The sequence below is a fragment of the Rattus norvegicus genome, chromosome 3, assembly GCF_021556685.1.
Source record: "Rattus norvegicus strain SHRSP/BbbUtx chromosome 3, alternate assembly SHRSP_T2T, whole genome shotgun sequence".
NCBI classification, from domain to species: Eukaryota; Metazoa; Chordata; class Mammalia; order Rodentia; family Muridae; genus Rattus; species Rattus norvegicus.
Genome location: NC_141536.1, coordinates 119,471,836 through 119,587,188, shown reverse-complemented (window position 1 = coordinate 119,587,188; position 115,353 = coordinate 119,471,836). Strand labels below are relative to the sequence as shown.

The window sequence follows — 115,353 nt, the reverse complement described above, 5'->3', positions numbered from 1 at the left end:
TTTTGTCAGCCCAAACACAATCCTTAGGACACCCAGTTGACTCAGCTGTAGGAAAAAGAAATGGGCTAGCCTTTGGACTGTGGGATTTACTGTGGTGATGGAAAGAGCCAAGTCGTAAAGGAACAAAGGGGACTGATTTCAGACAGGATGGGCAGGGGAAGCTACTTACTTAGCTTTCCTAGTAAGCTAAGACCTAAAGGAAGAAAAAAAAATATATGGGAAGAGTTTCTAGGAAACTCGAACAGCATACGCAAAGACCCTTTAGTTGGCCAAGATTAGTGTTGAAAACCAAAGACAGTGACTCGGAATGAGTTTGAGAAGGTAGTTAGAATTTTTCGAGCTGGAGTGATATAGCTCAGTAGTTAACAGCTCTTGCAGTAGACTCAAGATTGGCTCTCAGTACCTACCTCAGTGGCTGACAGATGACTGTAGCTCGGCTCCAGGGATTCCAATGCCTCTGTTGTCTATGGGCACCAGCATTCGTGAACACAGACATGCGTGCGTGTACATAACTTTTAGAAAGTAAAATCTAAAAAATTCTCACTATGTAACCCTTGGCAGTCTGGAACTTGCTAAGTTGTTGAGGCTGGCCTTGAACTCTGTCTCAAGAAAACTTGTCTCAAAACAAAACAAAACAGGTTGGCCAGCAAAAGAGATGGGCAGTAACAGAGGTGGACATGTTTGTGGTGGGCTTGGGAGACAGAATAGACAGTACCTTGGATGGGTTGGACTCAGAGAGAGAGGGGAAAGACAAACCCAAGTAGGGCATCTAAATGATAGATGGTGCTGTTTCAAGACAGGCAAGGCTTAGGGTGGAGCAACAGGTCTGGACCGTAAGGACACACATCTGGGTGGCTATGGAATCCCTAATGAGAATGTCAACAAGGCAGTTTGGATATAGTCATCTCCAGCTGCAGGGAGAGATCAGGGCTAGGGACATAAATCTTAGTGTGTGGCATCTGATGATACGAAAGCTATTGAACTGGATAAATCACACAGAGGACCACAGACATGATCAAAGTGCTCCAGATCCTCAACATTTGGAGGATAGAAGGGTAGTGGCCAGAACAGATAGCCAAGGATATGGCAAACCGTGAGAAAGAGCACGCTTGGCACTAGGAGAGCAACCTTTCCAAAAACAGTGGGTGACCAACCGATTGGCATTGGTTAGATAAGAAAACCCAAAAGCAGAAACGTGCCTGGGATTGGGCAACATAGGTGACCTTGCTGCCTCTGATGAAAACAGAGCCACTGAGGCGACAGGGAAGAGGCCGCCAGAGGGAAGTGGAGACAGAATAGAGAGGGCACTCTTCCAAAAGCCCAGGCTCAGACGAAATCCCTTTTAAGGCTTTTTGCTTCCCTGCTTGTTGTGAAAGAACAAAGCTCTAAGGTTATTGTCAGCTGGCAACCTGGTGTTCCCTTCCTGTTTTGGTCACAAAGTCTACTTTGCTTCAGTTTTCAATTAGGGCTTACTAGAAAAATCATCTCCTTTGAACCCAGCATGAAGCCCGGGCATGATTGTTCTGCAAAGTTAACACTTAATGATATTGGCACACGTGAGCTTCCTGGCTATGTCCTTGCCGAGTGAGGATATCATTCTGGTGACCCTGATTTCTTGTTAGGAGTTGAAAACATCTTCCAGTCATCATAAGAACCAATTAATATTTCAAGAGAAATATTCTTCTTGTTACAACTCAGCCAAGAATCTGAGAAGCGGCTTTGAAGAGCATGCCAGCTTCTTCTGTTGCTCGTGCAGGAATAATCGAGGAAGGAGGAATTATTGTTCCCTCTGTTTTCGCTTATCTTCTACAGCCAAGCCAGGGCCCGAAGACTGTGGAATTGTTCTGCTCTATTTCCAGATCTAGGAACAGAATCTGCACTTGCCCTTGACTGACTACCCTTGGGTCTAATTCTACAACCATACCTCATACTCTCCTCCAAATGTTTTAACTCCTTTGAACTAGCTCGGTCACTCAACTATCTTTTCCTGTGTTACCTGACTACAGATGGCTTATGTGACTAATGGGAAATGATATGGGATGCCTTATGTCCAGTGACATTCCCCTTGCTTTCTCTGGATTTTTTTACTCTTGGGGAAGGCAGCCAAAAGTGAGACAATCTGTTGAGGTATGGTCTGTGGCTGTGTATTGTAATGCTAAATCCTATACCCAAAGGTGAGGCCTATGAGTGACTTCTGTTTGCAAGCTTTGGTTGTGCAAACCTTGGTCTTTGATTTAAAACTATTGGTTAAATAAAATTGGCCACAACCAAGTCCTGGAGGGGTTAGAGGTAGGAATCCCAATCTAGGGTTTCTACGCTGCCTCGATCAGTTGGTTACTGAATATGCAACCAGAAAGGAGATCTGAAGCTTCCTTCCAAGGACCAGATTCCATCTTGGGGATGAATCCTCTAATCCCAACAGAGTTACATGCCCAGCAGCCATCTTGAAACTAGTCTCCTTCGAGATCTTAAGCCAGAGCAGTTGTTAAACTCAGTAGATACAGAGTGTTTCACTGAACCTAAATTGATGGGAGTGATGTTATAATCTCCCAGACAAGTTTGTATATTTTAGGGAGGATTGTTTCAAACTCATGTATGTAACAGGTCCAGTTTAGAAAACAGAAAAATAGATGTGAAGGATCCAAGGTTGTTTGCTTGCTTGCTTGTTTTTGAGGCAGATTCTTATGGAGCCCGAGCTTGCCTTGAACTCCAGATCCTTCTACCTCCACCTCCCAAATGCTGGGATTACCGGCATGTGCTGGGTTTCAGGGGAAATCATTATTGTGAACACAAATGTGTTTTGAGATGCAGAACAGGACAGAAGATGCTGACACGGACTTGAGTAGGTCTCAAAACTGCTTTAGAATCAAAAATCCCTTAGTTTGCATTTGCCAAAACTTCTTTCCTCCCCAGATTTCAAACAAACAAACAAACAAACAAACAAATCCAATATTTTATTGAACTAGATTTCTGTGGTAAATTTAGAATAGATTTTCCAGAGGAAGACATCTTTCTTTAGTGCACCATGCTGTGAGGAAGCCTATGAAAAAAGGAAGGTGAAAATAGAGGTGCCGATGAGTGTTGCCTGCTCCAGCCATTCCCGATGAGAGTCCACACAAGTGCAAAGAAGCCATCTTGGACTTGTGGTCCAGTCAGCTCCGTGAGAAATCCCGAATTCCCAGCTGAGCCTGGTCAGTCTGAAGCACTGAGGGGGATAATGGAATGGTTGTTTGAAGGCACTACATTTCAGAGTGGTTTGTTCTGCAGCAAAATTAATCTGAGAAATGAAAGAGGGAATTGATCAGAGAAACACTAGGAATCCTTGTGAAGGCTACTGGGCTGCTGTGTGTGATGGGGCTGTTTGTCTGGCTCTGTAACTTTCTTTAACTTTGTTTCTCAAGGTCAGGGGCAGAGTAAGAGAACAGTAGGGTTTATGCACGATTTACCATAGGACATGAAAAGACAGCCAGCACCCAGGGAGTGTGATGAATAGGCATTTAATAAAGTTCAGTTTATTTGTTTGCTTCCTAACTAATTTATTTGTAGTATAGGAATTGAACTCATCCTCCCCTCCCTTCCCCCCATGTAAGGCAAACATTCCACCACCATTAAACTACACTCTTAGACTGGAGTTGATCTTAAAGGAGAATAAGAGTCCAGAATAAAGGTGTGGTTCCTCATGACTTGGCCAAAACAATGTTACCCAAGTACTTTTACTTAACAAAGGACTGTAACCACAACAGTGACCAGCAGGGATACTCCTAACAAAAGCTAATGACTGACCGAAAGCATTTCCTCCTCTCACCTCCCAATCACCTTGCTTTATGCCTAGTTATGTCTTTTCAACGTTGTACTTGCACTTGAGTGATTTCTGAGTTTTGAGACAGTGGCGCCCAATAGCACAGGGGCTTTTGAGCACAGGGGCTTGTAGCCTTTGTTCTGTGCTCCAGAGAGGCTTTTGGTGAGAGTGTATAGATGGTTTAAGAAGAAACATCAACTGGTTTTATCATTAACTTTTTCTTTGAACACGAAACAATCCTGGGCACTTTCAAAACTACCATTGGTCACTCATAGTCTTTGTTTTGTTATATGGTTTGAGGGATGGAACCTAGAGCCTAACCACTGAGCTACACCTCTCGCCCGGTGTTGCTTCACTTCGCTCTGCTTTCTTGGTCAGATCAAACCCTTGTCCTTGCTAGTTTTTTTTTTTTTTTTCCCTTTTTTTTTTTTTCCGGGGCTGAGTACCGAACCCAGGGCCTTGCGCTTACTAGGCAAGTGCTCTACTACTGAGCTAAACCCCCAACCCCCCTTGCTAGTTCTTAGTAAAAACTTTCAATGTTATGTAGTTTAGTCTAGGATCTTAGGTCACGATGAGAAAGTTCACTCTTCATGTCGTGAAGGAAAGGATGCTTTTCTTTAATACGAGTGAGGTTTCAGGAAGGACCTGAGGCTGGCAAAGAGATGTGCCTGCGAATGGAGCTGAATGACCCTAGCCTGGCCAGGTGGGTGGTCCTACTATCAGCTACGCAATAGACATTTATTTTCAGAAAACAAGGAAATGGTGCTAGGGGTGTCAGTACAGTCCCGTTGTGTTCCATTTTCCTTCCACTCACTATTTTGAAGTTGTTCTAATTGGAAAATAAACATGTGGACCCCGAGGCTCAACATTAAGTAAAAGTAGTCTCGATGTTTGCTGAATATTTCAAACTGCATAGTCACCACTCCCAAGCCACAGCAACAGCCTGGAGCCATCCAGTGTGGTAAGCAGCGTTGACTTCCCAGAACCATCCGAGTCATTTTAACAGAATCTAAGGTTTGCTATGAGAATGTGTTGCCTGGAAGGAGCAGATGGGCACGGAAGGGTTCTAGAAACCTCACCAAGTATGGACAGAACCCTGTTGACAGATGTGTGACAGAGATGAAAAGGTAAATACCTAGCTCCATCTGCAGAAGGTCTGGGGCCAAGGGTCCATTTTCACATTCCTTTAAAAGCATCAAATTAGAGGACAGCAGAATGGTGTGTTCCGGTAACCCCCTCATCCAGAAAGCTGAAACAAGAGATCACAGAGAGTTTGAGTGCTATGGATCCTAAAACCTGCCTGGGGGAAGAAGTCTGATTTCTGTGGCTCAACATCCCCTGGGTGGAAAGGAGAAGAAACAGAAGGCTGCTGGAGAGTAGCTAACACCTTAAACTTCGGAGACCTTCAACCTGAGGTATTGTTTTCTGAGCCCCAGCTGGCCATGGCTGATTCACCCAAGGTCTCCACAGCTGTGACTTGGGAAAAGCCCAGGGAAACTGAAACCAAAGACTTCGGTGCCCATGCCTTCAGTCTCAGCATGAAGCCCAAGACTCTGGACAAACCGACTTGCCTAGAGCAAGGGAGCTAGAACTAAAGCTGTTGAATACAGTCCTGATGTTCGAGGTCACCTTTTGGGTAAATATTATCCCAGAAAGTAAACGTGGTTTGAAAACTTTACAGAATGGTTAGCAAGACAAAAAGCTGTAAAGAATGGATTTTTTATTTCCTTTTCTATTTTCCGGAGCTGGGGACCGAACCCAGGGCCTTGCGCTTGCTAGGCAAGCACTCTACCACTGAGCTAAATCCCCACCCCCTAAAGAATGGATTTTAAATCTGGAATTACAGTCCAACAAATCTGTGCAAGAGACAAACCCGAGAGTCTCTCTGTTGCCTTGGCTAACCTCTAACTTGCTGTATAGACCAGGGTGGCCCAGAACTCACTGAGATCTCCCTGCCTCTGCCTCCCCAATGCTGGATTAGAGGCGTTCACCACCGTACCTGGTTCCATGGAGAACTTTGGAAAACAGATTGTCCGGCCAAAGAAACCCAGCAACTAGATGGGACATTACTTGGAGCTCATCAAAGCTACAGAATCATAAGCTGCACCTTTGGACGATCAAGTCACAATCACATCTAACCGAAAGTGCCACTGATGTTCCTACAAACTGAAGTCTGAGAAGCATTTCCCAGGGATGGTTGTGTGGTTTGAATATTTGAGTGTCTCAAGGCTCACAGGTTGAAATGCCGACTGGGAAGGTGACGGTAATAGGGGGTGCGGCTTTTGGAAAAGTACTAGATTATGAGGGGGGAGCCCTCACACTGGGATTAGTGTCTTCATAATGAGAGGCTCTTGAGAGCTATCTAGGAACCAGGAAGCAGACGTCATCGGTCAGTCAGTGCCTGGTCTTGTACTTCTCACCTCCAGAACAGTGGGGAATGACAGGAGTCACAGTTGTTCCTGAGCCAACTGGTCCACTGTCACCCAAATAGACAGGCATCAGAGTCTTCAAGGAGCTAGAACTAGCTACGGATAAGTAGCTACACTCAGAGCTCTGATAAAGGCTCACAACCTGGGAGCTTCGGGAACACAGCGCAGTCAAAGCTCCCCATTAGCAGGCCTTAGTTCAGACATTCCTTGACTCTGTTCCCCTGATTTCGGAACTGAGAGCATTGTCTGCCTAACCCATGCAAGGCCCTGGGTTTCTGTTCCCAGCACCATTTACTGGAATAACCGTGTTTTTCAAGAAGTTAATTATGTCACCCTGCCCTGGAAGTCACCTGAACACAACCCTCTTTAAATGTTTATGGCTTCCTGTTTTGTTTGTCTGTCCAGAAGCATCTTCTGGTCACGGCCTTGACTGGGGCGAGGCAGCAGGTGGAATTAGCCCTCTAACAGTAAGGGTTGGTGTTGGAAGATAAATGCCCTTAATTTTTTCTCCTCAGCTCTCTCCTCATGGCTCCAGCTTCCTGTTGCAGGAACTCTATCTTATCTAGTGGGCCAGAGACAGCTTGTAGTACTCGAGAGAGCCAATAGCTTTTTCAAAAACTTAGATAAATTGTTGTGCAGTTTGTCCTAGCACAGTGTTCAGCTATGTTGGTGGCTGGAGATGGCCGTAGGGAATATTTATACCAGGAAGATTGGCACATGCTACACGTCAGATGCTCTAATTTTCTGGAACCCATTCTTTTTTTTGAGAGTGGAAGGTAGTTCAAGACAGGGTTTTATTGTGTAGCTCTGGTTTCCTGGCTTTCTCTGTAGACCAGGCTGGCCTTAAACTCAGAAATACACTTAGTCTCTGCCTTCTAAGTGCTTGGATCAAAGGCATGTGTCACCACCACTACCACCACCACCACCACCACCACCACCACCACCACCACCACCACCACCACCTCCTGGCGGTAGAACACATTCTTAAATATGCACCACCACACCTTTGATTTACACACCTCCTTTTAGTTGTTATTATTGTTAGTTGAAACAGGGTCATACTATGTAGCCCTGGCTGGCCTGGAACTCACTTTGCAGATCAGGCTACCCTCCAATTCACAGAGATCTGGCTGCCTCAGCTTCCTTAGTGCTGGGATTAAAGGTGTGCATCGCCGCACCCAGCTATTTTCTTCCACTCAGTCTCTAGCCTACACTGGCCTGGAATCCCTATGTCCAAGCATGAGATAGATCTTCCTGCCTCTATTCCCAAATGCAGAGAGACCACAGGTGTGTATCACCACGCTGGGTTTAAAACCAACCTCACCCCCTTTCTCCCCACCCCCGCCCACTTCGTCTCTTAAGACATGTTTTGGTATGTAGCCAGACTGGCCTGGTTTCAATGATCCTCTCTCCTCAACATGTAAAATACTGAGATAACAGGTGTGTGATAACACGTCTAGTTTCAAGTTCTCTCTCTCTCTCTCTCTCTCTCTCTCTCTCTCTCTCTCTCTCTCTCTCCCCCCACCCCGTCTCTCATCCCGTGTGTGTGTGTGTGTGTGTGTGTGTGTGTGTGTGTGTGTGTGTGTGTTTGAATCTGAAATGTCACCTATAGCCCTGTGTTGTGAAGGTTTCTGACAGAAGTTTTGAATGTTGTCTCTTCTTAGGAATAGAGACTGGATGGTGCCTGGGAGTGGGCCTTTGTAGGTTATGGCTACTTGTGGTTCTTCTCCAGCTTCCTTTGCTTTCCAGACAGAGGACCAGTCCTCTGCCTCAGGCCTGCTTCAGATCCTCTGCTTCCACTATGCTTTCCCCATCATAACAGATTGTGATAGCTAATCCCAGTTGTCAATTTGACTATATCTGGAATGAACTCCAGAAACGGAGGGCCCACCTGTGATCCAGATCTTAAGGCTAGAAGGCAGCCCCCTTTGATGTGAATCTTGAGGCATACTGCCCAGGAAAAGCTTAGTCCCAGGTAAGGTGGTACAGGTCTTTAATTCTAGGACACAAGGGCAAGCAGCTCTCTGAGTTCAAGGCTAGCCTGGGGCAGAGGAAGTTCCAGATCCAGATGGTGGCACACACGTTTAATCTGGGCCACACCTTCTGCTAGAGGCCTATATGAGGACATTGGAAGAAGGAAGGCTCACTCTTCTCCTGTGTGTGCTTACTTGCCAGCACTTCTGTTGGAGCCTACTTCTTCAAGTTTCCAGCTTGTGTAGAAGACCAGCTGAAACACCTCGATTCTTGGATTTACCATCTATAGCTGCCCATCTTTGGGTTTGTTGGACTGCAGACTGTAAGTCATTCCAATAATCTCCCTTAACATATAGACACTCTATAAGTCCTGTGACTCTAAAGAACTCTACATAGACTAATACATAAGACTCTCTGAAATAGGAATCAAGACAAACTTCTCCCTCCAGTTGTTTTTAGTAGATGTTTCTATCTTAGCAACACACAAAGAAACTGGCAAGGCCCAGTGTGGTTTTATAATATGGAAAAAGGATGTCACTTGCGTGAACAGTAAAAGGGGAATGTGTGAGCTACCAGCAGCACTGAAGTGCAAACCATATTCTCCAGCTTTCAGGGCTTGTTCACGGTCTGTTTTCCACATCATGGGTCTTCTGTCTCCTTTTGACTCATGGTGGACTTGACTCGATTGTTTACAATGTCCTCTCCAAAAATACAGCTATAACTGAGGACCTCTTAGTATCTGCTATGGTCCTATAGAAGAACTATTATTTGGTTATTAAACAGCCACTACAAGGGATAGCATGATAAACAAAGTCATGATTAAAAACTGTTAATCTGGGACAGCAATAAGCAGCACATGGATTTTTGCCTCCATGATGTGGATGTTTTGAAGCTGGAATCGACATCCAGATATATTGTGTATAGTAAATTGTGTCTTCGTAATCAGACTAAAACAGCTCTAAAGTGAGAACCCCTTTTAGAGGCTGTTTTATTTATCCTCGGAATTATTTTGGATTAAAGCTGGGGAAAAACAGGCCTCATAATATGCAGAGTCGAGTTCTGAATCAATGCATAACTCAAAAAAATCTGAATTTAATGCAGCCCAGTAAGTCCACTGCCCCTCATCTAGGAAGTGTGGTGACTGAGTATTGAGCAACAGGCTCTTCAGGAAGGAAGGCCTAATCTATGTAGTATTTCCTGGGTCCCCACCCTCATCCAGGCCAAGGCTAAGGATCTCAAGCTGAGAGGGTGGATTTGAGGTTGTGGAAGTGGATCCAGTCAGTGCCTAAACTACCCTCAGAAAACCATTGCTCAGGAGTTTTGTAATTGTATTTAACATTTGTAAATAAACATTTCCTCTCCCCCCCTCTAAACCCAGAGCTTTCTTGGAGAACTCATACCTAGCATTCTTTTTTGAGTTTACATTTGATAAGAGATACTATCTTGGTTCTGTAGATCAAAAAGAAATCTGAAGGGACTGAGCAATTTATCTAAAGCCAGGCAACCAAGCAGAGTCAGCTAAGTGTTTACCTCCTTGGTATTCCTTTCTCTCTCAGTGGAGGGTTGACACCTGCCCAAGGATACTGGGGGGTGGGGGATGGGGGAGGGAGGTCACGGCCACAAGATGCCTAGTATGCAGCTGTTCTCTATCTGAAAGACAGAAGAACCACAGAGGAAATCCTAACACATGGGAGCTGAGGCAGGAGGATTACCAGGAGTCTGAAGCCAGGCTAGGTTACACAGCAAGTTCAGGCCAAAAGAGAGATTCAATTTCAACAAAACCAAAAATTGAAAATAAAAAAAAAAACATAAAGCAATATAAATTTCCTTTGTAGAAAATAAGTAATCTATCGGGAAAAACTACAAGCGGTTCTTAACCGCTAACGATCTTAGTACAGAATTCTTTTATTGCATACTATGACTTATGAAGGACTGTTAATAAATGAAACACTTTCGCTTTCCGACTTTGAGAAGTTTTGTTTATGGGGCTGGAGAGAGGGCCCCACAGTTAGGTGCTCATCAGGAGGACGCAGGTCAATTCCCAGCACCCAGGTGATCGCTTACAGCAGCCCACACATCCAGTTTTGGTAGAACTGATTCTTTTTTCCGGCTTCTGTAGGCACCAGGTACACATGTGGGCAAAACACTCATACACATAAAGTAAAAAATAATTCTTTGTGAAAAGTTCTTTTGCATATGTGTAGGTATAAATGGGGGCACATGGAAGTTAGGACAGCTTCTAGGAGTCCGTTCTCTCCTTCCTCTGCGTGGGTCTGATGGTTTAGTCCTGGTTCTCAGGTTTAGTGACAAGCCAGGCTTTACCAGCTTGACAGAGGAAAAGTAACACAGTCAAGGCTCTGGGCCTTTAACCGCACAGGGACATAACGGTATCTAACTTTCTGTGAGGACAGGGGAGAGAAATGAGTTAAACAAATTCATAAATAAATAGGAAGTGCAGATGTCCTTCTAAGTCCAGTCGGTTGTAGGATGCTCCCTTGAGCACTGCAGAAAGCTTTCTGTCCATGGGGCAGGGTATGCTTCCTTCTCCCTCCTCAGCATCAAATTACATCAGGGATGTAAAAAAGAAATACTGGAAGCAAGCAATGGGCACAGAGCCACAGTGTAGAGTAGACACATCCTTCATAAAGGAGATAGGCTCCAGTCAGATTTTAAGCGAGAGGTGGAAGGCACAGCCCTGGAGGAGGCTGGTCTTGGCTGAGCCTTAATGTGTGGAGAGTCAGAGTTGCTTGGCTTTTTAAAAAAATCTTTTCACTGTGTGACCTTGACTGGCAGGAACTAGAAAAGTAGTGCAGCTGGTCTTGAACCCTTGAACTCAGAGATCAACCTGACTGCTTTCAGAGTACTAGGATCAAAGGTGTGCACCATCATGCCTACTTTTGTTTGTTTGTTGTTTTTGAATTTCGTAGCCTTGGCTGGCCTTGAATGTATGGTAATTCTGCCTCTACCTCCTTAGTACTCAGATTACAGGCGTGCGTCATCATGCCTCACTTAGTTTCCATTTCTGATTTTGGCTTCACTGAATATATATGTGCACTATAATTTAATCTTTTAAACAAATCATAAGTGTACTCTTTGTATTAAAGAAATGAGTACTATGTATTCTGATTTTTAAGACACAAAGGGGTCTTCTAAGTGGCCCTGGCTCTCCTGGAACTGCCAGACCGGGCTCAATCTCACAAGCGATCTACCTGCTTCTGCCTCCCAAGTGAAGAGACTAAAGGTGGGAGCCACCACACCCATCCTTTTTCTGGGTTTCAAAAAGCCTAGTAGCTACATCTGGGGCAGCAAGTAAGACCTTAGAATTACATCATTACTGTCATCTGGCTCTGGGGCTCCCCGATACCCACTGGCCATTGTACATTGGGCCTTTGCACTCTACACTGAGCCCTCCCACCAGCCTTCCTACTTTGTATTTTGACAGTTTTGTCTAGGTTGGCTTAAAATTCACTGTAAGCACAGTCAGGCCTTCTTGAACTTCCAGTCTTTCTACCTCAGCCTCCAATAGCTCCACTACAACCGGGCCTGGCCCTTTTCTTGAGGACAGGGTTTAAATTCATTTTTATGCCATATGTAGTCACATAAATTGATTGACATTGATAATCCCTACTCTCTATGGTCCTTGAACAGGGAGCTAATTTGGTCTGTAGAAGGAAAATGCAGTATAGAACATAGAAACGCTCACACAGTCTAAAGCTGTGGCTCCCCTTTAACTCATCTGTACAAGGATAATCAGGGATTTGTTTCCTTAGCTTAGCATCCAAACTCAGACTGGCTGGCTCAAGCAGGAAGTATGAAATACATGATTATGGCAAGTTCACACAGCATAGTGGAGGTTCGTGTTAAGTGGTGCCATGCATTTACAGACATATTACATACATACACACACACACACACACACACCACACACACACACACACACACACACACACCACACACAGACACAGACACAGACACAGACACACACACACACACACACACACACACACACACACACACACATTTTTATTTTCCTGAGACAAGATCTCCTACAACCTGCGTCGGCCTTGAATACCTTCTTAACCAAGAATGGCCTTGAATTTCTGATTCTTGGCCACCACCTCTCAAAGTGCTAGGATTACAGGTGCCACTATTTCTGTCCAGATCCGGGAAGGAACCAGAGCAAGTCTTTAATCTCAGCACTGATGGGGTAGAAGTGAGTAACTTAACGTGAATTCTGGTCTGTGCTACATAGCAAGTTCCAAGTTAGCCAAGGTTCATAGTGAGACCCTATCTCAAGACGATTAAACAGATAAATGAGAAAGAGGAGGGAGAGGAAGAAAGACAGTAGATTAAGTAAGTCACCATTATTTTAACACTAATAGTAAAATAACGACAGCTAGAACTGACACACACTTCTGAAGTTTTTACTGTTCTCTATAGATGTTTTCATAGCTGCTCTGTACTGGGCATGATGCTGGGGTGTGATGATCTAATGTCCTAGTTCCTGCTCTGGCAGACTGATTCTAGGAGAGGTCCAGCTACAGATACGGCAGATAAACACCATGCCCTGTCATCTCTCACTTGCATTTAAGTTTTATAGATAAAATAATAAAGGAGGGGTGTGAATCTGTAAGTCAGGAGTAGACGGAGCTCAAAAACTTGGCCTCTAATCTTCTCATCAAAAACATGCACATAATTAATGCTTCACGTTTGCCAAGTTTGCCTGCTTTCCTGAGTCCAGTCCCAGCTCGCTTTGGTGTGCTGCCAGGCTGCAGTTGGCAACTGGGTATTTAAATGCAGTGCATGGTAACAGCACTCTTAAGAGTTCTTTTGTTCAAAGGCAGCGTATATCCTGAAAAAACAGTAGCTCATTTTGTGGGAAGTTGTCAGTATTTTCCATAAAGTAAAGTGGTAGCTGTTGAATCATTTAGGAACTGTTTCCCCAGAAGAGCTGGGGATTGAAGCCAGGGCCTTATGCATGTGAAGCAAACACTACTACTGAACTGTAACAGGTTTTTTTTGTTTTTTTTTCCTGAGACAAGATCTCCTATATAACCTGTATTCGCCTTGTATATACCGTTGTAGTCAGGAATGACCTTGAATTTCTGGTCCTTGGTCACGACCTCAGGTGCTGGGTATACAGGAGAGTACCACCAGATCTAACCATATTTGGTGGTGGTCTGGGGAGTAGATCCATGTTCTTGTACAAGCCTGGTAACCCTGACTTGGTCTCCAGCACTCATGTTTTCGTTTTTGTTTTGTTAAAGCCAGTTGGGTGGTTGGCATCTGTAATCCTAGTACTCCTGAGGAGAGACAGGAGGCAAAAGAAAAATGGCAGAGAGAGGTATTATGGTCAGCTAGCCTGGAGTACACGATTTAGTAGCAGAATGAAACTTGTGCTATGATACGCACCCCCCCACACACACACATCTCACACACATCTCACACACATCTCACACACATCACACACACACACACACACACACACACACACACACACACACACACAGATAAGCTAAGAAAGTGTTTTCAGATTGGCAATTATAAAATTAAAATATCAAACTCTGAGAAATGTTAAGGTACTCTATATCCTGCAGTTTCCAAAATTTATTTGTGGTACTGGGAGTTGAATCTAAGGCTTTGCATGTGCCAGGAAAGCACTCCACCACTGAGCTGTATCTCCTGAAGTCTTTAGAGACAAGCTGGGCCTGAACTTACTTTACAGCCCGGGTAAGTCTTGAACTTGTTATCTTCCTGCCTCAACCTTCCAAGTAGCTAGGATTGTGCTCTCAGGTCTGGCCAACATTGAATTCCTTGGGTTTGTTTTTTTCTTGTTTTGTTTTGAGATAGTTTTTGTTTGTTTGTTTGTTTTTTTAAATATAGTATTGGCTATCTTGGAATTTTCTATGTAGACCAGGCTGGCCTCAAGCTCACAAAGATCCTCCTGCCTCTGGAGTGCTGGAATTAAAGTGTGCTCAGCTCAGGGTTAAATGTTGAAAATGAAATTTTGTCTTTAATAGTATAACTGTGTGAATACCAAAGTGTTACTTTGATCTGTACACTTTATTTTACTTAGGAAGGAGGGACTTGTGGCTCACAGTTTGAGGGGACATAGACCTTTCTAGACAAAAGTCCCGGGCAGGTGACTCCATGGTGGCTGGGATCTGTGACGGGACTCCACCTCCCTATACATTGGCAGAACCTGCTCACCTATATCTATATACTCAAAGCCTTGTAAAGCTCTCAAGTAGACAGAGGTCATAAATGGAAGTTCTTGAGGCCATGACCTACATGATGTGTTACAGAGTACAGGCTATGATTTAGGACTCCTGGCCACCACGAGGTACACAAACCACATAACTGATATCACGGAGACAGATAAAGATGCTGATAATAAAGCTATAGTAGAAAGTGGGACAAGAGATACTTATCAGTCTTATCTTAGCCATAATAATTTTCTAGGGAAAAAATGTGCACGAAACAAGCTAATAACAGCTATACTCACCAAGGGAGAAAAACAAACTAAAACATGCACTCAAATGCAGAGATGCACAAAAAAACCAGTATTTATGACAAAAGTACAGACTCGTAATATTAAATCCAGTAAAATAGTGCCCACAGAAGGCCACTAACTCCAGTAGGAGAAATAATTGGTGGTTTGTTTCCATAAAAAGTATATTAAGTAATTCTCATGTTAAAATGCATATCAGAAGTTGAATCAAATAAAACTAATTTCAGTAATCAAAACTGGAACAGTTTTGGCATCAAACAGCCTAACCTTACCTCTAGGAAATTTGAAATTAAGAAAGTTAAGTGGGTTCCCTGGAATTCTCTGTCAAAATCCATCAGTAGCAATGAATCTTTTACTGAAGACTTATATTCACAGATGGTAACGGGCAGAACACAAATCCAGGTTGAGCTCTTAAATTGAGAACCTTTCCCATGAACACATTTTAAAAACTTACAAAATGAGCTACTGTTCTTATCCTAGACAACGGAGATTCTGGGATTACAGATCTGTATCAAGCAAGAGGATTTAGAGAGGGGCATGGGTTAGGTCTACCATCTGAACCATAAATATTCCACAAATAGTAGTTTGACTACATGGTGATTATAGGAGAATAGAGAGCTACCATAAATATTCAAAGGAAGCAGACTCTTGAAAAACTTCATCACTGAAGTATGGCTAACGGCAATTAGCAGATGAACAGCAGTGAACCTTCAATAGGAAAAGATGACTCTGTTCACTATCTAAATCTAAGTGAAACCCAATTAGAAGTTACCTAGTGGTTGATTTGATCTCGGGCTGATTTAGGGTTGAAGGAAAACAGAGAGAGAGAGAGAGGAAGGGAGGGAGGGAGGGAAGAGGGGGGTAGCTTTAGAAAGCAAAGAACAATTCTAGAGAGGAGGGTCTATTTGGTCTTTATTGATTTATTTGGAGTTTGTGACAGCAGGCTTCTAGAAGTCAACGGGAGTCTGGTCTCTATCCTACGGGGGTCCCAGGGGTTGAACTCAGATCTTCAAACTTTGTGGTCAATGCCGTTATCCACTGAGCTATGCCGGGGCCCGTGTTTTAGCTTTAAGGATTCAGTCTGCAATTGTTTTGTAAGGAAAGCAAGTTTCTAGAAAACACAGGGCTCCCTCATCTTTTTGAGACAGGCTCTCACTTTACAGCCGTGGCTGTCCTCGAACTCTCAGTTCACTTGCGCAACCTCCCCAACACTGGGATTACAGGCGCACCACCTTGACCAGCAGTGCCTCAGCTGACCCAGAGCCGCCTGGCTAAGCTCTTCGGCCACCTCAGGTTTCTGGGCCGGCCTTCCAGGAACCTGCAGCCTGCCCCCCGGCGCGCGGGCACCGATTGGCCAGGACAGAACCGGGCGTGACGTCAGGCCCCGCCCCGCCGTCCTTCGACCCGCCCCGCGGGGAGGGCTGGCAGTTTAGGGCAGCTGAAACCGGTTTGAGAGGTGACTGTGAGCTGGGCTCAGTGCTGCCACCGGTCACCTAAGGGAGCGCTGGCGAGGCGCAGACTCTCGGCTTAGTCGGCCGCGGCCCAGGCTCCCGGCGCGGCGCGGAACGGAGTGGCAGGTGAGGGGGGCCGGCGGTGCGGGCGGCGCTCACGCGGAGTGGCGGGCGGGCGAGCGGGCGGGCGGGCGGGCGGCCTGGTGTTCCGGAGTCGCAGTGCGGCTGGAGCCCGGGCTGCCACGCGGCCCCTCGGTCCTACTGAGCAGCGTGACCAGGACAGCCACGGAAATACCGGGTAGAGAATAGGGGAACAAAGAAAACGGAGGAGCTGGAGCCGAAACCCTCCTTGCCTCCCACCTCAGCCACCTCGCGCTGGCACTGGTGACTCGCGCCGTTTTGACAGCTGCTTATTTCCCCAAATTGCCTAAAAATTAGTGCCCATGAAAAGAAACTCCGGATGACAGTACAGTCGGATGGGGAGAACCCAGGGCTGCTGTGTAGCTCCTCGTTGGTGCCCTCGGTGACGTTTTAGGGCTGCGGTCCTCTTGGCATCGCCGGCTTAGAGACAGTAGCTGCCCCGTGCTACTTCATCTGTTGGGTCTTGCCAAAAGCGCGAGGTGGTGGGAGGAAACCGGGAGTTTGCCGGTTTCTAGGAATTCTCTGACTATGCAGGCAGCATGGTTGGGGCTAGTGTCCCCCACTCCCCCAACTCCTGTCCCCTGCGGCCCTGGGGCTCCTGCCCACTTTGCACTTTAAGCCGCTGCCTGTTACAGGTTTTTAACACAATAAGGAAAACTAAAACAAGCTGTCAACCCACCTCCACCCCCCAAATTGCTCAATGTTCTAGAAACAAACAGCACAAAATAAAACTGCTAAACTTCATGCAATGGCTTGTATACTGGGGATTGGGGGGATGGGAGGGTGGAAAATCAGTGTTGTAAACAGAATTTAAATCTGCAAAGAAAGATGCAGGAAATTTGGACCCAGAGAATTGGTAAACACAAAAGAAAACTGTATATTACTATTTGGTGTGTACAAAAAGTTGGTGGGTGAGTCAACTATTTGTATTTAATAAAAACGTACGATAAATACATATGAAAATAATGTCAACATGAAATGAACTGCATTTGGAAAAAAGCCCATTGCATGTCTAAAGCTGATGAAAATGTTAATTTGGTTTAAACAACACTCCTTTAGCCCTTGCTTAATGAAAAACCCATTCTTGTTTTCATGCTCGAGTAAAATATTGCCTAAAAGTATATAGAGATCTGAGAAATGGGGTCATAATGACCCCTCACCAAGATAAGCAGACATCAATGTGGCCACGTAACTATTTATTTATTTATTTATTTATTTTTGATTATAGGATAGTCTGAGGATCAAAGCTGCTAGAATCTAGGAGTGAGGAGAATTGGAAACGACTTTTTTTCCTTTGAAAAGTTTTAAAGGAAAACACAGATGTTCTTTTTAGCCAGAAATACATGCTTTAGCTAAAAATACCCTCCTTCAGTTCAGCTGTAAACTGAGTGTTCCTGTACCCTCGGTTACCTTAAATCTCCAGTATACTTCCTAAGCCGATAAACTAGTTAGGTCTGAAACTAGCTGCTAATGTTCAGCAAAAAAGGTATAAACTTTATTTTGCCAGGAGGAACTGTGAAAAGTTTTGATGTCAGTAAGTTACAGTGGCATTTAAAAACTCATGGGCCAGATAGAGGCAACAGTGCAGACTGCCTTTTTTTTTCTTTCCCCGGGTACTTAAGAGGCTGAGGCAGACTGATCTGTGAATTCAAAGTCAGCCAGGGTGTGAGACCCAGCCTCCAATAAGTAAGCAGATTAAGTTAAAATAACTGTTCAAATTCGGCTGGAAGTGCTGTGTAGTGTATGCCTTTCGACAGTACAAATTGGAGGTTGCATTGGGGGAAAAAATTACCAAAGTGGAAACAACAAACTAATAGTGTGTATGTAGTGAGGTGCTGGGTGAGCTGGCTATCTGTGTCAGCTGGGTAGGCAGTGACTAGCATATTTTACTCTTATCTTTTGTGTATCTGAAAAACCTCCTTCATCCATGGTGGGATATTTTTGTTTGTTTAGCAGAAGAAATAAAGATTGCCGAGTAGACTTTGAGAGTCGGTAGAACAGGTACTTAAACACTGCTACGGCGGTTTTGGAGGCGGTTGGGTGCCAAAGCTGTACTTCAGTCCTGCACCAAAATTTTGGCCTCTGTCCATGGTCAAGTAAGCTGCCAGCACAGTGGCTGCCCAGGCTTTCGCTTGTTACGGCATTACATTTTTGAGGGGTGGGAATTGAAGTAGATTGCTGACATATGACAATTCAAGCTTGTCTCCTGGCTGTTGTGTTTCCATGTGTGTGCCTCTATATAGTGCACTCGATGCAGCTGTTCACTGCCGACTTGTCACAGCTATCACAACTGCAGGGACGGAGAACTTGACTGTTTTCCCTTTTATTAAATAGCCAGACTGTTCATGGTTGTCTAATGCAGTAGATGTCTAGAGCTAAATTTGTACTCACTGTTGGTTCGAGTACATGGGAATGATTACATGTGACTTCGCTTACATTGACTGAATTGAATTGGTTATATAGCCAATTGATGAGTAGTTAGCTGAACAAGCAACTCTGAAGTCTTGTAGATGAAATTGCCCTTAGTTTAGACTTGTAAACACTGGGTGAAAGTTCAGATTACAGTGTAAGATTGACAGGCTGGTTAGGCTCAGCAGAAATCGAAGCTTGCTGAAAAGCCTGAGGGCCTCACTACTAAGGGCTAAATTTGATCCCCAGGACCATTCATGGTAGGAGAGAACCAACTCCTGCAAGTTGCTCTCTGACCTTCACATGTATAACTTGGTCCTCCCTCTCTTTCTCTCTCTCCTCCTCCTTTCCTCTTTTCTCACACAAAGAGAAAATTGAAGTTTGTTTTTCAGTCATGTTGTGCTGAGTTATGGGTTTAGTCTGTCTCTTAAAATTCAGTTTACTGGATAGTGGTGGTGGGCACCTCTAATCGCAGAGGTCCAGGTGGACAGATCTGAGTTTGAGACTAGCCTGACCTAATAGATTGAGCAAGGGCTACAAAGACTGTTCAGAAAACAACAAAAATTAAATTCATCAGCAATTTTAAAGCTTTTTTTGTTAGATTTAAGATTTTCTTGTTATAGTTTGGATCTGTTAAATGGAAGGTTGCAGTATCTGAATCATTTTACCTACTCAAAAGCTCTTGTATGCTCAGGGTTATACTCACAGTTTTGTGTCGCTATTTATTCTAAAGGAAGCTATTGAAGTATTCAGGTATTAGGCTAAACCACACCTGTTTCTGTAGCACAAGCTTAGGACGAATAGATCTTGTTTATTCTTAGACACAAAAAATCAAATAGGTATCTTATAAATTATTTTGCTCATGAAATTTTTTTCCTGTACAGTCTTGGGAGTTTTTACCAAACACAGAATCGCCAAATATGATAAATATGATACTGTACATTTATAAAATAACTTTCAACATTTAACACATTTATAAAGTAACATTTCAGCATTATATCTTCTAATTGATATAAATGTGACAATGGATCCATAGTTTGTAGATACTGAGCATACTCTTGATTACTTACCAGCCCTCTTTAGGTGTTATAGATCAGGTTTTTGGACCTCAGACCTATTAATTATGGAGGACTGCCCAATCAGTATGTGATGTTAGCAATACTATTGGCCTCTGTCCACTAGAGTCTATGTAAACATCCCTATTCATAAAGTGAAATGTAGCTGGTAAATTAAGGGCATGATGCTGAATAAAAGTGTGATTGGTATTCTTTTAGAGACTTGGACATCCCTGCACAAGGGTATTCTTTTTTTTTTTTTTTTTTTTTTTTTAAGATTTATTTATTGCATATGAGTACACTGTAGCTATCTTCAGACACACCAGAAGAGGGCATCAGATCTCATTACAGATGGTTGTGAGCCACCATGTGGTTGCTGGGATTTGAACTCAGGACCTCTGGAAGAGCAGTCGGTGCTCTTAACCACTGAGCCATCTCTCCAGCCCCACAAGGGTATTCTTGGGGTAATCGTTTGAGTAGTTATGTAAAATGTATCAGCACATAAAGACTGTGTTCTTAGTTTAAACTTAGTAACAATCTTGAGCTGTATGTGTCTGTGCATATGTGTGTATTTTTTTTTTTTTTCTTTTTTTCGGATCTGGGGGCCGAACCCAGAGCCTTGCGCTTGCTAGGCAAGCGCTCTACCACTGAGCTAAATCCCCAACCCATATGTGTGTATTTTAAAGTAGTTTCCTGCCTTCACTCTCCTTTTTTAAGGTGGGCTGAGGTACACAGGCTTGGCTAAGTCTGGAGGTTGGGGAGAAAAATTAGAAGATACAAATAAAAAGGCAGAGGACCTCAGTGTTAGAAGTGTGAATTTCTGAAAATAAAATCTGGAGTGAGGAAGAATGTTTGCCTTCATTATCTCATAGTACAGAGAAGAGATTAGAAGCCAGGACAGCTGTGTGATTTTGAATGATGTTGATAACTGAAAAGAATGCTGTGGCCATAAGAACATCAGATTAAGTTTTTTTTGTAACAGTTGGTAGTTGAGACTAAGTTTAAAGAATTTTAATATGCTGATCCTATAAAAAAATCTGAAAAGACTTAATTTTGAGGGAGGATTTGTATGGGTAACCAGTTACATTGTATATTAGAAATAGTTTCAGATCCTCATTGCCCCACAAAGCAAGTTTGTTGCTTTTATGTTACTCAAGCAGAAGTCTCTACTTGAGCTTTTTCTATCTGTGGGGTCCTTTCACCCTTACCTGGCTCTGGCTAAGAAAAAATATGTTGACTTAGCACAGCTGCTTATCAGAACAGAAAGTATGTGCCAAGCACAAGAGAATCTTGACTCCCTAAAAGTAAAAAGTTTGGATACATTTGCTTTGCAATATTTTTGGTATATACTTTCTTGTATTTTTGGGAAGTATGTAACAAAACCATGAGTTTTACTGCATACTTAATGCAACCAAGTGTATATAAGGAGTTTGGAATGACTACTTGAATGTTTTATTTGTGTCTTTTTTTTTTAACCTTTTTTCTTATCAGAGTTCTTTTTTTTTTTTTAAAGATGAAGGCATAAAGTTGGGAGAAAAGGCACTAGGAGGAGTTGGAATGAGTGGTATAGATATGATCAAATTGTATAAACATTTAAGATTTTTAAAGAATTATTATTTTAAAAGTTAGTCATCAAATATCTTTTGAGACAAGGTCTCTATTTACTTTTGGCTGTCCTGGAACTCAGAGATCCTCCTACCTTTGCTTTCTGAGAGCTGGAATTATAAGTGTGCACCAATTAAATTGGGGTTTTTTGTTTGTTTGTTTTTTGTTTTGAGACAAAATTTCTCTTTGTAGCCCTGGCTGTCTTGGAACTTGCTCTGTAGACCAGGCTGTCTCAGCCTCCTGCCCTTAAAGGCATGAGCCACTACCACCCAACCAGTAAAATATTTTAAAAAAAATTATTTAAGTGTATGTGGAGAGCACAGGTCAGGGGACAACTTTCAGAAATTGGCTTTCTTCCACTTTTACTGTAGACCTGGGGATTGAGAGCTTGGGTCAACAGGCTTGGTAGCAAGTGCATTTGCTCTCTGAGTTACCCTCTGTGTCATTGCATTCATTGCTTTTTCTGTTAAGACAGTGACTCATGCATTGTAAGCTGGTTTCCAACTCACTGTATAGTATGGGTAACTTTGAACTTCTGTCAGTGCCCCCATGCTAGGTTTATGTGGTGCTAGGGGCTGAACCCAGGGCATTGTGTGTGTTAGATAAACGCTATCAGTGAATTATACTCCTAACTCCATTGTGTACTGATGCTAAAATAACTTTGTTTTTATTCAGTTAGTAAACAGTTTTCTTTTCTTTCCTAGCAGAAATCTTAAATAATTCCATCAGAATGACACCTTCTCAGGTCACCTTTGAAATAAGAGGAACTCTTTTACCAGGTAAAGTAGACATTTTTTTTCTTTGCCAGATGTTTTTAAAATTAATCATTTGAAAAGCCCCCCTTCCCAACATGTATGGGTGTTTTGTCTGCATATATGTGTGTGTATGTATCTCCTGTAGAATTCAGAAGAGGGTGTCAGATGATCTGTATGTCCTTAGGATTGTTGTGAGCTAATGCTCCAGAACCTTCTCCCTTCTTTGTCATATCTGCCCCAGGAATGTCCGTTTTGGGATTCTAACTAAGCATTGTCCATCAGTGTTCTTTCTTTTCAAGTGATACCTGTGCTCGCTCTTATTGGCACCCACATAAAAGAATCCAGCAGCCTGAATGGTTTTCTGCCTCACAGATCATGCCAATGTGGTGCAGTCCTGTGTTTGCCTTTTCTTTCCAAAGACCTTGCCTTTTAAAATGTTAATTGTCTGTCTCTTTTTAAGACAGGGTCTTACTTTATTCCTGGCTAGCCTGAGACTCTTGTCAACCACAGAAATCTGATGTCAGGGCTACCAGTTCTCTACCACCTGAAGCCTGATACCTTATTTTCTACCACACCCGTGTACATCTGTTGGTTCAACCACACCCCCTCTTGGGCCCAATTTTCAAATGAAAATTTTAGATGAAATTACCTGGTCTTGTCTGTCATACACATACTTAGAATACAGCAAATTCAAGCGTGCACCCACCCCTCATGGTATCATATTTTATTGCTAAAGAAAACTGAACTTTTTGCACAGAGATGGTATTTTGTTTGCATGACAAAGGGGATTTGTGCTACTGTAAGAAATTGAAATATTTGGCTAAAATTGACTTATTTGCTACTTGAATTTTCTTTTAGCTTCATTTTTCTGTTGTCAAAGTACTGTGAAATAATTGGTGTAAGGTATATACCAAACACTACCACCTGGGTGTTAGTTAGTCTTGCTGTTTGCTATGCTCTGCTTATATTGGCTGCCTTTCAGTTCCTCAGATCTGCTGGTTCTCTCCCTGATTCCTATTTTGAGAATTTTTTTCCCCAAATCCTGTTTTCCTTTGCCTGGATCTGTGTTCTTTCACTCACCATTATCACCGTTATCAAGGTGAGGAAGGTGAGAGGGCCTCTGAGAAATTTCCTTAGGTTCTGGCACTGTTTTTGTAGATCTTCTAAAGATTTTCAAATTGCTTAAGTAATTTGCCCTGTGACAAGTGCTAAGCTTTATGAGAACATGATCATGTCTTGGTGCTGAATTCTTGCACCTAGCACAGAGCATGGGACAGGTTAGAGTAAATGTGTTCATTCTGTTTAGCTAATGCTTGTAGCAGCCACTACAGTTGTGTGTGCTTGTGCACATACTTTATGTGCAGCCAGAAAACCTAGTACAGCTTTACTCCAGTAGAATTCTTCAGGTGATAATTGCCCGTTATTAGCTGATGTGCAGCTTCTCACTGCTCACTTTGGTCTTATAGATTGCCTTCTGGAGGGACTACAGAGTCTTGTACTCTTTGGGGGGTGGGCAGGGTCAGATATTCCCAAAGTGCTGTAGTAAAAATTAATTGGTTTCTACATCACCTTTGAATATTCTTTTCCTAAATAAAAGACACAAAACCTTTATAATCAGCCTTTTTAGCACTATTCTATTTTTGTCTTTTGTTGTCAATAACCCTGAGATATAACTTGCCATGTTCCATCTGGGCCACTCTTCCTACTCCAACTGGTCAGCCCTCATGACCATATTCTCATGTTCTGCGTACCCCATGCTGTCTTCCTTCTTCTCTCCTACCTACAGACCCCAAGCCTGGGAACTGAAGCTCTAAAGCTCTGCCTCTCTTCTATAGGCTATAGATATTAATAGTTTTAAATTAAGGAGCACAACAAAAGCTAGTAAACATGAGTGAGAATTCACTCATAGGCAGTTAGACCTTTGGGTACAGAATTTAACATTACAATATGACGTAACAGACCAAAGTTCAACACAATCCCCCTCTCCTCCCCACCATCTTTTATTGTCTAAATAAAAAGGCTCTTTTTCTTAAAATAAGAGTTACATTCAAAAAGTTCAGTTTGCTTGTGTTTGGCAACTCAGGAGAAAGTATTCTATTATCTATCCTATCCTGGTGAGTTCAGAGTTTTATAGCGAAATTTTCTATCCTAATTTCTATTACTATCCTAAAGACATCTTCTTGGACTTAAAACATCTTCTTAAATCCTAAACAACTTAAATTTTCTAGTAAGACTGACTATCTAGTCTTCAACCCCATCGGATACCTGAGACTGAATAAATATTACCTCAGTGTGCAGGAAATGCAGATGCACAATGTCCAAAATGACAGATAATTGACTGCCAGGACAGTCCCCAAAATATGAAAATATATCATCTTCAGCCTCTGGCCCAGAATATCTGATGGACCTTTTGTGAAGCAGGAATTATGAAGAACTTGTTCACCCTGTCGTGGGAGAGCTTCTTCCCTGCATCTGTTTTTACAGATTTTTGTCTGTAGATGGAGGCAGGGTGTTTTCTTTGTGTAGTGGCTAGCTTATCACAAATGACACCATCTCCAGTTGCAGGTCACTTGATGCTGATCATCATCTTCCAGGTTGAATGGGGTGCTGCCAGGGGCTGACATGTCTCGATGCTCCCCCCCAAAAAAGCCTTAAATTAATACATACATCTTTAAATGCCATATTTTGTGAATCTCAGGTTTTTAAAGGCCGTCTATTCTATATCTGAACAAGCAGATGTTTTCCTCCAACTACGTATCATCTGTTAGCCCAGGATGTATATTTTTGTGATAATCCAGACTAGTATCTAACATGAACATGAATTTGCATTTCTTAACCATCCCTAATAGTTTGTAATACTATCTATTAAAAGGACTGGGACTAAACCTTGTAATTTTAAATGAATTGCACATAGATAATACCTTAGATAATGAGTTTAAACACACACACATTATGTTGTAACAGTTAATCTTAAATTTTTATATCCATATACAAACGTTTATACCAGTAAAAATCTTAAACCTGTGTTAATATACAGTAATCCATATCAATATAATCAAAAACTGTTACTTGAGAATAGCAATAACTCTAAGTTCAATAATCTACCCCCTTATTCTATTATTTCTATATGATAATTCTATGTGTGCTGGGATTAGGTATAGGTAGTAGAGAATCAAGGCTTTGTACATGCTACAGACAGTTCTCATGCTTCCACTGCTCCTATGCTCTACTCTTTGAGAGAATTGTGAGCAGGCAGTTTAAGTTAGCAGCTGAGGACATCAGGCAGATGAACTGACCAGAGTTAGCTAAGAGTAGCTACCTTTGCAGACAGGAAGGCACTCAGTTTAAGGGAGGGGAATGATGCCCATGGCTAGATGAGAAGGGAGATGGAGAAGTAGAGGAAGGTGTTGTAGGAGACTCCTCAACAAGTTAATTGTCTAATTCTTAGATGTCTTTAGTAGTCCAGTGTTAGCACTGGGAGGTAGAAACAGATGGATCTCTGTGATTCAGGGTCAGCCTGGTTTGCAGTGCCAGATTAGCCAGAGCTGCGTAGTGAGATCCTGCCTACAAAAACACCACTCTCCTATGAAGAGATCGTATCCAATCACTTTCTTTTTTGAATGCTTTTTACTTAAATTCTTGAACAGATAAGGAAAAGCTTATTTCTGTACCTATTTTTGCTGCTTCTGGTATGGAGAGGTAAGTCCAATTAACTTACAAGTTCATAGAATGGCAGTGAGTCAAAATTCTTGCTTGAGGCTCTTTCTTGACTTGAGACAACTTCAACTTCCCTTCTTACTTCCTAAAATTGAAGAGTTTCTTGTTTGGAAAAGCCTAACAGCTCTGATTTCTTTAGGAGAAGTCTTTGCAATGTGTGGAAACTGTGATGCCTTGGGAAACTGGAGTCCTCAAAATGCTGTGCCTCTTACTGAGAGTGAGACAGGCGAAAGGTGAGTGCAGAAACACCAGGATACAGCCATTGTGACATACATTTACATTAGAAACCTAGGGACTGTTCTGTATAGTTTCTCTTTCAGCTTAATATTTATGAAAATTGTGAAGTATATACAGTTTTAAAAATAAAATCACCATAAAATTGGGATTGGGGTGGGGAAGGAGGTTCCTTATAACTTCCATTCAAAACTCTTGACATCTTGTGACTTTCCATCCCCATCTTTCTTTTATTGCATTTTTATTGTGTGTGTGTTACATGTATATATGATATATATGTATGTATGTATTTGTATGCCACTGTGTTGTATGTATAAAAGAAGTTGCAGGAGTCAGTTCTCTCCTACTATCTGGGTCCTGGAAATAAAATTCAGATAAGCGATTTGGCAGCAAACTCCTTCACTGAGCCAGGCCAAAGAACTCCCCTCTCCTGAAGGGCCCCCACCCTGTTGGATGAACTGAAAATTGAACCTATGATGTTGCACACGCTAAGGAAGAATTAAACCACAGAGCTACATACACAATCATTTCTTTTTTTGACTTTTATTTTGAAATTATATCTTGCTGAGTTAGTTACTCAGGGCTGTTCATGAGCCCTGAACTTGAGACCTGTGTCAGCTTCCTCAGTTATTAGGACAGGCCGGGGCTACCACATTGGCTTTACCACCGCGTTCCAAAGTAGCAGACTTGTCTCATTTAAAACAAAGTCTAGGTATTATCTCAGGACTTCTCGGTCCATTGTTGTATGTGTATGTGTTTTTAAATCCAGGCCCTCATGTACACTTTAAACATGCATACTGCCGTTTAACTATTACTAAATATTTTGAGGATGGTCTTGAACTTCTGAGTACTAGGATTGTAGGCGTATGTATGTACAAGTGCATAAAAAGTTTCTTTTTTGGGGGGTGCAGCTATTGGGGGTTATACTTAGAGCTTTTGTTCCTGCTAGAGGAATGTTTTACTACTGAGCTCTTCTGTACCTTCTTTTCACTATCGCTTTCAGTTGTATTAATGTACTTACTGTCTTGCGTGTATATGTGTATGAGTTTCTCCCTGTTGTGGCATGTTTAGAGTAGTTCTCTACCACGTGGATCTTGGGAGATTGAACTTACGTTATCTGGCTTGGTGGCAAGTGTATTTCCAAGGTGTTTGTCTGTGTAGCCCTAGCTGTCCTGGCATTCGCCATATAGACCAGGTTGGCTTCAAACTCAGAGGTAGGCACCACCACCTGGCTAAGTGTTTTTAGCCATTTTCCTAGCTTCTTACATAAAAATTGTATTTGTCTGTTTATTTTCTAGACAGAATCTCACCATGTAACTCTGGCTGGCTTGGAACTTGCTATATAGGCCAGGGTGGCCTGCCCCTACCTCTTGGTGCTAGGATTAAAGATATGCCACCATTCACCAGTTTAGCACATCTGCTCTCACAGAACTGTGTTCAAATCCCAGCACCCAGTGGACAGTATTTTGAGACTAGATCTTAACTAACTCAAAATGTACTTGAACTCACACTGTAGTCGTTCAGACCCACTTTGTTCTTTTTTTTTTTAAACTTTTTTTTTAAAGATTTATTTATTTTACATATGTGAGTACACTGTTGCTGTCTTCAAACACACCAGAAGACGGCATCGGATCCCATTACAGACGGCTGTGAGCCACCATGTGGTTGCTGAGATTTGAACTCAGGACCTCTGGAAGAGCAGTCGGTGCTCTTAACCACTGAGCCATCTCTCCAGCCCGCCCACTTTGTTCTTAAGCTTACAAATTTCTGATGTGGAGCAGTATCACAAGGGTATGCTGCCATGCTTGACTGAAACCACTTTCTAGGAAGTATGTGATATTAATGAGTAGAACATGAACTTTGATTCTGAGCTACAGAGAAATGTAATCACCAGCAGTGTAAGTCTACTGCTAGTGCAGTTGCTAGTGCTGGAGAAGGAAAGACAGATCTAGTGTATGCAGTTAGCTGTTGTCTTGGGCAAAGCTCATGGGTCCAGGCTTTAATTTTCTAATCTTCACAACAAAGTGGTTAGGATAGAATGAAAAGATGTCAGTAAAGGTGGCACTTATTCAGATTGAGGTTATTTGTGTTACTGGCTGTGCTAAGTACTGGATGCATATATACATCCATTGTCCCTGTGACAGACACATAACAGCTGAGAGGATTATTTTAAGTTAATAGAACAGCTAGGCTTGAGACTAACAGTGTACATGGCTCACTTATGACCTGAAGGGTGTACTCCAAAACCTTATAGTAACATGAAGCTTCTCTGGGTAAGTTAGAAGATGAGAGGATGGACAGTTTTCAGTCTTGTATTGCCTTGAGTTCATGTGGCAATATGTGTATCTGGTTCCTTCTTATCCTTTAAGTCTTAGCTCAGTTCTTTCACTGGGGATTCTACTTAAAAGCTTCCTCAAATTTGAATTTGTAGTGGTTTTTTTCTGATTTTTTTTTTTTAAACACAGGATCTTACCATGTAGCCCATGCATGCCTTGAACTTGCTCTGCAGTCCTTGAGCTCAGAATTTTTCTGCCTCTGCCTCTTAAAGTGCTAGGATTACAGACCTGTTCCACTCTACCTAGCCTTGTTAGTTTAGTGTATATGGCTTGTCCACCCACACAGGAAAGCAAACTCTTTGAGGATGGGCTAATTGCTGCATCCCTACTTCCCAGGGGCAAGCCTGGAGTTAAGTCATGGGTAGAGTCCTTACTTGGGAAGTTGTGAATTATGAGGTCTTCATACATTTTACTTTGATACTGATGCATTCCTTTCTTTTCTTTTTGTCCCCACACGTCAGTGTATGGAAAGCAGTGATTGTTCTTAGTAGAGGAATGTCCGTGAAGTACCGCTACTTCAGAGGCTGCTTTTTAGAACCAAAGGTATGTTTTCTTTATATACTTTATTTCTGTAGGACTTTCCAGAATAACAAATTTAAGTTTCAAAACATTGGAAGTAAAATGAGTTTGTTTTGGTCAAATAAGGAATAGAATTATTAATAACATTTTAGTGCAGAAGAAGAAAAAGAGAAGCAGGTAAGTACCTAGTTCACAGACATTGTCATGGGATTTTGAATGACTAATAAATAGTAAGTATATGCTGCAATGTCTTAACCAGTATTCTCTCATCTGTACATTTTTGTAACCTTGTAAACTAGCTTCTAATTATAGGGTTTTAAAATTTGTTTTTATTCTGTGATACAAATACATTTAGAGAAGTATATTTTAATTTTTTTTCATGGCAGTCATCTATCCCTTACTGGCTGCAGTATTTATTTAATGCTTACCAAAAAAAGGGTGATTTCTCTAGGAGCTTCCCATAGATGCCGCTGATCAGGCAGGGTCTTTGAAAACTTTGATCACCTATTAGCACTCAGTCTGCCTGCCTGTCCACAGCTTAATATTCTAGGATTGTTTTCATTTTCAGAGAAGGAAAATGTTAACTTGTTTCCTTAGTTTACCGACGTCAATTTATTTAATGAAAAGATCTCTCCCTTTGTATTTTTATCTTTGCCTCACTTGTGCATGTGTGGGAAACAATATGGACTAGGCCTATGGGAATTTTATTTTCTTTCGAGAATTATAGGATACTTTTGTTATATACAAAAAAATAGTAGCAATCAATGTTACCTTACTCTTTTAACTCATAAAAACTGACAAATCCACTCCAGCTGTCTTTTGCACCTATTACATTATTTTAATTATAAGAATATTATGTAAATATTCAGTAATTGAACTTAAATTACATTATGGGTGATCATTATGTTGGCTTATCTTGACAATAGTCTAGCAACAAAGAACATGTTTATTTGGTCTAGGGGTTGAACCTCATGGTCAGGTCTTCCAGTTCAAATTGAACAATATGTAGATAAACAAATCACTCATGTTGTTAGAATTCTGAGTCTTGGCGTATAAAAACTTTGTGTAATAGAAAGAGAAAAGGGAATCTGGACAGTAAAAGTCATTAAGTCCTTTGGGCATAGTTATGTGAAACTATTGTCAACACAAGCCACAGTAAGACAACCTGTAGTGTTGATATTTTCATAGAATATGTAACCAAAAGCAACAATCAGTCCATTGATTCCTCTTGGAAACTTGGCAGGACATCTACCAAACAGTAACAGAATTTCCCTTGTAATACTTGCAAAAGTTTACAGTATATGTTGGTGAGTGTGTTTCTTCAAGTAGGTGCTTGCTCTGTATCGTGTACTCATGTACCGTGTGATGCAGGGGCTGCCCTGGTAAGTATGTTTTTCATGGACTAGAGTAAATAGCTACATGAAACCCCATGCATATGGTTACACTTTTCCCCCTCCTGCTAGCCTAAATGATACTTCTAGAAGTTAGTGGTGCTTTTAAAATGAAACATTTTCTATTTATGATGAAACTTTGTCTTGAGAGTAGTGTATTGCCAAAGACACATACACAAGGAATCTGAATCGTGAAAGTATTCCAATGAGTGGAATCCATATATTACGAATATTAGGGTTGATGGAAGCTGATGGAAAGTTGATGAGTGGGTCACTGGGCAGGAGTTGTGGGAGTCCAGCTAGGGTTCCACAGGATTTAGCAGCTGAGCTTGTGTGGTTCTTCATCCTTAGATGGAGGTCAGCTCTATCCATAAAGTGAAGGGCTTGGAATACAGAGTCCCATTCATCACTAAATTTATCATTAGCAAATACAGGGTCATCATTTATATTTTATTTTCTTTCGAGAATTATAGGATACTTTAATTATTTTTTTTTTATACTTTGCTTCTCCTTGACATGTTCTTTTTTTTTTTAGTTCGGTAGAGTTGTAAAGTCCTTTTTCTCAGTTTGTGTCTCTCTCTCTCTCTCTCTCTCTCTCTCTCTCTCTCTCTCTCTCTTTCTGTGTGTGTGTGTGTGTGCCTGTGTGCATTTAATTGGAGATTTAACAGGAGAATGAGCAACTTGGCAATATCTATAACACTATAAAGAAAATGTCTAACCCTATAACGTTGCCAATCTGGAACACAGGGAAGGGAACATTGTGAGCCCCTCCTCCCCTTTTCTTGGTTTCTTAAAGCTACATGTTTGTTTTAGAAGTTGTAAAGTTAGAATAAAATGTTAGTATGCTACATTTTAATAATTTTACAGGTAACAATTGTTCCCTTTATTTAATTATATAGTAAACACATTCCTAGAACAGTGTGTCCACACAGAGTTCATGGATTCCACAACTTCACTAAAATATGATTTAAAGTTTATTTAGTTCATTCATGAGTACTTTGCATGTCTGTATGTTTGTGCACCTTATGTGTGTGCCTGGTACCATCACAGTTGGGACTAGAGTTATGAAGTCTGTGAGCTAATAATATGCAGATGCTAGAAACTGAACCCCAAGTCCTCTTGGAAAGCAGCCAGTGTCTTAACTGTTGAGCTGTCTGTCCAGCCTAAACTACTTTGTTGAGGAATTAAAATTTAAATTTAAGGAGTTAACTTTTTTATAATGCTAATGACTAATTTAAGTCATTATTAAATCTTACTTTAATTGTTCATTTTTATAAAAGTGTAGGTTGTCACTTTGTAGTGTAGCTTCTTTATGTAATAATATTCTAGATGCTAAATGCTTTCAATCTTCCTTTATTTGAATCATGTCAGGATGACCATTTTCTTATTGCACTTACTAGAAATGTCAAATAATACTGAGTTGGGTATTGTAATAACAACAACAACAAAAAAAACCTGTTCTCATATATGCAGGTTGTTTTTTTAAATTGTGGGAAGAGAGAAATCAGTAAAAATTTGAAAATTGGAAGTTTGTCTGCAAGCAGTGCCTTTACCTGACTCAAAATGTATTGTGTGTTGATGTATTAATGACGTAAGCTAAGTACAGCTCCACGCTCTTTTGTTTCTTTTGGTACTTGATATAATTGAGTGGTATCCAAGTATTTAAGAAGGCACCAAAAGGGGTTGGAGAGGTGGCTCAGTGGTTAAGCGCACTGAATTTGATTCCCAAAACCCACATTGGGTGGCTCACAACTGTGGGTACAACTTCAAGGCATCTGATACCTAGCCTTCAAGGGCATCTACAGGACATGCCCACATGCAGACATAACCTGCACATAGTTAAAAAAAAAGAAGGTAATAAGTAAATCTTTTCAGAAAATATTGTACATATTTTCTAATATTACTAACAGAATACATGTCTAGAGACATTTCCACAGTCATATACTTTTATATATTATGAAGTAACTAGATATTTATTGCTAATAAAGTGCTTGTTACCTTTTCTCCAAAGATAACCTTTCACTTTTTTCCATAAGCTTAAACTTAACATATCATTTGCAGAATTGAACTGTTCTTTCTCAAAATTTTAAAGAATGATGATTATATTTAGCACATTAGATTAGCATATTAGCATAAAGTTTACTATTTTCCAGCCTTATTTTTTAAAGCACATCAGTGAAATTTAAATTGAAAATTATTTTTCTAACATAAAAGTCATAGTCAACAGTGTAGAAAAATCAATGTATTTATAAATTAGGGTTTTTGTTTTGTTTTTGAGACAGGGGTCTTACTTTGTAGCCTTGACTGGTGTGGAACTTGCTGTGTACACCAGGCTGGTCCCGACTCAGAGATCCACCTGCCTCTGTCTGCTGAGTACTGGGATTGCAGGTGTGCTGTTTGCTTCTTACACTTAACACTGTGTACCAGCCACCATGTGTCTAGCTATAGTGAGGATGTTTGTAGACAGAAATCATCTTAAACTGGTCCTTTGGACTGTTCAAGTCGGGGCAGTTTTATTGTGTAAGTAATGGGTTTGCTGCTAAAATTGAAAGTCATGGTATTCAAATTATTACTAAAGTAGTTTTCCTATGAAATATATAATTCACAAGGCTGTTCTTAGGTGATTTAGATACTGTAGTTACTATCATAGAGTTATTCTCTAAAGCAAATAAACCCTCCTTTTCTCCCTCTAGTTTTTATCCCTGTTCATGGCATGCTTTAGTTTACATTTAGTTACTGACTTTTGTTAAGAATCTTTGAAGGAAACAATCTTTGAAGGAAAGACAGCTTTTGGCAGCTTAGAGGTAGAAGAAGAGTGAGGGAAAGGTGGACTGAGTGCAAAAAGGCTTAGCTCATTCAGTCGGTGCTTTCATTCCTAAGAAACATGCCTATTTTTAATATATATACACTTACTTCTTTGGAGCTTAAATGATAGATAGAAGTGTGTCTGTTTGCATGAGCATTCACAGACCCACAATCACAGAATGTTTTAAAAAACCAGTTTTAAGTATATAGCAGATAATGCAGAATTAAATGTAATTTTTTAGTGTATTAGAAATTATAATATTCAGCATGACTAATATAATGGGAGGAGGTATTGAGAAGAAAATTTCTTTTACTGTCCAATGTTAATGATTTGAATAAACTTCCAGTACTATTGTAGTTTTTAAAACTGTTTATAAATTTGAAAAAAAATTTAGTCTGTTCTGGAATTATGTGTTTAATAATATGCCCATTTCCTTGAATGCTTACCATTTAGTACATTTATCAAATTAAATCAACAATGGAAGAGCCATCTAAAGGAGTATAATATACACAGAGAAGTTTATATTCACAGGTTCAGAGATTTATGTTGGTAGTAATAATCCTGAAATAGTACAAAAGTGGATAATTTTTATATTTTTGCTTTTCTGTATTTTGTTTATTATCAGAATATATAAAAATTCATTTGGCACATACTTTTAAATGTAAGCTTCTTTACTCTGCCTTGAGTTTGCTCAGAGGGCCTTTGCTGTTAATTCATTCTTGTAAAATTGTGTCAGCAGCTGCACATCATTTTCTTCATTAGTAAGGAAACATAAGAACAGTATCAGGAATTGTTATACTATGATTTTTTTTTTCAACTTGAAAGCATACAACTGAAATTTGAAGTTAATTTATTTTCCATTTTATCACAATCGATTATTTTCAAACTTAACCATTTATATATGTATTCTTCTAGGATTTCTTTTGTTCTCTTTGCAAATGTGGGTTATTGTAATATGAGAAATATAATAGGGGTTGGGGATTTAGCTCAGTGGTAGAGCGCTTGCCTAGCAAGCGCAAGGCCCTGGGTTCGGTCCCCAGCTCCGAAAAACAGAAAAAAAAAAAAAAAAGAAATGTAATAAATTAGTATATACCTCTGGCTTCCTGCAGTAACATGTGCTAAGTGATCCCGAGGTACTTGCTCTTGCCATCCCTACTCTCATAGGCCTATTAAGACTGTCTTCTAAACGTGCAGTCCTTCCTAGTAGAGCAGGGAAATACTTAGAAACACCCCTTTGACATACCAAAGAAAGTATAATTGGTGTTAATTTTAATTTACAGTAGAATTAGTATTGACATGAAGTTAAATTTTCTTAAAAAAACAAAAAACTTAAACCAAAAGTAAATGCAAATGGCTTTAAGAGTTTTGTGTGCCAGTTTATCTAGTACTTTTTATTATTGCTTTTTACTTTTTTTTTTGGTAGTATTTCATCATGTTTTGTGACCTGGGTACATGCCTGATTTGGGACATAGAGTATTGAATAACTAGCAAGATGAATTTCTTGTTTCTTGGTCTCATTTAGTGTAAGACATAGGCCACAAACATCTAGTGGAATCATGGGTAGAAAATAAGATATAAGAAATTATTGCAGACGTTTAACTTTTAAATTGCAGACTATCGGTGGTCCATGTCAAGTCATAGTTCACAAGTGGGAGACTCATCTACAACCACGATCAATAACCCCTTTAGGTATGGGCATTAACTGCATCTGTTTGAGGCATCTGCATAGAGTTGCTAATGTGCTGCACAGGGACATGATGCACTGTCAGTGCTCTTGATCTCACTTAACGTTTCAGTGTGTACAGCCTTTCTCTATAAACCATTAGAATTGCTTGTCTATTTTTGTTTGGGGGTTTAAGATTATTAGACTTATTTCAATCTAGAGTTGGAAGGTAATAACATTCGAGGAGTCATGGCTTCATTAGATTTCTTGTTCAAGTTTAGAGAACATTTTAAGAAATAATTGACCCAAAACAATCTCTTAAGTTATGCTAATAAAGTTATCCTATTTGTTTTTTAAATACTAGTAAAATGAATTTACATTTCTTATAGTTGACATATTCCTCTAATTCATTTAAATTCCCTTTTGCTGTTCTGTTGTTTATATCAGAAGTCTTTTTGTTTTGTCTTGTTTTTACTTTTTTTGATACTTTAATTTTATTTATTTATTTTTAATTTTTTTAGATATATTTCTTTACTTACATTTCAAATGTTATTCCCCTTCTGTGACAAGAATGGCGTTTCTCTTCTTTTTTGGCTAACTTTTCTATGCTGAAAATAGATCTTGAAACCCATTTTACATACATGAAACTACTCACTTGTATTTGTGAATTGGATTAATCTGAGACGTGCATATTTTAGTTATTACTACAGAAAATCAAAATTGTGGGTTTTGTAGTTTAGGAATTGGTGGGAGTTTCTGCTTTGCCCTCCTTAAAGAACACATTTTGCTTATAGATGTCTCATTCCATCTTCCTTAGGGTTTTCTTTTTATATGTTTTAATATATTTTTGATAGTTTTTATATCAGCATCTTTAGAATTAAAATAGTCTTATTGAAGGTCAGAGCAAATTAGGTATTTTAAACAGTATGCATTTGGATGCATCTTGAAATTAAATATATTTTGGCGTTGAGAAGTGGAATGATTTTCTGTTCTTGGAGAAATTATGTCCTGCTTTGGGGGAAGGTGATGTAAACAAAGACAGTGTGCAGTCTGCTGGACAATCTTTAGGAGACACCCCGTTTGTTTTGACAGATAGTTCAGGCTTCTTAAAGCTGGGATGAACACTAAGGAAACACGTCATGATTTACTAGGCATAGCTTTGCATCCTTTTTTCATGATCTTGAAATGGTGAGGGGCTGTGCTAGTGCTCACTCTTGGTGGGTTTCCACAGCTCTCTGTGCACAGTTTATGCTGTTTATAATGCTTTTGGCTGGCTGTGAGATTGTTGGGGTTTGAGGAAATCCACACTTTAGCCAAGTTCCAGAAGTGCACCACCTAATAAGCATTTGAATTGTGCATCTCTTGTCCAGCAGCTGGTTAGGCTCATGTATGGTGTGCTGAGCTTCCTCTCAGTCCTCTATGGCACCTTCAGGACCTTCCATGTAAGCAGTCACTCAGGTCTGTAGGACCAACACTGCCCGCTAGTCTCCTGAGAGGAAATATCTTATGTAGAGCTACAATGAACATGCTTATTCACTTTAGGTTGCCTTATGTAATAGACGTATCATTTTAAGCAGTATTTAAATTCTCAATTCATTCTGTACACATCGTAAATTTTTAACTAGGCTTTTTATTTTCCTTGAATTCTAGAAAACGAAATCATTATTGACGATGGACAATTTGGAATCCACAGTAAGTGAGACTGAATTTTTGGAAAATTTAATATGCTTAACATTTTAACATCTCTTTGAAAAAATGTAACACAATGAGATAACACAGTTTGTTGAAAATCAGAGACAAGTATATTTTGTTAAATCATAAATAGTTTCAAACTTATTTATAGTTTGGTCATTTCAGATTTTTGAGTTTACATAATTATAAAGACATATACCTGATAAAGGTGGATATGCTAGTCATTCTGATTTGATCACACATGGTGTACATGTTTTGAATTAATGGTATTTTACCAGTAACTAGCTACAAATATTTTTTAAAAATTAAAATTATATATAATTAGTATGAAAATGTTGGCATACTCTTTCTTTAACAATATTATGTTGAAATATAGTGGCTCTAAACATATAAAGAGCTAAATATTTGTAAGCTAAATTTGTATATTTTGTATGTTTAAATAATGTGTTTACAATAAATCTAGATAGCCAGAATATTCTAGTAATTCTGGCTGTCTCTTCAATGAAAACTAATTTTTAGTTAAGTTCAAAATTCTTTATCTTCAATTATATTTAAAATGTATACCTTTCTGCTCTGGTAAGTACTTTATTCTCAGATTTCAGACATCCTCCAGTGGTCAGATGTCTCCCAGTTCATTAGACTGCTATGCTCCCTTGTCTGCTCCTGGGTGCTGTACATGGGAGTCAGAAGTGGGACAGGGGTAGAAGTGCCCTAGGTCTGACTCTGAACCAGAGTTGCTGCTGATGAGTGTGCTTTCTTGGCAAGAATGTCTTGGCGAGCATTTATGATATGCATTAAACACAGAGGCAGTGTATATGCAATGGCAGTAAACCTTGTATTTACAAATATAACATGTTTTTTTTTTTTTTAGACTTTAGTTTTAATTTTTTGAAACCTTTCACTGTGTAGCCTTGGCTGCGTTAACACCACTTCCAGTTAAGATTATTTCATTTTTTTTTTCTTTTTTTCGGAGCTGGGGACTGAACCCAGGGCCTTGCACTTGCTAGGCAAGCTCTCTACCACTGAGCTAAATCCCCAACCCCAGATTATTTCATTTTTAATTGTATGTATGTTTGCATCTGAGAGCAGGTGTTCTCAGAGGCCAGAAAGGGGTAGCCTTCTCAGCTATAATGCACAACATGTTATCTGTCATGTTAACTACTTTTTATGTTTAAAAATTATAGCATTTCTGGCTACAGAAAGATAGAAATGATCTTCACTTCCCTTGTCATATTAAATTAGCTTTAGTTAGTAAGCATTTCCTTGATCTTACCTACTTTATAATTATTTGAAAATTGATCATTTGTAAGACAACTTAAGATATACCTCAGGAGCAAAGCTTTTTTTTTTTTAAAGCACTTGTGTTATTTATGAAAATGTATTAGCTAAGCAGTGTTAACAGCATATTACTATACCAGTTTGGTTCTTCTCATTTCTCAAATCTTCAATACTGGTCTTACACTTAATTTTAGTTGGATATCTTATGAAGTTTTGCAAGTTCCCTTCCTCCCTCTTTCCCTCTCTCCCCCTCTCCCTCTCCTTTTCTTTTCCCTCCCTTCCCCCCCCCCCGTGTGTGTGTGTGTGTGTGTGTGTGTGTGTGTGTGTGTGTGTGTGTGTGTGTGTATGTTTAGGCCAAGTTGGTCTCACTCTAATTCAGAGATCTCCCTACCTCTGCTTCCTGAGTGCTGGAATGGAAGGTTTTCTATGCCCAGGGAAAATTTATTTTTATTATCTGTTTGACACAATGTCTCCTAGTTTGTTGCTTTGGCTGACTTGGAACTAATAGAGACCCCAATGCTTCTGTATCCTGAGTCCTGGGATCTAAGTTGTATACTACCATGCCTGGCCTGTTTAAAATTTATTGTGAATTAATTGGTTTCGCTTACATGTATGTCTGTGTGAGGGTGTCAAACATCTGGAACTGAGGGTTACAGACAGTTGTGAGCTGTCATGTGGGTGCTGGAAATTTAACCCGGATCCTCTAGAAGGGCAGCCAGTTCTCTTAACCAGAGAGGCATCTCTCCAACCCCAGTGGCAATTCTTATAGACTTTCTTAATTTACCTGAGTCCCTATAGCAGTCATTTAGCCATTTAGTCATTTCTCTAACTTCAAATGAAAGTTCTTTTTTAGTGATACATTTAAGATTACCTTTAATTAGAGCAACACAGTTATTTTTAATGTCTAATGTTACATAGTAACAGTACTGAAATGAATGTGAACTAAAGTTCTTAATATGCATATCTTAATATGTATAACCAGACTGCTTAAAAATATGTAATTATATGTAATCCCTCCTATTTATCCTGCCAGATGGTGTTGAAACACTGGATTCTGGATGGCTTACCTGTCAGACTGAAATAAGACTGCGTCTGCATTTTTCTGAGAAACCTCCTGTTTCAATTACCAAGAAAAAGTTCAAAAAATCTAGATTTAGGTATGACCATGTGATTGTTTTACTTAAACCATTGCCTTTTGCTATTACTGTAGGTTTCTGACTTACGTGGTTTAAGTTATAGGGATCTAGGATAATGAACTGTTGCCTTCCTCAGATTGCTACTGTTACACATTTGTATTTGCCTTTCAAAACAAGTGCTTTCTAGGCCCATGTATTTTTGTAATTTAAATAAAATTAAACTTTCATAACTGTAGGGATTGCTTTCAAATTGATTTCAGAACTGATTTGTTGTAAGAGAAAAATGGCATAAACAGAAATGATTGCTGGAATTGGCCTTTAGAGTCAAAACTGTTAGGACAATGAAAATAGAAATCATCCTGGGAGCTTCAGACTATTGTGCTTTCCACCCTTTCTTTCCTCCTTCTTCCTCTTCTACTTCCAGTTCCTTTCAACTCTTTTGTTTCCTTCTCTTCCACTGTTTGAGGGATAGATGAAAAAGTTTTACAACAGTAGCCAAATTAGTTTTTCTGTAATATCATTGAACATAAATCTGATTAAGGGATCCTTAAGATGTAGCCTGACTTTACTCAACATTTAATCATGTGGTTTTTGTGAATCAAGTTTTGCTGTGTAACTTTTGATACTGTAACTGGTACAATGTCAAAGCTGAGTAGAAAGGTTCATTTATCAGTAATGAGAGATCTTGAGGTTACCTTTTTTAATATAAATTTATAATGGTATTCTATAAATCTTTGTATTTACCTAAATATATTATAATGTACATCCCAATCACAGGTAAGGAAAGTGGGTAGCCCTTTAAGCCCTTTGTATTAGCTATTGTGATAGAATGTAGTATGAGCGCCTTGACTATTTGTATTTTGACCTTACTGTGTGTCAGTAGTAGTGAGTACTGAGATTATAGGCATACACTACTCTGCACAGGTTAGTGACTTGTCTCATTGCTCATTGCAGACTTTAGTTGGCTCACTAGTAAGTACTTTTTTCCTTGCTTTTTTAAATGCAAAATCAGTACTGATTCTTGCCAATGGATGGTGGCACACAGCTTTAATCCCAGTACTCTGGAGGCAGAGGCAGGTGAATTTCTGTGAGTTCAAGGCCAGCCTACAGAGTGAATTCCCAGGACATGCAGGACTACACCGAGAAACCTTGTCTCAAAAAACAGCAAAACTGAATCTTATGCTATTCTTGTTTATATAGAAATCTCTTTGAGGGTTTTGAATATTTTAAATGCCATCAGACTCACTGTGAAATATTTTCTTATAACTCTGTAGTTAAACTCTACAAGAGTGCATATCTAGACAGTCTGGGCCATCATTTTTACCCAAATTTGTATTAGTCAGTAAACTTACCCCCATGAATTAGAAAACAGATGTGTCTGTAAGGGCCTCAGAACTTGCCATTAGAAAACAGATGTGTCTGTAAGGGCCTCAGAACTTGCAAAGCTTGGTGTAGCTTTTGCATTTCAATGTAGCAGTGAGCATGCATCTCAGTAGTACCAGTTTGTAAAGATACTTTTCTTGTTTTCTTTCTGATTGACTCATTCATAGGTGAAAAACAACTTTGTTATCTTTGTAGTGGACTACAGCATTATAAAACTGTCTGAAGAGATCCTTTTATCTTTTCCATCACAGACCCCTTTCTTTGCCCCCTCTTTAACTCTTTTAAGCATTTCTCTTGTCTGCTTGTTTCTGTACATTTCCGGTATCCCCTGGTTTATACCTCTAGCTAGTTAATACTTGTCTAGAACAATTCCTAAGAATTTGCTCTCTGGGGGTTGGGGATTTAGCTCAGTGGTAGAGCGCTTGCCTAGGAAGCGCAAGGCCCTGACTTTGGTCCCCAGCTCCGAAAAAAAGAACCCAAAAAAAAAAAAAATTTGCTCTCTGAGAGGAGATGCTGGTTTTTATTGGAGTTATCGATGGATTCTGTAATGCAGTATCAGAACAATATTATTAATAGAGTAGTAATCTGCATATTTAGCCTGTCAAGGAGACCTCAATTATATGGCTTGCAGAAGTGGTTGGTATGGGGACTTATACAGTGAGAGCAGTCTACACTAATAAAATCTTGTTATTTGTAAGTCAGTTTCCATTTAAATCTAGAATGCTACTAGCATGGCCGAGGCCCCAGGTTCAATTCTCAAAAAGTAAAAGCAAATATAGGATAACTTTTTTTAAATGTTACTTTCTACAAAACTTGTTCTCTACATTGGCAGTACTTCATTTCATTAATCTCTATTAATTGATGGAAGAAATATTTCAAACAGACCTTAGTGCTCTTTTTGGCAATAAAAGTATCTACAATTATTGCCTCTCTTGAGTAGACTAGTCTTTGTGTTCCTGTAGATTGGGAAATTGGTCTTTGTTTTTATTGCTATGAGGCTTATTAATAGATTCTTGGTTGGTCTATTTGATTAGAAAAGTAGTTACATATACATATATAAGGCAGATAGTACTATCCATGTGTAGAACCCCAAGTCCTGTCTCCTGCCTAGCACTAGGGAGGCTGAGACAATGGCATTACTGTGCATTTGAGTAGAGCCTGGGTTCCATACCTAGTACGAGGCCACCATGGTATGGAACCCTATCTCACACAAATGAGCAAAACAAAAAGTTCATATTATGCTAGTAATATTTTTCTTTAGCACTTACCAAAAAAAGATTCATTATAAGTACACTGTAGCTGCATTCCAACACACCAGAAGAGGACATTAGATCCCATTACAGATGGTTGTGAGACATCATGTGGTTTCTGGGATTTGAACTCAGGACCTCTGGAAGAGCAGTCAGTGTTCTTAACTGCTGTGCCATCTCTCCAGCCCTAGCAGTTACTTTTTAAAGGTATCTGGATTACCACTGTGGAAAAGAGGAAAGTGGAAAGTGTTTAGTTTAAACCTCCAGTTCTAATGTACATTTAAAAATGCATTGCTAGGCTTGGTTTGTGCCTGTGAGATGAATTCATCTACCAGATTATCTGTCTAAAATGAGATCTCACAGAAGAGTTCCTGTTGTTTGAAGGCTAAGAAATTTAGAACTAGCTATAGTTGGCAGTGTAGTAAGTAAACTTGCAATGTGGATATTCTTTGTCTCATTTTTGTTACTTAAGAATACTTTCAACTTACATTTATGTACATTCTGTGAGTTATTCTTACTAGACTTCATTATTTTCTCTTGTCAATACAGGGTAAAGCTTACACTAGAGGGTCTGGAGGAAGATGATGACGACGATGATAAGGCATCTCCCACTGTTCTTCACAAGATGTCCAATAGCCTGGAGATATCCTTAATAAGTGACAATGAGTTCAAGTGCAGGCACTCACAGCCAGAATGTGGGTATGGCTTACAGCCTGACCGCTGGACAGAGTACAGCATACAGACAATGGAGCCGGACAACCTTGAACTCATCTTTGACTTTTTTGAGGTGAGTAGTGATCACAGCAAGGGATCAGACAAAGAATTCAGGCTCTATTCATACTTACTTTTTTGTATATGGTTAGATTTTAGGACAGTTTGAGTAGAATTATATTATCAGGACAGGATGTGTATGCATCTTCCAAAGACTTTGTCAGAAATTGATTAAAGAGGGTCAGGTAGCTGTGTACCCATTGATGGAAAACGTGACTTTCTTTCATGGGGGAAGTCTGTTTTTTCTCTTAATGAGGACTTTATAGCCCTTCCATGTTGGCCTTGAACTCAATATGTTGTTAAGGATGGCCTTGATTAAAGATAGGCATGGCCTCGGTGCCCAGTTTCCATGGTGTTGCAAATGGGAGCAGGACTTCATGCATGCTTGACAAGCATCTCCCTTGAGCTGCACCCTCAGCTTGAACTGTATCTTTATTATTCAATTCACTGTTTTGGTAACTTTATTTTACAATTTAATATAAATGTTTAACAGCACATTAATATATTTTATTTTATGTTTATGTTCACATGGTGTGAGTGTGCATTGGTGAGGCTTGCATGCCACGTGCTCCTATTGAGGCTAGAGGACACTTAGAGATTTGGTCCCTTCTGTATGTAGGTTGCTGTTTAACCCAGCTTTCCAGATGTGCTGATTGGTTTTTTTTTGTCATTCCTTGACATTCCTGCGAAGAGGGCATCCATTAGATTAGTCTTTTTCTGATGGAGGTGAGAAGTCTTGTTTGTTTTGCCACTGGGCTTCGAGTGTTGTTCTTCAAGTGGCTCAGTTTCTAGTGGAAATGTGGGGCAGCCCATTGCTGCCTCCTGGAACCAGCTCCTGGGAGTCTGAACTCCTCATCTGGCCTCCACAGACACTGTACTCCTATGTGTGCGCATGTACACACACACACACACACACACACACACACACACACACACACACACTCATTTAATAACTAAATCTATCTTTTTCATAGTTCGAGTGCTGCTAAGCCTGATGGACATAGTACACTCCCTGGCACTCACATGATAGAGACTCAACTTTGACCTTTGTCCTCTGACCTCTACATGTGGCATTTGCATGCCAAACATCCTCATTCTCCCCAACACAAAAAGTTTTTAAAATGTAAATAAAAATTCAGGGTATTTTGAACCTTTTTTTTTTTTTTTAGGAAGATCTCAGTGAGCATGTAGTCCAGGGTGATGTTCTTCCTGGACATGTGGGCACAGCATGCCTCCTGTCATCTACCATTGCTGAGAGTGAGAGAAGCGCTGGAATCCTTACTCTTCCCATCATGAGCAGAAGTTCCAGAAAAACTATAGGCAAAGTCAGAGGTAAGTTGGGGAGAAGCAGATAGGCTCTTGCAACTAAACTAAGATTATTCCAAAATTTTTATTAGTTTAAATAGTATTTGTGAATGATAATTTATCTTTATTTCGTGATTTAATAGTATAACACTTGGAGAAGGAGCATAGTTATTGAATTTTCTGCACTTACTCAGAATCAATTTTATTTTGATCCTTTTCTGTCTGATAGTTTAACAAGACTGGTTAAGTACTTTTCAGATTCCCTTTGAGCTTATAGTGGTCTTTTTAATCATGCCCCCTCCTGCTCTTTTCCTATGGAAGTTGATTTTATCATCATCAAGCCATTACCAGGATATAGTTGTTCTATGCAGTCTTCATTCTCCAAGTATTGGAAACCAAGAATACCACTGGATGTTGGACATCGTGGTGCAGGGAACTCAACAACAACTGCCAAGTAAGTTGCACATTAGGATACCACTACTAGTCAGTAGCCCAAGCGTGGGGAAGCTTTACCTGCTAAATGTCAGTGCCATAAAATTAAATGTGGTGATGAGAGAAAGGAATTACTATTTCAATAGAAACAAGTCATTCCTGAGATGATAATGTTCAGTCTTTCTGATACACTGACTGCATAAGGAAAAAGACATTACAAATGGAAAGCCAGGAGGGAGATTTCCTAAAAGATTATTTATTTTATGTATGTGAGCACACTGTCACTGTCTTCAGATACACCAGAAGAGGGCATCGGATCCCATTACAGATGGTTGGGAGCCACCATGTGGTTGCTGGGCAGGAGGGAGATTTCAACACAGAAAGCTTTTTGGCCTTTGTTATCACTCTTGTTGCTCTTGCAAGCTGCCCTGTCTGGATCTGTTTCCTCACCTATGGAAGGCTTGATCAAGATTATTAGTGATTCTTCTCCTCATAGCCATAGTTTCATGGAAGTGTAAGTCCAAAGAGAAGAGTTAAGTGTAGACTTTATCAGACAGAAATGCCAGCCTAATAAAGTTGTGTTTTCCTCCCAGTTTTGTAAACCTGTCAGCGTTGAATTGCTCTAGGCTTTCTATTATAAAATTTAATCCGATTTAAAAAATAGTGTGTGTGTGTGTGTGTGTGTGTGTGTATGCATGCATTCATGTGTGCGCAATGCTCATGAAATATTAAGGATGCCAGATCACCTAGAACCGGGGCTACAGGTTGTGAGCCATCCAGTGTGTATACTAGGTGGTGACTCCTGTCCTCTAGAATAGCAAGTGCTCTTAACCAATAAGTCACATCTCCAGCCCCCATAGCATTCTGGCATCACAGTGGTTACACATACCTTTAATCCCAGCACTTGGGATGAAGAGGCAAGTGGAACTTGGTGAGTTCAAGCCAGCCTGGTCTACAGAGCGAGTTCCAGGATAGCCAAGGCTGTCCCTTACTCCTTATACTAACTATACTTACTACTTAACTTCATATTTATTTATACCAGATGTGAAACGAGAAACTAAACAAAATAAAGTGATTCTGAAGTTGCTTTGGGACTTGTGGTTGTCATTATGACCTCTTAGGTCTCCAAACCAAGTCAGCTTACATTTAAGTAAGAAGCACTTTCAAGTTCCTTGTTAATAACTTATCTCCTTATTGTGTGCATGCGTGGGTGTTTGGTATGTATATATGCCCATGTGCTAGTATGCAGGTATGGGGCTATAGGATAATATATGATAATGGGACGCCACTCTCCACACTGGGTCCCTCACTTTCTTTAGTCCTTGATGACTGTATTTCTTTATTTCAGGCTGGCTAAAGTACAGGAAAATACTATTGCTTCTTTAAGAAATGCTGCCAGCCATGTAAGTATCCTTTTTTAAACACCTGCATTGCTGAGATCGAGACAGGGGTCTCTTCCAGTTTCTGCTGACAGATAAAACTATCCTGAAGATGTTTCTAAGTGAACTATCTGCTGACAGATAAAACTATCCTGAAGATGTTCCTAAGTGAACTATCTTAGGGTGTTTGTGTTTAGATTTGTGATGAAGATTTATACGTAAATAACAGAATAACATGAACCTTTAAGAATATGTGTATGAGTGTTTTGCTGTGTGTGTGCACCGTTTGGTGTCTGGTTTCCTTAGGCCAGAAGGTATCAGACCCTATACAGCTGGAGTCCATTGAGTGCCATCATGTGGGTTCTGGGAACTAAACCCAGATATTTTGAAAGAGCAAAAATGAATAAGAGCTGTAAACACCCCTGACCCCTGGCACCAAAACACACACACACAACCACAACCTTTTTTTTTTTTTTTTTTTGAGATTAGGTCTACCTGTCTTAAATAGAAGAAGGTGGCTGGCCTTGAATTTTGGCTCCCTGCTTCTGTTTTTCAAGTGCTATGATTATTACAAGCATGAGCCACCATGTCCCTTCCTTTATTTTTGAGATAAAATGCTTGGTTTTTACTTTAACAATAATGCTAATAGGATATAGTGATTTTACGTAACACTTCATTGCATGTTTTTATTGCTGGGTTTGAGGTGACTTTCAAGCACTGTGTGGAGGTCAGGGGACCTCTTGTGGAAATTGGTACCCTCCTCCCATCATGTCAGTCTTGGAGATTGAATTCAGCTTGTGCCAAGTAAACCCACTGAACTGTTACATGGTTGCCTCTATATATCTCAAGAATGTATCAATACATGTATGAAGTACCATGATGAAATGCATTATTCTGTACTCTTTAAAAAAGTAAACTTTATGTTAAATTTTCTCTTTATCCAGTCATTAACTGTTACAGTTCATTTTTTGTTGTCCACCAGAGAGACTCAGGCTCTACCCTTAAACTGGGAGGCAGGATGAGAGGCCATCTTATTTTTTTTTCTTCCCATGGTTTTTCACAGTGCTTTTCACTTCCCAAAGTAATATAAACTTAATCCCAGCAGGGGCAGATTGGATCTCTGAATTCATGGCCAGATATGGCTGCACAGTGAGATCCTGTATCAAAAAAATTAGTATATAATTTTTTATTTGAAAGGATATACTAATCCAGGGGTATATTGGACCATACTTCATAATTTGGAACTGGTTTTAGTTTATTGTTAACTAAGCAGCATTTTATCTTTTGGTAAAGTTTTCTTTCAGAGAAAATAAGCCATCCAGTGTGTATGCTAGGTGGTGACTCCTGTCCTCTAGAATAGCAGTTATAGTAAAATAGCAGCCAACAGTAAAATAAGACATTTTAACTAGGAAAATGACTTCATGTACAGGTGGAGCTATGAGGAAATGATGTAGTTCCCTTTTTTGAAAGAATTTTAATATGTATGTGGGTCTGAGTGTGTGTGTGCCGTTGGTACAAGCACCATATGCATGCCTCATCTGCTGAGACCAGAGGAGAGCATCTGATCCCCTGGGGACTGGAATTGTAGATGGTTCTAAGTGACCTGACTTGTGAGCTGGGAACTGAACCTGGACCCTCCACAAGAGCAGCAAGTACTCCTAACTCACTAACAGTGAGGAGGTTCTGTAGCACATTAATTTCCTCATTTATTTCTCTTAGAATATATAGAGGGTATCTTGTGCTCCTGCTCAGTGCACTGACTGCTGTCTGACTGCTTCTTACTGCTGTGAGTGATTGTAAATAGATCAGGGTACCCCAATACACAGGGTTTTTTTGACCTAGAAAATGTTGTGCTTTTACATAACAAAATTGTAGTAGGAGACCAATTAGCCATGTTGGTGAAGTTTGAAGTGAGATATTTATGAAGAGGTTTTATTGTACAAAATTATGGTTTACCCTAAACAAAATAGTTGATCTGAAGTGTGAAATGTTTGAGACACTTGCTTCCTTTTTTCTGCCAGGGTGCAGCATTTGTGGAATTTGATGTCCACCTTTCAAAGGACTTAGTGCCTGTAGTGTATCATGATCTCACCTGCTGTTTAACTATGAAAAGGGTATGTTGACATTCTTGTATTTTACACTAATGCTTAAGAAGAAAGTTTGTTACATTTTTAGTTAGTTATTTGTTAGAGTTGATAAATTAATTCATTCTTTACTAACAGTTCTTAAGCCTTTATGGTATTAGGGGACAGGTTTGATGGGAATAGTGATTTCCTAGAGTCAGGCATTAGTCTTGCTGAATTTGCTTTTTACTGATGAGAGAACATGTCAAGTATTTTTTCTGCATTGGTCCCTTGAGTACAATATTGAGACAAAAGAAATTATTTCCTCATGTTCTATCTATTTCTACTTCATATCTTAAATCAATCAGCTGGCACAGTTAGCCATATCTACAAGAGACCACAGTGGGTTGGGGTGGCATCAGTATGCAGAAGGCCTCTCAGTCAAGGCAGGTTAAATGGGAGATACAGGAATTTGAGGACTACAGAACAGTGAGACACAGGTGCCCTAGAAGCAGTAAGAAAAGAGGAACATGTGATAAAGGGAAGAGATTTGAAAATGCACGTAGAATTTTTAAGATTTCTTGTTACTGTTTTGAAAAACGTGCTTGCAGTATTATTCTCTGACATGGAATGTATACATGAACCAAGTATTTGCTAAGGAACTTAAATTAGGAAGGTTCTTCCTGGGCTTGTTCTTAAATGGAGATCATTTTCAGTGATCTCGTTAGCCAGTTTGCTGCTATTGGACAATAGCGTCTGACAGGATAGCTGGCTCTACCTGCTTAGCTGCTTAGTTCCTAAGTTCAGACCTAGACAAGGACCTTTCTATCTTTCAGGAATAGTATCAGGAGGGCAAAAGGAGAGGATTCATCTATTCAAATGAATAACGAAATGGGACAAAATGCAAGAGAAATTTCTTTCTAGCATTTTTACTGCAAGAGAAAGTTCTTTCTAGCATAGTTTACTGAAGAGTTTCATTGATCCCTTGTTTTCAGCAGACTGTCTTGCTGTGAAGTTGAATCCCAATGAGCTATGGGGAAATGAAAGTAATGAATTGTACATATTTTTATCTTGTTTTATTTTTTTAAGTTACCATTTTCATGTAAAAATAATTCACCTGTGTCCAGTAAAAAATGCAAGTAGTTCAGAAGATGAGATGAATGACAAATCTTCCCTCCCCTTCCCCTGATCTCATTCCCTTATTCTTAATAGTTTCTTGTGTGTCCTTCCAGAAAAAATTTGTGCATACACAGGTTTGTACCAATGTTCATGAGTGAATATATTTGCACAATGACATTTAATGATTTATTGGTGGTACCTTAACTCACTTCCTTAAAGAGTGGTACTTTCTACACTATAACATTTGATATGGCTTCAAAATGTAGTTTTGCCTGTGGAGTATATATGCTAGATCATCGTCCTTAAATACTGCTTATAGATAACCAGACACATTTTTATAGATTTTTTTTGTGTGTGCACCTGCAACTTTTAGTGGTTTAAATATCAAAAAGCTTAGAAAAAATAGAAAATTAGAAATTGATTATAGTACTTGCATGTTGAGTTCCTAGGCATGTAGCATGATTAAGTGGCAAATGAGGTGCATAACACATGAAGGAGGCAGTAAAATGATGCCTGACACCATGCTCTGTCATGGGTGCTTCCTTCCTTCCAGATGCCTTTCTTCCAGGCTCTGGCTAGGGGCATAGGGTTTGGCTCTGGCTGCCTGCAGTGCACACAGAGATGACAGCCTTTGCTCAGCATGTGGAAGGCTGTGGGCTCTTCTGGGACTACAAGGAAAAAATAAAATGACAAGATCTCCTGTAGTGTTACTTAGAAGGACTTTTTTGCTGCATGGGGTCATGATACCTAAGAGCTACCTCATCTTCAGTAAATTAAGATTGTAAGTCTATGTAGTGCAAACATTCAAAAATAGTAAAACAGATTGATCTCTCCCTTTTTCTAATAGAAATATGAAGCTGATCCAGTTGAATTGTTTGAAATCCCAGTAAAGGAATTAACATTCGACCAACTCCAGTTATTGAAGGTATTGACAGTGACATTAATGAAAGTTTTTAGTACTGTTTACATTTGTCTGATTTAGTCATACTCTGCACATAAGAATGTCTGTGCACTCAACATGCATGTGATACAGTTTTATACACATATTAGGATCTTGGATCTGTTTTATTTTGCATGATTCCTTATCTCTCCCCTATTAGATATTAAACAGCAAAGTACAATAGTTTTCTAACTGTAGTTTTTGTATCTTCTCTTAGGCATTTGGTCATGTTTTTATATGAATGCATACAAATAGAAAGTACATACAATGCTTAGTTTCTATTATTAAACTGGTAATTCCACATTTTGTGTGTTCTAGCTTGCTAGCTCTTCAAATTTCTTCCGTGTAATTGCCTGCATAAACGATGGGTTTTTTTCTAATTATGTTTTGTGTGTTTTTGTTTTCTAGCTTTCTCATGTGACTGCACTAAAAACCAAAGACCAGAAACGTAGGTGCTAGTTTGTTTGGAAGTATTATTTTTGTTTTATGATTGGCATAGAGACATTTGTATTGGTCATTTTAATGACTGTGGGATTGGTCCATCTGAATGTAATTTCATAGATGTGAACTGACATTCAACCCGGGTGTTCCATGCAGATAAGCACCTCACTACTTAGATTCATGTCCGCTCTTTCCAAAGCTCTTAACCATCACAAAGTAGGCGCCTCTCAAGTCCTGAGTCCAGCACCAGGAGTTGAGTCAGCTCCTAGCTCCCTAGCTGTGATGAGTGGCAGTCACGGTCAACTTGGTGCCTTAGTGTCCTCCTAGAATGTCCTGCTTCCCACATCACTGTTTAGTGCCACTTTATATTCCTCTCTCATCACAGCTCAATGATTTATGTACCTCCTGGAAGCCATTGCTTTTGCACCTCCTTTCTTTAGCTGGAATGTCATCTCTCCAAGGCAGGCTAGTGGTTTCATAGTTCCAGAGACTTCCACACTGTTCTAGAAGAAAGGGACAGGCACTCAATGTGTTTTGTGAAAGCCACATGGCAACTGCCTTTGTGAAGGCTTATGAGGTGCTTTAGACACCAAGGTTATCTCAGTATGTTACTTCATAGGCTTGTAGATATTTATAACTATAAACAAAGTAAATTTTACCTAAATTATTCAATTCAAGATTTTACCTAATTTTAGTTTTAAAATGCATTTGAACTGTACATGGGCTGATTTTTTTTTCTTCTGGACAAAACTTCTGTGCTTCTTAAAATGTCTACTTAAAATTTAGTTTGGATTAAGAGATAACGATAACAAAAGCAACTATAGATTTTCATGTAGCTTACGCTAGCCTTGAGTTCACACATATATATCCAGGATAACTTTGAACTCTTATCCTCTTGCCCAGTTCTCTTTTCTCCTGAAGCTGGAGCCCAGGGTTACACTCATGCCAGATCTGCTCTTTACCAACTGAGCAACAGCCCCAAGTCTTAGATTTTCTTTAATCTGTAATTTCTGAGCTGGTTTTGATACAACTTGAAATTCCACCAATAGATGAGTTAGCACTAGCTGCTATTAGAGATTCATCTTCACAGTTTTTATATGAAAACAATCACTTTTGGGGCCGCAGAAGCGAAATATTACAAGCCAGTCTTTTTGCTAGATGCTTATTTAGAAAATGGGGTTCTTGATGGTTTAAGATTTAAGCCTAAAAGATCTAGTAATAACTTCAGTGCATAGGCAGGATATCCTAAGGTTTGGGAGAAGATCTGCTGTAGGGTCATTTTACTTATGAGGCTTCTATAATTTGAATTTCAGAATGTATGGCTGAGGAGGAAAATTCCTTTTCTGAAAACCAACCATTTCCTTCTCTTAAGATGGTAAGTTCTTGAAGGACACAGGTCATTACCTGTTGGCACAGATGATTTCTTTACAGCTCGGCTGCCTAGGTTCTTGAACTCCTTGTTGTCCTGCCTCCTCCCAGATACTAGGATTGTGGGTACTGCCTGTTAAAGAATAGCTGAACTGTTCACTTGAGTAAGACTTGGACTAAAGTTGAAGACAGTAGTATAAGTTTGTTCTTTGTGGTCTGGCTTCTGTCCATGCTATATTTCTGCTTTGCAGTTGGCTCTGTTGGTAGGAATTTACTTAGGACCTCATGCATGCATTCTAAGCAAGCATTCTGCACCACGTCTTTAATTTGATTTTCTAGTTACAGCTGCCAAAATTAGCTGAATGCCAAGTGTCCAGATAATTTTCTTCAGGAAATATGAGCAACTCATATAACCCCAGTGTGCACACCTGCCTGCGTGCGTTAGCCCTTTTGAGTTATGGACCTCAGAACAATATGATGTATTTTCTTGGGGAGGGGGTTAATCAATCAGCATGGATTTGTTGAACAATAATACCTTAAAAGCGTTAAGTGATTTTCATTTGATCTTAATTTATATAATAAATTATATAATTATATAATAAATAAATATAATTGAGAAAGCATGACTTAGGTTAGGGATGGGGGTTAGGATTAGAATTAGACAGTAGGAATGGGATAGTCTTGCTGCCTACAGCTCACTTTAGATTTTTTTATAAGAATGGTGGAAAAGGTTTTAGGTTAAAGGTCTTTTGTGGTGATAATTGAGTCATCAAAGATATTACTTGAACCTGTTGCTTAAAAAATTTTTTTACTTTAACAAAATAAATCTACCATGTTTGCTCATAATGACAAGACATTGGTAATAATTGTATTAATTCTGTTTTTTTTTTCTTTTTGCCATTTATCTTACAATTCATCAACAAACAACACTGTAGGTTTTAGAGTCATTGCCAGAAAATGTAGGATTTAATATAGAAATAAAATGGATTTGCCAACACAGGGTAAGTGCTTTTTTTGTTAACTCTTTTTTTAAATGAAATTAAGTAAAACTGAAATCTTCTTTCATTGAAGCACATTGCTTGCTGGACCTTTAGAATTGAGAAAGGAAGAGAAACTGTGCCATGTGTTTGTAAAGATGGTATGGATTTTCTGAATGCATGGGAAGGACAGAGGGCAACTTTTAGGACTCTATCCATGGACTTGGAATCAAACCCAGGTGGTCAGACTTGGGTATCAAGTACTTTTACCTGCCCAACCACCTCACCAGCCCTCCACACCTATTACAAAAATAGGTTTAGAGTCCATTGTGATAATTGAATTGCCAGAGACATTACTTGAATTTGCTGCTGTTTTAAAAATGATTTTTTTTACTTTGTTATTTAACAAAATAAATCTACCACGAATACCTCTTAATTGCTGAATTAAAGATTTTGGTATATGTGGCCTGGGTATATATTGATAAAAACAGTTTCTGTGTATATTTAAAAAGTAATCAAACTCTCACTCATTTTTTTGTTTTTATTTTCTACGTCCAAGCATAAGTTAAGGATTTTCTGTGTTTTAAATCATTTCCAGGTTTAGATATTCATTATCCAGAAATAGTTACTGAGAAGATAGATAGTAAAGTCCAGGTATTTTCTGAATGCCCAGAAATATGCAGAATAAGGACAAAATAAGGTTCTATTTTTCTGGAGTTTATGCTAGTTGAGGAGAACAATGGTTAACTATTGGGACTGGAGCACTTACTGCTCTTGCAGAGGATACAAACACAGTTCTAAGCACCAGGTCCTCACAACTGCTCATAATTTCACAGTTCAGGAGAACCCAGTGTCTCTGGCCTCCAGGCACCTGTATTGATATGCACATACCCACACATAAACATGAATTTAAAAGGAGATCTTTTAAAGATAGAATCTATTGAATATATTTATGGGTAGAGGAAGGTCGCCTCCACATGAGTTCTAAAGGGTCCTGAGGCATAATTGCCCATTTGGACCAACAGCCTAGAAAATAACTGCCTTCAAACCATGCTGTTTGGAACAGGCTAAGGTGGTCCTGGTGCAGATAGCAGATTCTTAACCAAGATTTCCTAATACATAGTTTATCTGTCTGCTGAGGCTTCATTTTGACTGAGACATTTAATATTTTATAATAGAAATTAATACTTAATAAGGACTGATCTTATGGTTTGTGAAGATGATGTCATTGTCATAGCAAATTTCCAGAGATACAGCTTTTACTTATTTTATTAAGTCTATATCCAAAGCCTATTGGTAGTTTAATTGATCCTCATTATCTCAGCATCTGAGTTATTATTGCTGTGCTATCACTAGATAACCATGTGTCTTTGGCAGTCATTTGTTCCTGGCCTTTGGCTTGCTCTTGTGAAATAGAGTTAGCCAGCTCCATTAGTGAGTATCATGCCACACACCTTTAGTGTGGTTGTTATCAAAAAAGAAACCAATTATTAGCCCTAATGTGATTAAAATATTTCTCCTGAGCCTGATTGGACAGGAATATAGATAGGTGCAACTATTATGAAAAACAGGTTTCTAAAGAAATTAAGAATATAATTCTATTATATGACCCAGCTATCCTTGATATCTACCAAAAAGAAATGAAATCAGATCTTGTAAAGGTAATTATTGCCCCATTGTTCACAATAGGCAAAATTAAGAGACAGCCTAAAATAAAGTGGCCATTACTGGACAAGCAGACAAAGAAATAGTCATACATAAATTCTCTATAAAAGAATGAGATCTTGCCATTTGCCACATTAAATGGGCCTTGGGAAATTATTTGCTAAGTAGAAGCCAGCCAGCCACAGGAAAATGCTGCTTGATTTTATTTATATGGGCCATTTTTTATTTCAAAGATAGAAAACAAATCTAGTTACTGGGTGGCAGGATGGAAATAAAGGAGTCCAAGGCAGAGAATACAAAGCACCATATGTGAGATAGACAGAGTGATAGGCGGGTGTGGCTTAGTCATGTGCTGTAGACAAGAAGAATGTTATAATAAGCTGAGTATCTGCTCCGGGACCAAAAGGGGCAACTGTGTAAAGACGGATATGCTTCTTTGGTTTAATAATATCTGCACTGTCTGTGTCTGTAATATTCTGCATGCTTTGGGGGAAATACATAATTACATTTTTAAATGTTGGGCCGATTGCTGTTGAGGCTTCTCTAACATGCAGCTCCAGCGTGTTTCGGTCTCTCAATTTCCTTTCTTTCATACAGGATGGAGTATGGGACGGCAACTTATCGACATATTTTGATATGAATGCATTTTTGGATATAATTTTAAAAACTGTTTTAGAAAATTCCGGGAAGAGGAGAATAGTATTTTCTTCATTTGATGCAGACATCTGTACAATGTGAGTAGTACTCAGGGTTTTTTAATTCTGTATCCTGTGATGGTAGGTTTTTGGGAACCAGTTTTGGGAGGTTACCCAGATGGCGTCCTCTCAGTCAGTTGCTTTCTCTTCCTGAACAGGGAGGGCGCTTGTTAAGTGCACTTCACCTCTCCTTAGGTCTGCACTGGACTGGGGCCGGGCACTGTCCTCCACATCAGACGTGAGCCCCGAGGGTTTCTTATTTGTTCTGCTTTTGAGAGTTTCTCTATCTGTAGATCATGAACTCAGTGTGTAGTTTAGGCAGCCTTGAGCTTACAGTGATCCTCCAGCCTCAACCTTCTGGAGCCTCTCTGTTTTCTTGTAAGTAGTTTTTAAAGGTTCAAAGTAATCTTCCTAATCTTTCCCCCTTTATCTCTTGTCTATTTAGGGTTCGGCAGAAACAAAACAAATATCCCATATTATTTTTGACCCAAGGAAAGTCTGACATTTACCCTGAACTCATGGACCTCAGATCTCGGACAACACCCATTGCAATGAGCTTTGCACAGTTTGAAAATATTTTGGTAAGTTGTGTTTCAATTTTCTTTCTTACGAATGCCCCATATTTCCTTCAAGTACTCTCATACTCCCCACTCCTTGCAAATGCGCAACCTTTGTTTCGTTATTGTTACATGCACATACATGATAAACATGTATACATGTGAGTAGATAAACACAGCTGGCCGAATACATTAAGTACTGCTTGTATATAAGTTCTCATTTTGTTTTAGACAGTATTAAATAAGGTTTCCCGTTGTTCTAACAACTGGCTAAAGGTTTAACTAATGTCAAGTAGAGAAATGACAGTGATTGTACATTCAATGTGAGCTTAAAAGTCACATTTATATATTATATATATTATATATACTATATATACACATACATATCGAATCCCTTAAATAAGGGGAATTATAAGGAAAAAAATGTCCATTTTTCCCTCTTGCATCGCAAGTTATCGCTCATAAGAGTGATAACTTGGAGTCATTTAGTATTTGTAATGACTACATTTCTTCTTTGTAAACAATGAATTTTTCTTCTAGGGGATAAATGCCCATACTGAAGATCTCCTTAGAAACCCATCCTATGTCCAAGAGGCAAAAGATAAGGGATTGGTCATATTCTGCTGGGGTGATGATACCAATGATCCTGAAAACAGAAGGAAACTGAAGGAATTTGGAGTAAATGGTCTAATATATGATAGGTATTTGTTTTTTGTAAAAAATCTCCATGGAATTGTTCAAACAGTGTAGTTTTATCTATTTTAACTATTTTAAAATTAGATAGTTTAGCCTAAAGTTTTATCTTGACACTGTGACCTTTCCCAGGTGTTGAGATATGTCAAAAGCCACTTAAGAAGCCCTAACCCAAATGTATTTGCCTTGAAGTGAGGGTACTTGCCTGTCTCACTCCTGTCTGTCAAAACTTTTTCTGCAGTTGTCTTAGTTACATTCTATTGCTGTGAAGAAGTACTGTGATCAAGGTGAATTGTTTGCAGTTTTGGAGGGTGAGCCCATGGCTGTCATGGTGGGGAGTGTGGCAGAAGGCAGGCATGGCACTGGAGTAGTTAGTAGCTGTCAGCTTACTTCTGATCCACAAGCAGGAGTCAGAGACACAGGCAGAAACAGATTGTCCCTGGTGTGGACTTTTGTAACCTCAAAGTTTACTGCCTCATAACAAACACACGAGGCCATACATACCTCCTAATCTTTCCCAAATAGTCCAACTGGGGACCATACTTCCTCATTCAAGGGTCTACAGTGATCTCTTCCTGTGTGGGGGTCCTTATCTTCACTCATATCCAACTCAGGACACTTCCCTGACTTTAAAACTTTTACGTCCCTTCTCTTGATTTCAGCCTAAATGGCCACTCTGCTTATTTTGCTTTCTCAGGCCGAATCCTTGAAGTCTTCCATGGCAGTGTTCTTGAACCTCTTCTTCATTCCTATTTTCCCCTGGGATCTTAACTCACACAACATTCCTCAATGGGCTCTTTCTTTCTGCTTCAGAGAGTGACTCCCGTACACTGAAATGTCACTTGCACAAGGACTACACTATTTAAAATGGTAGCTTCTGTTCATAGGGTGCTTCTTAACTTTGCTTGAGATAATTTATCACGGACAAACACAGATATATGTAACATTGTATTGTGTGTCTTTTCCTTCCTGGCCTCCCCGTTTCCTAATGCATACACAGAGTGTGGGCTGCACAAGAACCAGGACACTTTCCTTTTTTTGTTTACTATCGTCAAAGGCTAAGACAATAATATGTAGACTGTGGGATCAGATATTTGTTGACTGGATACAGCTTCCTAGGAATTGGTATGTAAGATGTAAGTTTAATAGCTGCTGATGTTCAGAAAGTTGCTTTAGTGTAAAGAAGCTTTAGGTTGTAAAAAAACGACTCGATGGAGGAAGTACAAAGTTTTGACCAGACCTTGAGAAAAAAAACCAAAATAAGCTTTCCTTAGATTTAATTCCTACTACTCTTTATCCTACTGAGTTGTACCATTCTTTTTAATAAAGACTTTACTCCCACTCTTGTCTGGACTGGTGTTCACTTACTTCCTTTGGTTTTGAAGATAGGGAGGGTTTTACTCAGTGTCGCAATCTTCATGTTTCAGCTTCCCAAAGACATTGCAGTTGAAAGCTGCCATGCCTAGCTGGTCTGCTGTCTTATTTACCTGTCTGCCTGCCTTTTAAACCAATTGGTTAGTTTTGTCTAAAATAGAGTGACTAGCCAGATTTAAAAAAAAATAAGTGCTTACAATTAACAAGATAAAAACTTAAATTTTGTATTAACAATCTGATAAAAATAGTGAGTATCCAGAAAATGACTGCAGAAAAGGATGTTGTAAGGTTATTCCATGGATGACTCTCAAGAGCTTTCATGCTTGAAGCCCAGTGTTGACATGTAATAACAGTGGGATGATACAAGTGATAAGGAAGATGGCTTCACCCTGGCTCAGCTTGTTTGAAGAATGTTACAGAGGTGGGAGTTTGAGATGGTCATATTTGGTTTGATGGGGTTTGCTCAGGCATGGGTTCAGCATGAAGCACAAGAGGGAGGACTTTAAAATCACTTGCTTTTATTTACACTCACTGCAAGTTGGTGATGATGTTTAGGCCTAAATTAAGGAAGGCCATTTACAATGCCACTCAAGTTCTCTGTCACTGGTTTCTGTTCTTGAGCCCCTAGAATCAAGCTGGGCTTTGAGGACATGTGCTTCCATAGAAGCAAGAGGAGTAAGACTTCAAGGCCTGCTTGGCTGTAATAAAAGCCTTCCTAGATGAACCACTCCCAATGAAATGTTAGAAAACAAAATGCAGTAGCTTTGTACAGGTAGGGGCTATATCTGTACAATGTACTTTAGTCATTTTGTAGAGAAGTAGTTTTTCATCATTGAAGATGCATACTGAAGGGACAGATTAATTGCTCTAGTAGTCTACTTAGCATATACAAGGGACTAGCCACATCCCCAGCACCACACTTAAAAGACGTGGCCCAGGACTTTAATCCCAGTACTCAGGTGGAGATAGCAGGATCAGAGGTTCAAGGCTCAGGTTCTCTGTCAGAAGTCAAATGAAAACCTAGGGTTTTCTAACATTTTCCCCCTCGGCTCCATTGTTAGCATTGAGAACTGTGAAGTCACATTGGTTCCCGTTAACGCTAATATTTGTTTCCCCCGTGAAACTTGGGAGAATCTACTCTTTGTTACCAGTGCTCTGAAATCACGGAGATGGACCTTCTAAGTCTGTTTCACCCTTTTCTGAGCACTTCTCCCGCCCCAACACACACACACCTCTATCCTGTTGGTATATGCTACTAAAGACTGGGCTGGGATTTAGCATAGTGCACAGTGCTTGCCTAGTATGCACAAAACCCAGAGTTAGTGTTTCTTTTCACTAGCTTGCTTGGATGGATGGATGGTTGGTTGGTTGGTTGGTTTTCAGTGCTGGGAACCAAACCTCTCATTCATGCTAAGAAGCACTACACTTACTACACCTCAGAGTTAACCCATCAGCCCTGCATTTCTTTAACAGAAATTCTTTGTGTTACTGTGCTCATAGGTTTAATGTATATATTCTGTCTTCCATCCTGTGACGTCATAAAAATTCTTTCATGGCTCTGTGCTGTTGCTTGGCAGCTGGTGAAGCTGGTCTTTGCCTGTGGGAGCCTCAGCCTACAGAGGCTCCTTCTTGCCTCTGTCATCTGTGACTTAAGTCACTGGGGACAAGTTCCAGCTCTTGGGAGGTTTTCCTCCAAAATATAAGGCACCACCAGTTAATTTAACTGGAGGGCATATATTTCAAGAATCTACAAGCTCCATTTTCTGATTCAAGGAATTACTTTATAGCCAGGGTTAGAGAAGAGCAGTTCTATAATGAATTATTTGGAAAAGGAGAAGAAAATTAATTCAATTAATGCTTTGATCCTTATTGTATAAAGTAGAATAAAATATCCATAGTGAGGATATTCCAGGCATTTCAAAAGTGAATTTTCGTGAAAAGTCTTTAATAAACATGAAATTACATTTGTTGTGTCTGTTTCACCATAGGATATACGATTGGATGCCTGAACAACCAAATATATTCCAAGTGGAGCAACTGGAGCGCCTGAAGCGAGAATTGCCAGAGCTTAAGAACTGTTTGTGTCCCACTGTTAGCCACTTCATTCCTCCTTCTTTCTGTATGGAGTCTAAAATCCATGTGGATGCTAACGGCATTGATAATGTGGAGAACGCTTAGTTCCTAGTGCACAGAGGACATTCAGAGGCTCTCCCCTGCGCTGAGGTTCCGTCTCCACCACTGAACACCGGTCGCCTCTTAGGTTTCTCAGTCCAATGAAGCAATAATGAAGTATTTTACTATCATTACAGTTCCCGCAAGAATATCAAGTACACTATTTATCACTTGTCCAGGTATAATTACCAATCAGTCTCTGTACAAATGTTAAACACTTTAAATGAGAGATCTAAGCCTATAATGGTGAATCTTCATTAAAAGCATAATACTTGGAAATTAGCTATATAAATATCTCATAGTTCAGGCTTTTCATTTGATTAGGTCTTAAATCTTCAGTGCTTGAGAAAAATGACTGCATAATTATACCTGACCATGGAAATAATAAGTACCTCAAGTGCATGCATTTGCACTGGTGGCTCCAGCTGCACAAGTCTGTGTCATCCATGTACATAGGTGTCTTTACATGGGTTGATAGAAACATGCACTAGGCTCCTTTAGTATAAACCTCAGACTGCTGCCATTTCCCACCTGACCCAAACCAGCCTGCAGATGAACCTCAAAACTTGTTTCATAGACTGTTCAAAGATTTTAAAAGTTCCAGAATGCTGCAGGGTAACTTAATGTATAAAGTATTTGTAAGAGGTATATATTGCATATATAGTCGTGTAGATCAGAATGTGTAAATTTGACTCCGTGCATGCTTTAGGTTTGTTTTAAGCATGAGGTTGTACATGTTTACTGTCCTTGCATCTGGTGCTAGGTGAGTGAGATGTTAAGGACTGAAAATATTTTGTCGCCTAAAAAGAGTATGCCTATTTAGTGTCTCACTACCTAGTAAGCAATTGCCGTGTGTGCTCCACAGTAGTTAACCCCCATGCAGAAAAATAAATGTCCTGAATTCTCAAATTGCTATTCTTTATTGTTTAATATATATCATGTATGTAATTTATTTAGGAATGTAGAAATTACTGTATATAAATGCATGCTTTTAGGATTATACTAAGATTTCATTAGAAGCAGATTGTATTGATAAAACTGTAACTTCAGAATGAATGTTAAATAAAATGACAGATTTATTTTTTCCTCATCTTAAAATGAAATTTGAAGAAGGTATTTTGTAGAATTGTTTTATAATCGTATCTGTCTGACAATAGTCATTTATTCATTTTGTATGGCTGGCTCACCGCACGCTCTGTGTTCCTGCTGGGGTAGTTTGTTCATGTATTGACATTTTGACAGAAGCTAAAATCCTAAGACTTGAGATGACAAGTTGTACCTTTTATTTTTTTAATTTTTTGGGACAACCTGTGTAGCCTTGGCTGTCCAGGAACTCACTGTGTAAACCAGCTGGCTTTGAACTCCCAGATCATCTGCCTCTGCTTCCTAAGTGGTATTAAAGTCATGCGCCACCACCTTTGGCTTCCTGATTTGTTCTTAACCGTGCAACAGTGGGGTTCAGCTCTTCACTGTGGGAGGATGGCGTCTGAAAACCTATGGGACTGTATTTGTAACATGTGTTTAGTGGGACATAGTTTAGAAAGTGGACTTTCTAGGAGGATATTTTTATATCCTTTCCCATGTCGAATGAGTCTTTAACATTTTCACATAATCAGGCACCTTCAGAAAATGTGATTCTTTTTCTTCTGTAGACTGCACCTGTGCTCTAGTTTTGTTCTGTGGTCATTCCCATGTATTTTCCCTCTTAGCTCCATGATTGTGAACAGGACAGAAGGGAAGCAAAAGGGTAGAGCAGAGCTTAAGAGTTGAGTGTGGGCCACATAGAGCCTGGCCACTGTTCTCCATGACTAGGTGATTAGGCTACATGGCTAGCTCAAGCCTCCGTATCACTAGCAGTTACTCTCCCACTCCACTCAGCCGTGCTGTGAGTAGCCTTGCACCACTCGTCTGTGCCCAAGTGCCCTTTGTAACCTTTCCCAGTCACCCTGCCACACTCTGGCTTTGCCATCTAGCTTTATCCTACCAACACTCTTGAAAGGAGGGACCCATATTTTATTACTCACTATATTGCATTTGCCAGTGATCTTATAGAACCTTCATCTATTAATTTCCACAGTAAATGAATTTATTATGAATGCACATTTTGAAGTGGCTTAACTACAACCACTGGGATAGATGTTAGTTCTTACATGTAGACGATTAATGTTAAATTAACTTACACTTCCTGGAATGTTCTAGGATTCGCTGGCCTTTGCTCCTTGTACTAACACTTCTGAGTGTAGAGGCAGGGCACAAAGCTCCCTCACAAAGGAGGTGTTGAGGGTTGTTCTGACCTCTTGTCTGAAGATAGAGCTGACTGGATTTGTGTATGGTGCAGGGCAACTTGCCAGTCATGCATGATCATCATTTCCTCTTCTGCCTTCTCTGTAGCTGCCATTGTGTCGTCTACAATATTAGGGGTTTGGTTACACTGGCTTCATGAAAGCATACCCTTCACTGAGAGAACGATGTCATTTTCAGATTGAAAGTAAGGTATTTGTATAAGAAGTATGTTTGGGCTCCTCATTCATGCAAGATTCATTTAACCTCGCTAGAGAGTGAGAAGTAGGTTGGGACATTTACATTGTAAGAGCATATGATTGGGACTGCTAGGCAGGCACGAAGCTCTGGACTCTGTCCCAAGCACAGTTTAGGTCATCCTGGGATACACAATACCTCAACACAAAAAGCAAAATGAAATAGTTATGACTTCGCAAGTCCTTAATGGAGCGACAGCCAAAAGGTTGTCACAGTTTGAATTACAACCTGTTTAAACTCAGGCCAAAGTAGTCATGTTTCTGTTTTGGTGGAGTGGGGTGGTGAGAGCTGTCTCGAAGGAAGAAAATGTAAGAGTCTTGATTTCAAAGCAAAGGGATGAAGAATGGCCCAGCAGTAATACTGGCTACTCTCCCAAAGGACTCAGGTTCAATTTCACGACTCAACAACCTCTATAACTACAGTTTTAGGGGAACCTGGCATCTTTTGGCCATTGTGACCACAAAATGCATATGGTGCAGTCACATAGGCAAAGCACCTTACAGGATTGAAAAAAAGGATTAGGTATGGTGGCAAATGCATTTAACCGCAGCACTAAGGAGTCAGGCCAGGGTAATCTCTTGAGTTCAAGGCCACTCTTGTCCATATAGTTCTAGGCCAGCTAGGACTACACAGTGAGGCCCATACTCAATCCCCACCCCCAACGACAAACAGCTGAGGTAATACTGATTCAGGAATAGAAAACTGGGTTAATCTGTACAGTGTTTGAGTTTAAACATCCTCTACCTCTGATGGAAGGTGGGGTAAGCTAATTGCAGAAAGTGAGAGCTTAGCAAAAGCCCAGGAGCATCCCATCCACAGCTTAGTTCTGCAGCCCAGACTTTCCCGGAATTCAGTCCTGTATACCTAGCCCATCCTGGCTCTGCTTAGCATGACAAGGGCACTTCCTACTTAATGACAGGTTTCCCTTCGTCTGCAAGCTAGCTTCTAAACCCTAGGTCGGCTGTGGCTTTTCTTACTGAATCCATGTGATCAGGCAGCTGCCACGTTTTCAGACAAATTTCTCCCACATATTCTATAACTTGAGAGTCACCTTATGCAGATGAGCCAATTCAGTATTTGAAATACTGTGTTAATTTGCTGTATTACAAATATTGAGGCAGAGTCATTTAACTACAATTTTATTCTAAATGTACATTTGTATACTTGAAAGTTCATTCTTGGATCTTAACAGCTACTCTGAAGTTTTTTTGTAATCTAGGTTTCTTTTTTGTGAATTTCACATTATGTACCCCAATCTCACTTATGCCCCGACCCTTTTTATCTGCCCTTCACCCTTGCAACACCCCCAAAAGAAAATAAGCCTCGTGGCAGCTGCAGTGTGTCACATAGTATATCCTTTTGTCCATACATCTTTCTTTGCGTTCACTGCACTGAGCCATTGATCTGGCTCGAGGCCTCTGACTTCTGCTACGCTATCATTCCTGATCCTCAGTGGGACTCTTCTCAGATATCCTGTTGCTGCCCTGTGTCATGGAGATCCCGCAGCTTTGGATCTGCAGAACCAGCCCCGTTGTGTGCTCCAGCAGTTCACAGATTGGGTAGATGTTGGGGTGGGCCAACTCAAAGCCCTGAATCCTGGCCTTGGTGGTAGTTGAGTTGGTGAGCTCTCCCACACCCACACCACCAGGGCAAGCTCTCCAGTGCTCCCCCAGCTAACGCACCCAGTGCTGTAGCTGGTAAGAGGGCAGAGCGAGCTCTCACATTCTCATGCCTTCTGGGCCAGCTCACCACCACCACCTCCAGGGCCGCCTCTGCTGTGCTGCCCAAGCGAAGTGCAGGGCCCACTACCAAATGCTGCAGCTGGTGAGGGTGGGGCCAGCTTTGTGCGGCCCTTAAAACTCACAAGCTCCCCAGTGGCAGGGATGCGTGGCCTTTGGTAGTAATATAGGCCACAGATACTGACACAGACCCCTACTGCTGCATGGCCAATGACCTAAATATGGCCCTCGGCAGTAACATAAAGCAGAACCTCACCCATGGCCTCAGGTGGCAGCAAGGCCCCTCATATCAGGCTGTTCCTCAGGACTTGCCTCTCTTCACAGTGCTCAAACCATTCTGTGGCCTCTAAAAATTTTATTGTTTTACTTTGTGTTTGCTTGTGGCTGTGCATTTGGGCATGGTTTACATGCCGCAATGCTCATGTGGGTTCCACGGACTAAACTCTGGTCATCAGAGTAACAGGCACTCCTCTGAGCCATCTTACTGCCCATAAACAGGCTTTTAGACAAATCCCATTGCCCATCATCTGTTGACTGATCACAATCCTAGCAGCCTTGTGAATTCATTAGTCAAAATAGTCCAAATCTTATTTAGCCTCAGGGGTTTTCTAAGTAACTGGTCATAACTGAAGTGGGTTTTCCTTCTAGTTTAGGAACTGTCCTGTACATTTTATTACCTACTGCAGTCACGGGAGCCTGGAGTTTTGTTCTGATTGTCAGTGGAGATGTTACTTTGATGCTCACTGAACTCTCAACAGATGGCTACCAACATTAAAAAAAAATCATTTTTGCCTTTTCTGGGAGAACCAGTCCTCAATAAGAGGTATTGGATTTATTTGATGAGCATTTGAAAGTTTAGAAAATAGTCATTTTTTCCCTCCATCTTAATTTTAATGCGATAAAGGACCGAGTGGTGTTCATTTGTGTTGCGAGATTGACCACAGTTAAATGGAGCCTACACACGAATGTCACCTTGATCTGTAGGCTTTGCTTAGATCTGGCATCCACACTTACAGGTGAAACTGACTTACGGTTCTCAAAGAAGGATATTTTACAGGGCCAGGTTTAACCCTAGCACTTGGGAAGGATCACCCACCTCCTGATGTAGTTCTCCAGCCTATGGCTTCTGAGAGTTCACCTACACAGGTTACCACTGCTCAAGGGTTCACTTTATTATTTTGTTGGTTTTTGGTTTTGCTTTTGAGGCATTCTTTATGTAGCCTTGGCTGTCCTGGAACTCCTTTTGTAGACCAGGCTATCCTCCAACTCAGAGATCCACCCACCTCTGTCTCCTGAGTGCTGGGGTTAAGATCCTAGCCGCCACCACACTTGTGTGTGTGTGTGTGTGTGTGTGTGTGTGTGTGTGTGTGTGTGTGTTTATAGCTTACAAAGTAAGGCTTTTCAGATAGCCTTTGTTTCTTACATACATCCCTCTACTTTTCTCCTCATCTCCTTGACCCACCCCCTCCCCTGCTTAAATCTGGTAAAGGCTTTTTGCCACCTGAGTTCAGGATATGTTGAAATCAGTGAGGAAAGCACATCTGCACTGCATTCTGGGTAATCTGTTCAATGCCTTGGTTTCCTTATTGATTTTTACCACATGCAGGTCAATGTTTATAATATTAACCCTTAAACTAATATAAAATATTATATAAAATATTGACCATATTTTCCTTCCCAATTTTTCCAGCTGATTCTCACTCTTTTTTTTTTTTTCTTTTTTTCGGAGCTGGGGACCGAACCCAGGGCCTTGCGCTTGCTCGGCAAATACTCTACCACTGAGCTAAATCCCCAACCCCTGATTCTCACTCTTAGACACCTGATTTTTACTTTTCCATTTTTAGATGCAAACTTTGTTTTTAAATAGAAGTGTAACTTCCATTTACCTACAGATACTCTCAAATCATTTTGTTTTTAGTCATTTTGAGACAGAGTTTTGCTTTTGGTTCAGGGCAACCTAAAACTAAGTCGTCCACAATGGCCTCAAATTCATGATTTTTTTTTTTTTTTCTGCCTCAGTCCACTAAGCACTTAAGGATCTTCAGCTTGGCCTGTCTTGACCATAATGGTCTCAGCCTGTTTGATTTTTAAGGTACTTTCCAAGGTGTTCTAGGGCTTTGTCTTAACATTTTGTGTGTGTGTGTGTGTGTGTGTGTGTGTGTGTGTGTGTGTGTGTGTGTGTGTGTGATATGTTAGATAAAATACCCCTAGCCCCATCTTCAAGTTACTTTTGGTTTAAGTGTTTACAACAGCAACAGAAAATACGCTAGTACACACATTCCTTCTTCAAACAATACATCTGGTTCTTCCCAGCACAGAGCTATACAGACTCTCATCTTTGAATAGTGGTGCAAGTTTCCCCACCCCTAGTAACAAGCAGATGCTATGAAGAACAGGAAAACCGATCTGACCAGAGCAAGCTTTTGGTATATGAGCAACGAGGCAAAACTAACTTCTGGAAACCTCTGGGGAAGACGCTCCTATTTACCATCTTATGCCTATGCATAAGTGGAGGTGCATATGATTAAAATCAGGTGCATTATGGGAAGAGACATACAATCCAATTAGAGAACTTCCATAGCTATGCCCCTCAGTCACCAGCCACTCCTCCTCTTGAACCTAATAAAAGCAACTTCAAACAATAATTGTGGCCCTTGAGTGTCCTCACTCATGTGGCCGCTGTCGAGCTTGCTAGGGAACCTTTCTGTATCTGTATGATTACTGCTCCAAATAAGTCTTCTTGCTTCTGTGCAGATCTGTGGGTTTGCAGTTCTTTGGGTAAGAGGTCAAGAACCTGGAGACACCCAATAACACTGAGGATAAGTGACTCCTGGCATGCTGTGGCTTAAATGCAGGCAAACATATCACCTGCCTCCAAGGCTCGGGGACACTGTGAAGGGAAGGTGGACATGACATCAGAGCTGGAGGATGGGAGGGAAGGGCTGCTGCAAAATGGTGTCTCCTGGACAAGACACGACTGCATACGCCTATGAGATCATCAAAGCTGCTATCATTTGCCCAAGGTGGGGCCCATCAACATTTCACAAGGCCTCAGTCCCTCCCAAGGAGTCATTAGAAGAAATGGTTGCAGGGGAGTGGTGTGTCTGCTCAGTGCTGTAATCACTGCTGAGAATGTCATCTCTGCTCCAGTAAATAATTCCCCACCCATGCTTGTGCCAGAAACCAGAGTTAAACTCAGTGGGTCACAGAGCCGGGAGAGGAAGCAAGCATGGGGCGGGGAGTGGGGCTTTTTGAAATAAGATCAGTTTCAGATCTGGGAGGAGAGTGATGGGGAAGATGAAGGCGGTGAAAACGACCACAATCACTCTATACCTTCTTGAATGGTTTTGAAAAGCCTGTTCTGTTGTCTGCAATCCCTTCTGTGTTGCCGAGTGGAAGACGACGAGCTGCCTTTAACGTGCTGTGCCCGCGATTGTGAGGAAGAACGGTGTTCAGAACTATCTTTAACGTATGAGTAAGTTGGACTGGGTGCTTTGGCACAAACCATCTAATTCCGGCCCTGTGGAGGCCGAGGCAGGTGGCTCTCTGGGAATTCAAGGCCAGTCTGACCTACATAGTGTACTCCAGTCCAGCCCGGACTACATGGAGTGTCCCTGTCCCCACAAAACAATATGAACAAATCCATTTCCAAGTAAAGAAACAACTCCACTCTTCTGTTTTTAGGGGAGGGCATGTGAAAGGGAAACAGGGCTTAGGTAGCTTAGGGGGGAAATTCGCTTGGAGAGCAAGGGACTCTGCATCCATCAGCAGTACCGGAGAAAAGCAAACAAGAACTACTCTCCCAAAAGCCACCCTCCTCAGTGCCACTTGCCTGCTCCTCATTGGACATTTGTCCTGACTGTTACCACTTGCTCACGGGCAATTGGAAGAAAAGTGTCTTGTGAACACCTCAGGTCTGTGGCCTGCTGTGGCCATGGCAGGGAACGCCACACTGTGCCTCCTGTCCCTGTGAGTTCAGAGGTTTCGAGCCCATGAGCTTCCTAGAAAGAGTCCATAAAGCACGGACTCTCAGCCAGGGCAGACTCTGGAAGGACAGGAGGGAGGGAAGGCGCAGCCCCTGCTCTCCTTTCTGGCTCAGCGCAGGGTCCTGATTCATCCCCTTTCTCTGTAGCATTGAAAGCAGCTCCCATTCTACCACCTTCTAACCAAACCCTAGGTGAACCAGAAAGAGCAAACACCGCAGGCCTGAGGAGCATGGGGTAGATGGCAGGGTTGCTGCAGAGTGGGGGTGCTAGAGCAGTAGTGATCAACCTGTGGGTTGTAGCCCCTATGGTGGTTATGGGGAACACCCTTTCACAGATATCCTGCATATCAGATATTTACATTATGATTCATCATAGCAAAATTACAGTTATGAAGCAGCAACAAAAGTAATTTTATGGTTGGGGGTCACCACAGCGTGAACTGTGTCAATGGGTCGCAGCATGAGGAAGGTTGAGAACCGTTGCTATAGAGATCTGGCTGAGGATCCTGGCCAGTTGGGAGCTGCATGACAGACCACAGCAGACAGGATGTCCAGGGCCTGCTAATGCAGAAGGGCTCTGGGTGGAGGTGTGTAGGGGTGGGTGGGGGTGTTGGTACCGTGAGGGTGGGGAGTGAGGTTGGTAGATCTGGATCTGCCTCCACCCATCTGAAGACAAAAGCCAATTCTTAGTGAGGAGTACTGACAAGAACTGAGACCACAGGCCCAAGCGTCTGAGGAGACCTCCCTGGGGACACGCAAGGCTCCCAGCGCTGCCTGTCACAGGAGCTGTGTGCCAGCCCATGGCATTTTAGATTTCCATGTAGTTGGGTCTACAGTTGAAATGAAAACCCAATTCTCATCTGAAGAACTTAGGAGCCCCCTCCCTGCCTACCCCAGCACGTCTTTTGTTCTGTTTTATTCTGTGTGGATGTTCATTCTCCTGAGGGCCTGCAGGGATGTGTATGCCTGGTGCCCTCAGAGGCCAGAAGGGGACATTGGAACTGGAGTTACCGGTGGTTGTTAGTCTGTGGGTGATGGGATTTGAACCTGGGTCTGGAAGAGCAGCCTTATGGATCCTCTCCAACCTCCTGTTGTTTTGGAATTGCTTATTGCTAGGTTGCTCTGGCTAGCCTGGAACTCATGGAGAGCCCTCTCTCTCTCTGCCTCCCAAGTAATGGGAGTACAGGCATGGCCACCATGGCCAGATATTGACAAGTGTTGTTGTTGTTGTTGCTGCTGCTGTTGCTGCTGCTGTTGTTGTTTTCCAGGCTGCCTCCTTACAGAGTTGAGGCTGGACTGGACCTTGCTGCAGTCCTCTGCTCATATCCTCTAAATGTCGAGATTACAGATGCCTGGCTTTGATTTTTTTCCTTGATGAAATGCTGGTTACAATTGTTATCGATTCCATTTTAGAGGATATTCTCAATAGGTAGCTAAATAATTGTACTATTCCAGTGAAGAGGTGTGTTACTTCATTTTAGAAAGGTGGGAGGGGGGGTTGGGATTTAGCTCAGTGGTAGAGCGCTTGCCTAGGAAGCGCAAGGCCCTGGGTTCGGTCCCCAGCTCCGGGAGGGGGGAAAAAAGGTGGGAGGGGGGCGAGCAATAAAATTTTAGTCGTGAGCGCCACCTTGTGGATGCCTTGTGCACCAGGCCACTGCAGCACTGGGCCACTGCAGCAGCTCAGCTTTTGCTCAGCTTTCCAACAACGCTTCTGTCTTAGATATGGTTCTATTGCTGTGGGCAGACACCATGACCAAGGCAACTCTTTTAAGGACAGCATTTAATTGGGGCTGGCTTACAGGTTTGGAGGTTCAGTCCACTATCATCATGGTGGGAACATGCCGCATCCAGGCAGGTATGGTGCGGGAGGAGCCACAAGTTCTATGTCTTCATCTGAAGGTCGCTAAAAGAAGACTGGCTCCCACATGGGTCTCATTGCTCACCCCAACAGTGACACTCGTCCTCTAACAAGGCCATACTTCCTAATAGTGCCACTCCTTGGGTCAAGCATATTCAAACCACTACAGATTCTAACGATTCTAATCCTTACTCTCCCCATCACAGAATGAAGGTAAGTACTACTATGCAGGTAGCCGCAGCAATGTGGTGAGGTTTGTCAGCCATTAAACCCCGTTTTTTCCCCACCCTCTCGACGGAAAAAGCAAAGAATTTAAACCCCACATTCCCTCGTCTTTTAAATCCTCACATCCAGCTCGGAAGTTTTGTGTGCGCCTGTAAATAGTTACTGCAAAAGCGTGCGTCAAATTTAAGTTAGGATTTCCCCAGCCTCAGCTCATCCCATCTCTCCCCCACAGGAAGGGGCTTTGCTGAACCTGTGACGCGTTTGCACTCCAAGTGCTCTGAATCGTTGCCAGAGGGACGTCTGGGTGCTTTCCACGTTGACTTGGTGAGAAGAAGCTACTGTACACACTCGTGTGTGCTGGGCACGTGAGAGTTTTCATCTGCTTAGCATAAATCCTCCAGACTGTAGTTACGGGGTCCTACCATTTACTGCATGTTAATTTATTTATCTTTATACTCACATCCTAATAAAACTTTTAACCCTCCGTCTATTGACCTAGTTCACCCCCCCTTCCCATTTGAATCCACTCCCTTTCTGTCTCTCATTAGAAAACAAATGGTTTTCTAAGGGATATTAGGGTAAAAACATAACCACATTAATTGGACAAAACAGACAGAAGAGCCCAAGAGGAGGTACAAGAACCAAAGACACACTTGTTCTCCCGCTCAGGTAAGGCATACAAGCGCTAAACTGAAGCCATCGTGTACGCGCAGAGGGCCTGGCACAAACCCGGGCAGCCCTGTGCATGCCTCCTTGGTCTCTGTGAGTTCTTGTGAGCTTTGCTCATGTTGGTTTCGAGGGCTTCGTTTTCTTTGTGCCCTCCAGTCCTCTAACACTCTTCCTGCCTCCTCTTCCACAGGGTTCCCTGAGCCATGCAGGGATTTGATGGAGGTAGCATGTAGTGTCTGGCTGTGGGTCTCTGCATCTGCTGCGGGAGGCGGCTTCTCTGATGATGGCGGACCAGAAGGCATCGATCTGCTTCCCTGGATGGAACCGCATGGTTACGTTTTTTTAAAGAGGCCGCCAAAAATGTCCACATCGCTACCATTTTACTCTTCCACCAACATCGCAATTTGTTGCCACTCAGGCTCGCTAGCACTTTCTAACTCCATGTTTTTTCCTTCATACAGCTATGCTATAGATGAGAGATGTCAGCCTGAGCCTTCCTCTGGCCTCCACAGGCACCAGACTCAGATACGTACATGCAGGCATTCGCACATACATGTAAAGTAAAAGAGGAGAGGGGATGGGAGAGAGGAGGGGGGAATAAAAGGGGCGGGGAGAGGAGGGGAAGGGAGGAGGGAGGGGAGGGGATTCCAAGGGCAGCAGACAGGCGTAGATGTGCTGATCAGAGACAGATAAGAACAGAGCCACTGGCTTGGGTGATGTTGACAAAGGAAGGTGAGTCACTTGAAGCTCAGATCCAAACAGCTTCAGTTAGTGACAAAAGGCAGAGTTGTGGCTGAGGGGGTCTGTATATTCCTATGTCCAAGTCACCTAGCTCGAAGACCCAGCTGTACTCAGGCCCCACGCGCTGGGAGGCTGTGCTGGAACAGAGGCCCATGATGCTCACACAGACCCGAGCTTCCTGCAGATGGCGGGCAGGCAGCAGCTACTGGCTATTTTCATTTTTTGTCACACTTGCACATCTGCATGGGCTGAATAAGCAAATAATTTTGGATAGAAGTCGCCGTGTCGGGGGTGGGGTGGGGTGTGTGTGTGTGTGTGTGTGTGATTCAACTACCTCCTCTGGGCTATATGTCCCAGTGATATTGCTACCTAAAGGCAGAGGCCAGACAAGGGCAGGGTCAGTGGAGGTGCTGGTCTCAGGAGCCCCGGGCTGAGTTGCAGCCTCGGTTACAGGTAGGTAGCTGGCCATGACGCAGGCCGAGTGGTGACCAAGTTTTGAGACCAGTGACTATAGAGTCAGATACTGTTTGCCACCTAACCAACCCTTTAAGTCAGTCTGGTGGCAACATGCATCAATCCTCACAACAACTTATCTCTCCTGCTCCCGGGGGGTGGGGGTAAAAATAAAACCAGCCGTCTCCTCATCCATCTGCACCAGAGCTTCTCGGAAAACAAGTTGTCTTTCTGAGCTGAGCAGAGATCTCCCCTACACCCCCTCACACCTGCTGTGTCTCCAGCTCTACCATCTTCTTGCCAAAGCACCCTGCTGTCTCCCTTCTGTCCTGTGAGGACATAGATCTCAGGATGGTCGGATTGTAGGGTTTTTGCTTTTTTTCTGCAGCAATCTGGGTCATGTTGTCCTTCTCTCAGGAGGCTTTTCCGGTGGCTTCCCAGCAGGCCTTGCTTGGTTCATTTTCTCCTCTGAGCTTCTCTCTGTAAGTCTCCGGGGCTCATTCTTGCTGTCTTAGCTCTTGGCAGGGGGTGGGGTGGGGTGGTAGTGGGGAGTTTGCTTAAATCAGTTTTTAACATGAAGCTGCCTCATCTGAAGGGAGAGGGGGAGCTGTGGCCCAGGCCCTTGTGAATTATCACCTAAAATTAAGGTGTAAAACATTTTTTCTGTACTTGAAAGAACATATAAACTGTGCAAACGATGCAAGAAACAGCAGGTTACAGAGCCCAGCCCAGCCCGGCCCAGCCTCACTGTCCAAACCTCCTCAGACCCCATGACTATTTCTCCAGTCTCCTTTTCTGCCACTGCCATCCCAGCATTCCTATCTGAAATGTCGTCATTCTCCACCCATTCCCTTCTTTATATTCTGCCTATAGCCTTTTTTTCTTGCCTTGGTACAGGTACAGGCAATTGTGTGTATCATTTTCGGATTTTTTTAAATTTACATTTCAAATGTTATCCCTTTTCCCTCCCGGCCCTCACATTCCCCTACACTGGGGCATCCAGCCTTGGCAGGACCAAGGGCTTCTCCTCTCATCGGGGTCCAACAAGGCCATCCTCTGCTACATATGCAGCTAAGGCCATGGGTCTGTCCATGTGTTCTCTTTGGGTAGTGGTTTAGTCCCTGGGAGCTATGGTTGGTAGGTATTCTTTTTCCTATGGGGTTGGAAGCCCCTTCAGCTCCTTCAATCCTTTCTCTAATTCATCCATTGGAGACCCCATTCTCAGTTCAATGGTTGGCTGTGAGCATTTGCCTCTATATCTGTCATGCTCTGGCAGAGCCTCTCTGGAGACACTATATCAGGCTCCTGTCAGCATGTGCTTCTTGGCATCGGCAATGCTGTCTGGTTTTGGTGGCTGTGTGTGTATGGGCTGGATCCCCAGGCGGGGAGGTGGATGGCCTTTCCTTCAGTCTCTGAAGGGTGTGGTCCTTCTGGCCCTCCAGCCCTTATCAGGGGCTTTGTTACACTGAAACATGAGCCACGTTTGCACATCTTTACTGCTAGTGATCAGGCTCTCACACTCTTTCATATTCCTCTAATGCACAGTTTACTGTTTATCTCCTGTTAACATATAGTTGGGCTGTACTCAGCTTTGCTGCATTAAGGAAGATTTGCCCTCAGGTTCACGTCAAGTTGTCTGGCTATGAGATTGAAGGCTCCAATTCACTGGTAAAGGCCAAAGTGACCCCGCCAATCTGTGTCCTCCACTCCCTACTCCCATCCCTGACCTGACTGAGAATCGTCTAATTCCAGGTAGTGGTTTAGAATGGTTTGCCCACGGGTAATGTAAGCCTCTCCCTTCAGGACTATGGAGTCAGTTTTCACTGACTTGGCACTATTTAATGATCTTCCTGACCTTTTCAAATGTGAGTCCCAGGAGGAAGGGCTCTCATGGAGAAGGTCCCATCGAAGGCCCCTGAGATGCTCCAGATTATGAGAGTTTGGAAGGGACTTACTACATAGAGCATCTCCCCAACACTCATGGTCTCAAGCAACAGACCGCAGGAGCTCGGTCTCTGGAACTTGACTATATGAGAAGGGCTTCCTGAGGGAGCACTGACTCTGAAGACTGGAGCCTTGCACAGAGAGGAGAATGAGCCTGCAAGCCCAGGAAGCAGTTCAGTATGGTGTCAAAAGGTAAAGACATAAACAGGAAACCACAGGCTGACAGATCTTACTAGTACAGATGTAAAACTCTTCAACAAAGCCATAGCAGAGGGATCTGGCAACAGCACACGAGATTTAGATCCCCTTAACACTTGATTGTGGTTTATCCTAGGAATCTAACGCATCAAGATATGAAGAGCTTGACTTGGGAGAAGCTGCCCCCAAAACAAATAAGATGCAGAAATTAATAAGACACATCTTAGTGGGATAAATGTGTAAAAACACACGGTCATCCCAGTAGACACAGAAAACGTATGGGATACATAAATCCAGTCCCTCTTTATAAGGAAAACAGTTGTCGAGGGAGGACCAAGAAGGGAACACACCTCCTGCCAATAAAGGGCATGCACCAAAGCCCACAGCTAGCATCACCTGGATGAACAGGGAGAAGAGGATAATTCCTTCCATAGATGCGTCTATTCAACACGGAGTTGGATGTTCTAGGAAGGGATTTGGCAAGAAAAAGAAACAAAAGAATCCAGGCTGAAGAAAAAATAAGACTGCCTTTATTGACGGGGCACTTGATCTTATACCTAGAAAGCTATGAAAATGTCACTAAAAACGATGGCTTATCAAGACTGTAGAATGTAAATTCAACATATAAAATCAACTATTTCTCTATACTACCAACAAAGGCAATTTGAGAAAATGGTTCTACTCTTTTTAGCAGCAATCAGAGAATAGAATGTGTAGGAATACATTTGAAAAAGAAGTATAAAATTTATATTCTGCATTACAAAGCAGCATTCAAATAAAGAAGTTTCGAGTAAGTGAAAAGGCAGCCTTTGTTCAGGGTCAGAAGACTGAGCAGGGCTGACTTTCCCACAGTCTGTAATGGTTAGGTGGGTTTGTTGTTATTCTGCGTTTTCTTTGTCTGCATTTCCTAAGATTACATTTTTTTCATTTTTTTTTTTTTTTTTTTTTTTACATTCTAAGTTTCCCTCTCCCAACTCCTCCAGGATCCTCCCCGCTGTTCCACCTCTCTACCTCCACACCCTGTCTTTCTCTTTAAAAAAACAAAAAAGCCCAAGAAACAACAACAACAACAACAACAAAAAAAAAAAAACAAAAATGAAGGTTAAAAAAAATTACCAATAAAACACACAAACAAAACAACCCAAAAGCCCAAACAGAGCAAAACAAGACAAAAGAAAAAGTGTCTATAGAAACTGCCACCGAGTTTGTTTTGCGTTGGCCAAACTACTCTTGGCACGTCGCCCACCTGGGCGATGCTTCGTTTTTCCTTGGCGAGTAGACCTCAACTGCAGGTGGTTTCTTGGTTACTGGGGGGACCCTGTGTCCCCTTCCACCCCTCAGGCCCGGCACCCTGTCTGACTTGAACCTGTGCAGGCTGTCACTGCACTGCCACGGTCTCTGTGAGTTCCTATGCGTGCATCCTGCTGTGTCTGAAAGACGTTGTTTCTTGTGTGTCCTCCATCCTTTCTGCCTCTTTTCTATCTTCTCTTCCACAAAGACCCCTGAGTCTTGAAGGAAGAAGTTTGATGAAGACATCCCGTTTAGGCTTGGGTACTCCAAAACTTCTCGCTCCCTGCAAGTTGTCCACACCATACCTTTGCTCCGCCATCATGGACTCTAGCCCTCTGGAACTATGAGCCCTACTAAATACTTTCTTCTGTAAGTATCATGTGTGTGTGTGTGTGTGTGTGTGTGCGTGTGTGTGTGTGTGTGTGTGTGCGCGCGCGTGTGTGTGTGTGTGTGCGCACGCGTGTGTGTGTGTGCATGTGTGCGAGCGTGTGTGCGAGTGCATGTGTGCGAGCGTGTGTGCGAGTGCATGTACATGTGTGCACGGGTTTTCTGTGGAGATTCAAGGTCAAGGTCAGGTTTTGTTCCTCTTTAAAAACGTTTTTAGCCCGGCCCGCAGCAGCTCTCTGCTCCCAGACCCGGTGAGAGAGAGACCCAACCCCCTGGTCAGGTGGGCACTCCTGAGGCTGCAGAGCGGAAGAGACCACCAACACTGCTCACCCCTGCCCACATCCCTGGCCCAAGAGGAAACTGTATAAGGCCTCTGGGCTCCCGTGGGGGAGGGCCCAGGAGCAGCAGGACCCCGCCGGACCCTGAAGGAAACAGACCGGATAAACAGTTCTCTGCACCCAAATCCCGTGGGAGGGAGAGCTAAACCTTCAGAGAGGCGGACAAGCCTGGGAAACCAGAAGAGACTGCTCCCTGCACACACATCTCGGACGCCAGAGGAAAAAGCCAAAGACCATCTGGAACCCTGGTGCACTGAAGCTCCCGGAAGGGGCGGCACAGGTCTTCCTGGTTGCTGCCGCTGCAGAGAGCCCCTGGGCAGCACCCCACGAGCAAACCTGAGCCTCGGGACCACAGGTAAGACCAAATTTTCTGCTGCAAGAAAGCTGCCTGGTGACCTCAAGACACAGGCCCACAGGAACAGCTGAAGACCTGTAGAGAGGAAAAACTACACGCCCGAAAGCAGAACACTCTGTCCCCATAACTGACTGAAAGAGAGGAAAACAGGTCTACAGCGCTCCTGACACACAGGCTTATAGGACAGTCTAGCCACTGTCAGAAACAGCAGAACAAAGTAACACTAGAGATAATCTGATGGCGAGAGGCAAGCGCAGGAACCCAAGCAACAGAAACCAAGACTACATGGCATCATCGGAGCCCAATTCTCCCACCAAAACAAACATGGAATATCCAAACACACCAGAAAAGCAAGATCTAGTTTCAAAATCATATTTGATCATGATGCTGGAGGACTTCAAGAAAGACATGAACACACTTAGGGAAGCACAGGAAAACATTAATAAACAAGTAAAAGCCTACAGAGAGGAATCGCAAAAATCCCTGAAAGAATTCCAGGAAAACACAATCAAACAGTTGAAGGAATTAAAAATGGAAATAGAAGCAATCAAGAAAGAACACATGGAAACAACCCTGGATATAGAAAACCAAAAGAAGAGACAAGGAGCTGTAGATACAAGCTTCACCAACAGAATACAAGAGATGGAAGAGAGAATCTCAGGAGCAGAAGATTCCATAGAAATCATTGACTCAACTGTCAAAGATAATGTAAAGCGGAAAAAACTACTGGTCCAAAACATACAGGAAATCCAGGACTCAATGAGAAGATCAAACCTAAGGATAATAGGTATAGAAGAGAGTGAAGACTCCCAGCTCAAAGGACCAGTAAATATCTTCAACAAAATCATAGAAGAAAACTTCCCTAACCTAAAAAAAGAGATACCCATAGGCATACAAGAAGCCTACAGAACTCCAAATAGATTGGACCAGAAAAGAAACACCTCCCGTCACATAATTGTCAAAACACCAAACTCACAAAATAAAGAAAGAATATTAAAAGCAGTAAGGGAAAAAGGTCAAGTAACATATAAAGGGAGACCTATCAGAATCACACCAGACTTCTCGCCAGAAACTATGAAGGCCAGAAGATCCTGGACTGATGTCATACAGACACTAAGAGAACACAAATGCCAGCCCAGGTTACTGTATCCAGCAAAACTCTCAATTAACATTGATGGAGAAACCAAGATATTCCATGACAAAACCAAATTTACACAATATCTTTCTACAAATCCAGCACTACAAAGGATAATAAATGGTAAAGCCCAACATAAGGAGGCAAGCTATACCCTAGAAGAAGCAAGAAACTAATCGTCTTGGCAACAAAACAAAGAGAATGAAAGCACACAAACATAACCTCACATCCAAATATAAATATAACGGGAAGCAATAATCACTATTCCTTAATATCTCTCAATATCAATGGCCTCAACTCCCCAATAAAAAGACATAGATTAACAAACTGGATACGCAACGAGGACCCTGCATTCTGCTGCCTACAGGAAACACACCTCAGAGACAAAGACAGACACTACCTCAGAGTGAAAGGCTGGAAAACAACTTTCCAAGCAAATGGTCAGAAGAAGCAAGCTGGAGTAGCCATTCTAATATCAAATAAAATCAATTTCCAACTAAAAGTCATCAAAAAAGATAAGGAAGGACACTTCATATTCATCAAAGGAAAAATCAACCAAGATGAACTCTCAATCCTAAATATCTATGCCCCAAATACAAGGGCACCTACATACGTAAAAGAAACCTTACTAAAGCTCAAAACACACATTGCACCTCACACAATAACAGTGGGAGATTTCAACACCCCACTCTCATCAATGGACAGATCATGGAAACAGAAATTAAACAGTGATGTAGACAGACTAAGAGAAGTCATGAGCCAAATGGACTTAACGGATATTTATAGAACATTCTATCCTAAAGCAAAAGGATATACCTTCTTCTCAGCTCCTCATGGTACTTTCTCCAAAATTGACCATATAATTGGTCAAAAAACGGGCCTCAACAGGTACAGAAAGATAGAAATAATCCCATGCGTGCTATCGGACCACCACGGCCTAAAACTGGTCTTCAATAACAATAAGGGAAGAATGCCCACATATACGTGGAAATTGAACAATGCTCTACTCAATGATAACCTGGTCAAAGAAGAAATAAAGAAAGAAATTAAAAACTTTTTAGAATTTAATGAAAATGAAGATACAACATACTCAAACTTATGGGACACAATGAAAGCTGTGCTAAGAGGAAAACTCATAGCGCTGAGTGCCTGCAGAAAGAAACAGGAAAGAGCATATGTCAGCAGCTTGACAGCACACCTAAAAGCTCTAGAACAAAAAGAAGCAAATACACCCAGGAGGAGTAGAAGGCAGGAAATAATCAAACTCAGAGCTGAAATCAACCAAGTAGAAACAAAAAGGACCATAGAAAGAATCAACAGAACCAAAAGTTGGTTCTTTGAGAAAATCAACAAGATAGATAAACCCTTAGCCAGACTAACGAGAGGACACAGAGAGTGTGTCCAAATTAACAAAATCAGAAATGAAAAGGGAGACATAACTACAGATTTGGAGGAAATTCAAAAAATCATCAGATCTTACTATAAAAACCTATATTCAACAAAATTTGAAAATCTTCAGGAAATGGACAATTTCCTAGACAGATACCAGGTATCGAAGTTAAATCAGGAACAGATAAACCAGTTAAACAACCCCATAACTCCTAAGGAAATAGAAGCAGTCATTAAAGGTCTCCCAACCAAAAGCCCAGGTCCAGACGGGTTTAGTGCAGAATTCTATCAAACCTTCATAGAAGACCTCATACCAATATTATCCAAACTATTCCACAAAATTGAAACAGATGGAGCACTACCGAATTCCTTCTACGAAGCCACAATTACTCTTATACCTAAACCACACAAAGACACAACAAAGAAAGAGAACTTCAGACCAATTTCCCTTATGAATATCGACGCAAAAACACTCAATAAAATTCTGGCAAACCGAATTCAAGAGCACATCAAAACAATCATCCACCATGATCAAGTAGGCTTCATCCCAGGCATGCAGGGATGGTTTAATATACGGAAAACCATCAACGTGATCCATTATATAAACAAACTGAAAGAACAGAACCACATGATCATTTCATTAGATGCTGAGAAAGCATTTGACAAAATTCAACACCCCTTCATGATAAAAGTCCTGGAAAGAATAGGAATTCAAGGCCCATACCTAAACATAGTAAAAGCCATATACAGCAAACCAGTTGCTAACATTAAACTAAATGGAGAGAAACTTGAAGCAATCCCACTAAAATCAGGGACTAGACAAGGCTGCCCACTCTCTCCCTACTTATTCAATATAGTTCTTGAAGTTCTAGCCAGAGCAATCAGACAACAAAAGGAGATCAAGGGGATACAGATCGGAAAAGAAGAGGTCAAAATATCACTATTTGCAGATGACATGATAGTATATTTAAGTGATCCCAAAAGTTCCACCAGAGAACTACTAAAGCTGATAAACAACTTCAGCAACGTGGCTGGGTATAAAATTAACTCAAATAAATCAGTTGCCTTCCTCTATACAAAAGAGAAACAAGCCGAGAAAGAAATTAGGGAAACGACACCCTTCATAATAGACCCAAATAATATAAAGTACCTCGGTGTGACTTTAACCAAGCAAGTAAAAGATCTGTACAATAAGAACTTCAAGACACTGAGGAAAGAAATTGAAGAAGACCTCAGAAGATGGAAAGATCTCCCATGCTCATGGATTGGCAGGATTAATATAGTAAAAATGGCCATTTTACCAAAAGCAATCTACAGATTCAATGCAATTCCCATCAAAATACCAATCCAATTCTTCAAAGAGTTAGACAGAACAATTTGCAAATTCATCTGGAATAACAAAAAACCCAGGATAGCTAAAGCTATCCTCAACAATAAAAGGACTTCAGGGGGAATCACTATCCCTGATCTCAAGCAGTATTACAGAGCAATAGTGATAAAAACTGCATGGTATTGGTACAGAGACAGACAGATAGACCAATGGAATAGAATTGAAGACCCAGAAATGAACCCACACACCTATGGTCACTTGATTTTTGACAAAGGAGCCAAAACCATCCAATGGAAAAAAGATAGCATTTTCAGCAAATGGTGCTGGTTCAACTGGAGGGCAACATGTAGAAGAATGCAGATTGATCCATGCTTATCACCCTGTACAAAGCTTAAGTCCAAGTGGATCAAGGACCTCCACATCAAACCAGACACACTCAAACTAATAGAAGAAAAACTAGGGAAGCATCTGGAACACATGGGCACTGGAAAAAATTTCCTGAACAAAACACCAATGGCTTATGCTCTAAGATCAAGAATCGACAAATGGGATCTCATAAAACTGCAAAGCTTCTGTAAGGCAAAGGACACTGTGGTTAGGACAAAACGGCAACCAACAGATTGGGAAAAGATCTTTACCAATCCTACAACAGATAGAGGCCTTATATCCAAAATATACAAAGAACTCAAGAAGTTAGACCGCAGGGAGACAAATAACCCTATTAAAAAATGGGGTTCAGAGCTAAACAAAGATTTCACAGCTGAGGAATGCCGAATGGCTGAGAAACACCTAAAGAAATGTTCAACATCTTTAGTCATAAGGGAAATGCAAATCAAAACAACCCTGAGATTTCACCTCACACCAGTGCGATTGGCTAAGATCAAAAACTCAGGTGACAGCAGATGCTGGCGAGGATGTGGAGAAAGAGGAACACTCCTCCATTGTTGGTGGGATTGCAGACTGGTAAAACCATTCTGGAAATCAGTCTGGAGGTTCCTCAGAAAATTGGACATTGAACTGCCTGAGGATCCAGCTATACCTCTCTTGGGCATATACCCAAAAGATGCCTCAACATATAAAAGAGACACGTGCTCCACTATGTTCATCACAGCCTTATTTATAATAGCCAGAAAATGGAAAGAACCCAGATGCCCTTCAACAGAGGAATGGATACAGAAAATGTGGTACATCTACACAATGGAATATTACTCAGCTATCAAAAACAACGAGTTTATGAAATTCGTAGGCAAATGGTTGGAACTGGAGAATATCATCCTGAGTGAGCTAACCCAATCACAGAAAGACATACATGGTATGCACTCATTGATAAGTGGCTATTAGCCCAAATGCTTGAATTACCCTAGATCCCTAGAACAAACGAAACTCAAGACGGATGATCAAAATGTGAATGCTTCACTCCTTCTTTAAATGAGGAAAAAGAATACCCTTGGCAGGGAAGGGAGAGGCAAAGATTAAAACAGAGACTGAAGGAACACCCATTCAGAGCCTGCCCCACATGTGGCCCATACATATACAGCAACCCAATTAGACAAGATGGATGAAGCAAAGAAGTGCAGACCGACAGGAGCCGGATGTAGATCGCTCCTGAGAGACACGGCCAGAATACAGCAAATATAGAGGCGAATGCCAGCAGCAAACCACTGAACTGAGAATAGGTCCCCTATTGAAGGAATCAGAGAAAGAACTGGAAGAGCTTGAAGGGGCTCGAGACCCCAAAAGTACAACAATGCCAAGCAACCAGAGCTTCCAGGGACTAAGCCACTACCTAAAGACTATACATGGACTGACCCTGGACTCTGACCCCATAGGTAGCAATGAATACCCTAGTAAGAGCACCAGTGGAAGGGGAAGCCCTGGGTCCTGCTAAGACTGAACCCCCAGTGAACTAGTCTATGGGGGGAGGGCGGCAATGGGGGGAGGGTTGGGAGGGGAACACCCATAAGGAAGGGGAGGGGGGAGGGGGATGTTTGCCCGGAAACCGGGAAAGGGAATAACACTCGAAATGTATATAAGAAATACTCAAGTTAATAAAAAAAAAAAGTTTTTAGATAAGGTCTCTTGTTGGATGTGGGGCTCATCAGTTTGGTTCAATGGCCAATGCTATCTAAAGGTGTCCCCAGTCTTTACCGGCATCCAACAGCTGCTAAGGCTGGGGTTACAGGCATGCACCGCTCTGGTGGTTGAATAAAATGGCCCCCATAGGCCCATGGGGAGTGGCGCTATTAGAAGGTGGCCTTGTTGGAGTAGATGTGGCCTTGTTGGAGTAGATGTGGCCTTGTTGGAGTAGATGTGGCCTTGTTGGAGTAGATGTGGCCTTGTTGAAGGAAGTGTATCACAGTGTGTGGTAGGGGGGAGGCGGGAGGGGGGTCGAGGTCTCCTATACTCAAGCTACACCCAGTCTGGTTCATAGTCTCCTGCTGCCTGTGGATCAAGATGTAGACCTCTCAGCTCCCTCTCCAGCACTGTGGCTGCCTGAGGGCCACCATGCTTCCCACCATGATCATGGACTAAACCTCTGACACTGTAGGGAAGCCCAGTTAAACCTTTTCCTTTGTAAGAGTTGCTCTAGTCACGGTGCCTCACCACAGCACTGGAGACCCTAAGACAACTGCCATCTGGGTTTTGTGCTTGGCATGCTTCACCGTGTCTGGCATTTCATCTGAAGGCAGGTCTTATGCTTGTGAAGTGGGCACGTTACTGAGCCAACTGACAACCCTGAGATTTTATGTATCAGTCAAGGGGGCAAATTATATAAATGAGGACATAAGAACTTGGGTTTATATAATCTGTAGAAAAGGACTGAGTAATTTTAATTGCTAAATTTAATACAAAATTGGGTAGCAATACTAAATATCATCTCCTTTATTTTGGCATCTTCACTCTACTAGGTTTTAATCAAGCAGCTTTAAAAAAATAAACACACCCAACTAATTTCCTATAAGCTAGCCAATGGTGTTAGAGAGCTATTGCAATGTTGGCTCAATCAACTGAAAATACTAGTTTAATGTCTCATTATCTAACAGTGAAATGGCCTTGAAGTGTACTTAATTAAAAGTACTCTTGGAATATGTGATGTCACACAAATCACCATTCTATTTCTAAAGTTTGGGTAATGTACTAGGCAGTTATTCAGTCTATGGCAATTCTTGCATACATGCTAAAGGGCATAGTCACATGACTATGTCAAAACAATATTCTCTAGATTAACAAAACCTAAAACCATGTGTTTCTTGAAAGGGAAATTATGTTGCAGTATAGTGATATCCGTATAATACCATATGTTGGGCCTGGAGAAATGTCTCAGTGGTTAAGAGCACTGGCTGCTCTCCCAGAGGACCAGAATTTGATTCCCAGCAACCACACAGTGACTCAAAACCATTTGTAACTCCAGTTCCAGGGGATCTAACTTCTGGCCTCCATAGACACTGCAGGCATGGGGTGCACAGACACATTCAAGACAAAATAACCATACACATAAACAATTAAAATCCTTATGTTGATGAAAATGAATAAACTTGCATATAATTTGTCTGTAGCTAGGTTATATGACTTTCTTTCCATGTGATTTGTAGACATGACGAGGAGGAGGAGGAAGAGGAAGAGGAGATTGCACGCTGGGTCTGATACTTCTTTACATCTCCCTTTGCCATTCAAAAACCACATTTGGCATCCATGGATACAGAGATATCAGAGGCCCAGAACAGATTCCAGTGGAGTCTGGGCCCTGGGCTCAAGGGCATCCGATCCCCACCAGCCTTCACTCACACTGTGAAATGACCAAATGCTTACTTCATGGCCCAGTGAGTCTTCAGATATTTCAGTGTGTCACACTGAGCAAAGACATGCTAAATCATCCACAGGGAATGTTTAAGGATGGGCAGAAGTGGTCAATGAATTCTCTCGGCATATCTCAGTGTGTACTAAAACTATAAAGAAAAGCAAATGACTGGCCTGCAGTAACATCAGGGTAATAGTTGTCTCAGTGTGAAAAAGGGACACAAAGACCCTGGAGACTAATGACAGCACTTCATTTCCTAAGCCAGTATGTGAGCACAATGCTCATTATTTTGCTGGCACTCGCTCTAATTTTTGTGCTGTCCTAGTTTGGATCTGTGGTTTCCCGTGAAAGCCTACATGTTAAAGGCTAGGAAATAGTATATGAGGTGGAATATATAAACATACATACACACACACATACATACACACATATATAATGTACATGTATTTGTGTGTGTGTGTATATATATATATATTCTCTTTTTAGTAATGCTTTGAGAATTTTGTAGAATGTTTTGATTATATTCACTCCAACTCTTCCTAGCTCCACCCTTTTCCTTAATCACCCAGATTTATATTCTTTCCCCACCCAAACCCTTCAAGACCAATGTGTGCTGCTCCAAATATCCCTGGACCTGTGGTCTTCCACTGGACAGTGGTTGACTCACTAAGGGCTATACTCTAGAAAAACCTGACTTTTCCTTTTTTTAAAAAATAGTATAGAATAGAGTTTATTTGGGGAGGCATGGGAAAGGGAATTGAGAAGGAAGTAGACACAAAGAAAGAGAGGTAACCAAACCCTGACTTTCTTTACCAGCTAATCGTCACTCAGTCCACATCTAGGGGTGGGGCTGTGAGCCTTGGGAGGGACAATGTTCCCTTTAGGGCTGAGCATTCTGCCGTCCATTGTCTTCTGCACCTTGGCCACTCAACAGCCTCTATATTAATAAAACCATCCACTGCAAAGACAAGCCTCCCAAATCAGGGTTGAGAGATGAGTTGATCCTGTCAGATATACAGCTGGCAAAATAAATTGCCCCATTTTGAGGCTGCCTCTTGTCCTCTGCTGTATAGAAGCTTCGTAGTTTCATAAGGTTCATTCATTGATTGGTGGTCTTAATGCCTGGGTGACTGGGGTCCTCTCCAGGAAGTCCATTCTTTTGCTGATAAGTTCAAACATAGTCTCTCCTCTCTCAGAGCCAGGGCATCAGGTTGAATCTTGTGCAGGGTCAGAGATGAGTACTGAGTTTCATTCCTCTATGTGTAGCTGCTCAGGTTGACCAGCATTGTTTATTCAGGGTGCACTGTTAGCTCACTGACAACATTCAGGTGGCTGTAGGAGTGTGGCTTTGTCTGTGGATCCTCCATTTTAGCACATTGATCAATGCGTCTGCTTTTATGTCACCACTATGGTAGTAGTCTCATAGTGTTTTCATTATGATAGCCTTAGGGTTTTCCTGCTGTGAACAGACACCATGACCAAGGCAAGTCTTACAAAGAATTTAATTGGGGCTGGCTTACAGGTTCAGAGTTTTAGTTCATTATCATCAAGGCGGGAACATGGCAGCATCCAGGCAGACATGGTGCTGGAGGAGCTGAGAGTTCTACACCTTCATCCGAAGGCTGCTAGCAGAATATGGGTTTCCAGGCAGCCAGGATGAGGGTCTTATTTCTCACATGCACAGTAATACACCTACACCAACAGGGCCATACCTTCTAAAAGTGCCACTCCCTGGGCCGAGCATACACAAACCATCCCAGCAGTATAACTTGAAATCTAGGATGAGGATATTTTTCTCAGTTCTGTTATTTGGTATTGCTTTGTCTATTCTAGGTCTTTTGAATTTCCGTATTGTGGTAGTTTGAAAGAAAATGGTCCCCATAGGCCAATAGAGAGTGGCACTATTAGGAGGTGTGGCTTTGTTGGAGGCGTGGCCTTTTTGGAGAGAGATAATGCCACTGGGAATGGGCTTTGAGGTTTCAGATGCTCAAGCCAGTCTCTCTCTCTCTCTCTCTCTCTCTCTCTCTCTCTCTCTCTCTCTCTCTCTCTCTCTCTCTCTCTCTCCCCCTGCTGCGTGCAAATCCAAATGTAGAATTCTCAGCTAATTTCTCCAGCACTATGTCTGCCTACGTGCCACCATGCTTCCCATTATGATAATGGGCCAGCCCTCTGAACTGTGAGCCAGCCCCAATTAAATGTTTCCTTATAAGAGTTGCTATGGTCATGGTGTCTCTTCACAGCAAGAGAGACCCTAACTAAGGCACATGAAGTTTAGGTGTTTTTTTTTTTTTCCTTTCAACTTCTATGAAAGAATTGAGTTGGGATGTTGGTAGAGATTGCATTGAATCTGTGATTGCTTTTGGTAGAATGGTCATTTTCATTATATTAATCCTGCCAATCTATGAGTGTGGTAGATCTTTCTATCTATGGTATCTTTTAAGTTTTTTTCAGTATCTTAAAGTTTTTATTGTATAAGTCTATCATCTCTGGTTAGATCTATTCAAAAACTATATATTTTAATATATAATAAATATATAATTTATATTATATTAAGATTTACTTTATGACTGGGTGGTGGTGGTGGCACTCATGCCTTTAATCTCAGCCCTTAGGAGGTAGAAGCAGGCAGATCTCTGTGAGTTCAAGGCCAACCTGGTCTACAAAGATAGTTCTAGGACAGCGAATGCTAGGCAAAGAAACCTTGTCTCAAAAAAAACCCCACACAAACAAAAAGATTTATTTTATGTATATGAGTGTTTTGCCTGCGTGTATGTATGTCTATTATATGTGTACCTGGTGACTATCGAGGTTAAAAGAAGACATCAGAATTCCTGGAACCTGGGTTCTCTGCAAGAGAAACAAGTGTTCTTAGCTGCTGAGCCATCTCTCTAGCCCTCATCCCCATAAATATTTTTGAGGTGACTATCAATGTTACTATTTCTTTCTTGGTGTGTTTGTTGTGTCTTTGTGAGTTTGTGTAGGAAGGCTCCTGATTTTTGTGTGATGATTTTGTATTCTGTTGCTTTGCTGAATTTATCAGCTGTAGTTTCCTGGCAGAGACTTTACGGTCTTTTATGAATAGAATTATAACAACTTCAAACATGAACACTGAACTCTCTTCCCTGTTTGACTCCTTCTTGTCTGATTGTTCTAAGACTTCAAGCACTATATTGAACAAGAGGAGGAGGAGTGACATCTTTGTCTTGTTTCTGATTTAGTGGAAATGCTTTGGGTTTTTCTCCATTTAGGATGATGTTAGCTATGGGAGGTATTGCCTTTATTATGCCTGCCTGCCTCTGACTCCCAAGTACTTGGGTTAAAGGTGTGTGCAACCATGCTCGACCCGAGACTTCTCACATTTTTTGATGTAGGTACTTAGTGCTGTAAACTTTCCTCTTACGACTGCCTTCATTGTGCCCCATAGGTTTGAAAATGTCATATTTTTATTTTTATTCAGATCAGGGAAATTCTAATCTCCTTCTTGATTTCTTCCTTTATCCAGTTTTGGTTCAGTTGTTGAGCTTTTATGAATGTGTGTACTTTCTATCTTTCCTATTGTTGCTGATATTCTGTTTTAATCCGTGGTGGTCGGCTAAGAAGGCTGGATGTGGTTTCAGTTTCCCTGTGTCTGTTGAGAGGTGCTCTGTGTCCTAATATGTGGTCTGTTTTGGAGACAGCCCCACAGGCTGCTGAGAAGGGCATGTTTTCTTTAGTATTTGGGTAGAATATTTTGTACCTATGTTAGGTCCACTTGATTTATAATGTCATTTAACTCCAGAGTTTCTCTGTTTAGTTTCTTTCCAGATGTCATTGTCTGTGAGGAGAGACGGGTATTAAGGAGTCACCCACTGTTACAGTTTCAGTGTTGATTTGTCATATGAAGTCTAATAGTGTTTCTTCTATGAAATTGGGGTGCTCCTATATTTGATGCATGTGGTTTTAGGATTCTAATACTTCATTGGTAGCTTTTCCTTTCATGAGGATAATGTGGTCCTCATTTGTTTTGCTTGCAGTCTATCTCTGTCAGATATTAGCTACGCCTGCTTCTCTCCTGGCTCATTTGCTTGGCACACCTTTCCCCACTCTCTTAACCACTTTTCCGTCCTTTTCCCTAAGGAAGTGTTTATTGTTGGTCCTGAGATGCATTTCTTGGAGGCAGCAAAAAGGTAAATTCTATTTTCTGATATAGTCTGTGTAGGCTTAGATTTTTCAAAACCTACTTTTAATAAGGGTTCACAAATGCTTCAACCCCCTTCATAGCCAACCGTCCAAAAGTAGGGGGGAAGGATAGTAAATAGGACAAAGGATGTGGATGGCTCAGTGGTTAAGAGCACTGACTGCTCTTCCAGAGGTCCTGAGTTCAATTCCCAGTAACCACATGGTGGCTCACAACCATCTGTAATGAGATCTGGTGCCCTCTTCTGGTGTGTCTGAAGACAGCTACAGTTCACTCACATATATAAACTAAATAATTGTTAAAACAAACAAACAAACAAACAAACAAACAAACAGAAGTAGTTCCTTGGGGGCAATTCCAATCTCTGTCACCAGCAGTCCAGTTCAGTAGTGTCAGGATACCAAACACCAATCAGCAGTGGTAGCATGATCCAGCAGAAACTGCCAGGCCTCCACCTTAATTGGCATGAGTCAGCAGGAGTGACCAGGACCAGCAGGAATGCTAGGAGTTTTCTGCTGTGCTTCTCTCCACGAAGTGACGATAGGAAACCAATGAAGAGTTGCACAGCTGGCTATGCAAGTTCCCCATCACTGTCCGTTGAGTTCTGCTTATACTCTTTCTGAATATCAGGTGTCCTCTCATGGATCTCAGCAATACATCACATGAGCTGCTTCAGTAAAACATCACATGAGTCTGCATCACATGACACAACCTTAAATTTCCACTTCAAATCTGCTAGTCTGTGTCTTTATTGGTAGTTGAGACCATCGATATTAAGAGTTATTGAGCCTGGTTCAGTGGTTAATAACACTAGCTGTTCTCCCAGAGGATGAATGTTTGAGTCCCAACATCCAAACTATGGTTCATAATTGTCTTCATAACCAGTTCTAGGACACCTGGTGTCTTCTAGCATTTATGGGCACTGCATGTATGTGATACATAAGTACAGGCAAAATACCCATATGCAGAAAAATTATCATTAAGCAGTATGTATTAATTTCTATCATTTTGTTGTTTTTGTGGTACCCTGTTAGACATTTTATTCAGTATTCTGGAATTGTTACTTGTGCATGTTGGGGTGTGTTTAACTTTTTTTTTCCAGGCCTGAGTATTCTTTTCAGTATCTTTTGTAGAGCTGGCTTACTTGTCAAGAATTTCTTTAAAGTTTTTTAACAGAGGAAAAAATTTCCTTTTCCTTTAATTATGACTGGAAGTTTTACTGGGTATAGCACTTTGACTGCCATTTGTAGTTTTGTATAATTTATGGAATTTATTTTAGTCCCTTCTGGCTCCATTAAAATGTGTGTTGTGATTCTGATGGACCTGCATTTATATGTGATTTGATCTTTTTCTCTTGCTGCTTTCAATATCTTTCATTCTGTACATTTAGTGTTTTGGTTTTTTTTTATTATGATGTGCTTTTTTTGTCTGATTCTATTTGATGTTGGTATACCTCTCAGACCTTGATGCGCATCACTTTCCTTAGAGAAGTTTTCTTCTATAATTTTTATTGAAAAATTTTCTCTCTTCTGACCTGGGTCCTTCCACCTTTGACACCTGTTATTCATAGTTGTTCTGTCTTTTATAGTTAGTGTCCCAGAATTCCCACATACTGTATTCTTGGTGTTTTTGGATTTGCCATTTTGATCAGGGGATCCAATTCTTCCACCTGTCTTCAAGACTTGATGTTCTCTCTTCTCTTCCATTCAGTCTACTGGTGAGAATTTCCTGAACATTGTGTCTGAATTTGTGGAATTTTCAAGTTTTCATTTTGTCTTATTCCATCTATAGAACACTTCATGAATTTGTGTGTCATCTGTCTTGGTTATGGTTTCTATTGCTGTGAGAAAACACCATGACCAAAAAGCAAATTGAGGGGGAAAGGATGGATTGGGCTTACACTTCCACATTATAGTCTGCCATTGAGAGAATACAGAACAGGAACTTAAACAGGGCAGAAACCTGGAGGCAGGAGCTGATTCAGAGGCCATGGAGGGGTGCTGCTTACTGGCTTGCTCCTCATGGCTTGCTCAGCCTGTTTCCTTATAGAACCCAAGGCCACCAATGCAGGTATGGCAACATGTACAGTGGGCTGGGCCCTCCCACACTGATCACTAATTAAGAAAAGGCCTTATAGCCAGATCTTATCGAGGCATTTTCTAAATCAGGGCTCCTTCCTCTCTGATGACTCTAGCTTGTGTTAAGTTGACATAACACCAGCCAGTACACCATCTTCATGCAGTCCTCTCTCTGTGGTTCCAATTTTAGTATATGTACTGCTGAGGCAAGCACACATTTTGGACTTTTTGAGAGATTCTATTAAAATTTTATTTTATAGCTTGTATTTTTCCATTCTTTCATCCAACTGTGCTTTCACATCTTCAGTCTAGCATCCTCTCTAAGTTCTTTTATTGTTGCTCTTTTGAAATCACTGTCTTGTACATCATCGAAGGGAGCATCATCACAGCAGGAAGCCATTGCTATGAAAGTACTAATTTCTGATTAAAACTGATTTGTTTATGTTTGTAAGTTTGTGATTGGACCTAAGCAACTGGAGCTAGGTCACTGGCAGTTTTTGATAGGGAATATTGTCTCCCATTTGTTGAGTGAAACTGTTTCCAGCTATCTTGACTTGTCAGGTGGTTGACGTGGGACTTATGGTTCAGCCTTTGGGCAATTCAGTGTTGATGTTCAAATGGAGTTCTAGGAGCAGTCCCAGCTCAGTTCAAGCGGATTGTTTTCTAATCTCAGTAGCAGACCTTCCATAGAGTTTTAGGATTCTTACACTTGGTTTTCAAGAGTCTGGGGAGGTGCTCAGAACTTTTCCTCATGTTAATGAGTGCTGGTGGAATTTTCTGTAAGAACTTGGGATGTCCTATGTAAAGAGGAGGGTGGGGTAGGATGTAAGGCAGGTATGGAACACAAGCTCCCCAAAGCCAGTAGCAGAGGTAGATGGAGTTACCAGTGTGTGCACAAGCTAGACATGAGAAGAAGTGTGCTCTGATAGGTATGTATGGGGATGGGGTGAGAGTTGGACCTCCCTGCCTCTATGTAGAAAGAGCTCCAGAAAGGCAGGCAGGGCTCATGGTCTTTGAAAGGTTAGTTTTAGCTTTCATGCATGTATAAGTTTCATGTTTAGTGTTTTTTTACCCTTATAACCCATTATCATCTTTTCCTTACCCCTTCCCTTCCCATTAATCCCCTTGGCCCCTAAACAGGTTTTGCTTTTTAAATATTTATTGTATTTCTATTTATGTGTATGTCTGTGTGCACGTGTGCCTGAATAAATTAATGTGCACTCAAGTGTATGGGTGCATGTCTGTGGAGGCTGGAGAGCACCGGGTCCCCTGGAAGTAGTTACAGATGCTTGTGAGTCACCTGATGTGGGGTCTGAGGACCGAACCCAGGTCCTCTGCAGCACCAGTATGTTCTCCAAATGACTGAGCACCGACCATACTCTTTCCTAGATAGTTTTCTGACTTCTTTCATGTTATGGTACACACATGACTCTGTATCATGTGTTCTAGATCTAGGAACCATGGGGAGAAAGAACACTGACTTTCTGAATGGGTGTAATTTGCTTGTTCTTGTCACCTCCAGTTACATCCATTTTCCAGCAGATGGCACGACTTCATTCTTTATGGCTGAAAAGAATTCTACTGTGCAGTCATACCACACTTGCCTATCTGTATCAGTCAAGCTTCTCTAGAGAAACCAAACTTATAGACTGAATCTCTCTCTCTCTCTCTCTCTCCCCCTCTCCATAACATACATACATACATACATACATACATACATACATGCACATGGAATTATTAGAATGACTTACATGTTGTGGTCCAGCTAGTCCAACAATGGCTGGCAGGTTAAGAACAGAAAGTCCAAGAACCCAGAAGTTGTTCAGTCCACAAAGGTGGATGTCTCAGCTGGTCTCCAGTATAAGCTGGAATCCCAAGGAAGTAGGCTTTAATGCCAGTGAAGAAATGGACTTTTGGGCAAGATGAGAGAGCAAAGAGGTAAAGAGCAAAGCTTCCGTCTTCCATGTTTTATATACTCTTCCATAAGAAGCTGTGGCCTAGATTACAGATGTGTCTACCTCCATCAAGATCCGGATTAAAGATGAGTCTTCTCACCGGGAAGGACTGAACTAGAAGTGAATTCACCCACTTCAAAACAAGCAAAACAAACAAACAAACAAAAACCCAATTTCACAAGCGTGCCCTCCATTTCTGGATTGTAGTTCATGCCCAAGGCAGTCAAGTTGACAACTAAGACTAGCCATTGCACTATCTCTCTGTTGATGGTCACCTATGTTGGTTTTATAGTTAAGCTATTATGAATAGTGTTGCAGTAAACATTGATTTACAAGTATCTTTGTGATATGTTGACTAGGAGTCCTTTGGCAGAAAACCAGGAGTGGTGCTGATGGTTACATGGTATATTAATCAGGGTTCTCTAGAAGAACAGAACTTATAGAATAAATCAACCTGTCTGTCTGTCTGTCTGTCTGCCTGCCTGCCCGCCCATCCATCCATCCATCCATCCATCCATCCATCCATCCCTCCACCCATCCATCAAGGGGATTTATTAGAATGGCTTATAGGCTGTGGTCTAGCTAGTCCAATAGTGGCTACCTACCAACAGAAGGTCCAAGAGTCCAGTAATTGTTCAGTCCATGAAGCTAGATGTCTCAACTGGTCTTCAGTATACACTGGAATCCCAAAAGAGGTAGGCTGTAATGCCAGTGAAAGAATGGACTTGCTAGTGAGAGTGAGAGCTAGCAGGCAAAGAGAAAGCAAGCTTTCTTCTTCTATGTCCTTTATTTAGGCTACCACCAGGAGGTGTGGCCCAGATTAAAGGTAGGTCTTGCCAACTCAAAAGAATTGGATTAAATATTTATTGTCCCACCTCAAAGATTTAGATTAGATAGAAGTGGGTCTTCCCATGTCAAATGGTTTAATTAAGAACAAATTTCCTCAGGTATAGCCAGCTGCTTGGGTTTTAGGATAATCCAGATGTAGTAAAGTTAACAACCAAGAGCAGCCATACAAGTCCACTCAGGGCCAACTTAACCCACAATCATATCCTTCTATGCCAGGCTTTTTTCCAAATGAAAACAATAACCAGGTCATAATTATGTCTGACGTGATATAACTATCCCTCATACAACCACAACCACATTATAAATTTAAAAGAGATGAAAATTTTCCTTGAAGAACATCCTTTTAGTATCTCAATCTTAAATATGATAACCATCGATATTCTCTTAATCGATGTAACGTTACATGATAGAAAAATTAAGGGATGAAAATATAAATATCTGTTCAAACACATTCTTAACAAAATATGGCAAACACTCATGCCAATTATGATCCTCATTTCTGCAACTGGTCACATGACCTTAGCTTCCTGTACTACCCATCTGTATTTCCTCCATCCTCAGCAAGCACCCCTCAGCAGGTCTTGGCTCTTTTCCTGGAGAAGTTACTCACACCTTCTCCATGGTCTAAATGGTTTGTGCCCTTTGTTATCCTGCCTGGATTAGGCTGATGTAGTTTCCCATTGACTTTAATCACAGGACATGGTAGCACCATCAAGAGATGCCCTAAAGCAGTGGTTGTCAACCTTCCTAATGCTTCAACCCTTGACTACAGTTTCTTGTGTTATGGTGACCCCAACCATAAAATTATTTTCATTGCTACATCATAGCTGTAATTTTGCTATCATTATGAACCATAATGTAAATATGTGTGTCTTCTGATGGTCTTATCTAGCTTTTGTGAGAGTGTCATTTGGTTTCCCAGAAGAGGTTGTGACCCACACTGTTTGAGAACTGCTGCCCTAAAGGATCTCCTGCCCTCCAAAAAGAATCTTTCTTACTTAGATTCTGAAGAAGTAATACCATGTCCCCTTGGTAGTGTGGTTCAATCACTCCTCCTGACATTTATTCCTTTCTTAGCCTGTTTGCTTAAAGGTATCAGAAGCCCAAAGTGACCAGGGGGAAGTCTGAGCTTCCAATTCAATAGAACTGTAATGTATTTCCCGGAAGGAGCACAGACCTCTCTGGAATCAAAACTTCTGGGCCATCAGAACTTAAGGTCGTGGGAAAGGGAAGCAAAAACATTTCTATTGGATTGTTAGAGGTCATGGTAAGTGGAACTATTTCCTTTTCCACTCCTTGATTCCTGGACCCATGGATCCTGGCTATGAGAGAAACTGTCCCACCCACCCATATATTGGATGCTGGAAAATTGGTGAGCTATCTGCTAAAGAAGTATGTGGATAGATCTCTCCAAATGGGCAAAGGGTGTGAAGGTACTTGTGTCTCTTGTAAATGTTTATCAAAAGGTGACCTCAACTGAGGAGGAGTTCAATAATCAATTAGATTGGATAAGCCATTCTATTGGCAGTAAGCCTCTTTCCCACCCATTCTTGTCCTCCATTCAGCCATCCCCAAAGGCCCATCAACAAAGTGGCCAGGGTGGCAGAGATGGGGATTATGCGTGGGAGCAATAACATGGATTGCCACTCACCAAGGTGACCTGGCTACAGTTGCTGCTGAGTTCTAGACCTGCCAACAGCAGAGACCAACACTGAGACCCAGATATAGATAGCACCATTCCATCAGAGTGACCAGCCAGTGACCTGGAGGCAGGTTAATTACATTGGAGAACTTCCTTTGTAGAAAGGACTACACATTGTTCTTACTAGAGTAGATACTTGTTCTGATTATGGGTTTGCCTTTCCTACATGTAATGCTTCTGTCAAAACCACCACGCATGGACTTATAGATTATGTATATTAGCTCATGTATATAGCTCATGGTATTCCATACAGCATTGCTTTGACCAAGAGACTCATGTCACAGCTAGAGAAGTGTGATAGTGGGCCCATGATCACGGAATTCACAGGTCTTATACTATCTTGAAGTATCCGTCTTGTGGGAATGGGAAGGAAAAACATTCCTCGTGGGAATTTTCCAGTCCTGTTCTTCCCAAGTCTCTGACAATCCAGCCAATCCATGGGCTACAGCTCATGAATCAGTCAGCAATCACACATCTGGCTGTTTCTCCTTCCAAACAAAATGTATGACCATGTGTACTGCCCGAAGTTCTGCCCACTGTGAAGATTTCCCTTCCCTTCCCAGCCTTCAGGGTTGTAATGCTGCAGCTGTCTACTTCTGCATGATACCCAAAACCATCAGTAACCCAGACCCCATCATCTTCTCTTCCTCAGTCAATCCATCCTAGGAAACACCCCACGAAGCTATAGGTACATGCCTGGCAGCAGAAAGCATTGTAGAAACCACAGACATTTAGGTAAGTTCTTCATGTGACCTGCTTGTGCCTTCAGGGCCCAAGCTCAGGCCAGTCATGGATTTACCACCTCTATTTGATAATGGATTTCTGCTGTGGACATCCTACTTCATAACTTAGTGGGTCTGATAAAACATAGTTCATGATGGACAGCTCAGGTCACACGATAACTTGGTGCTCCATTGTTAAACATTTAGTTTTCACTAAGGCCCCAGAGCAGGTCACGAGGTGTCTCTCAAAGGGAGAATACTCATCTGCAGATGATGAGTATTCATCATCCAAAATCTCCAAAGGTCTTTTCTGTGATTCACCTAGACGTCTTACCTCAAATGGTTTAATTAAGGGGAACAAAATCCCTCACAGATGTGCCCAGCCATTTGGGTTTTAGTTAATTACAGATGTCAAGTCGATAGCCCGGAGTGGTCATCACACATGGCAAGTCAGTTTTGAGTCACTTGAGAAAGATACACACTGACTTCTGTGGTGGGTGATCTTCTTTATGTTGCCATCTGCAGTGCAATTATCTTCTCCTTTGGCCACATATTTGTAATTTATTCTTTTCCTTTTTTTTTTTTTTTTTGAGACAGGGTCTTTCTACATAGTCCTGGCTGTTTTGGAACTCACTGTGTAGACCAAGCTGGCCTCAAACTCAGAGACCCATCTGCCTCTGCCTTCTGAGTATAAGGATTAAAGGCGTGCCCCACCGCTCCTGCATGTTATTACTTTCTTAATGATAGCCATTCTGAGGGAGTAAAATGGAATCTCGCTCGTTGTGGCTTTGGTTGACGTTTTGCTGATGGCCGCTACAGAGGTGGACAGCTTTCATATTTACTGACCATTTGAGTCTCATTCTTTAGGAGCCATTTATTCCAGTAGTCCATTTACTGAGTTGAAGTCTTCAGCATTTTGAATTCTTTGCTTCATCTGGATATTTTCTGTCAGATGTGTAACTAACAGTTTATCTCGTTCTGCGGACTGTCTCTTCACTTACTCATTTCCTGTGCCATACACAAGCTTTTGAATCTCATATGGTCCCATTTGTAAGCTGTTGGTCTAATTTCCTGAGTGACAGGCAGCGGTGACGAAGTCCTCACCTGTGCCTCTGTCTTGAAGGGTTTTTCCTCTATTTTCTCTTCTAATGGTGTCAGAGGTTCAGGTCTTTGATTCAGTTGGATTTGATTTTTGTTCAGGGAAAGCTTTTGTGATCTAGTTCCATTGTTCTACACACAGACGTCCTGTTTCCTCAGCATGCTTTCTTAAAGAGGCTGTCTTCCCCAAGATGCATTTTCTGCATCTTTGTTAAAACTCAGGTTACTATAGCTACATAGGTTTCCATCTGGCTCCTTTATTCTATTCGACTGCTCTCCATGCCTGTGTCTGTGCTGGCGCCATGCTGTTTGCTGCTATGGCTTTGGAGTACAGAGAGAAAGCAGAAGTGGTGGTGCCCTAAACGTTATCTTTGCTCAGGTTGCTTTATCTGGAGTCTTTGGAGATTCCCTGTAGCCCTTTTTTTTTTCTTGAGGAATTTTGGCCTGGCAAAGAGGGTATTAGAGGACAGCAGGATCACATAAGGCTTAGGAGTTAGCATTAAGGCCCTTCTTGCTAAAGATTGGAACAGTATTAATACCTCAGGGCTGTTCTGCTTCTGTTGCTCAGCACAGCCTATCTTCAGGATGACCATCTTCTGGCTGGTCACCTCAAGGGTGTGTAGCCCCTGGACACAGGCAGAGAGATGTGTGTTAGCCACGGACACATAGACATTTCTGGCAGATACCAGGAGGGGCATTCATGTCCTTTGTTTGCCTCTGCTGGCCATGACACTCTCCATATGACTTTTAGGATTATTTCTTTCCTAGTTCTGTTGGGATTTGATTTACCCAAATCTAATTGTGTCTGTAAATTGCTTTTGGCAAGACAGCCATCTTCACAGTGTCCATTCTTTTAATCCATGGTGTGAGATGCCTGTCCCCAAGGAACATGTCAGTCCCTCCTGAGGACTGCTGAGGGCAACTGTCTCAGAGGAAGGAAGAATCTGGCTGTCTGCAAGAGCTGACAATACAGAGACATCACGGATGGGACAGTGACACTGTGAGATGTGCAGCAGAGTAAAGTCCTGGGCACATCTCTGTCCTGGGCAGCATTTCTGGCTTATATGCAAATGCCCACATGCAGTTTCCTGTTGCACAGGGAAGAGTACAGTGGGCCTGTAGTCTTGTGTCTCTGTAGCTGCCTGTGCCTATCTGACTGTGTCTTTATGGTTGTGTGTGGCTTTAAGATTGAACTTGAGCTCAGCACCAGTTGTCTCTCCTTTGAGGCCATGATGTAAAGGCCTCAAAACCTGAGGGAAACTCTGTAAGTTGGTGACTAGATGCTAAGCTGCAGCATAAGCCCCTGATGGTTCGTGTCTTCATTCTCTGAGGGACCAGGGTCCTCTGCTCTCAGACTGATCAGATCTTGGTATCTCCCCATCCATGTGCTTTGAGCTCCTCTTCCCACTTCCTCCCCATCACAGCTGGCCTCCAACTGCTCTAAAAAAGCAAACTGCTCAGAAACATCCATGCCTGCGACATGGCAGGAACCAGGAGATGCTGGCACACTGCAGTCTTAGTGTTATGTGTCACCCTTACCATGCCCGGTGGCTTTCCATCCAAAGAAGTCTCTCTACTAGAAGCCATTTCATTCCCCAGGGTGCTGGGCACACTCACATGGTATGTCTGGAAAGCTTGAGGCTGTCGATCACTGGTCACTTTCCTAACCTCCAACTTTCCATGAACTTCTCCCTAACTCACTAGTACACCTCAATCTGGGGTCCAGACTGGCTCGGGAGGGACATCTTGTCCAATTCATTAGTCAGTCTGATGGGGGCTCTGACAGTTGAACTGATTCTGTTTCCAAGGAACCAACTGGCAGATGATTCTGATTGGCTCAGCAGCTGGTCACCAGCTGCCTGTCTGAAAGGCCTATAAAGGCTGCCTGAGGAAGAGAAGGGATGGGAAGCTGTCTGGGGCATGTCTGATTGACTTGTCTCTGGACTTACGTGCAGCTCTTCTCTGCAAGGTCCTTCAGGATTCAGAGTCAGAGCCATCTCTAGAAGCTTCTTCATGTGGAGCACCACATAAACCACCATGCTCCACCTCGGTGTAAGCCACATACCAGGAATTACCCAGTCCTCACAAAGGACCAACTGAAGAGTTTTTAAATATTGGGTATTACTCCTTGAGTATTAGACATTCAGGAAGGTGCTGGAATCTCAGCGAACCTCATCGCACTCCTGCTCTAAGAAAAAAAGGTGGCTTAAAGGCACCTTACGCAGAGAAGGCATGGATGGACTGGGAATGGACTGTCAGGGAGGAAGGGTGGGATCCAGGTGGTGCTGTGCTTCCGGTGCCTGGTAACCTTCCCTAAGCTCCTCCCCCGCCACAGCGGCTGCTGTTAGGAACAGGACTCCCTTCAAGTGTGTCTGAGACCTCCCAGAAGGGAATGGCTGCATCTTAACTCAGGCCAAGACCAAGGCTGGCATGGTATGAATGGCAGGAGAGGGTGGTGTACCCATGGGCATGTAGGGAAGAGGAACCTTTGCTTGCTTCCCTGCAGGACATGGTTTATACCACAGAGCTCACACTATGTCCCTTGTGCTGGATCCTCCTCCTGCAAGGTTGTGTCACTGAGTCTGCCTCATTAGCTTTGATTTGCATTTTCCCAAAGCTTACTGAGCTCCAGTGCTTGTGTTGTTTGGCCATTTTTATACTCTTTAGTAAAATATCCAGGTTCTTGCCTGGTTTTTAATAGAGCTGTTGGGTTTTCTGTTGTAGAGTTTGGGAAAGTGGCTTCTTGTACATTTTTTAAAAATCTAGTTCTGGTTATATGGATTGGCTTAACTTTCTGAGAGTCCATTAAGATCATCATTATAACTGATAAGGACAATGTTATTATATGTGAATGACATATATAATATCTCAATAAAAGTTAAAAATACCTTGTCAACAAGAACTAGGATGAGGAGAAACAGACAAATACACATAATTTCAAAAGGACAGAGCGATGAGGTCGGTTGTCATTGGGAAAATCACAGTGACATAGGCTTCCTTTTCTTGTGTGTAACTGTGGAGTCTGCATGCATGTGTGTATGTGTTAGCTTGTGTGTAGATACATGTACGTGTGGTTACCCAGGTATATGGAAGGCTGAGATTGATGTTGGGGCTCTTTGCTGATTTTCCGTCTTATTTATTGAGGCAGGGTTTCTTTTTTTTTTCTTTTTTTTTTTTTTCCGGAGCTGGGGACCGAACCCAGGGCCTCTACCACTGAGCTAAATCCCCAACCCCTGAGGCAGGGTTTCTTAAGTGAACCCAATTATGGCTAATGTGGTTAGTCAGCTTGCTTTAGGATCTCTTGTTTCTACCCTCAGAGAGCCAGAATGCCAGGTGGCTCCCATGCCCAACTGGAGTTTACCTAGGTTCTGGAGATCCGAATTCCAGTCTTCATACTTGTACATCAAGTGCTTCAACCACTGAACCATTTCCCCAGCCTACTCTTTCTTTCTCTTTCTAACCTTTCTCCTCCTCTTCCTCTTCCTCCTCCTCTTCCTCTTCCTCCTCTTCCTCCTCTTCTTCTTCCTCCTTCTCCTTCCTCCTCTTCCTTCTCCTTCCTCCTCCTCCTTCTCCTCCTTCTTCTTCCTCTTCCTCCTCTTCTTCCTCTTCTTCCTCTTCCTCCTCCTCCCCCTCCTCCTCTTCTTCTCTCCTTCTCCTCCTCCCCCTCCTCCCCCTCCTCCTCCTCCTCCTCCTCCTCTTCTTCTTCTTCTTCTTCTTCTTCTTCTTCTTCTTCTTCTTCTTCTTCTTCTTCTTCTTCTTCTTCTTCTTCTTCTTCTTCTCCTTCTTCTCCTTCTCCTCCTTCTTCTTCCTCTTCCTCCTCTTCTTCCTCTTCTTCCTCTTCCTCCTCCTCCCCCTCCTCCTCTTCTTCTCTCCTTCTCCTCCTCCCCCTCCTCCCCCTCCTCCTCCTCCTCCTCCTCCTCCTCCTCTTCTTCTTCTTCTTCTTCTTCTTCTTCTTCTTCTTCTTCTTCTTCTTCTTCTTCTTCTCCTTCTTCTCCTTCTCCTCCTTCTTCTTCCTCTTCCTCCTCTTCTTTCTCTTCTTCCTCTTCCTCCTCCTCCCCCTCCTCCTCCTCTTCTTCTTTCCTTCTCCTCCTTCTCCTTCTCCTCCTTCTCCTTCTCCTCTTTTTCTCCTTCTCCTTCTCTCCTTCTACTCCTCCTCTTCCTCCTCCTCCTTCTCCTTTCTCCTCCTCCTCCTCCTCCTCCTCCTCCTCCTCCTCCTCCTCTTCTTCTTCTTCTTCTTCTTCTTCTTCTTCTTCTTCTTCTTCTTCTTCCTCTTCTTCTTCCCCCCTCCTCTTCTTCTTGCCTTGTGAGAGAGCTAACTATATGATTGTATGTGGCTGAGTAGAGAGGAATGAAGGGCCAGAGAAAACACCAGATCAAGTGGAAGGCTGGCCTTAGAACATAACCCAGTTCTAGAATGTATGCCCCATAAGAAGGAGCTTGTATTTCCCCAGGGAACAGGTCTCTGCCACTTCCTGGGAAGCACTGAATTGGGTGGGAGGAAGGTCCATGCTTCTGCAGTCTCAGAAACGGGAAGCAAAGTGTCACCTGGCAGTGGCACTTACTGAGAGGAAGAAGGGCAAAGGTGAGGCAGTGTGAACAGGAAGACACAGATGAGGGGTACAGGTAGATCCCCCAAGGTCTCTTGGATTATGCTATGGGTTGTTGCCAGCATTGATAAAGGGGATTTCGAGGTTCTGAAGCTTCCAAGGGCAAAATCAAAGCGGTACTCCTATTGTGTGTTACCTACACACAGCAAGTGGGTCTTCCCTCCATTTTGTCTTGAGCTGTTCCCTGGCCTCCTGTCAGTCTTCTGACTGAGGTGACCAGAGTGAAAGACAGTGAAGTGCAAGGTGGACAAAGTACTGAGTAGAGGAGTCATGCACCCTAGGAAGATGGGAGGCTCAAGCTCTCAAGTCTCCTTAGAGAACTCTTGGGGCTTGGGACCAAGAAGTGTGCGAGCTTGTGTGTTGGGAAGGAGACAGGTGCAAGTGAACGAAAAGTCCCTTAACACAAGACAGCTCGCTGGTTTTCCTCCCTCTCCTCCCTTGCTCTCTCTCAATGGCTCTGTCATGAAACAGCAGGTTAGGTCACAGCATTTATAGGGTAGGCGCCTTCATGCACAAGCTAAGTTAAAGCTAGCATAGCTATGCAGGTGGTGACGAGTGACAAGGGAGAATCGCTACCAAAGAAAACCTCTCCATTTGCTTGCTCTTGATTAACTTTTTATGAAACAACTGCTCTGGGAGGACCTACAGCTGAGTAGTACCTCATATACTCCCCACCAACACACTGATGGCAGCGCTGATGTCTTGGCTCTGACAACTGGAGAAACTTAAAAGCCAGTACTCTTGAGCGGCACTTACAGACCTCTGATGCGTGAGATCAGTCAACAGAAGACTTGGCGTCCACTTACTCATCAGATCTGCATGTTTTCTTCCTCAGCACCTGATTCACGTCCTGCTTAATTCTGCATGTAGAGCTAATCTTCCCAATATCTTAGGCCTCTTTTTGAGAAACGTTTTGTTCAAGACGTTAATTTGGTCTATTGCCCACTGCAATGAACAGGTTTCTTCCACCCTGTCTAGTGCTTTTTCATTAACACAAGCACCAATGGTTCCTCACAAGGCCCAGACCAAATTATGGCACAGGGTGCACACATAAGATGGTAATAGCAACTGCAAGGATCTGGAAATACTTGAATTGAGCTGCCTTTCATATGTCTGCAAGCCTCAAGGTCTTAGAAGGATGAAACCATTTTTTAAAGCACAAAAGTGTGTGCATGTGTGTGTGTGTGTGTGTGTGTGTGTGTGTGTGTGTGTGTGTGTACATACATGCTGAGGCATACATGTGGAGGTCAGAAGACAACTTTGAGTCAGTTCTTTCCTTCTGCCAATGGATTCCCAGGATCAAACTCAAATCATCAAGCGCCTTTATCCATAGAGCATCTCAAAGCCTGAGAAAACATTTTTTTTTTGAAGCCATGCCTCTGACCAACTGACAATCACCAAAGGATTAACCTCTTCCCCCAAATAAAACAGAGTCCTTCTATGGAGCACAGCACAGCCACCTTTTTGGTTAGAGCTAACTCCTTTAAGCTTTTGTATTTATTTATTTGAGGTGTAGCTCTGATTCGTGTGGAACTTACAGAGATCTTTCCGTCTCTGCCTCCCACATGCTGGGATTAAAGGTGTGCAGCACCATGCCTGACCTATCAGCTGAAGCTCTTCCCCCAGCAACCTAAAGGCTCATTCTCCTGTGTGTGCAACAGTGGTTTGGCAACCACCTGCTATCACGAGGGAGGCTTTCAGAGCAGAAGCTTTGAGGGATCTGTAGTCATAGAAATAAGTTCTCTGGCATGACCAAAAGTGAGCCTGGCTAAGAAAAGGCAAAAGCCAAAATCAGAGGAGGGAATAAGAGGCCTAAGATATAGGGAAAGTGAGCCTGGCTAAGAAAAGGCAAAAGCCAAAATCAGAGGAGGGAATAAGAGGCCTAAGATATAGGGAAGGTGTTATTTTTTTTTTTTTGGTTATTTTTTTTTTCGGAGCTGGGGACCGAACCCAGGGCCTTGCGCTTCCTAGGTAAGCGCTCTACCACTGAGCTAAATCCCCAGCCCGGGAAGGTGTTATTTATATGAGAATCCAAACAGCCAAACAGGAAAAGTGTCATGGAGAATATCAAGAACAGAGTTGTCCCCCACAAAGAATGATGCTCCAGGGGTAGGTGATGGCCAGGTAGGTTTGGTTTGATCTATTCTGATGTGGATTTCATACAGAATATTTTCTGTATGCTCTGGTGTTGAATGATTTGTCTTCACTCACTGATGCCATTTGAGATGTGATTGGAAACTTGAGTAGATGGGACCTAGCATGTCACAGGAGGCTTTTGAAGGCTGCATCTACTTCCTGATCGCCACAAGGTAAACAGCCTGCTCCTCCACGAGCTCCCACTATCATGATGTTCTCCCTAAGAAGAAATCTAGAAACTTAGTCTCCCTAGTGCCTAGTGCCCAACGGTAGAGTGTCTGACTTGTATATACAAGGCCCTGGGTTTAATACTCTAAAACTGAAAAATACCTTAAGTTATTTTGCTGAAGTTTTTGTCATATCAATGAAAGGCCTGACTAACACACATTGTGAACACACAATATACAAAGTTGGGGATTTTAGGAACAAGGCAGAAAAATATTCCTGGGATTGAGTATACACACCTAATGCCAGTATTTGGGAAGCAGAAGCAGGAGGATTTCTAAGAGTTCAAGGCCAGCCTGGGCTAAAAGTAAGACACTATATAAACAAGTTATTAGTGTTACAAAAAGTCTGCATGAGTCCTTGGATTTGGCCTAGGTTCCCACCTAAGCAACAAAAGACCCAATTGACGTTAAGTTTAACCACAGCCATTGCACGCCGGTTGGTGATTAGCTGAATAGGAACCATCTGAGTGGCTGACTGAGGCATGCTCCATTAAGTTACGTTCTGCTTCTCACCTCCAATTTTCTAAAATGTTGTCTGAGCACATTGCTGTCTAGGGTTCTCAGGACTTGTGCTGATTCTGGGAACTGCCAGATTTGAGATCCTATTTCTGCTTTATTTTGTTTTTCTTCGCTCATATAAATGTCCTAAACTAATTGGTCCAGGGAACATCCAAAAGTAGCAATGGGAAGCAAAGCGATGCATCCCTGCAGTGTTAGTCCCTGGGATGCTAATGAGGGATGGGGAAGCCGAAGGAATCACCACTAGAGGGCAGCAGAAGACGAAGGTGCCACAGGCAGAGCCCAGCTCCCTTAGGAGCCAGCGGAGGAAATACACTCAGATCACCTCTGGATTACAATGGTTCCAGAGACACCTTTGGAAAACTGTATGATAAAAATAATTTTTAAAAACAATACACGTTTAAAAACCATACTTTGAGAGGGGATGTATTAGTTACTTCTCCCAAAGCCGTGATAAAAATACTGAATAGAAATAACCTAAGGGAAAGAGGACTTACTTTGGCTCATAGCTTCATTGCATCGCTAGCAGGAAGACATGGTTGGAGCAGCTTGCTTCACAGCTGTGGAAACCTGTGGCTGGGCTGCTCACGTCTCAGCAGATCTGGAGGCGAAGATCTAGACTGAACTGGAGGGAAGATAGCCTTCTTGGATGTTTACACCAGCAAGGCAGGTCCTGCATCCCAAAGGTACCACAGCCTCTCAAAATGGGGTTATCGGCTAGAGACCAAGTGTTCAAACACATGTGCCTGGGAAGGACATTCTGTATTCAAACCAAAACGGGGTCCATGCTAGGATGGCAGATTAGAAGCATCCTTTGTATGACTGTGTGGTGCATGGGGTTGATAAAAATCAGAGAAACAGTGAACAGAGTCTATACCAAAAGCAGAAAGAGAGGAAAGGGTCTGATAGCACAAGAGAGATCATAGGAGAACCAAAGACTTCCACAGTGTAGCCAGGCCTGCTCTGATTCAAAAGAGGCTGGTAGTCTGTCCTAGCCCAGGATACAACCCCAGTTCCAAGAAACTTCAAAGCCTGTTGGAGGCTGGGCTGTATAATACTGTCTTGGTCAAGTTTCTGCTGCTGCGATGAAACACCATGACCAGAGTAACTTCTAGAAGAGAGTTAATTTAGGCTTCCAGTCTCAGAGGGTTACAGCAGAATCCATAGTAACAGTGAAACATGACAGCAAGTCACAGGCATGGGGGCCAGAACAGGATGCTGAGAACTGACACCTTGAACAGCAAGTGCTAAACAAAGAGTGAACTGGAAGTAGGGTGAGGCTCTGAGCTCTCAAAGCCCACCCCAGGTGACACACTTCCTCCAGCAAGGCTGTGTCCCCTAAACTACCCCAAGTAGTTCCCCACTGACTGAGGAACAAGCATTCAAATGCCTGAACCTATATAGCATGTTTCTCACCCAAACTACCACATATTCCAAACCTGGAGACTCAAAAGAAATGAACAGCTTCCAGGACACGTATCACCTCCCACATCGAGAAGCTATGAACCATGCAGATCTACAGTGAACAACGAATTAAAGCAGTAACATGACTCTCAACAAACAGCCCAGGCTGGCTCCGTTCACAGCCAAATTCTACCAAGCCCCAAATAAGACCTAACACCAATGCTCTCCGAGCTATGCCGTGAAATACAAAGGGAAGGGACACGCCAAGCTCAGCCTATGAAGCTGGTGTTTCCGAGACCAAAGCTGGATAAAGACAAAAACTATAGATTGTCTTCCCTGATAAGCAGAGATACAGATGCTCTCAGTCAAGTGCTGGCAAACTGAATTCAGCAGCACACCGAAAGTGTGACGTACCGTGAACGGGCTATTCTCATTCCAGAGAAGCAAGGGTGTTTCAGCACATGTAAATGGACCAGTGTAATAATGTGGTGGTCTGAATAGGTTTGGCTCCCATAGATTCATGAGTTTGAATGCTTGGCCATACTGAGTGGCATTCTTAAGAGATATGGCCTTATTGGAAAAGGTGTGGCCTTCTTGGAGGAGGTGTGTCATTGTATAGGTGTGCTTTGAGGTCTCGTTTGCTCAGGCTCCACACTGTACCCCAAATAGTCTCTTCCTGTCTGCCTTTGTATCAAGACGTAGGACTCTCAGCTCCTCCAGCACCATGTCTGCCTGGATGATGCCACACTTCCCACCGTGATAACAATGGATGGTATATCTGAAACAGTAAGGCGGGTGCAATTGAATGTTTGCCTTTACAAGAGTTGCCTTGGTCATGGTGTCTCTTCACAGCAAGAAAACCCAAACTAAGACAAATTGCACTTAAATATAGAGGTAGGCCCAGAAATCACACAATCACTATGATTGATCAGAAAAGGATTTTAACAAAGTTCAAATCCTTTCATGACAAAATCCTCTATAGAAACTAGGAGTAGAAGGAACATTTCTTAACATAATGAGAGATGTACAAACCAAATGTATAGCCTACATTCTACCAAGTGTAGAAGGCACTGAAATCATCTCCCCTAAAATCAGGACTCCCACTTCTCATTCAAAGTCACAAGTGAATGTTTACCAAGAGAAAGATGTAGAAGGGATACAAACGAGAAAGGGAAAAATGAAATCTTCATCTGCAGGGTATGTGATCACACACTTAAAACCTCAACACTCCACCAGAAAAGTCTTAGAGGTCTGAGAAGACTGCACAGCCACTGCCCAGAAAGCTGCCAAGGTTGTAGGAATCCCCAGTGAAGCAACCTGAGCAGAGACAAGGACAGAGGCACATGGTAGCCTATGACCATCTGCCTGTCCTGATCTCCCTAACAACCCTAAAGAATGTCAGCCAAGTCCAAGGGAACCCTTCCTCATTGTCTCTGCTTCAGGGTCCACTAGCGTCCTGTAAAACCAAGGTGAAGGGATAGGCCAAGATCATTGTCAGAGGTCTGGAATTAGTTCTGGGTGTGGTCAAAGAACTTAAAGAGTTAGTCAACCAGTTCGATACCCTGACCTCTGACCCGCAGGTTAAGATGAGTGAGAGCTCCAAAACAGACATGCTTAACAGTCACTCCAGGGGCACAATGGCCTCCAGCACAGAGAAGATCAAAGAACAGGCCAATTCCCCATGTCTTAAATTGCCAGCACCCATCTGCTATTCCCCTAATTCTGAGAAAGCCATCACTCCATCACTTACTCCTTCCCCTGCACCCAAACCACAGAAGGTCTTGAGGAAGTCAGCCACAAGACATGGTCCAGGTTAAAAAGTTTTTTTTTCTATTTTATAAACAAAACAATAGGGAGAGAGCAATCGATACTCAAGCAATAAACCCTGCATTCACCAAAACAGCATAAAAATCGCCTGGTAAGTGCATGGTGTGCTGCTTCTCTCCCAGGTTGCATGCTGTTTTCAATGTTCCATTATCAGAAACTGCGGAGCAGTGAGAAACTCTGGATGTGCTGTTTACAACTGACCTGCGACAAACTGAATCCTTAGGATTTCAAGTATTTGGATTTATTTATTGTAAGAGGCGGGATCTCAAATATTTGATCTTGTTAATAAAGCCAAAAACAATTCATTTCATTCATGAATGAATAAATTCATCTGTACATTGACAAATTCTCTTTGGTCTAATGCTTTTTAATAATTTTAATGCCAAAGGACTATTTCATCATTTTTTTCTAAAGACATCCTTTATTGGTTTTGTATTATTAGATGCTGAGAATGATAACAAATGATGAATCATGTGTCAAACTATAGATATCATAAACCATTTTGAGCTTTGAAAACATTTCAATAAATCATGGTAAATGGTGAGAACATGGATCTTGCTGGAGACTAAAATGAAGTAGAGGTTCGTTATGTAGAAACTGAGGTAGGACGCAAGTCCCAAGAATTTGGACAAGATCACAGCGAGTGCATATCAGAATTAAATTAAGCATCATAATCCAAGTGACAAATCCATATTTGCACATTATTCTCCTTCATCGTGGTACTTCTAGAACTATCTGTCAAAAGCCGCCATATTGCCAAACCTCCTTACAGGACATACTGTAAACAAGAGTATTGAAACACTACTCGAAACACAAATATGCTTTGCCTCCTGCCCGTGAGGCATGCTCTGAGTCTCCTGAAAGGATCCACATTTATAGGCGAGAAAGCATAGGCATTCGTGGTCAGAAGATATGGTAGAGCGTGTGGTGCGGTTAGAGGGTGTGGCCAGCAGTGAGCTTTTTTCTTTCCAGAGTTGAAGAGTTCTTTGCTGTCATAGTTATTTGCTGTTCCAACAAAGAATCTTCTCCTTCTACCAAATAAAAATCATTCTCCTCGGTACCACTTACCAACTTAAGAAACTTACCCCAGCAGCCCTAACTGGATTTGTGCAATGTTTTGCTTTGTAGCTAAAATTCAAGTTTCTCTCCCCTGCAGTCACTGTGAGGAAAGTGCCTGAGGAAAAACGTGGTCTATTAGTGGCTAACAGTAATCTCATGTTTGTGGAAATTAGTTTATTGTGTAATTCAAAGAGTGCAGTGACCTCAAATAACTGCCTTTTGATTTAAAACTTTGATTTTTTTTTTTTTTGCTGCTTCAGAGAGGTAGTCTTATAATTTAGAATACTGTGTTCTGGCAGCTTTCTAGTAAAATCTGACCATGTATTTTTGGACAGAATATTAAAAGAAAATATCATCTTTAAAATTGAATGATCAAATGAATGAGGACCAGAGAATGTCTGATCATTTTTTTTTTCTAAAGGAAAGAAGTGCCTTAGACAAGGCACATACTCTCAGGTAGTAAAAGGATACAAAATCAACAAAAATTAGTTTTTAAAAAATATACCAATAATAAGTTGCTGTATAGAAAAATCGTATTTATGGTAGGCTTAAAGAAATATAGTAGGTAGGAGTGAACTCGAGGAGGTGAGGAGCCTTTATATGAAAACTTTAAGACACGCCAGAAAGACATCGAGGAACACACAGGAGATGGAGGACTGCCCATGATTACGGCAAAGCATATTTGTGTTTCATGTAGTGTTTCAAATACTCTTGTTTACAGTATGTCCTGTGAGAAGGTTTGGCAACATGGCGGCTTTTGACAGATGGTTCTAGAAGTACCATGATGAAGGAGAATAATGTGCAAATGTGGATTTGCCACTTGGATTATGATGCTTAATTTAATTCTGATATGCACTCGCTGTGATCTTGTCCAAATTCTTGGGACTTGCGTCCTACCTCAGTTTCTACATAACGAACCTCTACTTCATTTTAGTCTCCAGCAAGATCCATTTTCTCACCATTTACCATGATTTATTGAAATGTTTTCAAAGCTCAAAATGGTTTATGATATCTATAGTTTGACACATGATTCATTGTTGTCATTCTCAGCAACTAATAATACAAAACCAATAAAAGATATCTTTAGAAAAAAATGATGAAATAGTCCTTTGGTATTAAAATTATTAAAAAGCATTAGACCAAAGAGAATTTGTCAATGTACAGATGAATTTATTCATTCATGAATGAAATGAATTGTTTTTGGCTTTATTAACAAGATCAAATATTTGAGATCCCACCTCTTGCAATAAGTAAATCCAAATACTTGAAATCCTAAGGATTCAGTTTGTCGCAGGTCAGTTGTAAACAGCACATCCAGAGTTTCTCACTGCTCCGCAGTTTCTGATAATGGAACATTGAAAACAGCATGCAACCTGGGAGAGAAGCAGCACACCATGCACACTTACCAGGCAATTTTTATGCTGTTTTGGTGAATGCCGGATTTATTGCTTGAGTACCAATTGCTCTCTACCTATTGTTTTATGTTTATAAAATAGAAAAAAAAACTTTATTTTAACCTGGTCCATGTCTGGAACACACAGGAGATGGAGGACTGCCCATGATTAGTAGAATTGATGAGACAAGAGCTGTACTATCCCCAAGCAATCTACAGGTTCTATGCAATCCGAATACAAATGTGAATAGTATTTGTGCTGGACAGTTATGTGTCAACTTGACACAAGCTAAAGTCATCTGAGAGAAGGGAACCTCAATTAAGAAAATGCCTCCATAAGACTAGGCTATATGAAAGCCTGTAGGAAACTCTCTTAATTCATGATCATGGGGGAGGGTTCAGCCCATTGTGGGTGGTGCCATCCCTGGGCTGGTGGTGTTCCTGAGTTCTATAAGAAAGCAAGGTGAGCAAGTCACAAGGAACAAGCCACTAAGCAGCACTCCTCCATGGCCTCTACATCACTTCCTGCCTCCAGGTTCCTGCCCTATTTGAGTTCCTGTCCTGACTTCCTGTGATGATGATATGGAAGAGTGAGACAAATAAACCGCTTCCTTCCCACCTATGGTGTTTTATCACAGTAATGGTAAACCATACTAAGACACTATTCTTCATTAAAATAGCAATCCTAAACTTTGTGGAAACACAAAAGGCCCAAACAACAAAGCAATCCCAGGCAAAGGAGCTGCCCTACAGGCACTTAAATGCCTGGTTTCAAACTACCACCCCAAGCTACACTGACAAAACATCATGGCACTAGCACAAGATGGACCCCAACACGAGAGGAACAGAATAGAGGACCCAGAATTAAACCCGCATAGATACGGCTACCTAATGTCAAAAGGGGTGTCAGAAACATGCCAGAAAAAGTCTATTCAACAAATGCAGCAAGACTGAGCAGTGACCTGAGGAATGATATTATGTCCACATCCCTAGCCCCATAAAAACAACTCAAAATGGATCAGAGACCTTAATCTAGAAACTGACGTGCTGAAACACTTTAAGATGTAGGTATAGCACAAGTTTCCGATCAGGACTCCAATAGCTCAGGAAATTGCGCCCCCCCCCCAAGAATGAAAAATAGTGTTATATGAAATTAAAAGGCTTCTGTACAGCAAAGAAAATATCACCAGAATGAACAAGAGGGGAGAAAATTTCTATCCCTTATACCTCAGATAGAATGTGAATATCAAGACAGCATCAAGAGCTGCAACAACCCAAACTAAGAACTGACCAGTCTGTCCTCAGCTAAGTTGAAATGCTAATGGACAATAGATATTTTAATAAGTGGTCAGCATTGTTAACCCTGGAAAATGCAAAGTAAAACCACTTTGTGACTCTAAGCGGAGGTGCATGCCTTTAATCACAGCACTCAGGTAGATCTCAGTTCAAGGCTACCTTGATCTACAAAGCCAGTTCCAGACCAGCCAGAGGTATAGAGTGAGACACTGTTTTGAAACAAAATGAAACTGTACTTTGAGATTCCCCCTCCCCCTGTCAGAAGGACTTTCAACAAGAAAACAAAGAGCAACAAATGCTGTGAGGACGGGTATTCCTGTCAGTGGGAATCCCCAGCTAGCATAGCTGTCACTGAAATCAGCATAGAGGCTTCTCAGTGTCACAAATACAACTATTCAGAGATAACTAGGCAAAAAAAATGTGGTATGCACACACAATGGACTTTTTTTTTTGTCTGTAACAGTCATTTATTGCATTGGTGCTCATGGGCTGATGGTTTTGCAAAATGCAGTAAAAATTAGATGATAGCAAAGAGAAATGTAAAACAGACACAGTAGAAGCAGGCTCACCAATGATTATGTCAATTGTTGGGAAGTAGATGAACTGAGATTACCATGTCAAGAAAGTGATCCACACCTAAAGAATCCAATATCATCAGTTTTCTCTCATCTGTGGAATCTAGACATGTGTGTGTGTGGATGTGTGTGTGTGTGTGTGTGTGTGTGTGTGTGTGTGTGTGTGTGTGTGTGTTTGCATGCACACAAAAAGAGAGGAAAGGGAAACAATAGAAGATGAGAAGAGAAAAGAAAACCAGATATTGCATATACTTTGTGATGGTTTGCGTATGCCTGACCCAGGAAGTGGCACTATTAGAAGATATGGCCTTTTTGGAGGAAGTGTGTCACTGTGAGGGTGGACTTGGAGACCCTCCTCCTAGCTGCCTGGGGATGTTCAGTCTGTTCCTGGCTTCCTTTGGGTGAAGATGTAGAAATCAGCTCTTCCTGCACCATGACTGCCTGGATGCTGCCATGCTCCCACCTTGAACCTCTGAACCTATAAGCCAGCCCCAGTTAAATGCTGTCCTTTATAAAACTTACATTGCTCATGGTGTTTGTTCACAGCAATAAGACCATAACTAAGACATACTTCATCCTTTGCAGAATGGAGTGGAGGTAGGCAGGTTAAGCATGGAGGAACACACATATAATTTCAACACTCAAGAATCTGTGGTAAGGAGTTCCTTGCATCCAAATTCCATGGGGAAGAGAGCTGAACACCCAGAAGTGCAGACATCCTGAGACCGCAGGACAGGCTGCCACTTCTGCACACCTCTACCCACATCTTAGGTCCAAGGGGAAATTGCACAGTGCCTCTGGACACAGGAATAAAGGAACAGACAGACGCAGGTACCTGTGGTTCTGGTCTGCGCCCAGGACTGAATTGAACTGGCCAAACTGAATTCCGTGGGAGAAAGCTGGACCCTTAGAAGCATGGACACTCCTGAGAAGTCAGAGGAGACTACCCTCTGCCCATATTCCAGACCCAAGAGGAAATTGCCTAGTGCCAACTGTGCTCCCTGGGTGCAGGGACCTAGGAACAATCAGGACCCTTTGATTCCTGCCTGAGCCTAGAGCTGAAAGACAGTCACCAGGAGCACCTACACACCTGAAATCAGAGCACCTGTTCTCGGGAAAGGCTGAAAGAAAACAGGAAAACAGTTCTACAGGAGTGCTGACGCAGAGGCCTACAGCAGGGTCAAGTCGCTCTCAGAAACAGCAAGACAAGCAAACACCAGAGAAAACCCAATGGCTAGAGGCAAGCACAGGAATGTAAGCAACAGAAACCAAGACTACTTGGCATCATCAGAGCCCAGTTCTTCTCCCACCAAAGAAAATACTGGATATCCAAACACACAGGAAAAGCAAGATTTAGATTTAAAATCACATTTTATGATAATGACAGAAAACTTTAAGAAGGGCATAAAGAACTCCCTTAAAGAAATTCAGGAAAACACAAGCAAACAAGTAGAAGCCCTTAGAGAGGAAATAGAAATAGAAACATTAAAGAAAGCACAAAGGGAGACAACCTTGGATATAGAAAACCTAAGGAAGAGATAAGGACAACTCCACAAGCATCACCAACAGAATACAGGAGATAGAAGAGAGAATCTCAGGGGCAGAAGATACCATAGAAAACATTGACACAACTGTCAAAGATAATGTAAAACTCAAAAAGCTCCTAACCCAAAATATCCAGGAAATCTAGGACACAATGAGAAGATCAAACCTAAGGATAATAGGTATAGAAGAAAGTGAAGACTCCCAACTTAAAGGGCCAGTAAATATATTCAACAAAATTATAGAAGAAAACTTCCTTAACCTAAAGAAAGAGACGCCCATAAACATACAAGAAGCCTACAGAACTCCAAATAGATTGGACCAGAAGAGAAATTCCTCCCATCACATAATAGTTAAAACACCAAATGCACAAAACAAAAAAAAAAGAATATTAAAAGTAGTACAGGAAAAAAGTCAAGTGACATATGAAGGCAGACCCATAAGAATTACACCAGACTTCTCACCAGAGACTATGAAAGCCAGAACAGATGTCATACAGACTCTGAGAGAACACAAATGCCAGCCCAAGCTACTGTATCCAGCAAAACTCTCAATTAACATAGATGGAGAAACCAAGATATTCCATGACAAAACCAAATTTAAACAATATCTTTACACAAATCCAGCCCTACAAAGGATAATAGATCGAAAAGTCCAACACAAGGTGAGAAACTACACTGTACAGAAAGCAAGAATATAATCTCCTTGCAATGAAACCAAAAGAAAGGCACACAAATATAATTCGACCTCTAACAACGAAAATAACAGGAAGCGACAATCACTATTCCTTAATATCTCTCAACTCCCCAATAAAAAGACATAGACTAACAGACTGGATACACAAAGAGGACCCAGCATTTTGCTGCATGCAGAAAACACACCTCAGAGACAAAGACAGACACTACTTCAGAATAAATGTCTGGAAAACAACTTTCCCAGCAAATGGCCCGAAGAAACAAGCTGGAGTAGCCATTCTAATAACAAATAAAATTTACTTTCTACCAAAAGTCATTACAAAAGATAAGGAAGGACACTTCATATTAATCCAAGGAAGAATCCACCAAGATGAACTCTCAATCTTAAATATCTATGCTCCAAATGCAAGGGCACCTACATTCATAAAAGAAACTTACTAAAGCTCAAAGCACACATTGGTCCTCACACAATAATAGTAGGAGATTTCAACACCCCACTCTCATCAATGGGCAGATCATGGAAACAGAAATTAAACAAAGACATAGAAGAACTAACAGAAGTTATGAACCAAATGGATTTAACAGATATTTATAGAACATTCCATCCTAAAACAAAAAGATATACCTTCTTCTCAGCACCTCATGGTACCTTCTCCAAAACTGACCACATAATCGGTCACAAAATATGCCTCAATAGATACTGAAAGATAGAAATAATCCCATGCATCCTATCAGATCACCACAGACTCAGACTGGTTTTCAATAAAAAAAATAATGACAGAAAGCCCACATATACATGGAAGTTGAACAATGCTCTACTCAATGACAACTTGGTAAAGGAAGAAATAAAGAAAGAAATTAAAGACTTCTTAGAATTGAATGCAAATGAAGGTACAACATTCCCAAATGTATGGGACACAATGAAAGCAGTGCTAAGAGGAAAACTCATAACTCTGAGTGCCTCCAAAAAGAAACAGGAGAAAGCATATGTCAGCAGCTTGACAGCATACCTAAAAGCTCTAGAACCACAACAACAACAACAAAAAAAAAAACAAACTCAAGAGGAGTAGAAGACAGGAAATAATCAAACTCAGAGCTGAAATCAATCAAGTATAAACGAAAAGGACTATACAAAGAATCAACAAAACCAAGAACTGGTTCTTTGAGAAAATCAACAAGATAGATAAACCCTTAGCCAGACTAACCAGAGATCACAGAGAGGGTACCCAAATTAACAAAATCAGAAATGAAAAGAGAGACATAACAACAGAATCTGAGGAAATTAAAAAAAATCATCAGATCCTACTTTAAAAGCCTATACTCAACAAAACTGGAAAACCTGGAGGAAATGGACAATTTTCAAGACAGATACCAGGTACCAAAGTTAAATCAGGAACAAATAAACCATATAAACAACCCCATAACTCCTAAAGAAATAGAAGCAATTATTAAAAGACTCCCAAACAAAAAGAGCCCAGGACCAGATGGGTTTAATCCAGAATTCTATCAGACCTTCATAGAAGACCTCATACCAATACTATCCAAACTATCCCACAAAATAGAAACAGACGGAGCCCTACCAAATTCCTTCTATGAAGCCACAATTACTCTTATACCTAAACCGCACAAAGACC

At 41.6% G+C, this 115,353-nt stretch overlaps 1 protein-coding gene and 1 long non-coding RNA gene across 18 annotated transcripts; one reads left to right on the top strand and one right to left on the bottom strand.

The window, feature by feature from the left end:
* Positions 1 to 2,940: 2,940 nt before the first annotated feature.
* On the bottom strand, positions 2,941 to 98,208 carry LOC120101670 (uncharacterized). Of its 4 annotated transcripts, XR_015684623.1 has the most exons (7): positions 97,979 to 98,208; positions 92,674 to 92,746; positions 91,865 to 91,978; positions 50,387 to 50,487; positions 41,553 to 41,756; positions 4,935 to 5,048; positions 2,941 to 3,277 (listed from the first exon to the last, which is right to left on the bottom strand). It is a non-coding gene; the product is annotated as an uncharacterized LOC120101670 (long non-coding RNA). The 4 variants fall into 4 exon arrangements; XR_015684624.1 differs by lacking the exon at positions 50,387 to 50,487; XR_015684626.1 differs by lacking the exons at positions 41,553 to 41,756; positions 50,387 to 50,487 and having other exon boundaries at positions 98,057 to 98,196.
* On the top strand, positions 16,172 to 60,900 carry Gpcpd1 (glycerophosphocholine phosphodiesterase 1). 14 transcript variants are annotated; one of them, XR_015683200.1, is made up of 21 exons: positions 16,172 to 16,290; positions 22,082 to 22,153; positions 25,986 to 26,079; positions 28,878 to 28,959; positions 34,746 to 34,821; positions 36,446 to 36,487; positions 38,799 to 38,922; positions 42,084 to 42,321; positions 43,475 to 43,637; positions 43,932 to 44,064; positions 45,391 to 45,445; positions 47,443 to 47,535; positions 48,697 to 48,737; positions 49,451 to 49,528; positions 49,952 to 49,991; positions 51,298 to 51,359; positions 52,288 to 52,353; positions 54,592 to 54,728; positions 55,135 to 55,270; positions 55,787 to 55,947; positions 59,302 to 60,900. XR_015683200.1 is itself a non-coding variant. In XM_087653341.1 (21 exons), the coding sequence occupies exons 2-21, from the start codon at positions 22,105 to 22,107 to the stop codon at positions 59,489 to 59,491; spliced, it is 2,040 nt and encodes a 679-aa protein (XP_087509467.1). In that variant the 5' UTR covers positions 16,172 to 16,290; positions 22,082 to 22,104; the 3' UTR covers positions 59,492 to 60,900.
* Positions 98,209 to 115,353: the final 17,145 nt, after the last annotated feature.

Excerpts from the sequence above, each read along its gene's own strand:
- Gpcpd1 (XM_087653341.1), top strand. The coding sequence starts at position 22,105 with ATGACACCTTCTCAGGTCACCTTTGAAATAAGAGGAACTCTTTTACCA. Across the intron at positions 28,960-34,745 it reads GCTGCTTTTTAGAACCAAAG|ACTATCGGTGGTCCATGTCA; the intron begins GTATGTTTTCTT and ends TTTAAATTGCAG. Across the intron at positions 49,992-51,297 it reads AAAAACCAAAGACCAGAAAC|AATGTATGGCTGAGGAGGAA; the intron begins GTAGGTGCTAGT and ends TTTGAATTTCAG.